The sequence below is a fragment of the Excalfactoria chinensis genome, chromosome 7 (genome assembly GCF_039878825.1).
Source record: "Excalfactoria chinensis isolate bCotChi1 chromosome 7, bCotChi1.hap2, whole genome shotgun sequence".
Lineage (NCBI taxonomy): Eukaryota > Metazoa > Chordata > Aves > Galliformes > Phasianidae > Excalfactoria > Excalfactoria chinensis.
In genome coordinates this window covers 12,214,541-12,334,802 of record NC_092831.1, presented here as the reverse complement: position 1 = coordinate 12,334,802, position 120,262 = coordinate 12,214,541, and the positions used below count along the sequence as shown (strand labels likewise).

Here is a 120,262-nt window from a genome sequence, read left to right as displayed (position 1 = left end):
CTTAGTTTTGCAGTGTATATAGGTCATCTGTGCCAGAAACAGCAGGCAGCCTCTCGTCTCACTTCTGTCTGACATCATATTTTAAAGGTGATTCAAAAAAAATCCCATTGGATGCAGATTTAAGATGCTATTCTTTGTTGGCAGAGGTTTCTTATTCATATCGTGATGCAGGAGATTAATCATCTCACCAGCTAGGGCTGCAGGGAATGTCTACGTTTGTCCATTCATTTTCTATATGAGATTAAGTTGAAACACAAAAGGTCTAATCTAGCCATGCTACTCTAAGAAAGCAGATGTCTCTTAATGTTTGTATGTTTGTGACACTGCGGATTTTATGTGCCCTGTCAACAGCTTCAGAATTCTGAAATGCACTTTCTGCATCTTCTGAAATTGAGTCATCTTGACTAAAGTAGAGATTAATGTCATGACACAGGGCCACAGGGGAATATAAGAGTAATACCTGTAATTATTACAATTAATACTTAAAAGATATTTTCCTCTGCTGGTATTTGTGGTGGTCTTGCAAGCAGGTGATGAATGGAAACAGATATCAAAGGTAGCAATGATTCAGCATGTTCTGTATGATCTGTTAGATATTCCCATGGGGTGGGTAGAAACCTGAAGTGGCAAGAGAGTGAAGGACTAGTACCTGTGTCCAAAGAATTTACTCAACATTTCCATGTCGATGCAAATGTATTGTTTGACCATTTGTTTTTACCATTTAAAAAAGCATAACCCATCTGATTGGCTTCATCAAGATATGCTTGGTGCAGAGCTCCACCCTAGATGGTATAAAACCAAAAATCACGTGTTGAAATACATCTTTTTCATTTTTATACAGATGATTTCTTGCTTGCTGTGAGTTTTGTAAATAGGGTTTTTAATTAAATGTGCTTCCTAGGGAATAATGCATTAATGCCAAAGTCAAACCTTGTTCTCCACTACTTCAAAAACAAACAAAAACAAAAAAGCACCATTTTTCTATATAGAAAACAACTGTGAAATTTCAGTAGGAAATGATTGCAGGACATCTTGGATTATCGTACCACTATAAGGCTGTGAGTAGTCGTAGTATTGGTAGGATTTGCTACTGACTCCTACCTATTTGTGGCTCTACCTAGGAAGTGTAGGATTGCTTGCCTTGCTTGCTAAATGTTTACCATTTGAAATCTTGATAAATTTGGAATACGTTATATTAAAGGAATATTCCTTTATTATTAATTTATGATCTTAGGAGATCTGACAGCATGCAGACATCCAGAAGATAATGCTGTGCAAGATTATTCCTGTTGGGGCAGTTTGCTTTTTCTTCCTGTGGCTGAACTGACTAGTGTTATGCAGGCCAAAAGCATTGCACAGCAGAGCTCTGGTGGTTTCCAAGCAGTACATTTTTGTAGTTTAGAGACCAAATTTTTCTTCACCTCTAAAAAAAAGTATTGTGTTTCATGTCTTCTTTTAGCTTGTGACTCAATGTTACAATCATCAAAGCATGCTGGGAAGGAAGCTACCATGGATGCCTTAAAATACGTGGAAAAAGTTGAAATGGTGATTGCCATCTTTGGTTTTGATTTCCTTCCCTTCCTTCCTTCCTTCTTGTTTTTTTTTCTTCCTGTATTAAAATATATTTATGTGATTCCAGAAGGTGAGGCTTTTAGAGAACATCCTGTGTTGCAAAATTCCTTGTTAAAATGTTGAGATACTGCCACTTTTCCAGACTTGTTCTTTGGCTTTCAGTGTAGAAAAGAAGAAATAACGTGCATTTCTCTTGCCTGTACAATGTTATGGTCAGAAATATTTCTGCAGTTTGCAATGGTCGGTTGGTAGGTTTATGTGATAGAGTTGCCTTGCCTCAAAATAGGGTTTAGAAACAAAACAGAAATTTAACTTGACATGTTTGTTCCTCCTAGCATGCTGATGACTGCTATCTGTATACACAAGACGGTGACTCATTAAACCATCAAGGATGCTTTCTTTAAGAGTGCAATATTGTCTGTTAAATTTGGCAGCGACGCTTCAAGATGTCGGAGTATTCAGTGACATCTAAAAATGTCAGAGAACCCACTTGTGAGGAGAGATAAATGCATGCTAATTAGGAGACTCTTCATCTGAAATCTAAATCTCAATACTATTTCAATGTCCATCTTGGATCGAATATTTATCTACAAATAAAATAAGATTTGATTGACTAAATTCAGAAACAGAGACGAATTGGCAGCAATTGAGTAAAGTATTTAGAGTTTAGGTTAGACTCCAGAGTGGAATAGCAAAGAGTTATTTACATTAAAAGCCATTTTGATGGGATCATCCACTGTTTGTCCTCAGAACTGCCAATGCATCACTCTTGATTTTCCAGACATATGCCTATGCTGATGATATAGCTCTCATAAGTTTTTTGTAGTGAAGGAGTCGCTCAGTTTTGTTGCCAAGGAAATTAATGGAGGCTGTCAGTAAAGGGAAGCAGGGAGGAAGACATTGCATCTGCATTGTGTGTTACCATTTTAGGTCTATGCAGCATAGCTATCACCAATGTGAGCCTTGTGGAGGTGTGGTTCTTAAACATATTTCTGTATTTCACTGGTGTTTTGTGCTCATGATATCTCTTGTGAGACTGTGTGAGATAGGCTATGTTTTCTACTACAGTTGTAAACTGACGTAGGAATATGTGGAGTGATTTAGAATTAATTTCCATTTCTTAGATATTTTATTAGCACATAGATGAATTCTCAGAATTCAGAGCTGAGCTGAGTCTGGGGCTCATCCTGCACTGTAGCAGTAGGTAATTTTCTGTGTTTTGGGTCCAAGAAGAGTTGCTTATGCATCATCTTCTGATTCTCATTCTTGATAACAGTGAAGAGATTCAACAAGTTGTGAGCTTGAAAGCTGTGGAAAAGAATAACTTCTAGACACTATTTTAAAATCAAAATAGTTTCATCTTGGCTTTGTTTTAAGGAGCAAAAAGCACAATCAGCAAGGCCTTATCTTATGTTAGGGCAACAACTTCCTGATCCTTCCTAGCATCTTCCTGCAGGAGAACAGAGGAAGACTTTGCCTAAGAATACAGTCAGTCAGAAAGGAATGCTAGGAATAACCAAGATATGGTGGAAGTGATGTCTGAATTACCCTTGGCAAATGTTCTTATCTAGTTAAACACAGAGATAGAAGTGATGTCTTTCTGAATGTTGTCCCAGAAAAGCTCACGACTGCAAATGGAAAGAAGGTAGTGAAGAAGTTGCTTAAAAGCAAGGTTGCTTAAAGTTGATGAGATTTTGCTACACAATCTATTTTGTGTTATTTCTTGTTTTCAAGTGTTTTAAATAAATCCCTCAACTGGCACCATAAAGCAAGGGAGTGCTGCTGGCACTCAGTTAGGCCATCTGACTTCTAGTGTTACGGCCAGGGTCAGACCATGACTCCAAGCAGCCAGTCCTTGAGGTAGTTTAAAATGTGAGCCTCAGCTTTGAATACTAACAAAGAATCATGATATTTATAGACCTATAATGTGTTATATTTACTTGGGATTACTTAAACAAGAAACACATTCATTTAGTTGTATGAATGTTAGAAACCACTAAACAGCCAATTTAAAAATCTCTCATTGAAATGAACTGGATTCTATATTAACGATGTTGCCACCAGCAGCAGGGAAGCAGATATGTTTTGATTATCACAGCTTGCAGCTCTAAATGCGCAAGCTGCAATTAAAGGGTTCAAGTCAGAGATGCTGAAAGATGTATTGCTGAAATCAATCTTTAGAAAATAATATTTTATACCAATTTATGTTAGGATTTATTCCAAAAAACATTTCTGCTCGCAGATGGACAGATTGGGCAAAATCAAGAATAAAAAACAAGTAACAATTTGTTCCATGAAGGCGCTACATTTTATCTAACCTACAAAGTGATAGAATCCAACCCCCAAAGCACTTAAACATATGCTTAACTGTAAACAGGTGAGCAGCTTGTCTGTCTTTGATGAGTGAGAAGTGAAATGCACTTAGAAGTGAAATGCACTTATGGGGCTTAAACCTAACACAGGCATTATTGATTAGAGTATTAATCAATTTAGAACACAATAAAAAAACAAAAAACAAACATTAGGCATATCCTGTAAATACCTGCATTGTGGTGTTGTATTTGTCATACCTCTTTTCTTGCTTGTGAACTGTGTGAGTCATACTATCACCTGGGAGATGGACTGCAGGCAGGTTTCATAACCCAACTGGCTTTCTTCAGCTATCTGAGCTATTTGTCTAATCTCCCTCTGTAGCTAAGGGGGGTGGGAGACATTCCTAGATGTTTTATCTGCTGCTTTGGGTGTACTGATTTCTCAGGTGACTATAGATGCGTATCTGACCTCAGCTTAGATCAGTCTAGATGTGTTCAGCTGGTTACAGTTGGGAGAAATGAAGTGTCCTAGGGTCTCAAATTAGACAACTATGCATGCATTGAACCTAATGGATCTCATTGCAGGAGCTGGATGTATGAAGTTCTATGCCTTTAGACTCCATTCATGCAGAATCTAATTTGTAAAAATGAGATCAGACAATGGTGGGTAGATATGAGACTGAAAACCTCTCCTGTCCACAAAGCAAAATAATTCAGCGTATATCAGCTGGTTAAAAAATGGCTTATATAAATTTAATTCAGATGTTTGGCCTGTTCTAGTATGTGATGTTCAACTGGATCATGCTAGGGGAATACCTCTTGTGCCACACCTGGAGCCTGGCAAATGCTTTGCAGCTGTAGTGCTGATCCAATCAAGCACAGGAGCAACTGGGAAATGACTCATGCTGTGAGATGGATGCTTGCTGTTAATCCTAGCTTTAAAAATGTACTCAGTTTGTCATCAGTTTTCATTGTGGTGAATACGGGTGTGTGGCCACCTTTGTTTCACAACTGTCTGTTTTTCCGTGGACTCTCTTTTCAGCTTATGTGCTGCAGACTCAACCTCTTTTCACTTGAAAGGACGTGTTCAAACACAAAATCCTTCAAAAACAGTTTTACTGAAGAGAGGACATAGACAGGAGAAGCAAATATGTGAGGTAGGATACAGAGGAATGTGTTCTGTCCCTGAAGCATCTGCTGTTTTATATTTGATGTGGCAAATACTTAACCACATGTGCATCTCTCTCTCTTATGTTTGGCTGGGGAGGAAGAGTGCTGGGAGGAATAAAAGACAAAGAAAATCTCATTAATTTTGTTTCCAGATGATGCTGAGTAGCAAGATGCAGCAAAATTATAAGTAATAATAGACAAGAAAAAAAGAATAATATGAAGATAACTAATTAGGCTGAAATTAGTGGCAAAATTGGACCATTTGGACCAAGTCTGTGGTTATGGCCAGGTTGGATGGGGCCCTGGGCAGCCTGAGCTGGTGGGTGGCAGCCCTGCACATGACAGTGAGTTGAAACTGGATGATCTTTAAAGTCCCTTCCAACCTCAGCCATTCTGTGACATGATTCTATGAGTGGCATCCTTCTGACATAACTGGGGTACAGCATGGATTTAAGCAAGTTTATGAATTACAGCTTCCTTTCCTTCCTTTCCTTCCTTTCCTTCCTTTCCTTCCTTTCCTTCCTTTCCTTCCTTTCCTTCCTTTCCTTCCTTTCCTTCCTTTCCTTCCTTTCCTTCCTTTCCTTCCTTTCCTTCCTTTCCTTCCTTTCCTTCCTTTCCTTCCTTTCCTTCCTTTCCTTCCTTTCCTTCCTTTCCTTCCTTTCCTTCCTTTCCTTCCTTTCCTTCCTTTCCTTCCTTTCCTTCCTTTCCTTCCTTTCCTTCCTTCTTCCTTGCCATTAATACAAGAGGTACAAAGTGCAGAGACATGAGGCCTCACAAAGAGATGTTGGTGGGTTCTCTACTTGCAGTTTGTAAGGGCAAAACAATTGTTTTTACTTCAAGTCCTGCGTGAGCAGAAATAGTACTGAAGCAGATGTGGGAAACAATAAATAAAATATAAGTTGCAAAATCTGGCTTGGCTCTCTCAATTGCTGACAATGTTTTTTTCTGTTGCTTCAGATCGCAGTGGTGAGTACTACACTAATTCCCTGTGTGCATGAAGTTCTGGAGGTAGATATTTTCATCTGGCAAAATAAAGACTCTGTGAAATCATCTCGAAAACACAGGTCAGTTTTACTACCATCTTTCTATGAAATTAGGCTTAAGAGATGCACATCTCCTTCTTAAAGGAAAAGCAAATTCCTGTCATATCTGAATTGTCTCAGGTGTGTTGGTTTGGCCGATGTGCTGGGTGCTGCATCCATATAGCATATGCTTACTCACAAGCAATAAGTCCAGTGTACAGACGCAGCTAGGAAGGAGCGCTAGCACAGCGCATCCAGACTTCCATGTGAACCAATCAGCCATCCCAGTGTTCCTATGAACACTCTGGTCGGTTGATTTTTTTTCCCACTTTTCAAAGAGATGAGAGCGAGGTGAGGGCATTTACCTGCGTGCCACAGTGTGCTGGTACATGGCAAACTAAGAGTGTGGAATGACATCTGCTGACGTTTCAGCTCACTTTTAAATCATGGCCTTGATCCACTACAATCCCCATCTCCAAGAATGTAAATTTCTCACGTTAAAGATAGCACCCAGACCACACCATCATCTAAGATCCATTTGTTACAGCGCAGCTCTCTGCAGCGGTACTATTAAGGAAGGCTTCCTGCGGGCAGTGTCGCTGCTGCCCCCTCCCGGGACGGCGCGGCCCCTTTAAGGCGGCGCGGCGCTCTGTCCCTTTAAAAGGCGGCACCGCGGGGCGGGCGGCGGCGGCCGTGGCCATTGTCTCCCGCCGGGTTTTCCCCCCCTTCCCGCCGGCCCGGCGCTCGCAGCCTCCCGTTAAAAGAGCAGGCAAGATGGCCGAGCTGGGCAGCAAAGGGGTGACGGCCGGCAAGATCGCCAGCAACGTCCAGAAGAAGCTCACCCGGGCGCAGGAGAAGGTAAGGGAGCGGGGGCGGTGATGCGCGGGGCCGGGGCTGGGGGCGAGGACTGACGGGAGGCGATGTGGGCGCTGCCGGAGGAGGTGCGGAGCCGGCTGCGTGCTTAGGGAGCACCGCCGCGTTCTGCGGCATCGCGAACGTAACCTCGGAGGCACCGAGCGAAGGGAACGGGCGCCGCTTCCTTATCGTCTCCCGGAGGCACCGTGCGGCTGCTCGCCCTGCAGCGCAGCTCGGAGCGGCTGCAGCCGAGGAGGCGGACAGCTGCTGTGAGGGGAGGACGGCTCCGTGCTCCCGGTGCCGGCGGCGCGCGATGCCCGCGGTTGTGCCCGAGGTTGCGCGGCATCGCGCAGGGCCGCGGCTCGGCTGCTCCGTCAGCCGCTGTCAGCCCTCCGCCGCGGGGTGACATTGACTGAATAAGGACGGGTGCGCGTCCGAGGGCGGAGGGTGAGCGGATCAGAGCTCCGCTCGTGTTCCCTGCGGTTATCTTTAGCACCACGTTTAATCCGGGAGGTTCGGGGGTGGGTGCCGCGCTGGCCTCGGCCCCGACGGTGTTACAAAACGCCGCGGGGGTCACGGCGGAGCCCAGACCCATCGGGCCTACCTCCGTCGCTGCCCCCCGGGCTCGTTGGCCGGGACTGGCAGCCTGCGCTCAGCGGCCCTGGGTGCTGCGGAGCACGCGTGCGGGTGGCCGTGAGGCGCTGCCGGCTGCGGCTCCTGCCTTCCCTGCCTGCGCTCTACTGAGCGCGGCTCTCCCTGCAGCTTTCCCTGCAGCTTTCCCTGCCGCAGCTCCTGGCGGTGACAGCAGACCTGCCCCGAGCTGCTCGCGGATGCCGTGTTCCTTCCCTGCTAGCCACAAGGTGGCAACCATATTTTGATCTAATCTTAAGGTGGGTGATGCAGGCTGAGCTCCCGGCCTGCTGATGGAGTGCTTCTGGTGCAGCTTGAGCCAAGCGTGGCTGCCGGGCCCTTCCTTGCTCTTAACGTGCAGGTTCCCTCCCCAGGGGGAAGAGCGTTCCCCAAGTGCTCCCACCAGGACGTGTAGCTCTTTCCCTTGCTTGTTCCCTGATGATGACGGGGGATGTGGAAATGACAGTAAGAATCGAGAGCACAGCCATGGCTTGTAGGGAATTTGCTCGATCTGAAATCAGTTTTTTATCACTTTACACAAAAAACAGACAGCTAAGTTCCCTTCGGGGAGGAAAAGAAAGCAAAACATAAAGCACTTAACCAGCGAACACAGTTTCTAGGCCCTTTAGCTGTTATTATCCTAATACAAACAATGCAACTTCTCTCTCTTGGTTCTCAGAAAGAATAAAAGGCATTGATTGCTTACTTTGTCCCCTTCACACTACTGTCACTTTGCTTGTAACAATTCCTCTTTTGTGGAGTGCTGGGTGTTTCACCTTTGGCTTGAAGGAGCAGAGTGTCACTGAGCAAGCACATGGATGTAGATTTCCTAGCTTGTGAGGACAGCTACCGCTGAGTGGGAGAGAAGGCATCAGCGGTCATAGCACAATACTGGTGTTGCTATTATGTCATTTCCTTTTAAAGTAGGCATTCTGTTTAACAGGAAGGGTAAACCTGTGTCTAGGAATAAGGACCAGGTTTAAAAGCAAAAACAAAACAAGCCTTAAGTAGAAGCTCGCATAGGTGTACCTGAGTGCCCAGTAATCCAAGTGCTTAAAAACGTATTGGATGTTTCTGATGGAAGCTGAATGAGGTTGAACTTTCCTTTTCCAGGCGAGTACGAATTGATGGTTAAACAAGCTGACAACGTTCCTTTTACATATCCTCCTTCAACTTCAATTTAAGATAAAAAATTGTTCTCTTCAGAGGGATGTTTCCCTCCCAGCTTGAGCCCAAAGGCTTTGACTACAGCAATTTCCTTCATGGTGAATTTAAGCCTTGTGTTGAGCAAAGAATGATGTCTTTTTGTTCAATGCAGAATTCACACTGGAACACTGTACACATCCTTTTTTTCTTCCTTCTGAGATGGCTATTATGTAAAGTATGTAAGATATTCCTTCAGAAGTACTGTTTGTTTTGAGCCTTTCAGCAAAACCATTGGCTATTTTTGGAAGGCGGTTTCTCAATTCAGCAGGAAATATGGGGCAGAATGGTTGACTGTGCTGTTTGCAAATGGGCTGTGCACCCTTTTAATCCCTCTTCAAGAGTAGCCCAAAGCATAACGCTTAGCAATAGTCTTCCTGTCCTCCCGTGAAATGTATGAAGGAAGTTGATAGCTCTGAGAGGAGCCCATCTAACAGAAAGGACCTATGCAGCTATTGCCAACATATGCTTTCCAGCAGCTGGGAGATGTAGGCTGTAAGCTGCACTTTGTCATCCTGCAGTTTGCTGAAGCAGACCTGATCTTTGAGCTCAGAACCTTTCGTAGGTTCTCAATGTCTTAACATGGGGTAAAATTGCAATGCCTCCAGTGTCGCGTTGCTCATGTTTGCTCTTTAAACTCTGCCACTGAGCATTTGACAGTAAAGACTTGAAAGTTGTTTTACGTGTGAAATCTCAGAGTTTGTTCCTACGTCATCACTGTTATCTTCTATTTGGGGAGTTCTCAAAATCTCTCACACTCACACAGTTCTCATTTTGTTTGAAGAGTCTTCTTTTTTTTTGAATGTGTGAATCTACATACACTGGTATTTCTGCTTTAAGCAAAATGAAGCAGCACCTTGGTGCTACAGGGCAGCTCTGGTGTGAGGAACCTCCTCTGGGAGATCCCAGGAGTGGGCTGAGCTCATAGGGTGGGGTTTTGTTCCTCCTCTGGCAGAGTCCTCATCCCAGGGATTCAGAGATGGAAAGAGGGGATGGGCTGTGGGGCACAGACTGGGGGATGTGAATTGCCTGGAGATTTAATTTGTCCCCTGAGAAATGCCTGTTAACTTGGTGCTGGAAAGGGAGTTCTCCTCAGGAGCTGTTCTTGTTTGTTTTTTGTGTGTGTGTGTGGAGTAGAAAGGAATGAGCTTACATTTCCCTGTCTAGACTCCGACAGGGAGCTGCTGTCTGATTAGAGCAGTGGTCTCTTGCTCTTTTCATTTGGATCAAATGGAAGGTCTGAAACTAGGTTTCTGTGGAGTGTGCTGCAGTGCAAGAAAGCATTTCAATGCCAGTAAACCAGAGGTTTCCACTAAAACATTGCGGCCCAACATTGAGAAACAACCAAGGACATCAGCCTTGAAAAGGAAGGCAGAGTAGTGCTTTTGGCAGTGCTTCTTGGCGGTGGCCTGGTTTCCCAATTCTTTTTCTCCAATTAGTCTCATGTAACAATCCTTTCTGGATGCTGCCTGTGCTGCTGGGTTCCCCCCGCCCCATTTCAGAACTGTAAACTTTTTTTTCTTGTCCAGTTTATTGCTTTGAACATGAGAAGGTTATGAATAGGGTGGAACACAGTTTGCAGAAGGCATGGCTTGCTTTTTGGGCTTGTTCTGATGGTTTTTTGACGCTGCCAGTAGCTGGAGCAGGTGAGAACACCTGGAGTGAGAACACCTGGAGTGAAATCTCAGCTCTGCTGAAGCAGGTGGGAATCTGTTCTATGGAACAGCAACCAAGGTCCCTAACTCAAATCTCAATGCCGGTATCTTCAGGATTCAGCTGTCAAAGGGGCTGTCTGACCTGTGGAAGCTCTGCACATAGGGAAGCAGGCTTTAAGCAAGGAACAGTAGATGGAAAAAGGTCACTTACTGAGAAAGAACCGTCACAGTCACCTGTCTAGGAGGAGGGAAATTCCATATTGATTGTTATTTTTTTTTCCCCTTGGGTTCTTTGTTCTAAGTCTTTATGGTTTTCACTTGGCTTTGTGTGGGGTTAGGATGGTTTGGTAGCTGTCAGCCTTGTGGTACCAGAGAAGTAGAAGGAGAGGTAAAGCCTGACAAGTTACAGTTGTTCTTTTGCTGATCTGACATAAAACTTTTTTTCCTAGAGAGCTCCCTGGGAAAGCACTGTATACTTTCTCAAGAAGATAAGGCTTATGTGGCAGATAGAATCTAAGAGGTACTTTGTGTCTAGGTGTGGCTGGGAAACAGGCAATGGAGAGAGGAGGGCAAGCTGAATTAATGCCCCTGATGTACAGATGGTTCCAGTATGAGCTCAGACTGTATTGCTGGATACTGGATAATCTGCAAGGGGCAGGGAGGAGATGAAACAGGACACCGTGCTCCACACTTTTACTTGCCAATCAAACCATCATTGCCCTGCTGAAGGTACCCTCTCTGTTGTGTTGGCAACAGGTTTCTTTTAAGCAAAATCTCACCGATGGATGAATTTTCTGATTAGAAAAGGCTGAGTCCTAGTCCTGGTTGCTTTACGTTCCCTGTGAGTTCTAGTCTTACAGCCAGTCCTCTTCAGTGCCATTCTGTGAGATCATGTTATTAAAATGGCTGTAAGATTTCTTTTCAATGAAGAGCTTTGGTGGGGCTCTGGGCAGGGTATAGTTAGTGTTGCAGAACTCATTGGTTGGGTTGGTGCTATCAAAGTAATGTCTGTCCTCTCCATCCATCATGCATGATGTTTTTTTCAGACGCTGATGTTTTATGCAATATTGTAACCTTGGGAGGAACACAGAAGTAAAAGTAATGGGTGCTTTTTTCAGTTCCTGACCCTTTGGGCTGAGTGATGTGGTCCTTTGTTTGGAACCATATGGGTCGTAAAGCCCCAGTTCTACAAACTTTTTGCATAACAAGAGGGTTTCTTTGGTTGGCAGGTATTAGAGTGGCTATTTTTTCCCTGTAGTGGTGGTGACAGGACACCTGAGCTGCACACTGTGTGCATTCTGCAGCTTCTCAAGGATCATCTTGCAGCCCTGGCTCCTACCTGTGTTACATGCCATTAGCCCAAGCATAACAGGCTTCTGAGTTGGGCTAGCGGAGTCAGTGTGTACAGATCTGCTTCTGCTTTAAATATGAATAAAGCTTCCTAAGGGAGCTGCAGCCATGTGGAGCAGAGTGAAGCACTGAGGTCCAGTTTGACACTTAGGATTTCTCTTGAGGGACTGTGTTTGCTGTTCTTTGACATCTACAAGATTGAGCATGTGAGCACCAGAAAGCCTGTGCTGCGCTGGTGCCTGTGCTGAGCTACTGCTGGAAGGGGCCTATCCTTGATAAGGGATTGGAAAAGAGAACATCGTTTACATGGCACTGTAGTTAAAATCTGTTTTAAATAATGCTTTGGTTAACTACTTGTCAAGACAGAAGTGAAAAACCTTTGCAGGAATGCTTGCACTGTCAGCCGTGGTGCAAGGAATGGTCTGTCTCAGCAGGTGGGTGCATGTGGCTGATGGATCTGGGTTCAGCTGTCACGTGCTACATCTGCTGGCTTTGCTGCCTCTGCAGCTGCTTGACCTGAGTCAGGCTGTCAGGTACTGCAGGATAGGCCCAGTCCTGCATTCCTAGAATAAGAAAATAGGGTTTTTAACAGAAAGCAGGAGCACTGGATCTTTTCTTGATATAGGTTACTTTTATTATGCCAAGTTGGTTACGTTTTTGTCTCTTAGCTGCTACTCAGAAAGTAAATCTTTTTTAATTTGTACTTCTGTGCTTTGTTGTGATAAAGTGCAAATAGGAGCAGCACAAGGTGAACAAGTCTCATGGTTGCTTAATGTGTGTGGGTTTTTTTTTCCCCACAAGTTTCTCTTTGGCTGCTGGTGAGCACTCAGGAGGGTTTGGGACACTGGCTGTAATGGGAAAGACTTAGAAGCTGGAGCTCAGGGCGCTGCACAGACCTGGACAAGTCTATGAAGCAGCTGTGGCATGCTTGATGAACTGAGGATCAGACCATGTTTGCACACACCTCTGGAAGTACACGTGCATAACACTTTTTTTCCTGTACAGAATATGGTGGGGTAAACCTGCTCGGAGCTGGAGCTGGTGGCTTAAAGCCTTTGCTGTAGTAAGCATTTCTAGAGAGGCAGGGTAGTTGAGACAGCATTTAGGAAATTCTTGAAAGCCAGACAGTGCTGTATTTCTTTCTGTTTCTTTGCTCAGAAGAAAGGAGAAGTCTGGGTGGCAGTTTCTTAATATAGGCTGCCAGACAAGATGGAGAGTGTAAACTTTACTAGTAAGGAGGAAAATAGTGATTAACAGCAGCTAATCCTGTTGTAAAAGCTACGGGCTGCCTTTAATCTCTTGATGATACTTAGATACCACAGCCTGAAGCACTGGCCTCTGCAGAGGCTTGACTTGCAGACTCAGAAAGCTGGTAACCTGTTCTAGAGTGATTTAATTTTTGGCCACTTTTTCACCGATCGCGGTTTGTTTGTTTGTTTTCTTTTTTATTTTTTTTTCATGATTTTTAAGTTCTTTAAAACCTTTTTTGTTAACATTGCACGAGAACTGCGCTAGTTACACAGCGCTCCTCAAAGTTGTCTTGTCAGGAGTTGAAATACAAACATTTTTCACTGTGCTCTTCTTAGCACTGTTATGAAACTGGGTTAGGCAGGACAGCAATGCTTGCTTGCTAGCAGAAAGGGAAAGAGAGCTTCAACCCTGCAGTAACTAGTGTGTCTGAAAACAGAGCTAAAATGCTTATGTTTTTGACTTCATGCTTATTGGCTTGATTGCACCTTGGATAAAGCCAAAAACAGTACCAGTTGACTTAACCAACTCAGAGCTGAATATCAGGGTATTTGCAGAACGAGTGATTACATCCCATTGGATTCATTTGGAATGCTGCCAGTGATGGATGTGCACATACGCATAATACACCAGGTATAAAGAAATCTGGAGATGTAGAGCTATGAACCTTTTTTCCTTAATGGAACTGCTGATCCTGTAGCTCTCTGCTACCCTTGTAAGTAACGTGACACATTCCTGTCAATGAGAGTAAGTCTTGTGACATTACCAGCTCTGAGAATCTGGGTGTAGAAGGACTACGTTTATTTCCTCTTTCCTCAGCTACTATGGGGGGGAAAAAAGGGCAAAAACTGGAAGGGAAAGCATTGTATTTAAAAAAATGCAGGGAGTTAATTTAGTTTAATTTGGATGTTCAGCTCATGGATTTTGAGCTGTCAGGCAGTAGGGCAGTGTCTGAAGGAGGCCCTTTCATCCCACTCCATCTTTGGTTAGAACAAATTCTGGTTCCAACGTGACACTGAAAAGTGGAGCGAGCTGTTGTGACAGGGGACAGCGTGTTTCAAGGATTATTTTGGAAACACACTTTGAAAGGGATGCCAAGCTTAGAGACAGAAACAATGCTCAGGAAAAGTTCATTTGTTCAGATATAGAAATACGCTGGGGTTCTGTGTGGAAACACAAGGTTCCCTGGTGTAGGACTGAATCATTGTCCTCGTGTGTATTGAACTGTCTTGTCTTCTGGACTGATTTTTCTCCTTTATTGGCTTAGGCTGAGTATCATTGCAGAAGATGAAGCCTAGCTGTGCCTTAATAGGCTACAGCCACTGAGAGACCATACCCATGCTGGTAATGTTTCCCTCATTGTGATGTACAGCCATTATGATTGTTTGTTAGCACCAGTGGTGAGATCAAATTAGATGTTACTGAAAAAGGACGTTTGCTGTCCTGCAACAATTCCTGTATAAATATCAGACAGCCTCAGTTAAGACACTTCTGTTTTATTTCAGAAGAATTCCAAGTTCCAGCGTGCTGAAAAGGCTTCATAGATAATTTGTGCAGAGGTTCAGTGAGGATGGTTTTATAGGCAAGGGCACAAGGCTATTTTTGAACACTGGAAAACTCATGAAAATACCCTGAAGCTTTGGAAATTGAAAAGAGAGACTGACTTTCTTAGGGGACGAGGAGCAGGTGAATGTGCAGGGTCTGAGAGGGGCAAATTGGAGGAGTGACTGTGGTAGGAAGGGCAAGGTCAGAGAAAGTCAGGGGTGATGTGATGTGTCAACAGTGGATCCTGCACTGCTGTGGTGCATCTGGACTCCTCACAGTCTAGGGTTTGTCAGGCAATAGAAGCAGTTGCTGGACTGGAACTTTTTGCCAAGCTGGGAGCTTTTGCTTTGTGTTCCCTGATCTTCAGTGAACATACATAGTTCAGGGAAGAAGTGAGTGTTATCAGGGCTGGATGCCATTACATTGTGGCTGTGGATATTAGTAGGTGAGAAGAGCTGTGTTTCTTTGCTGGATAAAGGCTCCTTAAAGCCTGGCTGGATTTAACAAGGGTGTTTTCTAAGCTGCCTGTCCCACATCTCCAACTCAGACTTCAGTTATTGAGGAGTCTCTTTCAGAGGAGCATCCTCTGCAATGACAGCCTGGCCCAGGTTCTTGGTAAGTACATTGTCACAGAAGCCAGCATGCTTACACCCATTCATAGAGGAGAACGTTGCCCATCAAGCCAAGTTCTTTTACTTGCTGTTACTCATCCTTCAACCACTCTGAAGCAGCGGCAGTCCTCTCAAATGGAAAAAAGAGCTGCTTGCAAGCTAGATCCTTTGGACGTTTTACATCCAGAGGGTCATTTTTTCCCCCACCTGTAGAGGACCTTTGACTTGCTTGAGAAGGATTAGCAAGAGACGGTCTGTTTTGCTCCATATCTTCCAACTCTGCTGGGACAAGTCACACTCAGTAACCCAAATTGTCCACAGAGGAAAGTGTTCCTAAAGCTTTCTCCCCTGTCTGATCCTTTGCTGCTGTCTCCCTCTTCAATCAGGCAGCCCCATCTTTTCCCTTTGCACAGTTGTGTGTGTTACATGTTCCAGATCTGTCTTGCATTTGAGAAAATCCAATCCTTGTTCAGCAAGGCAGTCATAAACCCTTAAAGGAGCTCTCCTAACCTCTGAAGGACTCTTCATCTCCTGTGTCTTCTGGAGACCTTTTGCTTGTGGCTCTGCCTTACGAGAGTTCCTCTGCAGCGCTCTCCTCCAGCACACACCTGCTCCTTTATCTCTCTCTTCAGCTCAGCTTGGCCCCAGATGCCTTTTGTGTGTTGTCCTGATTTGGTTACTTCATTTTGCATCAGTGCCTGCATAAAAATAAAAATACTTCTTGCAAATGTATCAGCGTTTAAAATGAGTGTTGCAGGGGAGGAGGTGGAGGACATGAGAAGGGGGATTTATGCAAACAGAACTATTTATGTTATGTGTTCCTCTTACTAGTGTTACTGTCAGCTATAGATAGGGTTTAATTAAGCGATGTTAAATGCCTGCCCAAGTAATAGACATTGATGTTGCTCAAGTCCTGCTGCCTGGAATGTCACATTGATGCCAGCTGAATTAAGAGATGCCATTTGGCCTTATTAGCTACACAGCTTCAGTGTAGCTACTGCCCAGCTCAGTAGTTATCTGCTTTTTTTGGTCCCTGATTTGGTATCTGCATAAGGCTGAGGCAGACAGAAGCTGGGGTGGAAAATTACCTGCTCTCTTGGAGTCTGTTAGTAGTTACCTGCTTCTTTTTTTTTCAGGGTAATTATAGATACACCTTCTCTCTGATTTCTGCTTTGCTAAAAAACTTGAACTCTGGGGAATCTGTTGTTTTACCTGCCTGGTTTGAAAAAGAGCAAGCCAAGTTGGGGGGGAAATGCTCATAAAGTTATAGTTTTGGTGTACAAATGTGTATGACTAAAGTGACTACAAATATACCTCTAACATTTGTGTGCAGTGGCCAATTGCTTGCTCTGTTGTGTGTTAAGAGGTGTATAGGTGCAGCTCCTATACCTCAGACTCAATGAACCAAGTCTGAGTGGTTGTGAAGAGGTTACATGTCTTCCAGCAGGGCTGTGGATTTTCTGTATCTCTCAAATCAGCCCAAAAGATGTCAAGGTTGAAGTGTTAGAGATCTGAAAGTCGTAGCTTGAACTACAGCTCTATCAGCTGTAGCTTGAATTATTAATCTCCCATACTTGTTAAGATAGGCACCTCCTTCCCGTTCTTGGTTTGTTCTTATGGAGGAAGTCACTGCTTCCAAATGGTTGTCCCTCAGTCCTGTGTTTTCTCCTCTACTTATGTACTGCTGGAACAATCTCTGTGCCTCTCTATCTACTCACCACTAGACTGGCTCTTGGCATTCTCAGATCAACAATTTGAACTGACCTAGCTAATCTGACTGGGGCTACAGTTTCACATCTCCTATAACACAGCTACCACCAACATGAGTCTCCGGCTAATGCTTCCCCTTTCTGTCTGTATATTATAGCTGCCTTGTTACCTGTGATGAGTTGGGCTCACTTACTTGCTTTTCTTTCAAGCTTACCCCCACAAATAGGTGCACTTGATAGTAAGTTCTGAATTGGCAGACTGGAGGTGAGCAAAAAGCATGGGGATGGGAAATAGGGACCAGCAGTGGTGTGCTACTGAGGCAAGGTTAAAAGGAGAAATAAACCCTGTTTTTGATGTGATGTATGGTGAACCAGCAAAACTGATAAGGCAGAACCATAGGGTGGTGGGGTGGTGATAGAGCTGTGAGGGTAACCTCTTTACCAGCCCAGTTCTATTAGACCTGTAGGTAGCATATGGTGCTTCAGTTTCACTTTCTTCCTCTTTGCATCCTGACTTTCTGAAGCCTCCATCTGAAGGATGTACAATAGGTGAGGAAAAAATCTAAACTTGAGTCTAAATGATGTTTTCCAGTTTGTTTTTGTTACTGGAAACTTTTGTAGAAAACAATAGGATATTTCCAGGCTTGCCTTAAACATTAAGTAGAGAGTGGCGAATAAGGAGGCAGGAGATGGCAATATTTGTGCTTTGCTTTTAATTGCTAAAATATATCAAACAAAGCAAAATAAGTAGAGCAGGGCAATGTTTTCCCAATAACTTCATGTTAAACAAGGCAAACTCGTGCATTTTTTTTAGAAAGGGGGAAAATGTACTGAATAAACTGAGTTGTACATGGAAGGGAAATGATGGATTGGTCACCTCTATGGGAGTGGGTTTATCGATAGGAAGAAGCAATTATTGTTTCTGTTTGTTGCATACTGTTGGTTATATTAAAGAATGATTCTTTACCTTTGATTTATGGTAAGGTAAATGCTTGGTACAGGACTTGTAGCTATTGCACAGAACTGACATAATGGGGTGTCATATAAACAGATGAGAGTTTCAGAGGTAAGGTAACAAGGCTAAATCTCAGCTAAAGTAGTAGGGGCCTTTAAAAGGAACCTGAGCTTGGAGGTGTTTGAGTGCTTTAGGAATAGATGCTGAACTGGCTGCAGTTATGTGAGCATAGCACAGCAAGACTGCAGAGGCTGAGCTATGCTACTGTATCAGTGAGAAATGTTTTCTTTCCATGCTGTTAGAGCACCACTCCTGCTGTATTGTGATTTAACTTCAACGCCTACGATGCAAGAAGTAAAAATGAAAAACGGTGGGTAGAGAAGGAGGGAGAAACAATCTGAAATGTTGAGAAGAGCCAAGGTGCCAGGAAGTTTTTCTTTGAGAACTTTATTACTTTTGGGATTTGTGTCAGTGCGGTGTGCATTCTGCAGACCCTGATTCAAGACCTGACTCTTTGCTAAATGCCCTCCGTGGGAGAGGAGCATTACATGTGCATAAGAGAATCTCTGCTAACTGATCTGCTGTGTGCAGAGGTGGTGAGAGGTAAAGTTCGCACAGCATCCAGAGAATTGGTTATTTCTTTGTGCTTCTGTGAACAAACTGTATAATTGCCTTGAGGAAAATAGCTCTTGCATCCTGGAGATGTACTGTGTGTTTTCCTTAACTGCCAGAACCTTTTTTTTTCCATGTGGGAAATAGTCCCTCTAAGGGTTGGTAGTAGAAACAGAGAAGGTGGGTTAATTTTGTCTTGCAACAACAAATGTGGATTTTTAAGGTAATCTTCACAGGTACTCAAATTTCAGTTTAGATTGACCGACTAATACTGATGTATTTCCACATCTGACTTTTTTTGTGTGTTTTCATTTGGTTTTGCACCAGAGTCGTTTGCACCGTTCTCATGTTATTGTGAGAGCAGTTTCATGTGGATTTCTATTTCATCTTGGTCACTTGGGTAAGTCACTTGAGGGTTTTTCATCTGTAGTTACGATACCACATCCGTAGTATCAGCTACCTTAGATGAGGCTGCCTCATCACCTTCTGTTTTATTTCACATCTCTTGTAAGATGCAGCAAAAGTTGTTACAATTAGATGAAATTATCTTGTCTTTATTTTTCATTGCCAGACTCCTGGCTGCTCTCACAGCAAACCTCTCAGCTCGAGCTGGCTATGTGCAAAAATGCTCTCCCCCTGACTCATGCACATAGTAAACTGACTGGGATCTCATGCGCTGAAAGGGAAGTGAGGCTACACAATGGCTCTGTGTATGGCTACACAGATAATGAAATTTAGCAGATTTGAGTTTAAATGAGAAAGGAAAACGATGCTTCAGTTTTTTGCCATCTTATCTTAACGGCATCTTTCCTTTTCCACTGGTTCATTTTGCAGCAGCATGATTCCTTCTGTGATGGATGCCAAAGCCTTTTTCTCCAAAGCCTCTTTTTTGGCTCCTGCTCAAAGATGTGCATTATTCACCCACTGGTTACTCTTCAGAATTGCAGTCTTTTGTGATGGTTAAAAGTTGTCTTCTCCTTATGTGTCCTAGACTATTGGCTTTGACATCTGTGGTGCAGTATGGGTGCCAATGGCATACAAGAAACTTGCCAGGAGATGAGAGAAAAATCAAGCTGCTAGATCTCAGGCTGACTTTTTTCCACACAGGCTAAATGATCCACCCCAGATTACTCTTAAATTTGGTGAAGAGATGCAGAGTAGTGGAGGGGAGAAAGTACATCATTGCAGGACTGCAGTAAGTTGGCATATTCAGCCAGGTATTTGGCAGGGAACTCTCCCAGACAAAGTGCTCTTTCTGCTGTGCTCTGGCCCTGTTCTCAGGAGCCAACTCCATAAGCAGAGTACTTGGAAGCTCTGAGGCATAATATTCTTGACTACTTTACCTGTAGGGTCACCGTGCCTTCTAACACAGCTTGCAGCCAGAGTGGCTTTGCCCCATTATCTGCTTAAAGAGCATTACCCTGCTTAGCCAGGTGGGTGGATTAATGGCAGTTGATGGAGAGCTGAGGTGCATTTGGGCAGACAGACTTGTTATGCAGAGCAGTGCAGCCTGCTCATGAAAAAATAACCTAAGACACTGGGCTGGTGGGATGACCTGCTTGAGGAGCTCAAGGAGGTTTCTCATGTGGGAAGCTGGTCATTACATGGTCATACATTCATAAGTGAGTGGTGGTGGTGTTTGAGTTACTGTGGGAAACAGTTTTGGAATAGAATGTGGATAAAGTAAAAGACCTCTCCATAACTTGATTGCTAAATATGAATTACTCTAGCCATGTGTTTTTTAGCTCCAGTCCTCTCCCAAGTAGTCCTACATTGTGGCATGTTGGGATCACACAGGATGGACAGTTGTTTCCAGCCCTCTTGGCTGGGAAGTAGCTCAGAAGTGTCTGTACCTGTGAGCTGTGGGTAGAGTTGTTATGGGAACTGGTGCCTTGGAAGGGGTGATGTGATAGGGGTAGATGAAGGAATGGCCTTGCCGTAAGAAATGTTCATAGATACCGGATGAGAACGTAGCGATGTGTTGGGTGCTGTACAGACTATGTGGTGAAGAGCAAGATGGACGTGTCCTACTGGTTGCAGGAGAGTAATTGAAAGCACAGAAGGAACAGATAAGGGATTTTAAATAACTGAGAAAAATCCAGTTGTATTAGGGATAACAAGGTCAAAAAGGGAGAGCAAAAGCTAGGATAGGGCTTCTAGAGAGGAAATGAGGCTTTCTGCAGTGGAGGTGACAATAGTGCCAGTGCTTATGTCAGAGTGCTGCTTTAGAAGAGCAGCAGAAAGGGACTGCCAAAGGAATCCCAGGAGAGTGGTGGGCTGCCTCGACTTTCTGGAGCATGTGTTTGTTTGCAGGGTGTGAGATCCGCCCTGTGTGGACGCCTAACATGACCCCCACGTTGGCAGGGCCGAAGAATGTGGTGCTCTATGTGTCTGTTCTTGTGGCCCTGGGACACAAATACATGTGCTGCCTGACCTAGGGAAGTAAAAGTAGGACAGGAAGGTTTCCTGGGTGACTTAAAGTTCACCATCACTAATGGGGCTATGAATGAAAACAAGGATGTGGGGGGCTGTGCATGGGGGCTGGAAGAGTGGCAGGCTTGGGAATGAAGTACTGATAGAGAGCCTGCAGGAGCTGCCTGCCAGCCCTGCTGATGGGCAGCCCGAGGCCCAGGGACAGCTGATGGCCATGCTGGGAGGGGAAGCCTCAGCACGTTCTTCAGGCCCTGCGGGTGGCACGGCTCTGCCCTCAGTCACGCTGTAGGCATGGAAGGTTATCAGAAGTGTTGTGGGATATTTTTAGGCATAATAAGGAGGGACAGAGGTTGAAGGGGCCAGAAAAATTTAGCGCTTCTTGCATTTTCGGTGCCATGCTGTTAAGGAAGTGAAGGTCCTCATCAAGAAACTGTTAATTCCTTGTTTCATGGAGTGAAACAAGTTAGTTAAGCATTCTTTTTCCTCCTTATCAGAAGAAACACGTACTTGGTTTTGGAGGTGAAATTGTCAGTCAGTACCTTCTCCTTCCACAGCTTCCTTCTCTGTTCTCCTTTGGGCTGTTACTGAGTCTCTGGCAAATCATTTTCATGTAAACCTCAGCTCCTTTTCATGCTTTAAAATGAAAGATTTATCTAACACACCTTTAAAAAAAAAAAAAAGAAAAAAGAATGTGAGATGCACCCTGTTCAGGAAGAGTGTATCATTAAATTCCTTTGTTTTGCTATTGTGGGGTTGCTTATCAGAGGTAGACTGGGAGCTCTGGTTTCTAAGCCTGTTCTGTTTCTTTCCCCTTCTGAATTGGAGTTTTTGCTCAGTGAAGTGTCTGGGGAGGATACAGGAAAGGGCAAACTTGAAGTCTGGAAGTAATGCGGGCTCTTGTGCTTTACCTGAGTGCTCATCTGTTTAAAAAGAAAGTCTGTGGATTAGGAGGTTAAAAAATGGAAGAGGGTGTATATGATGAGATGTTCTTGCTTTATTTCTTCCTCCTGCCACCACCTTCCTTCATTTTCTGACACCATAGCAACCTTCAGATGATACTTCTAATCAGAGGGTATTGTCTCCAGCGATCATGTTTGCTCTTCTCCTAACTTGGTGAATGCCTACCAACCTTGATACGTTTAGAATGTGTTATTCCAAAGCTGTGACCAGGATAAGCAGGGTTGTTAGCAAGTGGTTGGAAACTTCAGGAATATGTATGAAAACAATCTGTTTTCATGGTGACAGGCTGAGAGATGGAAATTCAAATGTAATGCTTTCTGTTGCTTACACTGTCTGGCTCTACTGCTGCTTTACTTTAAATCCCTTGATGTGCTTTCTGTTGGATGCTATCATTCTCTCTAGTATTTCTTCTAGTTGTCAGTCAGGGATGGTTGGATCGATTTTTACCATTTGTTTAAAAAATAAGATAAAATGTGCCAGTCGGGGTATCCTCTGCTGAATTTGGCTGTAATACTCTGGGAGAGACTTGCAGGGAAGGAGGAGGAAGTGAAATCAGTCAGCTCTTCTGTGCTTTGGTTTGACAGTTTGCTGGCCTGATGTAGCTGGGTTCTTTGGGCTTTGGTACTAACTCTTGTAGCCACATGGGAAGGGCAAAAAAAAAGAGGTTCAGAGATGTTACTGCGTATTTACCTGGGTTAATGCATCTTGGTACCAATACTTACTCATCCTGCAGGCTTTAATCCTGTCTCTGCCAAGCAGCAAGTCTCACTGCGAATTACTACACAGGAATGCCTTGAACCCTTTAGATTGCCTTTTGCTGTGCATTTGGTGTCCTTGCTTTTTGGAAGGAAAAGACCCTGCGTGGCTAGATTCAGGCTGTGCAAAGCTGCCTTGAGGTTAGCAAAGTATGCTGTGTTTTTCATTCTGACGTCACCCAGCTCTTGGAACCTGGAAGGCTGAAAGAGAGCCAGAACACAGTCAACATCTTTGTTTCCTCCAGCAATAGCTGGGCTTGACTATGTGTCAGAAATCTAATCTTGTAAATGTGTACCGATAACACAACAGTCTCAGCAGTGGTAAGGAACAATGTTTAGGAGCTGTGAAATCATACACTTGATTTTTATCATGCTTCCTCAAGCACTATATGAAAACAAACCTTATTATGATAGAAAGGAGAGGTTCTGGTACAGGAAGGTATCGTGGACCGTACAAGCCCAAACTGTCTGCGACACAGGCAGTTTTTCAGTTTGCTCCTTACTGCTGTTGCATAGCCGCAGTCAAGTTATTTGTTCTCAAGTCATCTCATTCTGACATTTGCAAAGGGTATAGAGGAAGTGATTCTGTGTTGGAGTGGAAAAATCCTTGAATATGTGAATGCTGCCTAGTGCAGCAAGCTATCGTATGTTGAGTACTCTCCTCCTGGCAGCTTGTTACAGTGCAGATAAGGCTGTCCTGCTCCCTGTAGCAGAAATTCATCATGCCTGTGTTGTTTGTGGTAGTGAGGACTGCCTGCCTTCAGCCAACATCTTTGGTTTGTTTTGAGTTGGCAGTGCACTGGGGGCAGTACCAGTGCTTTTGTGTGATGTGTTGTTTCTTCTGCTATGGGGGGAAGTTGTGCTTGTTTTGGAGGAAGGCATCTTTATCCTTCACTTAAACTTATGCGTGCATGTGTACATGGAAAGGTAGTTGCAGCTGAACATGGATGTTGGTGCCATGGAATACTGGTGGTCAGCTCTGAAGCTGCTTGTATATATCTATATCCCTTTGTCTGCTTGGCAAAGCACCCTAGTTCCTGCTAACATCAGCTGCACATCATGGAGGTTCCTCCTTTCAACCACTTCTTCCTTTGTTTCCCAGACTGTAACCACCAGTCATTGCTGGACATGGTAGGAAGCCAAGTGCTTCAAGTTTGTATGCCCTTCCCAGGCAGCTGGTGAGGAGGGCTTTTCCCTATGAGATCCAGGGGATCCCAGAGAGCTTGCTCATGTTGCTGAGGTCTCAGCTCCCTTTTGTTGTAGGAAAAAGTGCTTCTGCTTTGGGTGTTTTCCTGCTCTTAGAAAAACTGAGCTGTTGGAGGTGACAGCTGCTCTTTGGATTTTCCTTCCTCTCATTCTAGGCATAAAATAGGCAAATGTAAGCAACCCTACCTCTTCCAAGCTAACACTTGCTTCTCAGTATTCACGTTGTTCCACTATAGTGTTTTTAGTAGTTGTTTTTATGTGTCCATCTTGCTGTATTTTTTTCCCTTCTTTCCAGCTTTTTTAAGCTTAGCCTGTGGCAGTTCTGCAACCAGGCCGGGATCCAAATAAGGCTGTTATCCTCTCTTGCATTAAATAACAGGCCTCTGGTTGTTAGTGAGGAAATAATGTATCAAGTTGCATTGGATCTTCTCTCATCCAGAACTTTAATGAGAGATTGGGGCAATGTACAGTAGTCTCTGTGCACTGGAGTGGTTGTATGGAATTAGGAACCTTGGATACTCAGGTGTCTCAGCTGATATCACCCTTTAAGCAATGAGTTTATAATGCCTGTGGAGCCTCTGGATTCTGCATTTCTTTCAAGTACCTTCATCCTGGCAGGATTTGAGGCTTTCTGGTAGATGATCCAAACAAGATTGTCTGTCCTGAAGATGTTTGATTATTTACTTTAACTGGAGTTGCTAGATGGAAGCTAAGCACAAAGAAGTGCTTCGGAGTTTTGCCATTACAGATTTATCTATCTCTATAATTTTGGGTCTAGTGTATTTAGTTTGGAACAGGAGGTTCCTGTGTTGTTTTTTTCCCCTCATTTGGACCTCAGTGAGTCATTGAGACGTTATAGAAAGTGCAAAAGCTGTGGTTTGGAAAAAACTCTCGGTGTGTGAAACCAGGGTTTTCAGTAAGTAAACTTGTTCCTAAAGCACTTAACGATTGAGTGGGGTTTATCTGAGAATGTGGCTGGCTGATTTATTTCCATCTCCTTTGCATAAATGAGTGTGGGTGTTTTTGTTGGTGGTGGTGGCTTTTTAAATAATTTAAATGCGAAGACCAAAATTGATCAGCTCGTGTTTGAACAGAAGAAGATCTGGCTGTGATTCTTCCTCATTTCTAAAGGGAGTGAATTTTCAGTTCTGTTCAAATATAAGTTTGGCAAGTCTAAATCTTGATGTTTTCCAGGGCCTTCATGCATAGAAACAGGACGTGTTCTGTTCAGTCAGCCCAGGCACTGCATCTAGCTGGTTAGCCGAAGATTCTCCCTCACAGTTGGTGAGACTTAGTGAAAGCAATGGCCCAGTGCTTTGTGAGAAAGTGTGGGTAGGCACTGCTGCTGAGGAAATCACTACCATCCTTTGTGAGCCAGACTGGGAAATCAGAAACAACTGGTTTCTTCTGACCCAGGTCTGTATTGCTATTTTTGATTAAGGTTTGTTTCTCAATCCTGTTCAGCACATGGCCGTGTAAACACTTGGGTTAGCCACCTGTAGACAAAGGCTCCTTGTGCTGGGAGCTGCGGCCCAGTGCGGATGTGCTTCTCAGCACTTGCCTGGTTCTGGGGTATCATGCAGGGATAGCGCTGCCTCCTGGGATGTTTGTCCCTCAGTTGGGAGGGATTCTGATTGTGTCTTCCAGGAGAGGGAAAAGGAATGAGCAGTGAGCATAGTGATGTTGGGGTGTTTGTAGAGGAGAAGGCTGAATATTGTATGAACGTGACTTTCTATTGCCAGGTGCAGGTAGTGAGCTAATGGACTTTGTTCCCCATTCTCTTCTGTCTGCACTGCTAAAATGCTTTGTGCAGCTACATCTAGTTTTATCTTGGTGGGTTTTTTTTTCCCCCTAAAACCTGCCTTCGTTCAAGCAGTCCTAGCATTTAATGCTTTCAAAGCTCTGCAGGCTGCACAGCACTAATACCAGAGTGTGATGGTTGCTCAGGTGAAGGGGCTGAGGAGCAATCTGGGAGCAGGAGCACAAGCTGAGGAACAGCCCCAGGTACAAAGTGTTCATTCTGCTCAAATTTCTGCTCTGCCTGGAGTCTCCTGGTTCCTCTCCTTGCTTGATCGCGGTCACAGGGCTGTTTGAGGAGGGGAAAGTGAGAGCTGTGGGCAGGGTAGGATGCAGCAGGGAGGTTTTATTCTCTGGCTGATAGGGGTGGGAAGTGTCAGAGCGTGACCCTTGCCAATAAAATATCAAAAGCTTATGTTCAACCTGTGAAAGACCATCTCACCTGCCAAGCAGATACTGCGGCATCATCCACTGTGATTGGGGAACCAGGCAGCTACTGAGAGTAGCCTCAATGCCTACACCTCTTCCTCACAGGCAATAAGAGAAGTATGCAGAAGTGGTACTTGCCTCATGGAGAACGAAGACACAGAGCAGTGTGCACACGCAGCATTGATTTTTTTGAGCTACTGGTGTAGATAACAGCAGCCATGGAACACTTACTGGTTGCTGTTGTTATTCATTTCTACTAAAATCATGTCAAGCCAAAATTAGTATGTAGGAGCTGCCCAGGAGGCTGATGTGATTGTGCTGGGAAGACATCTGCGTGGGCTAGCACGTGTCCTGCTGACACCACATGCTGAGCAGGGAGCTGCATCCCTGCCTGCTTGCTGCCACAACACGCTTGTTACTGAGTGTGGGATTAATGCCTAGTGCAAGACGTCACTGGAAGCATAACCTGGGATGTGCTGTGTTCAGACAGCTGGCCTACCATAGCTCTGTGGTTGGGAATTGGGAAAGGGAGCTTGCTTTCCATAGTTGTACGTGGGTGTTGAAGTCTGCAGACCACATGCTGAAAATCACAGAATATTCTCCAATGTTTATTGCCAGATCTGTAACTTCAGCGTGTGATCTTTTGGCCTTGCTGCTTGGTTAGATAGCCCTGTGTTTTCTGCACTCGGAGATTCTAAGTAACAATGTGTCAGTCTGGGCATCATCGTGTTGGTGGCTTCTGTGTCATTTGCAGCACCTGGCTACTCATGCAGGAGGACCTGAAGAACATACAACTTTTCCACTGCTGCTTTCACTTCCAATTATTTTCCCCTCCAAGATGTCTTCCCTCTTTTCTCAGAAATTCATCACTCATAGCTCAGCTTAAAATAAACAAATAAGAGCAATGGAAGTGTCAGGTTTGGTATCCTGCCCTCAGCACAAAGTTTGGAGATGTGTCCAGCTCCCAGGGCGCAGCAGCTTCTGGACTGGAGGCAGAGATGCTGTCCTGATGGGTGCTGAAGTCAGTCTGGGGTCAGGGGGGAGCAGCAATGAGCAGGATGTAAAAGCACTGTGTTTGTATTCTGGATGGGCAGAGGGGGTGGCTCTGCTCTGCTGTGGGCCTCTTTGGCCTAGGTATGAAGCTTGTGATGCTGTATGCCTTCCTAGGAGCTCATTTTACAGTGCTACATGGAGTGTGTTGAAGCCTCTACTTTTATAAACTAAACTAAAATAAAAACCACTTTAATGATGTAGTGTAAGTTCTTATTTTGTAATGTGTTTGGTAATTCATACGTTAGTTCAATATTGAATGTATTTTCCTTCTGCTTTCCTCTTCCTACCCAAGCAAAGCCAGTGGAAGGTGAATCCCATATTCCTGAGTATGTGAATAATGCAAGATAACACATTCTGGTTTTGAGAGGATTATGCATCTACATCAGCTTAGTTCAGCCCGCCTGCTAACTTGCTGGCAGGGAAACCAAGAAATAGGGAGGCTACAGTTAGCAATTCCTGCTATTTGATGGATCATTTTACAGCAGATATCTGTATACAGGAAACTTGTGAAGGGTCTGTGGTGTCTCACAATAAAATGTTTCAGGGGGTTACAAACCCTAAAACTGACCAAGGCACTTGCAAAGCAAGGTCAAACTCTTTTTTGGTTCTTCAGGGTATCCTGTATATGTGTACACTGTTTGATAGCAGCACAAAAGCTCGATGGTTCCTTTCTTACCGTCTGGATTTCACATACAGCTTTGTGATGATGATGTATGTCTCCCAAAGCTACAGTAGAGCCAACTGAATAGATTTCTGGCCTTTTACACGTTCCATTGTGAATCTACGTTGAGATCACGACCTGGTGCTTTTTTTCACTGTGGTGGCTGATTATCCATTGCAAACAAATTCTGAGGTAAGGGGGACTGCAGCAACAAGATGCAGTTGTGGCCTTCACCCCATGGGAGTTGCTGGCTCTAGAAATATGCATGGTTTAACCACAGAAGGTCAGCAAGGCCTCTAGGCTCTGGGCAGGCTTTTGACTTTATTGTTAGCACATATAACAAGATTAGCACCAAATGACTCACAGAACAAGTCAGGTGGTCTTTAATCTGGTGTTAACTGGGTTGATATGAAAGCATTTTCATTATTTTGACAATGTGGCTGAAAACGTTGACAAAATCAGATCTCCCTACAGAAAGAAAGCACTGTAGCAGACAGAAAGCAATGCTTTCTCCTTAGCTCTGTGGTGAGCCCAGAGCTGGCCTGAGCTTCTGGTGTGAGGACCATGGATGTCATGGCTGAAGCTACAAACAGTATCAAATTTTCTCATGTAAAGCAGGTTCCTTTCTGTCTCTGGAGCTGTTGTCACTCATGTATTTATAGATTGCAGTTATTGATCTCAGGATCACTTCAACATGAGAACTTGATGCTTTATGGTGTTAATAGGTAGGTGAGCCTCCATAATGAACAAAATCCATGCTAAAGAGGTGTGTTGCAACACAGACATTAGCCTTTCTCTTAAGCAGATCTGTGACGATACTGTAATTGTGGTGTGCACAGCAGTTTCCTGTTCTAGGCACAGACTAGAATACCTTTATTTCTATTTATTTCAAGCTTTCTATAAACAAGGCATCTGTCACATTCAAAGGAATAGAATAAGAGCCACCTTGCAAATACCAATTTGTATGTCATCTTGATAATATTCAGGGGTTTTCTCTGTGTTGAAACCAAATTAATCTTCCACCCCCCCTTTTTCTTTTCAGTTAAAGAAAAACAGTAACCCGTGTAAGTACCAGCAGGCTTTAGTTTATCCAGGAATGGCATGGAAAAGGGATTTGTATTTTAAAAGTGAAGATCTTGTTAATGAGAATGTAACTGGAGTTAATTTCAGTCAAGACAATTTAGCTTCTTTGTAACTTTTAATTTTTCCCCTCTTGTTTATTATCTTTCTGCGATAAGTGTATGGGTCTGCTTCATAGCAACTCGAGGTTTAAAAGGGACTGACAACTGACTGCTGCAGGAGAAAATGAAGAAGTCCAGGCTCTAATCCTGTTGAATTTCCAAAAAGCCCCTTAAGCCCCTTCAGAAAACATGCAAAGGACTGAGTTATCTTTGTAGGGAGGGTGAGAAGTGCATGCTCAACTTCATCTGCTGGAGATGGGATCTCTCACAACTGTGGTGGTTCTAACTGGATTGCACCAGATGTGTGAGAGAAGTCTCTGATTGTGGTGAATAGAGATCGGGGCCGGTGAGGCCAGGAGACAGGACGTGGGTGGCATCACTTGGGACCTTTGTGCAGCCTTTCATGTCTGTGGTGCAGGCAGAGTTGAGGAGGCTGGGATTTGTCTGCAGGTACCCTCATAAACATGGATCATTTAGTCAATAGCAATGGAACTTGCTCCCAGCCTTTGAGAATCTGTTTCCTAAAATGCTGTATGTTTTCTGAGTCCTTTTAAGAGCTGAAAGGCTGCAGGTGCAAGGCAGCTTCTCTCTCACTCTGTAGTAGGATGCAGTTTGTGGGGAGGAGGCAAAAAGCAAATGTTTGTAGTTGATGTCTGAATGAGTTTCTGAGCTGAGTTCAGTCTCTGCTCAGTTCACTCCTGTGTAGCGCTCTGCAGACTGGAGGCAAGTGCACTAATTCACGTACAGGAGGCTCTTGTTTTTCACGAGTGATGCAGGTCCCCATAGAGTTTTAATTCTCTCAGAGGCTGTGACATGGAGTGTAAGTGTGGGGAGTGGGAGAGCTGCAGGCTGATGACAGTTCCCCTGATTATTAATGGCTGCAGCAAAGACTCATTGGGCTCTGAGAATAGATTCTGCATTTGCTTTGGAGGAGACAGCTGACAATGGCGTTTGATACAGCAATATGTCTGTGCCTGACTTTTGACTGACAGCAACACAAACTCACTCTCCTCCCAGCCATGGCTTAAATCTGATGACATTTACAGCAAAGCTGACTTCTCTGGTCTAAGTTTAGATGGTGATTTCTGTGTTTGTCTTTGTGGGTGTGCTTAATAAGATATAAAAGCAGGGGAGGACCTCTGTAAATAAAAATGGAAGAGGAATTTCAAACTATGGCTAGATGCTGAAAGGGGGGCATTCAGCTTGCATGCATTTTTTTATGTGGTCACTGTGCACTGTTGTTGAGGGTATCCATGTGTTGAGGGATTCTTAACTATTTTGATGCTTTTGTTTTGCTCTTATGAAATACGTGATAAATATTTATAGCTTTAGGACTGTTTAGTGTTGTCTTTTTTTGGGCAAGCTGTGCTGGTGGCCTTAGCCCCAGCTGTGTACAGCTAAAGACACGTAGTGTGGGTGTATGTCCGTAAGTCATTTGGAAATAGAATGTGATCTGAGCTGACTGTTGAGGCTTTGTGTCTTTCCATGCATCTATATTACTCTTTCAAAAACTTCTCTTCTTGCTGAGCCTCTCCTCAGACTTGGGTGGGGAGATAAAATGTTCTTTCTCTTATTACCTTTCAGCCATCCATCATAGGGAAGGAAAACTTGTGAGTTCCTCATCAGAAGCAACTGACAACCTGTGTTGGGTAGGGAAAGATTTACTCTTACACTCTTTCCAGTTTCCTCCTTCCTTCCATTGAAGTTGCAAAGCCACAGTTATATAGGCAATATTAGCAGTGTTTTATGCTGCTGCTTGATATCTTTCAAGTGAGCTGCATCTTTTGTCTGAAGGACACTTGAAGATTTTCAGTCCCATGTGCTTTGCAACCCTTCTACCCTTTGCTAAGCCAGATGCATAGTCCAGATTTATTCCTTTTAGCATAGCTGTGCATTAGTGCTGCTATAGGTCTGAAGGCAAAACCCCAGGCTCAGAATCCTGCTGTAATCAAACATCTGGAACAAGAAAGCCTTTTGCCTTGAGGTTGCAAACAATGAACAATGATGCAAGCAGGCCAAGCATGAAGCAGCGCTGATAATATAATCAGTGGACTTTGATTTTCTGGATCATGGTATGCAGGTGTGTGGAGAGGAAGGAGTCACTCTATCAGCACAGTGGAAATTTTCCTCAGTGTGCCTTTCCCTTCGGAGTGACAGCTCACGTCCACTTGTCTGTAATATATTCAGTGTCCACATCCACTTGTCTGTCGTATATTCATCATCTGTCAGCACCCAGCGTTGGGCAGAGAGCCTTCTTGGTCTAAACTGGTAAGTGAGCTCTGAGACCACTGTCAAAAATAAAAGCTGCTGAGCTCAAATCAGATCTGGTTATCTGAGAACTGGAAACTGCGTGAAGGACAGAAGCGACTGGGCTGATAAGTAGGAGCACTTCATGTTTTGCCTTGGTTGGGAGATGTTGATGTTAAGGTTTGAGAGGGGAGGACAAGCAGGACAAATGGCTTTCCTTGAATTGCTGCGTTCTGTACCCTGCTTATAGCTTTTGCAGGCTTGATGCTGAGCTGGAGTGTGAAGGAGCCCTCTATTTTTTGCTTCTCCTTTTCTAGGGAAAATAAGGCACTTTGAGTTGCCTTTTTAATGTGCCAGACTAGCAGATAGAGGTACAGCAAACCCTTTTGTCTGGTGCAAGTGTGACAGAGATGCCGCATAGCACTCTTTCTGTCCTCAGTAATGTTGTCAGAGCATTCCCTAAAATCAAAGGAGAAGGAGCTGAGCTGGATGAGTTTGGCCTTTCCATCTTCTGCCACATGTGAAAATGACACCTGAGAAGTCTGCCCAGAACTGTGCTGGGAAGGGGGAGCAGCTGAACTCAGTTATCACCACCTGCTCCAGGCACACAGACGTGACTGACAACATGAAGCCAGCTTCCCCTCTCACGCTGCCCATAAATGCGTGCCTTGTGTAGGCAGGACAGTGAGGTGTGGGAGAGCCCTGTTCCCCACAGCTGTGACCTCGTGCAGTGTGTAACTTGTAGTGTACCTGTTTAACAGTAGTCCTTGTGCTGCTCACTTTTGAATTGTGCTTTTGGCAAAAGACAGCGAAGCACTCTGGATCTGGCCTTTGGAGTGCTGGAAGCATTTGCTTTGAGGCTGGCCAGGTGGTCCTAGCATAGAGCTTGTGTGGTACCTTCCCTCCAGACATCATTCAACTTAGTGCCCAACTTGCTGTTAGCTAATAGAGCAACCCATACTTGTGTGGTCGTGTTAACAGTAATAATTTTTGGAAAGAGTGGACTTATGCTTCCTAACCTGCTCTTAAACTGAAGAAAGTCTGGGGGCTGGTCATGCGACTTAAGAAAATGCTGACTTCTGGGCAGTGTCATTTCATAGTTAACCACTGAGAGCATGTTGCTGTAGGGTAGCATAAAAGAAGGCTTCTGTGTTACCAGTTTTAACATTCCTTACAGTGATGGCATGGAGTTTTCATAGGACACTTAGTAAAAAAAAAATTGGAGATCCTGCTCTTAGAGGAGCAATTATTTCATGATTTTTTTATTTTTATTTTTTTAAATTACTCTTTGAGGTGAAGAATGTATTCATGGTGGAGTTTCCCAGTAGCGCTGGGCTTGTCGTTTTGGGGACAGTTGAGGCTTTTTTTCTTGTTCTTGAACCTTTTTTTCTTTAAAATATAGCTGTTCAAAAGTTCTGTGAGTGGCACTGTTCCCTAATGAAAGCAGCAGAGTCCTCCAGAACTTGCCTGTTTCCTCAAAACGCCATGTTATTTACAGGCTTTTTGCCAATGCAGGTGCCATGAAAATTGACAGATTGCTTACAGTTGAATGTCATCTTTATCTCCTTAATGAGTCCGTACAAGGCTAGAATTAGCACAGATTAACTACCTGGTATTTCCTGTGCCCTTTGGTTTCAGAACTCTTGGAGAGAAAAAGTCCCACTGCTCCGTCTGTGGAAAGATAAGAATCAACCCATTGAGCTTACTGAGAGTTAGACATGTAGCTTGGTGGTGTGGGAATTAATAGTGTGCTAGGTGTGTACCTGTACTGCACTTGTGGAACTGTCTGCATGCCAGCACATGAAAACCTTTGTAAAAGGTGTAGGAGGAACTCTTAGTTCAGGTTCCTGAAGATGTCTTGGGAGCTTATGTAGAGTAGTGAAAGGAGGACATCATCAGTAATGACCTTGTGCTTCAAGAATATATCCGCCAAATTCTGGCTGCATGCTCCACTGTTTCTTTAATGAAAATATATTGAAATAAAGGCAAATTTCAGAAATCTTCTGGCATGTTTTCACTGATTTACACGCTTCTAGTGTGTAATGCAAGCATATTCATGAAGTGGCTGTAGGAAAACTGCAGAGGTGTTGCAGCTCTAGCTCATGAGTGGCAGGACGTGCAAAGAGAGGGAGACAGTAAACTTACTGGGTATTTGGAGGCAGGAGATTTCAGGCTTCTTTAATGGCCTTTTAATGTACTGTTTTTGATATATAACTGCCTATTTCTTGGTTGTGAGGATTTGCTGGGTTCTGCAATCTTTTGGAGGATTTGTTTTTCTGAAACCTGTAGACTGGGTGGATAAAATAACCATGTTGAAGCGCTTTGAATGTTGACATTATTCTGTACAGTAAAGAATATTATGGCTTTGCCTTCCATAGCGGTGTACATAACCTTTCTTGGGTTCATCAAAGTGGTAATAAATGCTGACAAAACTTCAATGCAGCAAGTATAACCAGTGGGCTTACTGAATTCCTGTCCATCCTATAGATAACAGGCAAAGGCTACTGAGTCTGAATGTCATTATTTTTAGTGATGAAGGAGGGCTTTCCAAGTACCAAAGATGAGTTTCTGAAATTGCTCTCCTGACTCAGGGAGCAAAGAAGCAGGATGAAGCTGGTGAAAATTATCCTCTGTCTTCTGTGTTTGCCATACTTGATCTCTCTTAGTGGTCCTTCTTTCTTCCTTTAGTTAATATGTTGACAATATACTATAGTTGGAGACATTAGCAGATCTTGGTAACCAAGGCTGTTTTGGAGTGAGTGGCTGTAGGGTGGGAAAATGTCAGAGCCCAGTTTAGAAAAGTGATTTGATCACAGGTTGGAAGTTGAAAGCAAAGTACCTCCCTCAGGAAGAGTTGGTTACTGTAAGTGAGGTAGCAGTGGGACTTGGTTGGAACATGCTGCAGGCTACAGAGACAATCTGTCTGTGCCGATTCTCAGAGATGTTGGTCTTTCTGGGATGGAGGGTGGGTCAGCAAGTGTTATTTTAAATGCTGATAGAGCAATAGGAACAAAGGAGTGGGTAACCTGGGTGATGAAAAGCATCCTGGTAGTTTTCTTTGTGCGGAGTGTGAACAAGGAGAATCCAGGAGGGATTTACCATGTGCTCAGAGCTCTGCCCATTGGTATGGCAGAACAGCAGTTCTCCTGTGTGCGAGAGCAGCCTGACATCTTCAGGGTTGACTGTGCTTGGGCTGAACTAGTCTGAGAGTTGGACCTAACTCTTTTCATTGTGTTTGCCTACAGTCTTAGGACACTCTATAATGATATGAACAACGAGCAATGTGAGTAATGTCAATCCTTTGGTCTGTAGCCTGTAACTTGAGAAAAGCATCCTCAACCCAAAGGGAGCCAAGCACTGGAGGAAGAGTTTTAAGAGGGGAGAGGTCAGGAGCTTGATCCAGTTAGTTTTCATAACAAATATTGTGAAGTAATTGAAGTACCTTCACAGAACACAGAATGCAAGTACAAATAGTCTCTCATCTTGCTGTTACTATAAGAAAACAGAATATCCGCTCTGTACTAGTGTTGATGAATGTGTTTCTACATCTTTCTACTTCTGTTTTTGAACATTGTGAGGTGTTTCAGTGCAGCAGCTAGGTAAGTATCTTCATCAGTTTAGGATGGCTGTTAGCTGCCTTGGCCCACAAGGAGAAACTGAGCACAGTGATTTTGATTTGTTTGAGATCTTAGGTGAAGTGCATGGTGCAGTTAGGAATAGCTCATCATTGAGGGGCTATCGCTGCAGGCTGTTGCCCTGCAGTTTCTTCAGTTAAAACCTCTGACTTTGGATGGAGGACTGCAACTGCTACAGAAAAAGAATCTGTTGCAGCCAAACAATCCCCTTCTTATGCTTCACAAAAGAAAGAAAGAAAGAAAAAAGCCTTCAGCAGAGTATTCAAAGGAAAATACAGAAATAAAGCAGGCATTCTTGGACCAGGATGGTGCAACATGAAGCTACAAAACCAGAATGGGTCTTTTGTGTACCCTTTTCTTAGAGATATTACTCAGTTATGACTCAGCTGTAAGGATAAGATGAGCATCATTTCCAGCTACAAGACTGAAAACAGTCCTGCACCTGTTGTGCATATTTCTACATCATATTTTATACCTGGCGTGCAGAGATCAGAGACATGGGTATATCCTTCAGGTGCTAACTTCAGCCTGGTGGAACTGATTGCCTTGAACTGCTTCTTAGCCCATTATGGGGTAGTTCTAGTAATTGAGAATGAGAAACTGGATCTGTTTGTTTTGTTTTGTTTTTCGTTCTTATTGACCGTGGAGTGAGCAAAGAGAATGAGCGCTGTAAGGCAACCCAGTGTGACCACACTGAGCCATGCTAAACTTGAGAGGTGTTTCCTGGAGGTGCAGGTAATGGTGAGACTACTCCTTAGCAGCTGGCAGAGGTAGGTATTTGAGGTGAACCTTGAAAGCAGTGCAGTATGACTCTCGCCTCTGTGGGTATTTTGCAATATAGTGCCATTTAGGGAAGGTGAAAAAGCCATGTGTTTCTGTGATTAGCCAAATTGGCTGCTATGATCTAGTCATGCTTACCTGTATGTTGCAGTGATACGGAAGAAGGAGTGATGTGTTTTTGGAGAGAGTATTTGACAGAGACTGAGTGATGAACCTCCTTTTGTTGTCTTAGGGTCTCAGAAAATCCTTCTTCTATGCAGAGTAGGATCTGGATCTGTTGTTCTCAAATCACACCTCAGGTGGTCATCTAACTTCCTGATTTTTTTGGAGAGGTCTGTAATTAATCTCTATTCGGTCTGTGGTAGTGCTTGAAATTCCTCACTCTGACCATATTTTTATATTGGTACTGTTGAAGGCTCAGAACATCCATTGTGACCAAAATGTTTTTAGATGGTTGTTTTTTTTTTTTCCTAGTAAAACTCAGTTTTGGAGTATGGCAGATAAAAGCAAACTCCCACAGACTTCAGCGAGTTGGACACCTGTAAAATCATAAACAGGATAACTTGAGCTGAGCACTCAAAATCCTGGTCGTCTCACCTCTGTGCTTCTGTTTCCCGTTTGCCAGCTGAGGATGCCAGGGATAAATTTGGTCACTCTGTGACATGCTGAACAAACATTCCCCTTTCCAGCTGGGTGGATGTGACATTGGATGTGGATTTCCCAGGTCACACAGGAAGTCTCTAACAAAATGCTGTATTGAACCCTGATTTCCCCACGTCCTGCCTTTGCAGGATCTGTTGAACTTTGCCAGCAAATAGAAGCACAAAGAGGTGTTCTGTTCGTGCTAGGCATGAAACTGCCCTTTCCCATCGTCCAGTGATCCCAGGGTCTTGCTGATTGACTAGCTCCCAGGAATAACTTCCTCAATTTAAAATGCAGTGCTAAGGCATTTGGAGCGTCTTCCTGCCCATCCAAGCCTCCTTTGTCCATTTGTTCCAAAGAAAGGTTCAGTTGTGCTGGGCCTGAACAGGAGGCCTTGCTCTGCTGGGTCTACCTGCTGGTTCTCTCCCTAAGCACTAAGCCCAAGTCCTCCTTCCCTGTGTTTGGCTGAGCAAGTCACATCTCATTGGGGCAGAGGGGATATGAGGCTTAAACAGCACATGAAATTTCCTTTGTACCTTAAGTTACGTGGCTTTGTGCTTTCCATTTTGACTTTTTTCTTTCTTTTTTTTTTTTTTTCCAAACCTGAGAACAGAGAAGATTTGTTCTGCTGCTAGTTGATCCGCTCCCACTGGTGCATGTGAATTGGTTGCAAATCAATATTAGTCACTGTTTTCTGTCTCTTTGCCCTGTTGATAGTTGAAGATGCTACGTCTGTTAACCCCAGTGCAGTAGAAGTCAGGGGCATTTGTGAGGGAGGAGAGGTCAGGAGATTAAAGAGGTTAGGAACAGAGGGCCTGTATCCATAAGATGTGACGGCAGCTTCTTTGATGTAGTGTGAAGGAAGGTGTTGTCCCACAGGGTTCAGCTCCCCTGGCTGTGGGCTTAGCAACACAGCTCTTTGTCAGGGCTGGACTACTCTAAGTTCTGGTGTTTGGGGTGGAAACTTAGCTCAATTTAGGATCCACAGGTTGGATTTATTGGCGATTGCTGTTCTGCATTGAAGAGTTGGTTCATGAAACTGATCTCTATTCTGCATGCCCAGTGCTCAAAAGAGAGTCTGGGAATCTATGTATGAGGTGGGGAGTGTGGTCATTTGCTTCTTGGGAGTGCTTCTTCCCATACACCTGGAAAAAGAATGGTGGAATTGCAGCCAATGAGATGCTTCCTTTCAAATCTGTCAAAACTGGATTTTTTAAGGTAACACGTCATGCCATGAATCCTAGAATCTTCCTTCTGGGAATAGCCTGCAGCTCCTATTTCCTTAAGCAAACTGTACATCTTACTGAGAAAATGTGCTGTTTTTAAAGGCTATTTCTTTATATGCCTTTTCTTCTCTGATCTTTGCTAGCAGGATGTCAGATCTTTTATGTAGAAGAGTTCAGGTTTCGTTGTCAGTTCTGTCATCTCTCTCTTCCTGTACCGTATCAATTCAGAGCTTACTGCAGTTAGCTTTTGTTGCAACAGCAGGATTTACAGATAGGAAAGGAATGTGTTCTGTTATTTTTTAATCTCACCTCCCTGGATCCTCAGGTGCTTTAGTTTAAAGCTTCGATCCTTACGTGAATCCCTTGGTCCTTGTTGCCTTTATTCAAGTACAGAGAAAATGGAGACTCTAGGAGAGGAATTTTGGCTCTGTTTGAAGAGTTTGTGGTAGTTGGTCAGGATCCTGTAGTCCCAGTTTATGAGAAATGCCAGGCATTTCTGTCTTGTCAGTGTGAATTTTTGGGAGAGCCAAGGTTAGAGCCCACAGTGAGGGTGTGGACCTCCTCTCAAATCCATCCCACGGTTTACTTTCTTAAACCACCTAATTCATAGAAAGTATTCCCTCTTTCATCCAACTTCGCACCTTCCTGAAACAGTCACTTTTGTTATACAGGGTTGGGACTTCTCAGGTCAAGGGCAGACCAAGGAGCCCAGCCATGGTTGCTGCTTAATCTTTTAAATGCCACATCCATGCTGCTGCCTGGTGTGGTTTGCCTCCAGACAGCAGCTGTCAGATCACACCATCTCTGATCTGCCCTGAGATTTGGGAGCCGCAGTGGGGTTCTGATTCCTACCCTGGTAAATCTGCTCCATTAATAGCTATCAAAGAGCCTGAAGTTTCCATCCGAACCTCATCTGGCTTTGCAACAAGCTGGGGGATTAGAGACCATCACAGGGGAAGGGAGGGAGCAGCCGTGGCTCACTCGGAATAGCCTGACCTATGACGGCATGTACCAGTCTGGGGACGGGAGTTGTCCTGTGAGCTCACTGGTTATTAGCAGAGAGAAAAGGCATGCCTGCAGTCAGCAGCACACCCAGGGCCATCTGCTTGGTGTAGGGACTCTGGGGGGATCTGTTGTCATAGCTTGCCTGCTCTACTCTTTTGGACGAGTTGGGAGTAGTTTTGAGGGCCAACCTTGTGGAGCCATCGTTTTATACAGCTCAAATGGCATTTGGATTTGACATCTGTGCGGGTTGTGCCGTAGCATGTAATAAAAGGCCCAGCAGGCTGCATAGCTGGGACTTGTGTATAGGACCTGCAGGTGTGGGGCACAAGCCTTTGCGTAGCAGTGAGGGAGAATCGAGGGGAAGCTGGGCTGTGTGTTGGGGCCCCTTCCAATCCTGACTTTTTCAGGACCTGTGCAGAGCCTGATCATCCCAGCTGGTTGAATGATCCCGGACTGATGCACTTGCCCTCCTGACACCAGATGAGCTCCTTATACACATGGGAAGCAGGAAGGCAGGCCATCTCAAAGAGTGCTCTGTGGTATGGATGCACTGAGGCGGTTCTAAACCTTTGACCCCCAGTGGCATATTCTGGATTCTTTCAAGTTAAACAGTCCCTTTCCCTGCAGGCCTGAAAGCATCATGTCTCCTGATTAGCCAGACAGATGTATTGCCTCATACAAAGCTCCTTTATATGCGCAACAATTCTCTTGATCTTCTCATTAGAAACTTAATTCTTTGGACTTTGCAGCTTATGTTTTTGCTGGGCACTTACCATTGCTGATGACACTTCCGGTGCGATGGTGTATCATGTATCAGACAATTAGAAAGTCACACATTTGTTGGGAAATCCTTGCCCTATAGATCTGGTACCATAAGGAAGTACAGCTGAGCATGAGACCTTTGAGCAGCATTCTTAGAAGAGGTTCACCATACCCCTTCTGGAAGACGAATCCATACTCAATCCTTCTCCTAATTGTTAGAATGGCAGAGAGGCATCTAGCCTGAGCAGTAGCACCATTCCCATGGCATGTACCCACTTCCACTGATGTAGATGAGCAAAGGAGAGGTACCAGTAGCCAATGTGAAGGACTCTGCCAGTCCAACCAGTACTGCTTTTCTTCTGCTTTCCAGCTAGCTCATGTATGGCAAGGGTTTGAGAGGAAGGTGGGAATAACCATGCTGCCTGCATCTTGCTATGTAGACAGTTTAGAAGCCCATTAGGCATTTATAGCTGTGGTGCTTTCTGCTGTCACTTGTGTTAACTCAGAAGGTTTTCAATGTGGTCTTCATATATGTATGTGTGTCTCCCTCTCGCCTTTTGCTGGCACATGAATATCTCAAATCCTCCTGGAACTGAGGAGGGGCTGCTGAACAGGAGAAAAATGGAAAACAGTGATTCCTTCCTGGACGTTTGATCCCAGACTAAATAAAGAGATTTATGAGCTGAATGACTGGACTGATTTCTCGTGCCCAGCTCTAGAGTCAGTTACTGCGGTCAGGGATAAGCTGGGGAATGTGTGTGTTTATGTAGGAGTGGGGAATTGAGATTAGGCTCACAGACTTAACACAAATGCCCTCCTCTCTGCCTATGCAGTAAGATGACAGTGGGCCAGTAGGTGAATGTTGCATCCTGTTGCTTGGACCTTTGCAGTGCCATTTTGGGAACTGAAAATAGAAGCCTAATCCCTGCCCTGCAGGAGGATAATCCTCTTTATGTTCTCTGGAAAGATCCATGTGTAGTATAAGGGGCTGGAGGAAGCTGATTTAGGTGGCCTCCCTAAAGGGGAAGGTCTGGAGGGTCTGATGACAGAAAAGCTGAAGCAGGTTCTTGCCTTGGTCCTCTGAACATGATGATTGAGATCTATGGGTAAAGGTCTGCTGTGTTCAGCAGAGCAGGATACTTCTGCTTTCCAGTGCTTTTTGCCTCTCTGGCAGTCATGCTCTCAGCAGCCAGCATTCCCTTTCTTGTCCAAGCATTCCCCAAACACTCTTTATTTCCCACCTCTTGCTCTCCAGAATCTCATGTGACTGAGGACTGGGTAGGCTTTTCTGTGTTTTTTATTGGCGCTACAAGACAAAGCTTTATTTTTGATTAACGACGATGTTGTAATCAAGCATAACCATCTGTAGTTTATATCCTTGATTCCCTGCTGCTGGAGTTACTTAAGGCACAGCAAATAACTGCTGCCCTCCTCTGCAGCTGCAGTGTGCCTGGGACTTGCCTTCCTGCCCAGAAAGTGAAGTGCTTTGTTCATGGCACCAGTGTGACCCACTTAGCTGCACAGAGTTCACTAAAACTCAAGTGTGATAAGGGAAGTACTCTGATAAGGAGTTTTTTGCAGGCTGTGTGGAGCTGTGCTGTGCTGAGAGGTGATGAGAGGAGAAGTGCTGGCTGCTGACGTTTTCAGATGTGATAGTGTCACACAGGCTCATGGTGTCAGGGCCCCAGATATTCTCAACAGCCAGCTCCAGCCAAACGTGTGCACTGTGAGAAAAGGGGGGAAGAATATGAGACTTTCACTGCTCCATCTGTTGTCTTTTTTCCTAGTACATCTCTGCAGCAGTTTTAGGGCAGCACAGTCCAGCTGTTCCAAGAGCAAAAACCCACCATGTCTAGACCAGTCTCGTGTTAAGCCAAAAAGAGCGTAACCACAGAAATGGAGGCATGTTAGGGATGTGGTTTGTCTCTTGTTGGTCCAGGAGATGCATTAGACCTGTGAAAAACAAGCTTCAGTCATGCTCTTCTGTACTGAAAAATATTAGAAGTCTGAGTTCATCCTGAGTCATCTGTAAATCCTTTTTCAAACTATGAATATTTGGAGAGATACTGCAGAAATCATAAGTACAAGAATAAGGAAGACTTTTTTAACCTTCCTTCTTTACAGCTTCATGAGCAAGAACTTGCAACGGCTTCTGTTTGTCTGCTTTGCTCTGTCTGTGGTCTGTGTTCTAAGTCTCTAATCTTTTTCCTCTCTTTCTACAGGTCCTTCAGAAGCTTGGGAAAGCAGACGAAACAAAAGATGAGCAGTTTGAGCAGTGTGTGCAGAACTTCAACAAGCAGCTGGTGAGATGATTAGAGATATGTAATTTCACCCTGGGTTTCAGCATTAGTTTTTAATTATCTGTTACAATAGGCAGTTAGAGCACGTTACATTAAATGGTGCCATAGTCATATTGAAGTGACCCACAACTCTTCATTGTCCACTTGTGAGAAATCGCACTCTCTTCCAAATCCTCTATAGTGGAGTGAGTGTATGCTAAAAAATAATGTATATTTTGGACCAAAGTTTAGGGGAAAAAATACTTCAGCCAGAAAATTTCCTTCAGTTAGCAGCTACTTCATGGTGTAATTGGTTTTGCACTGGGCTGGACGCAGAGGTAAGGGAGCAACATCATTGTTTCTGAAAGATGAATAGAGGAGGGGAAACAGATTAGAAATGAAAAAATAAAATGGAACAAGGGTAAATTAAGTTCCTGAAGTGCAACAAAAGGTGGAAGAGAGAGGAACAGAGCAAATGGAGAAAAAGAATTGTCCTTCTGTGGATAAGATCTCGGTGCAACTTTCTCTCCATCTTTGCGCAATGACCGAGTCAAGCTTGAATCCTCATTCTTTTATGTTTCTGCTTCTAACTTACATTCTAGCACACAAATATCTCAGTAGTGTAGCAATCCCCCCTCCCATGGCCAGGAGCAGGATTACTTCTTGACCTGGATGTGTTGTATCTGTAATATTCAGGCACCCAAATAGGAGAAGGTTACATCAATTGCTCCAGGAAGTTTACAAGGCTGACTGTGGCATGGTGAGCTTGTTGCTAGGGAAATTGCTGCTCTTGGCTCACAGCAGGAAGCGCATGCCACCCCAAAGTACAGGTGGTGCTGGGGAAGGCCTTTAGACCCATTGTGCCCTGTTGTACTTGGGGCTTTTTTCTGGAGCTGTTACTGGCAGCTGTATCATATCTGTTAGGACTCAGCAGAACTGTGGCCCAAAATTGTCTGAGATGGGATTATCCACAGCTGAATATAATGAAAACCTTTCAGGCTGACTTGGACTTCCATCTAACCAGGGCTGACTACAGATTCCTGGAGACTGATGATCATTCTCTTGGCAGTGATAGCTGCTGTTACTTCAGAAGTGCATGCAATATTTCTGTAGCGTGTCTACCCATTACATTCTCTAGTACACAGAGGAATACAGTTTGGCTACTTTCTGGGGGCATGACATTACCAGATGTGACTTCTCCCTGTCATTATTGAGTCTGTCAGCAATTAGGAAATCTACTTTTTAAGAAAACCTGAAAAACTTAGATTCAAATCTGTCAGAGATGGATTTTCAGTTTCCAAAGCCTTCAGTCCAGTGGTGCATTGAGAAGTGTATCAAAGAACCACTGCCTCTATGCTCCTTACTGCTGAGTTTCTTTTCACATCTTGCAAGGACAGTCCAAAAAATTTATTGGAGGATCCAGAGGCTGCTGGGCATTTCCTTCATGCTGTCTGCTGGTTTTGTTTTGACGTGTGATTTCCCTGTCAGTAAAATAAATGCAAGCAATACCTTTTCCACAGGGGCAGATCATAAAAGTGAGTTATCTGGATTGTTATTTGAGATTGAGGACTTATTATGCTGATAAGAAAGGGGAAAAAGCTTTAACTGTGTATGTGTGTGTTTATGCAAACTTACTTTCAATTTTAATGTATATACTACATGCATGTGGTGTGGTGTGGCTGTGCGTGAGTTCTCAGTGTCCTTTCCATACAGAATGTGCTCTAGTTGGAAGCATTAAGTCAGGAGGAAAGATGATCTTTCACTGTAGACCTGTAACAGAATAGCTGTCCTGTGGGGCTCCCTGGGTTGCAACCAGAAAGTTTTTGAAACAGGAAGGGAATTAAAAAATAGCCATGTGGCAGTAGCCTTGTTTGCTTAGTTGGTTAGAGGCTCCTCTGATTCTAAAGACTGTGCTGGGTTATGCTGGCACATATTCTCTGGTGAGGACTGTCAATGAATGTTGAGCAGATCTAAAATTAGTTTACTCATTTTATAAGGCATTTTGTAGTTCTTCCAGATTATGGATGAGTGAAGGGAGCGCATTGCATTTTCCAGATCATTCTCCATTCAAGTTTGTAAGAGGTATCACTCTGAGCTCTGAGTAGTGGGAGCTTTTTAGCTCAGGCAGATGGATTTGCTACGTGACAAGTGAGCTGAACATAGCCGTGCTTCTGGGCTTTGGGGCCTACAGTTGGCCCTCACAACAGATTCTCTTTGGCAATAAGCCTCCCAGCTTGTTTATTGTACGGCTTCCCTCTCCTTCTTTATCCCAGCATTACTTGTGTCCAGGCAGCAGCGCACATGGAAATGGTCCTTGGGAACCTGGGAGCAAGACACCTGTGGCAAAAGTGCAATGATTGAGATGTGCCATACGTTGGCTTCTCTTTGCCTGCATCTGAAATACTCAGCAGTGAGCAAGCAGAGGAGGCTGGTGGCAGCCCTTACACCTGGCACTGCTTCATGTTTCTGCCTGGCAGAGCTGCTGAGTTCTGATACCATTCAGGAGCTGCCACTCCTGTGGAAATTCAGCGTTTCACACCAAGTGCCTGAGAGACAAGCTGCTGCTGTGTGCTCTGAGTCCTTCTCTGCCTGGCTCGACCTCAGCATGGCAGGCTGTGCAGTTCTGAGTGTCCCTGTGGGGTTGCAGGTTTAATCATTGCTCTTATGCTGTAGGTTTGGCTGTGTTGCACCTAAAAGCTTCCTTATGGTCAAAGAGAAAGCATGCCATACGCATAAGTAAGTCCAAGAACATGCTGTTTGTAAAATTACAATTGTTGTTTAGTCCAGATCTAACTTGCTGAAAAAGAAAGAATAAGAGTGCAGTTAAAACATACACACTACTTCCTGGCATTGTGCTTTCCTTCTCACTGCTCCTCTGTGTCCTGAGGTCAGTGTTTGTTCTGGCAGTAGTGGGGTGTTAGGGTGAGCTGCCAACATCTGAAGTCCAGCACTGCCAGCAGTATGATGCTCATCTTGATGATGTCATCATTCTCTTTCTAGGATCCAGTTGGGGTCGTTTTGTATTTATTCCAATGTGCATTTAAGTTGCATTCCATGTCTCCTGTGAGACTCATTACCCATTCTGCATAAAATAACTGCTTGTTATTGCCAACAAACAAAAACTAAACAAAACCCAATGATGCTGTACCAATGAAGGTAGCTAGAAGTAACACAAAGCAGCCCTAGCTACCGAGTCAGTTAGAAAAGTTGCTGTTGCTGCTAAGCCATGCAAAACGAGCTACAGGCTGGTCAAGAAAAGTTGGAACAGAGCAGGATTGATGCCTCTGTTTTGAGACCTTGCAGATGCAATGCAGAGCCTGTGGCTTGTTGCAGAGAATGGCAATACTGTATTGCAGGGTTACAAGATGTCTGGCACAGTGCTCAGAATTGCTAATGCCTGTGCAGAGTTGTCAAGTTTAGACTCAGAGCTGGGAAACCTGTGATGCTCTCCTTTTCTGCACAGTGATAAGGGCTGTGGCCATCTACTGGGGCCTCTATGCTTGCCTCCTGGTGAAAGAAAGTGAAAGATGAGAAGTACTGCCTTGAACAGTTGACTACCGTTATATATGTATATATATTTATTTATTTTTACATGTATATATGTATGAAGGCATAGTAGAAAATGTACAAAAATGTCCCTAACTCAATCCAATGAAGAGAATTATGACATCTTTTCTTTTGAAGCTTGGGGGGGGGGGGGGGGAATGTTTTAGGAAATCTCACTACTAAGAAAAGGTTCTACTGAAAATTACATCCTTAATTAGTGCTGAGTGAAAGGTATTATGAATGAAAGCACACATACACTGCCCCAAATAATACAAGAAATTGCGAAGAAATCACAAAAATACTCGTGTTTTTTATCCACAGTTATAAGTAATAGGTGTTTCATTGAGTCTTTGAAGATAAAACTCTTCCAGCTTTCCCAGCATAGCTCTTCTAGTTTTAAATATGCATCTTCCTGCACGTACTGCCCTTTGTATTTTACCTGGTTGTGTTAGAGGCTCACAAGGTTGAATTACACTGTGGTTGCAAGCAGGGCAATATCTGCTCAAAAACATGGCTACATCTGGGTGTTGCAATGCATCAGGCTTTTCACAGTGCTAATTTCTTTTGTGTTTGATTAGAATAACTCACTGTGCTCGCATCTACATCAAAAGTCAGTGCTGTTGTTCTGGTGCTAAGGTTTTAAGTCATCGGTGAATGGATGAGGAATGAATGTGTTAGTCAGCTAGAGTTGGCACTGACCTTCCATTTTTGTCCTAGTTTTTCTTTCCATTTGTGGATTTTCTTAGTTGTGAGATATGTGTAGTATTTATTTCTTATTTCTTTACATTCTACAATTTAAAATGATTGCAATGATGTTTCTTTCCTGAACATCTTCAAGTTCAGCCATACCTCTGTAACTTCCCTCTGCACGTACTTCAACCTTCTGTTCTTCAACACCTCCAAAGAGGACCTTCCCTGCCTTTGAGTTTTTTATAACCTCAAAACTGTGTTCAAATTTAGTAATTATTAAAAACGATACAGCTGCATTATGAAAATAAGTAGAACTGAGGTTTTACTTGTCCATTTCTTTTGTGCCATTTCCTCTTGTGAACTGACATTTGCTAATTCTACTCCATGATTTTTAGTGCTGCTTTTCCTTAAGCATTTCTTGCTTTGGGCATAATTTATTGAGCTACTGGTGGTCCTCCGTGTGTGGTCTTCAGTTACTGTGGCATCTCCCCTTTGATGCTTTCTGATTGCACTATCAGGAAGTTTCATCTGCCCAGGTTTCCACGTTTACCTTAAGGTAGCAAAGAGCTCTGTGTGTACTTGCCCTGTATTGTAAGACCCCTATAGGACTTTAGCAGTTGTTATAACCACTATTCCTTTATTCTTGTAAGCTCTTTGTGTCATTTCCCTATGTTTTTCTTTCCAACTAGGGTCTGATATTCTTTTAAAAAGGTGGACAGCTTTTTGCTGTCCCTCATTTCCTTTGCTGATGGCAAAGTAGGAAAATAATGAATGTGAATTCATCTAGAACTTTTGAGGCAAGGAAATCAAATCAGACACAGTGTTTGGAAGCAGATGGATTTCTGCACAATGCTATGCTAGCAGAGCTATTTCAACAGCTGGGCAGATTTAGCCTCTGCTTAGAAAGCACAGCTGCTCCAAAAGCACAAAGGATCTGGGCACAAACTCAGTTGAGTGAAGAGGTGGCTGTGTTGTACAGAGAGCTGATGGGAAACATCTGCTTGTAAAGCTGTTAGCTCTGAGGCAGCTGTCAGAGAAGTTCTGTGAGCTCCTCATCTCTGGAGTTGTCTTCAGCTGTCAGTGTTCATTGTGCTGGGGGCCCCCACTGGGAAGGAAAATGAGGAATGGTTATGGGGGGCATGGATCTGACTGTGTTCAAAATGGAAGAGTGTTTGTATTGAGGAAGGTGTATGTGCATGTGTGTCTGACCTAACTTTGCTGTAAAAACTTCTTCATAATCTGAGTTCTTTTGCAGCACTTATCTGAGTTGTCTGAAAGCTCCAACAAGCAAAACTCAGAGTAGTGTCTGGTTTTAATCTTTTGTTTCCCAGAGTGCAAGGTCTGCTGTTGGCAGCCCAGCTCTGCAGTAAAGACGAAGAAAAAGATTATTTCTGTATTTGCAAGCCCTGCAGTTTAAATAGGATATTTGGGCAGCTCAGAGATCCCTTGCGCTCACTTTGCACTGGGGATTTTAATTGCAGTGTTACAGGAAGGGGGTGAACTAAGATGCAGCCAAAGCAATGTACGACGAACAAATCTGTCTCCTAAAACCTGCAGACCCCTTTCAGTTACATTTGTTGCACAGAACTACTAGCCCTTTTCTTACAAACTAACTATTGTCTTTTGGACTATGGTAGTGATCTGTACAAAATTGATACATTAAAGCTAACTCAGCTTCAGAAGCAGCGCACAGCTTCACTGACACAGAGTTGATCAATAGTCTGGGGGCACTGTTGGCCAAACCTGCATACAAGTTACCAGTTGTGGACCTCCAAGAAGATCAGAGGATTGTGTGGTCATCTTGTTAATGTTTGTTCAGGCTGGTTAGAGGGCTGATGTTTGGCCCACCTGCAGAGCGATTTTTCTTTCCTTAGAAATGCTAGATTCCTCACTCTTTGAATGGGAAAATAACTGATGGTCTTCTCCTTATATTCACAGTCTGAAGGCACAAGGCTGCAGAAGGATCTCCGAACTTACTTAGCTTCTGTAAAAGGTAAGATCAACATATGCAGAGGGGTTTCCTATCCTCAGGCAGGAGTTTTAGGATAGAAAGAGTATTCATTTGGAAGGGACTTTCAAAGACTAACCAGTCCTGATCTCTTCAGAGATAACCAAAAGCTAAAGCATGTTAAGGATAGTATTGCCTCTTGAACACTGACAGACACGAGGCATCAACTTTCCTTCTCTAAGGAAGCCTGTTTCAGTGTTTGACTACCCTCATGGTAAAGGCATTTTTCCTAGTGCCTGGCCTGAACTTAGTGTATGCTCTCACTGATTCCCAGAACCAATGGTTTGCAAATGGCAGTCAGGTCTATCCAGCTCCAAGGGGATGCTCCAGAGGCAATGCTGTGTGGGTGCTCACAGCATGTTTAATTACTGAATTGTATAATAGTGTTTTTATGATCCTGAGGATCAATGAGGAACTGTACAGACTAATGCAGAAGAGGTCACCCTTGTCTTGTTGGGGTTTGCTCATAGTTCTTCAAATCTTTCTCAGGCAGGATGGGTTTGTGCTTTAATGCTGAGCTGGTGGTGCTCTTGTAGCAGACAGACTCTCATATCTTCTGCCTGGGGACAATGAGCACAGAGTATTTGATGTGACTGCATTCTTAGTTCCTTTTTTCCTGTGATTACCTTCCATTTTTGTGTTACGAGAGGGCAGACATTCAGCAAGTCCCATCTTAGTATTTGTTGAAGCTTATTCAACGCTTCTAATTTTCCTGTTCCTTAGGATAAGGGATTAATCGTTTCCTTGTTTCTGAGGCAGCTACTTCTTCTTTCCTAGCTATGCATGAAGCCTCCAAGAAACTGACGGAGTGTTTGCAGGAAGTTTATGAGCCAGACTGGCCTGGGAGAGATGACACAAATAAAATAGCAGAGGTAAGACTCAGCAGAGGATGTGGACTCAGTGGACTTGATCTATAAGAGGAGATAGGTTTTGGAAACCATATCAGTGAGCTAAATTTCTTTAGATGTGCATCTTTGCAGTAGGAATCAAAGGGACAAGGTGTTGGGAAGAAGGGATAGCTGAGGGGATGTGGCCTGTATTTGTTTCCCAGATTTCTGAACATTATGAAGAGCCATGTACTACTTATGCGCACAAACAACTTTGTTTCCTCAGCAATGGCTAAAAAGGGACAGAAGAAGCCAAAAGAGAGTCTGTAATTAAATAACTGGGTATGTTTTTCATTCTCTCTGTAAGAGTAATAGGAATATAAATTGATTCCCAAAGCATGATCAGAGCAGCTGTTGTGTAGCTGCAGTCAACCTCCCACTCATAGCAGTACCACCAGCTACCATATTTTGTCACTTCATTTGACTGGGCCATGTGTCACCCCAGCCTGCTCTTCTCCTCATCATTTGGTGAGGTGATGCCTGTGCAACTTGCCCAGGTGTTTTCTGTGGAATATGGGGCACAACCCATCATTTGACAGCTTGAATCTTCCTTGGCACGTATATGCAGTGGTCCAGCTGGAGACAGACATCCTCTGCGGTGTTGTTCAGCTGCTCAACTGAACAGCAGCTGTGGCAGTTCAGCTCTGCCATGAGGCTGCAGGACAGGGCTTAGCTGCAGCTGTTTGCGTCAGCAAGGAAGGCACAGGAAAGAAAGCAAGAGAATGATTGTTCACTTCCCTGGGTTATTCCTGCAGAATTATCTCTTGAAATAACGTTTCCATCTTACACAGGAAATACTGACTTTAAAGCAGATAAAAGAAGCAAAACCAGACTGTTTCCAGGTCAATCCTTTCATTAACTTGGAAACTTTCTATTATGATGTGCTATTGCAGTAAATGGAGTTGTAATTCAGCTGGTTTGGCTTCACATTCTCTATTGGCCTCGTTCCTTCTTGATCCACCATGGTACCTCCTGGGGGACTGTCCTTTCTGAGAACTTGAGCCAGAGGGGCCAAAGGGAGCAAGAATTCAGAGACCTAAATGCAACTCCTCTGAGAGTCTGCAGGAGCATTTCCAGCCTCCGTCTTCCCATTTAATGTCTGTCTTGGTTTCTCTCCTTCAGGAAAAGAGAACTGGAAGAAAATTACTCTTCTGCCCCCCAAAAAAATAACACCCAAAAATTCCTCCATAAAGTGGGCATTTTTCCTTAATAGTTTTTCCAAAACCATTTGGCCAAATGGAAGAACAGGAAGTAGAAGTAATTTCCACCTAATCCTGGTTGTTGATGGGAAATTAGAAGAAAACTAAAGGATAATATATGTGTGGGTTAGAGTGCTAGCTCTGAATAGAACCTCCAGGAGGCTGTGGAGGCAGGTGGTGATGGCTGATGAGTGCTGTGATAGCTTTCTGCTGTTCATTATCTTTTGGAGCTGCATTACAGTGAGGGAAAAAGCAATGCAGTGGTGTCTGATGTCTCATTTTTGTTGCTGCTGGAGGAAAGTGAGGGGGGAGGAAATGAGGGGATGCCCTGACCTTCATCTTCCTTTCTGCTGTATTGATTTGGGCTAGTGCTGTTGGGGAAAAGACAGACCCTAAAAGGAAGGTTTCTGAAGGATGTTGTATCCTCCAGGTGGCTGTCTCAATTAACAGCATCAAGCTGCCTTTTCTCTTTCTACGTTTCTGCCATGATCTCAGTTTTCATCTTATTTCTTTGCTTTTCCAAGGAAATGACAGTTTCTTAAGAGCTCTTGGGTCTGAAATTATTAATTGTAGCACTTGCAGAATGCGAAGTTGTGTGCTCCTGATATTTAATTCATTGCATTTGTTTTTCAGAACAATGACCTGCTCTGGACGGATTTCCATCAGAAACTGGTGGATCAGGCACTTCTGACCATGGATACGTACCTTGGCCAATTTCCAGATATCAAGGTAAGATTCTCTTTAAGTCTTTTGATCTTGAGTCACAGCAGATGAAACCTAATAAGCATTAATTCTTTGCATCCCCCTGTTTTTTTAGAAAGGTGTGAGTGCTGTTGCAATCATTTCAATTAGAGCAGCTGAGATCTTGGCAGCTCTGGGTTGTGTGAAAGAGTTATTTTTTCCTTTGGGCTTGAATGAAGAATCCAGGGGAAAGATGCTGAGGAAAAAAACCCTTAAATGTAAAATGTGAACCTGTAAAAGTTCTGATTGTATGGCAATGCAGGAAGGTGGTGTCAGGAGCAGCTCACTGAGCTCTGTCTTTTCAGTCCTTTGTTATTTTTTAACTTCCCTGTAAGTACAAAACATTGAGGCAGATATATTTTATAGATCGAGGCAGTGTGAAGGACAGATTTCTGTGTGTTCCCTGAAGTTCTGCTGTGTGTGTAATCAGCTCTTTGCAGGGAAGAGGGAATGCTGAATGTGGGTCTTTTGGTGGGTGATCAGTCTGGGTTTGAATGGTGTCCTGTGAATTCCCCTTTCCCCGCTGTCATCTCTCCATTTGTTTTGGGAAGGTTATGCAGGAAATGTCTTCGCCATATGGAAGCGCTAGTAATGATACCACCATATGGAAATATCAGCTTGGCTTCTTCCCAATGAAAACAACCCTTTCCCCACCACACGGCTATTAAAGAGTTCGTCAGTATTTGTTGCTTCAGGAGGATCATGCTGTATCAGAGTGGGGCAGGACATAGGCTTGTAAAATGAGCCCTAGACAGCAGTGTCATTGCCTCCTGGGGCTCCTTGTTTTTGCTTCATTTTTCCAACCTTTTCTCTTCCTGGAAACGTGAGGTGGGGAAGGGCTGTTGCTTTCCAGCTGCTAAAGACTGTAGTGCCGATCATACCCCTCAGTGTGATTCCCATGCTGCTTCTTTATTGGGCTCTCTGTAGACTCAGACTTCTGCACTGCTTCTGCCTAAATTGCATTTTGTCAGCCTTAGTGGCTGTGCGCTGGTTAGTAACGTCAGTGTCACGATTCTTAGAACCGTGCTTAGTATCTTTGGGGTTTCGTAATTCTGAGGGTGTACAGTGTGATTTTATAAAGAGTGTGAAACTCGGGCCACCCACATTCCACCAAAACTGAAGGGATGAGGCAATGAGCACTCACTGATCCTTTCTGACTTTGGAGTAGGTCACGAGATAACTGTTACTAACATCACAATCTTCAGGTGATGCTCTAGAATATCAGGAGTTAAAGTTCTTAAGGGTGGCATGCAGGAAAGAAAAAGCAGTCGTATATAATTAATAGAATCCTTCAGTTGTTTTATTTGCTGTGGTAATAGTTTTGTTTTCTACAAAAAGCAATTTTATTTAATTTTATTTTTTATTTTCATGGAATTCTGCTGTTAGTGTGATGAAGAAAGATGATATGGAGAGAAGATGATTTTAATTTAGTTCAGGGAAGGCCTGCTTTTTGTTAATGATCTGGTAATTCAAATGTGCAATGTTAGATCGTGCATGTGTTACTTGTTTAAGTTCTAACATGTTCTGAATCTTCTTCCATTTGAAGGGGCTGGAAAAATTCCCTTGAGTTTTTTGGGTTTCCTACAGGGTCCACAGCAGAAATGTGAAAACATACTGTTCCTTTAGGAAGGGATTTTTGTAAGCTTTAAAGGAAAACATTTTTAATATTTGGTGGGTGGGAAATAAAATAGTCTCTCTGTCTTTTGTAACTTGAAGAATGGGAGTACAAAAAGTACCGGATCCTTTCTGTGCAGGTCAGTATTTCTAGCTTGCTAGTGTAGGACTTTTGTATAGGCTGTTATTTACTGTATGAGTGAGTTTCTGATTGCGGTTGTGGAGCACACAATGACAGTTCAGCTGTCTGCAGTGAGCCCGGAGAAGATGAACCATAACCTGATTTCTGACTAGCTGTGGGGTTGGATAATTTCTGTCTTGCACTGAAGCTGGTGCGCTGTTTCTACCAGGCTTGAAAATGAAGATCAGTAAGAATTTTTAAAATTGAGGTTCAAATTAGGGTGGATATGTTGTAAGGAATAAACACATCTGCTGGAGTTCAGCTTCTGCCATTGGTGGTGAGTAACTACAGCTGTCCTATAGTCATACAGAAAACTACCTTGCAGGCATCCTGAGTTGGTTTAAGTAACATTACTGCCATCACAGGCAGTTGCACGATCAGTGGATACTCCAGAGGGACTTGCTGGATCCTGATTCTTTGCAGCACTTCCATGTATTCAGAATATCCTTGCCGTTCCGACCAAAGGAGAGTATTCATTCCCACAGATCTCTCATCTGGCCATGTGCTTAATCTGGACTGTGTGGAAGATGCATTAACTTGTGTCTTGGAGACATCAGTGTTGCTGGAAGTCTCCTCCTACAGCCTGTCTCCGTGCTCAGCTGGCAATATTGCCCAGGAGGAGTGCAGGCTGCCACTGGTGGTGCTGGGGAGGTGTCTTTTGCTGACTGTGGCTGAGGAGTGGATCAGCTTCTTCGTGATTCCATTCTTGGAGCAAACTGAGTGCTTTGAAATTGCCTGGGTTTGCGTGTGGCTGAGATCCTGCAGATTTCTGTGACTCACACAGTGGTGCAGCAGTGTTTGCTGAAAGCTCAGAGGAGCATGTGTGGGAGACGTGCAAACTGGTCCCAGCTGGTCATGGCAGAGGGATCGTCCCCGAGCGTGATTTTGCAGTTTATCTGCAGGAGCCTGGGGAGAGAAGACCACGTCTCCCTGCCAAGTGCAGTGGGGGAGATTTTGCTTTGCAAGTAAATCCCTGATGCTGATTCTTCATCTTGCAATTTCAATTTCCCTGAGTTGTGTGATTAATTTGAAACCTTCCTGGCTCCTTCATGTGTCCTCTTCTTTCAAGCTCTTCAGTCAGTCTTTGGCTTGCTGATGGCTGGCAAGGCACCTGGCTCTCTGCGCTGCAGTTAGGCTGGGAAGCCCTGTGCTTCAACTCATATCATCTGGGTTGTTTGTAGGGGAGCATAGGGGGAAAGGGCAATGGATGGTTTAAAGCAGAGCAGCCTAATGGGTCTGAGTCTTTTTACACTTCTCTTGCTTAATAGCTGGTTACAGCGGATCACTGATCATGACTGCGGTCACATCAGCTGATCCACAGTTCTGTCTGGACCTCCTGTCGCAGGGTCTGAAATGCTGTCCTAGGCACATCCTGAACATGTGGAGGAACACTTTTTCTGTGTTGGCAGCAGAGATGCCTTCTTGCGTTGAACCATTTTTGAGCTTCCGCATGAGTTGGGGCTACAGACTGGTTAGTTAGAAAGTGGCAGCAGCCTTCTTGGCCCTGAAAATGAAGAGACAGGTACCGGTAGGATGCAGGCATCTGGTAGCACTTAGGCAGCACTTGAACTATGGTTCTAAAAACATTAATGTCATTCAGAGGTGGGGCTGTTGTATAGATCTGTTTGTCTTCCCTGGCTGGATATTCCTGAGCAGCTCGCTCCAGGATGGTTGTTGCCCAGGAGCCACGTATGACAGCTTTTGTAGGGTATCCAGTGGAAGTCTTTATGCAGAAAAAGCATGAAGCTGGGTGAACAGGTACAAGCAGGGTGAAGCTGAGGGCATGAGAGGGGATTCCTAAGATTGTGGTTTTGGCTTCTGGAGGAATATTGTCCTAACTCTTTTTTTTTTTTTTCCTTCTTTTGTAGTCTCGCATAGCAAAGCGAGGAAGGAAGCTTGTGGACTATGACAGTGCCAGACACCACTTTGAAGCCCTGCAAACTGCAAAGAAGAAGGATGAAACCAAAATTGCAAAGGTAAAGCAAGCAGAAGGATGTGCAACTATCCTTTCATTTGGGAAGTCTGCTTTTTGCTAAATGAGCAGGTGTAAAGCAAACCTGTACCACTTCATTGTGTATTCTTAGTTCAGAGAGGTGCTGTGGTTAGGTTTGGTTAGGTGTTTCCTTCTTGCCTGTTCAATTCTCCTAGAAGGCAGGATGCATTCTGGTGTCTCAGATCACACCCACCATTATCAGTTGGGCATCTGTCAGCACCGCAGCAAGGCCTTTGGCATATGTTTCCTCAGATGTTGCAGGACCAGTATCCTCTGTTGGAAAAGAACATGCCCCTCTGGGGGAAACAAAGCCTTGCAACACCACAGCAAAACTTGACAGTTTGTTTGCTTCTTGGGGCTCTGTCTCCCCATCTCAGTGCAAGAGTGACTGTAAGAGTTTGAGTGTTTCTTGAAGTTGGTGTCATTTGTGAAGTCCTCTGATACTCTAGCCTGTATTTTTAATCAGGGTGAGAAGTGTTGTCACCCTTTGCTTTGCAGTTAGTTCAGGTGGGAAAGATTAGGGCTTTGTGAGAGGCAATAGTATATCTATGACATGGAAAGAATAAAGATGCTTCTCTTCCTCCAGGCAAAAGATTTGTGTTTAGTGTCTGACTGACAGTATTTTATTTTTATGCTGTCAGTCATCAGTCACCTGCTCTCCTAGCACATGCACTGTGATTAATCCTGGCAAACAAAGAGGAGAATGATGGATGGCTCAGGTGTCATTGCATCATTTGTTTAGCAAAGTGATTTGTGGTTATGTATGCAAGGCATGAGGCCCAGCCAGTCATGTTGTCTGCTGAAAGCCATACTCCAGTGTGTTCAGGGGTAAGAGAGGAATTTCCATGGGGTGTGGTATTATTTTTGGTATGTGCCTTTGGGATCTTTGCTGCAGTGGCAGTGTGGTAGGAATTGTTTTACTCTGATTGGTAGCTGGTGATCTGCACTGATCTTTGCCATTGATGCACTCTCTCATGTTGCCCCAAGTGCTCACTAAGAATGTGTTTTTACTGAAGGATGATTTGTTGCTCTTTAGTTAATGTATGGAAACAGTAGTACAGGTTGAAGAATGAGGTGTTGCAGTTTAGTAGATGGTCTGTTCCTGATTCAGCCTGTGCAGGTGCCTCTTAATACTTTACTAGACTTCCCGTGAGCAAAAATGGGTGTCAGATCACATCCTTCTCCCCTCTGTGCTGTTGGCCTTAAGTCCGGGCAGAGTATCATTTGTGATGCATCGTTGAAGCCTGATCCTGTAAAGAAAGAAGCACTAGAAGTGTCCCAAAGCTATGTACTTATGCTTTTCCTGAAGAGGCATCTCAGCTTCTTGATCCTGCGGCTGCTGTTCTCCTTTAATATACAATGTTCTTTTCCCAGTCAGGACTCCTGCCACTTATTGCTAAACTCACAACATGCCATTAAAATAAATTGCTGTGGACTTTCAGCTGTTGCAAGTAAATAAATACCATGATTGATTAATCCTGACCTCTCTTCAAGGAGCTCTCACTTCACAGCCATGGCTTGGAGTAGGGTTGTCTGTGTGCTAGGCCACTAACAACAATTATCTGTTGCTCTTTGCAGCTGCCCGGCTAGTCTACAAGTATCCCAGCCCACACTGGAACATTAATTACTGCTAAACTTGGCATGCTTCAAAGGATTCATAACTGATAAATTCCAGGATGTTTGTTTTATTCCTATCGCCTTGGTGATACTGGTTTGACCCAGCCTTTAAATACAGTCTCTGTTATTTTAATTTTTTTTTTCTTTTTAATCCTAAAAACAAAATACATGTTTGTGTGTCTCTCTCTCTCGTATTCTCTTTATTTGTTTTTTTCTCTTTTCAATCAAACATGCTCCCATCCCCAAGCCTGTTTCGCTGCTTGAGAAAGCTGCGCCTCAGTGGTGTCAAGGGAAGCTACAAGCTCACCTCGTTGCACAAACTAATCTGCTCCGAAATCAGGTGACTGCTTATCTACCTGGCTCTAACCCTGCATGCGCTATCTTGGCCTCTAGATTGTACTGTGCTACTAATGTCTAGGCAACGTTCACTCTGGTCCGTGTGTTAAGTGTGTCCTTAATGCTCCTGAGCTGCAGTGGGCACATGGAAGTTGCTGACTGGTGACTGAATCTGTGCCTGCCGTGTTGATTTCTGACCAAGTGCGTGAACACTAGGCTGTTGTTTTCTCCCCATAAAATGAGGATGAAGAAAGGCTATGGAATAGTGCCAAGATGGAGGGGGGGTGTAGTGTAGTTCCTCCAATTATTCTAAATGAAGCAATTGATTTTTACTGTTGCTGTTTAAGAAAGAAAAAAGAGGGAAACATTGAAAAATTGGCTTCTTAACTTGTTGAGTAAAGCGGGAAATAAAGCATTGCTTCAGAAACAGTTTCTGTGGCTGCTGAGTTGGGTTGCAATACTCTCCTGTGGTAAAATCCCAAATCATCACTGCCTTGGCTTGGCTGGTCTGAAAGAGCCACTTCCAAAAATACAGCAGTTCAGTCTGCATAGAAGAAGAGGCGAACTCAGCCCAGGGCATTTGTACCCTCACAGTATATCTGAGAAACTGCAGGTCGATGTCATGGTTGCATCATGTGGCAGAAACTGGGAAAACAGGTTATAGCATCTTGAGGGAGATGAGGGTAGGAAAACAAGAGCGGTCCAGGGGATTGAGAATTTCAGTCCTAGTTGTACAGGAGAGGCACAGCCTTCTGATGAAGTTTCCCTTGGTATCTATCTTGGAGCTCAGTACAAGAATGAAAACAGTGAGAAGTGTTTTTGGTGGGCAAAGGAATAGAAAATCATTACTTAATCTGGGAGAGCATGAGCTACTGCTGACAAGGCCCCGATCTCATTCAAATGCTTGTACTTTTTCCTCCTTCTTCATCATGGTAAATGAACTGCAGTTCGGACACACAGGAAAAAGGAAATACACCTTATAGAGCACCTGGGATTTTCAGTCAGTTTGTGATGGGCGATCTAGGAAAATACTGGGTTACCACATAAATAAAGCCTGGGGAAAGAACAAGTGTGAGCAGTCCTGCTTAAGATGCATAGCAAAGTGAGGAAATAAGTGTTCATTCTTGCTGGAAGGGAGCAGGACGTTTGGCAGGATTCCCAAGGCTTTCCCTGTACCTTGGAATGCTGGGACTGATCTGTTTGGTTCTGGTTCTTGACTGATCTGTTTAGCTGGTGGTACTTGTGGAGGACTAGAAAGGAGGTACAAGATATTTTACAAGCCACAGATAAATTGGTTCTTCCTCTTCTCAAGCTGGATGGTGTGACTGGGAGCAATACCACCTCCCACAGATTTACCAGCAGAAACAGCATACACAGGGGCTCCCTCATTCATTGCACTGTGATCTCAGAGTACTGTGAGTTAGCTGATAATTTTAATCTGCTGGGTGACTTTGCCCTAATGCAGGTAAGAAGGGGGATGTATGTCATCTTTCTTGCAGCTCTATTGTAGCGTCTTTAATCTGCTAAGTAGCATTAATATTTTCAGTCACCCTGTATGTTTTCAAATCAATTTAAGTCCTCTAAGTTGTTCCTCTTATTCCTTAAGCAATATTATTGCTAACATTAATTTTTTTGTCTTCCCAGTTATGGGAGGCTTCATTTTTCTTAATTACGTGTAGCCTGAAAATTTCAAGAAGGATGATGTGTTTGTGTTCTGAAGCTGTAGGTTTCCAGGCCCAGCAGGCAGAGAGCTTAAAAAAAGAGAAAAGCTTCAGTTTTTGTATTCATGTGACTCTTAAGACTAAAGGTGTTAATGGCAACCCTAAATCTCATTAAGCTCATGATAAAAGCAGGAGGGCTGATGACACTGCATTTGTTGAAGAGCCTCAGAGTATTAAGCCCTGCAAAGATTGCTTCTGTTTACCAGCAGCTGTGTTGCTTTCTCTTCTCTGATAATTCCTCTCACATTGCAACCTTTAAACAAAAATGGGGGCAGCAGGACTTATTATTTCTAATATTAAGTTTACAAAAAAGCTCCTTCCAGCATTCAGACTTCTGGCTTTTTGGGCTTTTAGCAGAAAGTCAGTGAGGGATTGCGGTAAAATCTTCTGGGAGGTTTACTACTGCAAGCTCTCAATTACAAATTTTGGTGATGGTACTTTTTGAAACAAAGAGGAAAATGACTTAGAACAGCAAATTCTTGTCTTTTTACTAAGCACTCTGAAATGCTGTCTTCAGACCAGGAAAGCAATGTTCTGGGTACTGATGCAGTGATAGCAGAGCAGTGTTTCTGCCCATAGGGTAGGGCCAGCAAGCTGGGTCCTGGTCCTTGCTCCCTGCCAGGGACAAGAAAGTCTGACTGAGACTGATGGGGCTGAGGTGGATGCTCAGTGGTCTTCTGTCTCCTTTCTCTTGGAGGTCTGAACTATTTACTGAGCAATGCATAACTACCATGTTATGCAGCGTTGTGTTTTGGGGAGAAGTGGTTGCCAGATTGCTGGAAGCACCGGGCTGGAAATTGCAGGATGCTCATGAGATGCACAGCAATAGGATATGCAACACAGCCATCCCACTGTCAGAGCTGAGCTGGCTGTGCATAGTTCTCAAAGCTGTAGCTAGAGGTAATGTCAGGAAAGCATCTGTGTGTTGTGTAGCCATCAGGGTGATAAAGATGATAACAGAAACAGAAGAGCACAGATAGTGTAGTGGTGAGATCTGCCTCTGAAGTCTGTCTTTCCTCCCTTCCCCATGAGTCAGCCTAGTTTATCTGCTGGAAAAGAAGCACAGTGAGCTGTAGGCAATTCAGGAGGCTCCTGGAATGTATTGAGGATAACTACTTGAGCCAGGTAATAGACAGCCCCACCAGGGAGGATGTAACACTGGACCTTTTGCTCACAAGAGAACTGATAGGTGACATCAGAATTGGAGACTGCCAAGGCTGTAGTGACCATGCAGTGGTGGAGAGTTCATACTAGTGAGGGATATCAGACAGACTGAGAGCAAAAATTGGATGCTAAATTTTAGGAAAGCCAAATTCCAACTCTTCATGGACTTAGTCAGCAAAACTCCCTGGGAAACTGTCCTCAAGGACCAGGAAGTGGAGCAAATCTATGATCAGCGAATGAGCTAGAAGCTGCCTGTCTTATCCAGTGTCAGGACTATTGTATCTAAGAAAAATCAACCAGAACTGTGTAAGGGGTGCAGTATCTGAGAACAAGAGCACTGGCTGAGCCGCAGGATTACTGATTCCTACAGCTGTGCTGGAGTGAACGTTGCCTGTTGCTGATTTTGCCTTTACCTTGGTACGCCACTACTGATATATTGCTTTCTAGGTTCTTTGACCTTATGAACAGGTAAATGAGTGGGGGAAAGACTGATTAATGATCAACAGATCTAAAAAAACTGACAGAATACAGTAGTGCTTCATCTCCCAGCTAGCCCATCTCCTGTGTTGATTCTGATTCTAGTCTAGAGTTAAGATAAGCCAAAGGATGGACAGGGATTTTTTATTTTCCCCCTCTTTAAAATGGCATTAGAAACATTCAGTCATGGGGGGGGTTTAGAGAAGAAGGAGTCTTTGTGATGTTTTTTTCTGATCGAGCATGAGCTATGTCTCTGTTTAAATGGGCTTTTTTGTTGTTTTGTGCAAGCTTTCTCAAAGTGCTGTTCTTCAGCAAGTATAGCAGCATATTACAAGGAATTCTGGATGGAAACATCCTGATACCTTCTCCCCCTGCCTGTTCCTTACAGGGTTTGCTTAACTTTACAGTTAACTTTACACCACCCATTCTGATCTCGAGTGCAAAGAGCCTTTGGCAGCAATGAGTTAGCTGGAAGGTAGGAGCTTTTGTGGATGACTCCAAAGTCAGACAAGAGACGGAGAGCTTGAGGATTCCATGCAGCTCTGTGAGATACAGGACTTTGAGCCACATGGTGTTTTTTAAGTCCTTTCTTCTATCAGTCCTATCTTTGTGTAGACCTGTCATTAAAGAGCAGTAAGCTGTGGGTTTCTTTAGTTAAACTGACACAAAGATGATAAAATACAATTTCATAGAAGGTGTGAGAATCTGACTGAAGGCACAAAGAGAGATGCAGTTCCCACGCTGTTTGGGGCATGTTGTGACATTCCTGCTGTAGTCACACACAGAAGTAGGCAGTCAGAACAGCTTTCCTAATTCCTTTTGCTGTTGTAAATCAGGTAATACAAACATTTTACTTAGCAAGCTTATGGTTTTAAGCCAGGACACTGAAAAGAGGAAGAGGCCATCTAAGACAAATATGAGAAGGGTTATGTATTTGTTGCTGATGCCTGCTGTCATCAACAGGAGCTAGGATCGTCATTTTTTGTCTCTGGAATGCAGAGGAGTAGTATCATGCAGTATCACTGGGATCTGTCCATATAGGGGCCAAATAGATCAGATCAAATTTAAACTTTCGACTGGTGTAAGAGGTTTTGTGCAAGGCAAGTTTCCTTTAGTGTTGGTAGTCAACAGCCAGTCAGGGTTTGCCCTTGTATTAGATCTTTACCAGTATGAGTATGTTATGCTGCTGAAACCAACAACTGCTGCTCAAGCAATCCCTACCTAGTCTCCTGCTGCCATAGCTCATGCTTTATGTACTCTTTTGCTTCTCTGCTATAATCTATGAGAGAGATGTCTCAGTCAAGGTTGCAGACCTCTTCCCTTCCTCAGATGAGGCAGTGCTTTGGAACGCCCTTACTTAAGCAGCCTTAACAAGGAAGGACTCTTCTTCAACACCCACTGGGATGTGTTTCAGCTCTTTCAGATCCACTCTGTCTTCATCTGTATTTGAACTGATGGCTGAACTGCCTGACCAGGTCCATTCAGTTTTTGGAACCAGGGAAATTTATAGAACTTGGAACACGTTAATAGATGTTTCAGTTCTCTTCTGAGTATCTGAACAGGGGTCTCCATTGAGAGAAATGCTGAGGGTAACCCAGGCAATCTGGAGGGGCATCAACTCGCTGGTGATGCAACCCTGGTTCTTGGGAGATCCATCTGGAATGGGAATTACTCCATGCCAGAATTTTGCTTGTTCTCCAAGAAAAGTCAAGAGTCACTATCTTCAGAGTCCCAGTCCCAGTCCTTCAGGGTAGCTGTCTGTGCTGGAGCTGGAGCTTACTATCTCCTTTCTCTGTTATTAAGGCTGAAGAAGAGTTAGTAAAGGCTCAGAAGGTGTTTGAAGAAATGAACATTGATCTGCAGGAGGAGCTGCCTTCACTATGGAATAGGTGAGTTCTGGAAGTCTTCTCAAGGGCTGGTTGGAAGGATATGAAGACTTCCAGCTTTTCCACAGATCTTCCTGTACAATTGTTCTCAGTTGTTCTCTTGGGCTGGGTTTCTGCTCTTGCTTTCTGGATCACCTCAGAGAGTCTGTTCTAGGATTACATCCAGCTGGGGAGATCTAGGGAACACCCACTGAAGCAGCAGGTTTAAAACAACAGAGAGGGTGAGAAGATGGTTTGCTGCTCTTTGGATGCTCCTTCTGGGTTTAGACAATTGGGTGAAAAAACCTTAATGGAGGGATCCTGATGTTGGCTGCCCTTAGATGTGCTCCTGGCTGTACAATGCAAGACCCAGTGAAGAACTGGTGGTTGCAACTGTACTCTTATTGTGATCTATTTAGCAAAATACAACCTGGGTGAGAGGTGATGAACACTTGAGAGACTGGAATTTTGCTATACTTAGGATTGTGCTGATAAAAAGGTGAGAGAAGAAGCAGATAAAGCAACAGGGAGCTCAGACAGTGAAATGTAGGAGCTGACATACAGGGGAGGCAGGGAAAATCCACCTAGAAGTGCCCTAGCTTCTTATTTTCAAATGCAGTGACATTGTCTGGGTCAGCAATGCTGGTCTAGGGGAGAGGGAGAGAGCATACAGCAGCTATTTTATTTTCTACTCTGCACCTGCCTGTCCCATTTGCCAGCACAAATTCAGGTCACACCCTACCTGTCCTCCTCCTCCTCACCTTGAACACATTTGCTGTATGCCTGGCTTTTGTTCCATCACCCTGTCCACGCTTCTTTGCAACCCTTCTATTCCTTTAGGTACCAGACCTGACAGAGTTGAGTTCAGGTGGCAACAGTGAGCAGGAGGTGTGAGGAGGGGCATAGCTGAAAGCCTTTAGGAGAGCATTGTGTCCATTAAGCTTTTCTCTTTTTCATTTTCATTTGGCAGTCGTGTTGGTTTCTACGTCAACACATTCCAGAGTATAGCAGGCCTAGAAGAAAACTTCCACAAAGAAATGAGCAAGGTAAGGCGACTAACAGTTTGTTCTATTAACACACTCTGTCCTCACTGTTATTTAAAAAGCTGAACAGTGTGGAGAAGAAAGAGCAGCTGTTTGGAAAAAATGAGGGTTAACAACACGGGAGAAGATCTGTCTGAGATAGTACTATAGAGGGATAAAACATGATTAAGAGACTACAAGGAGCATGCTGCAGTGGGAGTGTGTGACTTGTCTCATTTGAAGATCCACAGAGGGAAGGGTGGCAAATTTTGGCCCTCTCTTGCTAACTTTTTCTGTTTCCTCCAAAATCTGGATCTGTAAACTTTAACCAGGGCACTCAGCCTGGCATCTGTCTGCTCAGCCCACTGCCTGGCAGTGAGTTGCTCTTAACCCTTAGCTAGCTGTGGGGATAGAAACTTCAGGGAGTCTGTCAGTCTGCGTGTCAGCACAACATTGAGGCTGGGCTCCAACTCAGCCATTAGGAACACACTTCCCAGCAGTAATTTGTCTTCTTTCCTGCCCTGCAACCCAAAAGAAGGCATTTGATTATTTAGTGTAGCCCTTTCATGAGCTACCCGTGTGTCATGGGCTGGTGGTAGTCTGGATTTGTGTTGTGTGCCAGCACCCAACAGAGACCTCAGAAGTAGTCTGTGGGAAATCCTCCTAGTGCCACTTTCATTTACAGGTATGTTCTTACTGTTACTTCTCTTAAAAGGTGGAGAAGTCTAGAGTTCCTTAGGCCTCTTTGTTGCACCAAAGGCTGATACGCCCTCTGTAAATGTTGCTCTGAGCTTGATGAACAGTGGAGAATCCAGCTGGAAAACTTTTGTATTCCTTCCTCTTTGATATCTTCCTAACAACAAGATAGCCGCTAAGCAACAAACAGCTTTATAATGGTCACTGAATTCCCAGCAGTCAGGGGCCTACTGCTGTGGTGTAATGCATCAATTCTGAGCTCTGCTGACATTTCATGGGGACCTTTCCAGTTAATGGCCTATGTTTTTCCACTGGGAGATGAGCTGATTGTTAAGAATAGGGAAGGTTATTACAATTAGTAGTCTGTTACTGCTAAGTTACATTCTGCAGGAGGTGGGAAAGGAGCCTGCTAGACAGGAATTACCCTCTTCTATCATGTTGTAGATTTTTCTTTCCTTAGGACTTTTGTATAAGAACAGGCCTTCTGCTTTGTTCTGTAAGAACCATCTGTTTCTTATCACTGCAATAGCATCCAATTAAGTGCTGGTGTTACCGACATGATGCCTCTGAGATAGAATGCATCAAATCCCTCCTCCTACTGATGATGAATTTGGCTTCCAATCTTGTTTGTGAATTGGCTGTTTCAGAATAGGAGTGTCCAGAGTGAATATTTCAGCTTTTGGTGTCAGGAAGAGTTTAACCCCTAACATAACATTTCTGCCAAGAGATCCAGGTTCAGCCTAAACCTAGATGGCCCAGGCAGCCTGCAGGATCAACACTTGCTGTTGGCTTGAAGTCCTCCTGCCATATCCCTCATTCATAAGGAAGTATAAGGAGCAACTTTGCTTCAAATCTAGAGTGGATCTTCACTTCTAGCACATGGAAGACTCTCAGTTAAACACTCTGCCTGTTTCTACAATGGTGCCTGGCAGCACATGGGTGGGGGTAGATGAGAAAGAAGCAAAGGGGATGGTTTCTTCAGGAGACTGTGTTTCCATGAGGTACCAGCAGTTTTTCAATGGTTTCAGTATTGCTGTTTTTTTCCCTACAAAGGAGTAGTAGAAACAGATGTAGAACTGTTCCTTCATGGGATAGCTAAGTATATGCACATATAGGCACAAGACTGTGTTTTGTCAGCCTGTGCAGGCCAGCATGGACATGACTCGGGCACTTTTCTCATTCTTTTTCTCTCTTGTTTTTATATTTTACAGTTGAACCAAAACCTCCATGACGTCCTGCTGGGTCTAGACAAGCAGTACTCAGGCAATGCCTTTCCCATTAAAGCACAGCCCAGGTCAGTAACTAGTAACTGGAAACAGCATCTTTCTCCCAGCAGAGGAGGAGGGACAAGCTGTGGAAAAGGGAGTGTTTCTACTGGGGTCTTGAAATCTCCATGTTGTCAGCTGGGGAGTGATTTGATTGCCTGCATTTAGCCAGTCAGTGCTCTCCTTGAAAACTGCTAGAGCATGTCTGAGATTGCTCTTGGGCTGTGAGACATGATGCAGTACCTCCAGCCTTTGTAGGATAGCAGCTGTAGGCCTCAAGTTCTACTGCATGCCAATATTGAGGCAACTGGGTGGCATGGGTATGCTGTTTTCAAAGTCTAATTCCATGCACCACTGACGTAACACTGGGTACCATTCCTCCTGGATCTGGTTGCCCTGCAGACCTCCTGTTTTTTCCTCTTCTGGAGCTTCCCCCACATACCTGTGACTTCTGAGCTTGAGGACCAAGAGCCCCTTTGTTTCCCCAGCCTTCCCTTTGGCCCTCCAAACTTGGTACATCCTCTTCAAAGCCCCGTGTCCCTTCTGTGCACCGAATGGGGATGCACTGCCTCTGTGTGTGTTGTGAATGTAGTTGTAGCCTCACTGTAATGAGGCTTTCTGATCTCAGAGCACTTCCCATCTGTGTGGATGCAAGGAGCGTGGGTCCTCCACAGTTTTTGGTGTTTTCTTCCTGCAGTTCTGAGTTTTCTTTCTTCAGCTGGGTCCAGTCCATGTAGGTTAACTGCAAATCTGCACGTTCTGTAGCACCAAGAGGGGAGGGGAGAGGTCAGGCTCTGGATGAGGCTGCATCTGGATCCCATCCAGATGTGTGAGTGATGAAACAATGTAGGACTCTGGCTTCCAGCTGCTGTTAATCCCATGTGCTGGGTGAGCAGGAGCACAGCCCGTGTCCTCGATTGGTGTATTAATGGAGGGAGGAGGTGAGAGGTAAGGACAAGCTACACTCAGAGTACATTGATTTGGAAGGGCTGCATCAGCTGTTGAGACCTCTGTGCTCCCTTGCCTCTCCTCCCAGCTTAACCTCCAATTGCAGTCATGCATAGATAGTTGCTTGTCTCATTCTGGCAATGTGTGGTGCTTGCCAAATTTAAAGAAAGACGAAATTTGAGTTAAATTTGGCCTCTGAATTTTTGATTACTAACACCAAATTCTCAAGATGCATCTTGTGAAGCTAGTATTTTCTATTTAAGTTAGCACACGATGTCTGTTCATAATCACCAACAACTGAGGCCTTATGCGGGGTAGCGGTGCCCATCCTCTTGCTGTTGTGCACCGTGTTATCGTGATACCAGCATCCACTTGGAAGAGGATAAGACACCTGAAGGCTGGAGCTGTTGCTTTCCCAGCTCCTTCCTCCTCCTTTCTTTCTTACTCCAGCAAGTGACTGCAGGCTGTCATGACAGCAGGTCCTAGATGTGTAATTGTTGTGGCATGAAGTTTTTGGCACAAATGTTTACACTGAATTTATTACCTTTTGTCATGATTCCTGCCCAGAAACTGCTGGTTTCATCTGGGGGGTGGAATGAGTATTTCAGCTGAGGTGAGTCTTTCCCCAGAATGACAATGTAACCCTTTGCTCAGGGGAATTATATAGGACGTATATAAAAGATTTCCAGGACAATAATGCCTTGCAGGGATCAGGAAATACTGGGAGGCACTTACCTCTGTATCTGTCCTGTCCTTGTGATTCAGGGCATGCAGGAGGAAATATCCCTCACCACTCTGATTGCCTCTTGCGGCCTGTGTTAGTAACAGATGTTTTCCTGGCCCTTCTCTGCTGGGAAAGGGATTAGAGATAGATACGGTGCCAGGAAGTTACAAGGTGTGAGAAGAGGTGCAGTTATCCTCCTGCATCACTCTGGCACCTCACTGACAAATGGGTGGAAGGAGGGTGCTGAATGGGTGCTTGGAAGCTGAACTTTTCCTCCCTGGTCTGACCGTGCTGTTCTGTAACGGATATGATTTGCGTGCCATCCTCAACAGAAAGAAAACTAAACTGTTCGCCAGGCTGAGGAAAAAGATGAGCAGGTACCGGTACGGAGAGCAGCATTTCAATATGTGTTTGATTTAGTTCCTAAAACTGGAGAGGCTGTTGCTGGACTCTTAACAGCCTGGCACGTATTAACCCTGTGATGGGAGAGGGATCCTTTGCATGATGTTGTGTGTTCATGGCCTGCCGGGACCTGCTGAGGTCTGTGTCTGGATAATCCCATTAACTGCTTGTGTGCCTGGTTTGAATCCTTGCTTCCTTTCCTCCATAAGAAGGTGGTGTGAAAGCACAGGCATTGTCTGCTTGGTTATTTTTGTGCAACTAAAAGTATGATACTGGTCTGTATGGGGGAAATAAGGTCTAATTTGGTGATTAACAAGGCTTTGTTTTATCTAGCAGGGCTTGCCCTTATGAACAGCTCTGAAATGCTGCATTCTCATTCCCTGCCTGGCCCAGGAGGACCAGTAGGCAGCTCTCACACACAGTTCTGTCCTGTCTACCTACTGTCTGTCCTGTCCTGCAGTGAGAGGACAGTGATGTGGGAGAGGGCCACTTTCAGCTTTGCTCTTTACTTGCTCTGTTCCTGAGGATCCTCGCTGTTTTATTCCATCCATTTATGATTTGTGCAGAGCTGCAGGAAATGGAAGCCTCTGTTGTCCTGTGTAAAGGCTAGTATCAGCAGCTTGCCTTTCGAAACAGCTGTGGCATTGAATAACTGGTTTGCCACAATGCCTAGAATTATTGTAGCCAAGGTCAAGGACTCTGACAAGAATGTTCTGGTGCAAAGCAGGGGTTGCTGCACAGTGGCATGGAAACTTCCCCTAATTCCTAATTTTTTTTTTCTTATTCTTTCTGTTGATATTTCTTCCATGGTGTCCTTTTAGAAGGATTTTTTTTCTTTATATTTCTCAAGATGATATTTCAGCAGCAGTAAGAGCCAAATGCTGGTATTGGGATCCTTGCTTTCTGATTCTGTCTTCCCACTGACCTTTTTCTTTGTCTCTGCTGTATGTCCTATTTGGAGGGAAGAGAATGATAATTTCACAGATAATCTGATGGACAAATACTGTTTTTTTTTTCCTCAAGTAAAAAATATTGAATGATTGTCTTGTGAAGGAGGAGGATTCACAGTGCTTCTCTGTATGTCTGTCTCTGACCATGAGCCAGCATTGCTGTGACTGCATCAGAAGGTGTAGTAGCACTTCCAGTCATTTTTTGTCAGCCCCTGCAGATGCTACAGCAGAGGGAGAGCTAGTAAATCTCTTTTGATGAGCTCTAACCACGACATCCTTCTGCTGTGCCCACAAAGTCTGGCTGGTGCAACAGTTGAGGTTCTTGACTCAGGCTGTGCTGGGGGTTCTACTGTCAGACCAGCTGCAGGGGTACAGAGAAATGCACAGCCCCTTGTGAGAGGAAGGAAAGTCAAGGGCTCAGTTGCTTTTTGATCTGCAGCAAGAATGTATGTTCGGGCCAAGGGGCACCTGAGTGTGTAGGTGCTTTTTCTTTTTCTGTCTCCCCTGCTGCCTCTTTTTTGACGTGGGAATAATTCTTGAGCGTTCAGCCAGCTTTGATGCTTAAATAAGTAAATAAACAGAACCCAATTACTTTTAGCTAAAAGACCCTATCTGAGCCTTAGCTGGGATACCAAACCTTTTTTTCTACTTTTAACTTGAGAACTTGGCAGGAGGTGGCTCATCTGTTTCTATCATGTTAGAGATCCATACTGGAGATTTGATTCCATCCTTCAGTGCGGAATTGTTAAAAGCACATAGAAACCCCATGTGCAGATGTTAGTCTGCTCTTCCAGGATAGATGACCCATATGAGGAGTCTGGAAGCTCAGCAAAGCCAAAAGAGACTGGTGAGATTTGGGGTTTTCCTTCAGCTGTGGTAACTGCATTAGACCTTTTTCCTGGCTCTCAACTCACAGAAGAAAGGTGACACCCCCGTCCCTTCCCTGCCTGACATTCCTGGATTTGGCATTGCTTCTCAATTGCTCATGGGAACTTTAAAAAAAAAAAAAGAGAAAAGGCAACAACAGACTGCACTGACCTTGTTTTGACTTTCTTCTTCTATGGTGCTTACATTTGGTCAGTCTCTACACTCATGCTTTTCCCTATGTTTTTTTGGAGCAAGACCCTGATCTGTTCAGCACACAGTGTGTGGTTTCCTGCGAAAGCTATGGGATCCTGGTGACAGGCTGATTTGGTGCTGGTCACATTAGCTAAACGTGTGCAAAGCAACAAGTGTAGGAATAAAGGTACTGCACAGGGGGCTGGAAAAGGCTCAGTCAAAATTAGCACTGGCATTTTCCTAGGGGGATCAGCCAACACATCAAACAAGCTGTAAATAGCAGTGACTTAATGAGGGCTTTGGTGTGGGGCCCTCTCAACCCTTGTAGGATGAGAGGAAGAAATTGGGCTGCCTCTCATGTGGGAGTCTTTCACCAGTAGATCTCCAAATTAAGTCACTGCCAGACACCGCAAGTAAGTCACCAGAAAGTCATTTCGTGGCCTCCAGAAAAATGACCGTGAGCTCCTTTCTTACAAGGAGAAACGATCTTTTCAGTTGGGTAGTTAGAGAAACCTATCCTTGTGTTGGATAGGCCAGCTGGTAGCCAGGACTCCCAGTGCTGTCTGGGTGTTTGAGAAGTCCTAGCTGTCCAGCTGCAGGTCACTGTGTCCTCTTACTGTTTTCATCCTTCTGCAACTCTCATTGCGATAAGGTGTTGTGGGACCCCCTCTGAGATACCAGAAATAGTGTATTAAAGTTCAAGACCCATCTCTTCAGTGTGGCTGAGCTCAGCAAGGTCACCGTGTTCACCTCAGATGATGCTGTCTGTAATGGTGTTGCCATGGAAATAGTAGCAAGATAAGCTTCTGGTGAAATCAGTTCAGTATTTCCATGCTGTGAATGAGCTGTTCCCTGGTAACTCTCACTTAGAGCAGGACTTTCTTGCCTTTGCTCTGTGACCATTGCTACTCCATCTGTAGTGCAATCATGGCAATGCTACAGAATCCTTCATGTAACTCACTGTGTCAGAGTGATTTCTTGAGATGTTTTAGGAAGGATGCTGGGCATATCCAATCAAACTGGAGAGCTGCAAGGGTTCATGTATGTGTTTTTCAGTCCCTCCTCTTCCTTTCTCCCTGTTCTTTTCCCCTTTTCTTTCCTTTGTGTGTATGTGTGTGCCCCTGGTTGAGAGCTGCTGGCATAGAACATCACTGGTTTTGCTGCATCATGTTTGTGTGCTGCTGGTGTCAGTTATCAGAAACATCTGACCTGCATGTGGACCTGAGAGCAAGTGCTTTGTGGGAAAATGTGTGTGGGCTGTATGTATATGGGGAGAAAGTGGCGGGGGGAGGAATGGTTGAGGGCAAAGTGAATGAGGTGGGAAGCTTGAAAGCTGGAATGCTGAGCAGGGGGATACGCTTGCTTGGGAAGGGAGGTTTTCTGAAGTGCCTTGCTGTCCTTCCTCTTGCTGCCCCTCTATTTGTGAGTGTTTAGGAATGAGGCCATTGTGCATGTTAGTCAATGACCACCCCAACTCCTGCATTCAGGGGTGAGTGGATGTACATCTCCAGGGCTCTGGATGTTCTTGGGAAAGAGTAAAGAAATAATGTGTCCCTCTGGGTCTACTTCATTGCAGTTCTGAGTCTGTGCCAGGATTTATTGTATCAGGTTGTAGGAAAACATGCCCTTTAACTTTACAAGAGCTGCAACTTTATCATTGTAAATTGAGGCAAATATTGCTGCCTGTGAGGCTGCACAGCCCTTTTGAAATATTCTGTAATATTCTCATTTCAGCTGTGCATAGTTTTGCCAAACTTCTTCTGCTGGAATATCCCCTGTTAGTGTGAGTGCTTCTACATGACTTGAGATAAGTTGCTTTTTGGGGAGCCAAAGTGTTTCAGCTTTTCTGAAGAACGAGGCTGGGAAAATAGATATACCTTTATCCTCATTTAAATTCTCAGATACTCGACTTTTAGCTAAATATCTGATGATTCCACAACTTGAAGCACAGATTTGACACTCAGCCAGGCCATGCCTTTAGGGAGAGGCATTTGCCTATTGCCATTCCTTTCAAAAATCCAAATCTGGCCAAATTATGAACCAAAAAACACCACTGGCTTCTTACATCTTAATTCCATGAGGAATCCTCCTTGACTGCGTCAGAAATGGTCCTGGAACAAGGACCAGCTGGGAAGGCAAAGCATAAGGAATTTATCATTGAAAACAGGCTGAGGAAGTTTTCCATGACAGAGCTTATTAGCCAAAATCTTGCTGTTTCTTTGCTGTCTGGAATGATCTTCTCTCTGTTGCAGCTTAGACAGTTTGTACCATGTATCTTTTATTATTGCCTTCATTCAGGTGTTGTAGATCTGCATGTGGATCAGTTGGTCACAACCCATACAACTGTCAGTACAACACCACTCAGAAAATATTTACCTGGAAAAGTTATAAAATTACTTACACAGGATTCCTTTCCCCACATGCTTCCTTAGAGGTATATTACCTAAAGATAGGCACTTGATATCGTATCAGTGAGAATTAAGGATGGCTGTGCTTTTTTTCTTTTCCTTTTTTTCTCTGATATCTGATGCAAAATATATTGATGCAGTGGGAATTTATTGGGTAGCCTGCTGCCCAGTAATCCTGATGCAGTGTGTGGGCAGCAAACGGTTCAGCAAAGATACTTGTTAGAAGCTTGTAGAAGCTTCAGGTATTCATTGCATCCCCGGGCAGTGAAGCAAACAGGCAGTGGAGACCCAATAGTCTTTGCTGGTTAGCTCAACTTCTCCTAGGCCTGGCTCAGACTCTTCTTTTTCTCTCCCCCATTTTTTTTTTTCTTTTTTTCTCTCTTTCTCTCTCCCTCTATCCCCTTCCTTCAGTGACAGCACCCCAGCGAAAGCAAATAAAAGCCCTTCGCCTCCACCAGATGGATCTCCCATCACCAGCCCTGAGACCAAGACTGTCAACCATGAGCTGGAGCTGTCCACTCTGGAAGCACCTGGGGCAAGCATCCCGAAGTCACCATCTCAGGTAGCATCCCCATGACATTGACTGTGTCTCTAACGTATGAACAATGGTGTGTGAGTTGAAGACATCCATAAGTTGCTTTTATTTGGACCTACTGAGTGCTACTCAGTACGGAGTACTGAATACAACATGACAGTTGTTCTCTGTCAGCTGGGAGCAAGCATGAGATTTCTGAGAATGCGAGTTGTTAATTGATCATCTCTGTATTATGTAGGGAAGAACCAAGCTGTCTCTGAATTGCCCATGCACAGGGGTGAAGCCAGTAATGTATTTTGCCATCAAGTAGGATGGTCAAGAAAATCCAGGGAAAATGTAGCTAGACAAGGAAGTTTGCTCTTTGCATTAACCCGTGGAATTCGATGGTCCTGCCTCTTCCCAAGAGCTTCCCTAACTAAGGAGGGTCTGAAGAAGAAAGTTTCTTGTTTATATGGATAAGCAAAACATCAGTATTTCGCACGATGCTTTACTTTAATATAGTAAAAATATTAACTTTGAATCCATTATTTTAACCTTGCAGTTAAAAATAAGGGCATTATATTATCCCATCAAGAAATTAGCTGGGGAGCAGGGAGAGGACTGTTAGGTGGCTTTTGATACCTTCCATGTGGCATTTCTTAGGCCTTTGTCCTCTCCTTACATGGGAAACACCCAGCAGCAGCATGTAGCAACTGCTTCTTAGCATATAATATGTTGGGATTTAAGGAGAATAAAATATTTGCTTTCTTTCCCCATCTCCTTATTGGTAAGTGGGGAAAAAAGTGCTGTGGGGAGGAAGAACAAATAGACCATATTCATGTCTGGTACCAGTCGCTGCATTTCAGTAAGTTGAACAACAAAGAGGAGTCCTCCTGAAAGAATTGAACCTGAGAAGGGTTCTGGGCAAACTGGTAAGAAATACCTACTGCTGCTAAAAAAAGATGAAAGTAATGCAGGACTTCTTTGCTGTTGTATGTAGCAGTATGGTTCCAAATCCAGGCCTGTTGTAGGGCTGTCTCTCTTTTCTGGAATAGCCTCTCGCAATGTTTTTTCCCTTTGTTGTTTGTTATGATTTTCAGAGAATCTAGAGACAAGAAGGGATATTTATACATTGGCAAGAGGGTCTCTTCCAGCGCGGATGCCTGGCTGTATCTTTGCAGGACTTATCCACGGCCTCTGCATACCCAGCACTGTACAGCCTATAAACATAGGCCAGGACCCCAGAGTGGGGTTTGTGTATTTAAAAGGAGAAAATAGTGCATGTCTTTCTAGAACTGCCTTACTGGTTTGTTTTTTTTCAGAGATCACCACAACTTGGTGGAAATTTGGAACAGTGAATGGTACAAATCTATTGAGCTTTTCACTGCAGACTTCACTCAGATTTGTTTTCCCTTTCCTTTAAATAGCGCACATAAACCTTGTTTTCGCCAAGCTGCAAGTGCTTGCTCATTCACTTGCTGCCTTCCTGCCCGCAGGAATGGGGCTGGAGGCCGCCTTGTGTTGAGCAAGCAAAATATTCCAGCAGAGCTCTGGAGGGTCGAGGCAAGACTGAAATGGTGTTTTGCAGCGTGTGCTGCCACCGCCTGGCAGCTCTTTTCTACACTACATTTAATTCGTTTTCCTAGACCTCAATGCAGTGAAGAACAAGAGCTCCACTCCGCGCTTCCTAGGTGCCAGGAGATGGAGCTGACTCTACAGGGAGGAAAAACAGCTGTTCTGGAGTTTCTGTGTTTTGGAACTTGACTGCAGCACTCCACACCGAGTGGTTTGGTGGTGACACAAGGCTTGAGGGGTCTGGGAGATGATTACAAAGGTTCAACTTTTGCTCTCAGTTACACCACTGAAATACTGTAAAGGCACTTCTGAAAACAGCAGAGCTGTATTGAATTTTTAGGCAGATAAAGCTCTGTGGGACCCAAATCAGCAAAAAGATTTTAGGGGATTTATTCTAGTCAGCAAAGTTCTCTGTGCTTTGTGAAGTTTTAGGTACAACCCAACATCAATATGCAGTTCTGTTGTCTTTGAGATGGTGTTAAACTGCAGTTGGAGATGCTGCTGCATGCTGTGGAAGTCTCTGAAGACACTAGCACATAGGAGAGGGTAGGATACTATTCTAGAGTAGCAAATCACAGAAGTGTCAGGATCCTTTTAGTTTTGAGTTTGTAATTGGAATCTCCCAGTCTGCAGGGAACATGTATGGCTGCTTTGTTCCAACACAGGAACTGCTCTTCAAGGTTTGGTTGGAGCTATGAGGAAGCACTGAGCCCTGGGCACAAGAAAATGTGAAGAGGGTGTGGATCAGTTGATCTATTGAGGGTCTACCACAGCTTCCCACTGGGGCTGGATACAGTCTTTTAGCATGGCAATAGAATATTAGGATGTGTTAGAGTCACAAGGTCAGTCTTCATTTTGCTTTCTCTGGGGTCTCCACTTGGGATACACTTGTGACTTTGTTAGTGTTGATGTGCATTGGTGAAACTGAGAGCAGAGTTGGACCCACAGCGGTGTCTTGGCTTCTCAGGAAATTCAAGTTTTCTTCCCCATAACTGAGATACATGGTAAGATGCCATGAAGAATTCCTTCTGACCTTATGATATACTCTTTAACTCATTGCTGGGCAGATCAGAATCTGGCCTCATGGGCATCCCACAATAAGACAGGCTGAGTCTGGGCTCTTATTCCTTTAGGTATGGTAAGTATGGCCAATGGAGGCAGAACTGGCCTGGTCTATTGAATCGTGTTCTTAGTAACTTGTCTGCTTCCTTCCCAGTGTTAGTTGGTTGGGGTTTTTTTGTTTGGTTGGTTGTTTTTTTTATGGAAGGTTGCACATGTTCTAATTACGTATGCATGTCCTGTCAATGCATATTAATTGTGTTACGCTTCTCCTCTGCAGAGGGAAACCTGCCCATAGCTGAAGTGTAACTAATGATGCCAAACCTTCTCTGGAGGCGTGTGGTTGTTTATTTTAATTTTGTTTCATTCTGCCCTTCTCCCTTCCTCTCTCTCCAGATGGAGTTGATTGGACCAGTCTCTGTGCCTGTGGTTGTGATTTCCCTCACCTTCAGTTTTTGTGGCTAACCTGGTTCCTGTCTCTGCTTTTTTTGGGTGTCGCCGTCTGTGCTGTGGCCGTGTGCTCACTTGCATGCAGTTGAGGAAAGGGCCTCCGGTGCCTCCGCCTCCAAAAGTCACCCCTTCCAAGGAGATCAAGCAGGAGAACATCATCAGTCTGTTTGATGACAATTTTGTCCCTGAGATAAGTGTGACAACCCCCTCGCAGGTTAGCTGCTATGCCCTGCATTGTATTGTCTACCTCTGACCTTTTTCTTTTGATCTTTCTTCTCTCTGGAGGTGTCAAGCCATGAAACCTGGTCAGGTAAAGCAGGAAGGCAAGCTCAGCACTGGACTTCAGAAGGCAAAGTGGGAGATAGAGGGCTATTTTAGAAGGCAAGGTGACTGGAAGGCAGCTTAGGCAAACATGTAGTCCTTTGAGAGCTGTGGCCCATAGAAGAAATGGGAGAAATTTAGCTGGTGGAAGATATTAGAATGATATCAGTTTGTTTGTACAGCAGCAGTGTATGTGGAACTTGGCTTCCTTTGCATCCTATGATATGCTCTCTCCAGCAACAAGGATCCTAGGTGTGGATGACGCGTGTCTTGTCTACCCTTGTACAATCCCAAACTGTGACCCTGTCCTTTTTGTCTTTTCAGAAGGCAGTTTTGTGCTTTTTAGATGGGGGCTTTGTGTTAAATTTTAAAGCCCACACAAGCACAGGAACAGCCAACAGGAATTAGTGACTGCAGTGTAGACAGACAGGACTGTGTCTGCTGTGAATTCAGGGCTCTTGACAGACTGTCTGTTTTCACCAGCCAGCAGTTCCCATAAGAATACTTTTTTTCTGTTGTGTGATGCCTTTTGAAGCCCTGAAAATGGGAAAAGCATTTTCAAGCAATTGATTTTCATCTTTACTTACCTTATTATTAACATCACTGGGAGAGTGGATGCCTGCTTGGGGAATTGGATCTAGGAGAACAGATGTTCTTATGCATATACAAGCCTGACCAGATTTCTGGCTGCATCATGAGATACCTGCATCTGTATTTTATATATTATATATATGCATGTATACTGTATATTTTTTCCCCTAAACTCTTGTTAAAACACAAGTAATGCCTGCAGCAGTTCTCACCTGTGACTCATTCGCAGACTTTTCTTCATGTCATGCTGCTTCGTTGCCTCTGGTTTGCCACCTTCCACCTCACTGCTGAGGAGTCAAGGTAGAGTGGAGAGGGAAGGATGGTGTCAGATTTTGCATTGCACTAGATAAAGCCTGCAGAGCAGAGATGATTTGACTGCAGTGTTGGAAGCGTGGGGACCACAGGCAGCTGAGCAACTCTCATTCTCTATACTTCTTTCTCCTATATCATAATGGACAGCTCTGTCTGCCCCATGTGAATTATTTCCATGTGAATGCCTGCTCTTAGCCAGTCATGTTCTGCACCAGGATGGGATCTGCGGTGACATTCAATCAGATGAAATTTCTGAGGGTGGACTCTGGTTGCCGGAACAATCTTCACCAAAGCACTCAACAGGCAGTAGTGTTCAGAGCATTGCCCAGGGCCGCTCCTGTCAGATGTATTGGCTCCAGTGAGCTATTTTGTGGGAGATCTGGGTAAAGGCAAAGGGTGCTAGGCCTCGCACATAAGTCTTGAATGTCAGCTATGATACTTCTGTGACTCTCACCACCAAGCAAAGCTGAAAATTGGGGTTTGAACCTTCCCAATGGCCTGAGTGCACTGGAGGAGTGTGCTACAATGCCGGTTTTACCATACTGGTCAGGGTTTATTGTTGTGAGAGGGGAGAACTTGGTTGGTTGTTCTCATAGAACTGTGCATATCAGAAAGAGGAGAGGATGTTCTTAAGGGAGGGAAAAGTCCAGAAGAGAATTGCTGTTAGAGAAAATAAAAGGAGGTGAACATGATGGTGGTATGGGCTGCATGCAGAGGACTTTCACTTAAACTGTATTGCTGTTTTTGCCATGTTCTTCCATGGCGTGGCTATGATGTGACTGTGAAGATCAGCCTTCCGGATTTGGTGTGTTGTGGAAAGGTAGCTGAGGTGGCATGGCAAGTGAACTTCAGAGATCAATGGAAATGGAATCAACTACTCCTGGACTTTGAGCTTCCTCTGAATTGAAATACAAGGAGAGTCTTGTGGTTATGCTAAATGTAAAAGCAGACTTATTGACTTGTTTTGAATACTCCTTTGTTGTGACTGTTTTATTAAAGGAAATTGGTGAATGTGCTGTCATTGTCTTCAGCTGCTGCATGAATCAGAAAGTCATTCTGCTGACTTGGAAGAGAGCAGCACATGTATGCTGCTTTGGAAGACTTGTGTATGCATGTTTTTGGTGTACCTGAAATGGAAAGCATTGTAAATAGCATTATGAACTGGAGAGTAATTTGAGTACCTTAACTAGGGTGAGCTTCTATCTTATGTGTTTCTGTGTCTGGATGAAATTAGGAGCTTGGGAGTTTGTTCTGAGCCTTAATTGTGCTGGATACATGTTGCTGAGATGTGCGGTTCAGTAAGTCTGTCCTGGTTATTTCAACACAAAGGCAGCTGTATAAGCTATAAGGTGTAGAAATAAATAGAAGATCACCTGAGCTGGTTAGTGGCAGTGATCATTCTGACTGTAAAAGTTCAGGTGCTGGCACCATGTGAGCTCATTTGGTCAGATGAGAAGGTGAGTGAGCCTTGTGGAAAAGGCTCAGGTTTGGTTTACAGTGGAGCCCTGCTTACTGCCCATGATTATAGGCATTCCAGAGTCAGGAGTCACATCAAATGTTTGCATTCCCACACTGTCTTCTACGCTTGCAGCCATAGCACCTGGATGTTGCATACCTTGCCTATACTGTACATGTGTGCGTGTCTAACACTCGTACTGCTTTTCTTCCTCGCTGCTGCCAAGTTTGAGGCCCCTGGGCCCTTCCAGGAGGGAGCCAGCCTGTTGGATCTGGATTTTGATCCCATTAAACCAGATGCCACTATGGGGAAGACCCCCACACCTGCTTCTCAGGTTGGTTTATATCACCATTCCCTCTCTCTTTGAAAGTGAGTTGTTGCCAGGGGGTGGCGTGACCTGTACCCACATCAGTGGCAGTTTGGACCTGAGCTCTGGGTGGCTGGGCTGGATGCTGCCAACTTCTGATGCCTTGCGGATGGGCACCTTGGTCTTCTCTGCTGGATATGTAAGTCCAGTGAGAATCATGTGGCTGTTAGCCAGGCCACAGTCTGGCACTAGTTGTCTGTGGAGTGCTTGTGCTTTGTGGGGATGATATATTGACTGACAACACATTCAGCGCAATGTATAACCATCCACAGATTAACATCCTCTATATACTACTTGGATTTAAACCATGCGTAGGTGTTCAACCTCTGCTCTGTGTTCCTGCTGTAAATTGCTCTCAAAGAGATTTTTAATAAACAGGCTCTTTGATAGTCTGCGGTTACTTAAGATGAATAAAGCTGCAGACAAGATACTCAAGTGACATGAGGCCCTTCTGTCTGAGTATAACATAGCCTCTGTTGGTGGTAAAGAAGTAGCTTCCTCCCTGGACATATTGCCTCACGGTGAAGTATCAAAAAGGAAGATTCATAGTTCTGGTCTGACCTGTACCTGTTCCTGTCCTACCAGAGGCGGGTGGGCTGCACTTTGGTTTCTTTCACCCAGACATTCCATATGTGTGAAATAGGTGTTCTTGGCCTGTGGTGTCCACTAAGATTTGTGATAATATGATTTGGATGTTTACACTATTTCTCCAGTATCATAAAATCAAATGGGCTGATCTTTCTAGCAGTAAGATCTCTGTTAAAACTTTGATTCTTCCAAATTAAAATACTGTATCTGCAAAATTCTAGTTATTATCATAGCTTGATACACACCAATGTGCTAAACTGCCCCTTTTGGGAACATTAAATGGACAGATTGGCATTTCTTGACTGCATGACTGCTATGTACCCCAGAATAAGCTTTTTTGTTGTTCTGAATCACCTGTTATAACTTGAATAACTGGGTATGTTGACATCAGATATGAATATGAATTTACTTCAGAATGGAATTATTTGCAATAAACGTTATGCTGAGTGGGATTTTAAAAACTGTTCAACAGTAACATGTTTGGTGTTGTTACACATTTATTGTTAGTTCCAGAAGTCACTTAAGAGTCTGAAATCAATACTTTATAGTGGCGTAACCACAGTATTAAACCTAGCACAAACCTCCCCATTTTCAAGGGAGTCAGATTTGTTTCCCACGGGGCAGGCAATATGGCAGAGAGGTTAAAATATTTCACTGCCGATCCAAAGATATGGGTTGAAGTCTTGCTCTGAAACGACCTGTAACTCTGGCTGGGGAGATAAGAGAATATTTAACTCTGATAGACCACAAATCCATGTTGTTTTTTTTCCTGTCAGTACTGCCACCAATATCTGAATGTGGCTTAGTTGTCTCCCTTCATACCAGAGCAAGGAATAACCCTCGCTCAGATATCTTGGTGCTTAACTTGGAAACGCAGTGGGGATGAGTGTATGAATTTGCACACTTAAAAAACAAAAAACAACAACAAAACATGCAGGGGTAAGTGCTGTTGAATGTGTATGTCTGCTTCAGACTATCAGTGTCTGTAATTTTGTACTTGCTGAAATAATTGCATATAAACATGTTTTGTTTCTGTTGCTCTTTGACATGCATAGTCTTTACCTTGGGATTTATGGGAGGTAAGAACTTCCTATGGCTTTCACCTCTCATCACATACTGTGCATGTGCCTGTGCCATCCCTGCTTGCATCTGTCTCGTTTCCCTCTCAGCTTCTCCTTTTTGCACACCTCAAACCAGAGTTTCTCCACTCTATACCTTCCCTGTAAAGCCCTGGGGCAGCCATGTTTGCCATGTCTGGCACTGTAGCTTAATGCCTCTAGCAGCAAACCACCCCACTGCCTTTCCCTGCTAACTCACTTATCTTTCCCTTGGCATGATGCTGTGACCTGCTCCCCAGACTTAGTCCCACTATGGCACCATCCTCACCCTCCACCCTTCAGCGTGTATATCCTGTTGGTCTTGTGTGCGATGCCTAAATGTCTCAGGTGCCCTTGGTGATGAGAGATTTGTCGGATGATTACATAGTCCCATATGTTATGGGGTTAATAACTATAGAAATTTCAATGCAGGAGAACTTGCTTAATTCTGCAGACAAGTAAACTCGTGCTTTGTTTGTGTGATGCTGCTGTTGGAATAAACAAAGCTTTCAAACCTGGCAGCAGCAGTGAGCAGCTCTCTCTCTTCTTCCCATGACTGCAAATGTTTTTATAGACTTTGGCATGCCTACAGGTACATAAAATAGAAAAATAAGTAGCTGACATGAAAACGCCTTTTGTTGAGATCCGGGGAGTTAATTAAGTCCAGTTTTTCTGGTTATTAAATACTGTTTTTTCAGATCAGCTGCTTTAAGAAGTCTGTGGTTCAATATGAGCTGCTTTTCACCTGTCCGCATAAAAACCATGCTTGGCCAGATAGAGTTGTGCTGGCATCTGTCCCAATTCCGGTTGCACTGAGTCCAGATAAAAGGCAACCGGGGAGCAAATCTAATTAAACAGGAGAAGCCTTTGTAGCATTTAATATGCATACATTCACCTTAGCACTGCCAAAGCTGCTCTGGGAATCATCTGCTGGATGGGAGCAGGTCTGCTATTTATAATATCCTCTGGCATTGTCGGCCTGTGGGCATGCTGATGGGGGATACGAGGAAGGTTGTGTCAGGAGAGGAAAGCATGTGTTAAATGGCACTGTTGGAACAGCTGAAGTTTAATAAGTGATTGCTTTTGGTTAAAGGAAGGTATTTCTTTCTTGATTATTTCTGCTGTTATTAGGAAGTCACTTGGAGAGTTGTGACAGTATGTATCCAGTGCTCAGATGAGTATGGAGTTGGGGTTAGCATGGCTGTTGCTTTACACAGTGTGCATCTCCTTTGGCCTGGCCAGGTTAATTCAGAGAGCATTGGGGTTTGCCAGCCTTACTGGTGCTGCACATCTGCTCCAGTGAAGGCACAGACAGCTTGGTTTGGTGTCAGCCCAGGTATGATGGAGGAAGATGGAAGAAAGGTGTGGTGAAGGAAGGATATGCAGTGCATGGCTTAAAACCTGGTGTATCTGTGCATTGTCTTGTTGGACAGCTTTCTTATGAGGATGAAGAGACCTCCCTCTCTGAGGGACGAGTTTGGAATCAGTCCTTCAGTCACCGTGGGTAGGCTTGGAATGTCTGCAGAGCTCAGATTCAACAAAGCTACCTGGGTTCCCAGGGAAACTGCTGTAAGCTGGGGTTCTGTGATCAGCTGAGCCTGGCCAGAGTGCTTGTGTAGGGCTGGGACTAGGAGAATTGCAACAGGGGGAAATCTGGACAGTGCTGTGCTTTGAACATGGTTGTATTTGGGGGGTACGTGTGTTTACTAAATGTATGAATCATGCAGGCATATGAAAATTTGTTTATTCATGCGTTAAAAATGGGGAGCGTCTGTATTAACAATCTCTACTGTTCAAGTTTGAAGCAGGAATCTAGCTAGATTATGCAATAGAGGTGTCTATGCTATGACTGAATAAATATAGACTGGCAGTGAAGACTTCCAGGCATTAAATTAGAAAATAGACGTTACTATAGACGCCTGAGATTCTTGTCAGGAGTCTTTCTAATGCTGCCTGGCTCGAAGCATTAATGCTTCCAGATCCAGCTTAATTCCTGTGCTGCTGCAGTTTCTGGGAGAGGGCAAATGAATGTTTTGTTTTTGCATTAGAACAGAGCTAGCCTGACTTCAGGTGGGAGAGACCAAAAGCTTGAAGCTCTGGATGAGTACCAGGGCTCATTCTATGCTGTGCATGGGAACTTCAGTCTTCATACTTCCAGGAGCAATCTCTGTTGGGCAGTGGTTTGTAGGTGATGCTGAAAAGTTCCTCCCGGTGAAGATAGCTTTTGTGCATTAGATTCATGCAGGCACCGTGCAGAACAGTCATAGCAAATTCTTACAAACGGAATCCAAATTCACAACTCTTTGGGCCTGTCCAAAATCAAACTGGATTAAAATCAGCGTAGTTTTCAGTTGATTTTCATTCAAAGATAACATCATAAAGATGCTGGATCCACACAAACACCTGGGTGTGTTATTACTGTGCTCTTCTTTTTCTGGGAGTATATGAAGGCTTAAATGTTCCTTGCTTGAGAGATCCTTGTCTGCTGGCACATAAGCAGTGCTGTGTATTCACATACCAGTGGAAGTCTAGATGTAATAACAGCTACTGTGTATGTAAGTCAGTATGTTAAGTCCCGAAAAGAAAGGTATACACGTTCTGGGATTTGAATTGTTTCTTCTGCAGTTTTGTTTCTTGTGTGGCTCAGAGGGGATTCAGGCTTTACTATGGTTTCTGTAGGCTGCAGAGAATTGGGGAGGCAAATGTAGTGAGAACTGAAGTTCTTCACCTGTTTGTCAGCAGATGGCAGCAGTCAACCGCGTAGAGAGCACTTGGACAGACCGAGCAGTACTTTCTGCACACAGACATGACGGTAATGAGAGTAACTCTTCACTTGAATGGCTTCTGTATTGCAGCCTACAGAAGCAGCCCATGCAGGAGCTGAAGCAGCTGGATCTGAAGCAGCAGCTGGAGCTGAAGCATCTAAAACCGAAGGTGATTCAGGATCGGTAAGTACCTCAAGAGAAAGTAGTTGCTTCTCTGCACCACTTCTCTTTGTCATACAGCTGACATATGGGAAGCTAGGCTGAGAAAAGAGGCGTGCAACAGCTTGGAAAAATGCATCCCTGCCGCTTTGGCAGTTACAGTGGTCTTATTCAAAGGCCAGAGTTGTATTTTCCCTGTGTGATACTTAGGAATAAGCTCAGCTGGAAGATCTTCAGAAAGAGCCATCTATTTGTTCATGTCATAAAGCCAGCCCACAGCCCCTTCTGTATTAAGCCTGCATTGTCTGATGGGCCCCTCCTTTCTCACCGTTTACTTTACCTACCCTGAGCTCTGTCTATATCTCCTGAATAACCAGGTTTCATCTCTTGACATTATCATGTTTCTAGGGGCTGGAGTAGGTCCATCTTATGGCTGCTTGGTTCTTATAGATTGTCACTTGTGGTCAGTTCTTCGTAAACTTAACAGGAACTGCTTTGTGACTGCATTAAATGGGAAATGCTTCAAGTGTGGTCCCAGAAGAATACTCTAAATTCTCCTTGACCTTTGCAGCCATAAGCAAAGGAGGGCAGCAGTCATCTCCTCTGTCTTTGCTGTCCTTTGGAGTATTGTCACCGTTGAGAAAACCCACTGAATCTTTGGATAGAGTTGGGATTCCCAAGTAGGTTATGGATGGTTTTGATGCAAATCCTTCAGTATGGATCAGTGAGCTGCCTGTCTTGGATTCTCCTTTCTCAATGGTCTTTCTTTTTCCCTGGCTGCTGCCTACCAGAGCTCTCTGCCTGCTGTCGTTGTGGAGACTTTCCCTGCTACTGTCAATGGCACCGTGGAAGGAGGCGCTTCCTCTGAAAGAGCTGACATGCCCCCAGGATTTCTGTTCAAGGTGAATGCATGCTGGTGGGACACCACATTCCTGATGATTTTGTTCCTGCAACCATTGAACTACATTCATTAAGTGTGACCATGGGCTATGTCTCACTGAAGGACCTTGGTAGCAAGACAACGCAGATTCATCATGCCCTTGAAGTGAGAAGTGATGGTCTCCTTTTTTGTTTGTCTGATCTGCTGTAGGCATTCTTTTTTTTTATGAGATAATTCTGTCCCCATACTGCTTTTTCTGGGAAATCCACCAAAAGCAGGAAGGTGGCTAAACTTGGGAGAAGAATAGAAGGGCCATTACATTTTGACTGATTATGGGCAGAATTACAGTCTATTATAGTAGTTGCATATTATTGTAGTTGAAGTGAAGGGCTTTGGCTTGAAGCAGAAAGTCTATAACACAGGTATTGATAGGAGGCGGGATGGAAGAAAGGGAAATACAACAGGAGAAAATCACTTGGAGTTCCAAACTGATGCTCTTATAGCAAATAGGGAGAGTAAGGTGGCAGAGTGGGGAGGTTATGACCTCTAATACTTTTGAAGTCCATTTGCTAAAAGAATACAGGGCACAACTTGAGTGAATGGAAATCTTAAGCCCACATCATAGGAACACCTGAAAACAGGATGTGCAGGTGCTGATGCATAACTAGTTGAGTGAGTTACCAGGATGCTCCTGTTGCTGTGCAGGTCAGTATTAACACGTGTGGCTCTCCTTTGTCTATAGGTCCAGGCTATGCATGATTACACAGCTACTGACAGTGATGAGTTGCAGCTGAAGGCCGGGGATGTGGTGCTTGTGATTCCATTTGAGAACCCTGAGGAGCAGGTGAGCAGGGAAAACTGGGTGGTGTGCTTGGGCTGGGATGAGCCAAAGGGATTTCTGAAGCTGCTTCTTCCTCCACTAACAGTCTGGCTTTATGCAGAGTCATCGGTTTGTGGCTGGGAGATGGCTGCAAAGCCAGTTGTTCCTGTCCTTGTCTGCCTGCAACAGAGGAAGACTCTGCTTGTGACTGAAAAGCAGAGACATTATCCTGCATAAAGCATGCAAAGCAGACATGGTTTCTTGCCCTTATCACAGGGTATCTGAGCTAAGGCAATGGCTTTCTTGATGGGGAGCCCAGCAGAGCCCATACTTAGCTCCTGATCTTCATGCACAGTATCTGTGACCACTGCAGTGTAGATTGTGGCACTGGCAGGCACCACCCAAAGTTTTCCAAAAGATACTGTGTGGCCAGGAGATGGCAGCAGAACCACAGACTGGAGCAGGATGCCCAGCTCCAGAGAACATTCCCCCTGTCCATCTCCAGCCTGGATTTAATTGGCAGTGTTTTTCTTTAATCTCAGCTATTTCTAAAAGCCTTGAGTAAATCCTACTCAGTTGCTATGTTTGAGGGCTTCCAGCTGATAGAGACTGCAGCAGTTTTACTGTCTTGGCTGAGAGAAGTGGTGATTTCGTAAAGATCAAGCTCAGACCTCAGATTTTCATTTGAAAAATGAAGGGAATTCTTCCAATTGATTCGGAAGTCACTGCCTCTTTGGGTTTGACAAGATCAGGATTCCAGAAGGGGTAAAGGAACAGTGTAGCTCAAAGATGATGTGGTTCTTTGTGGCTCAGCTGTTGACTTTGTGAGTTATAGAGTGAGATCTTGCTGTTGCTTGTGAAATGGGATTTGTAATATGTTGGTATTTCCCACAGTGCAGAATGCTCTGTGAGGAAGGGTTGTATGGGGAAGAAGCCCCATACACACACAAGACTCTTCAATGGGTGGGACTGCCCCTGCACAAGCATTTATGAGCATTTCCATCTCATAAAGCTTTTTGGATGGGAAATGAAGGACAGCTCCTCTGCTTTCAGTGGTAGGAAATGGCATTTACGGAACAGAGTTTTTCAATGCCCTATGTTTGCACTCTAGCTGGATGTGGGTGCAACAGCCATGAACTCGAGACTCTCCAAGCTGCAGAGGGTGAGCTCTGAGTGTTCCTAACAAATGCTGTAGCTGCACTGAAGCCCTCTAACCCTCTACAGTGTATGATGTGCTACAGCTCATTTCCCTAACCCTTACCATACCCAGCCAGAAAATCTTGGCTCTTAACATGTGCATGAATTGTGCACGTGGGTGGAGCAAGCCCAGGATTATAGACTGTGAGCCATGTCCCCATCTTGCAGCTTAGATGTCTGCGTTCATCAGGCAGGCTTGGAGTCATCTCACTTGATAGAAGGCATTGAGGGCAGCAGCGCTTCTAATCTGTCACTTCACGTGATGTTCAAAGTAGTCAGGAGTCAATCTGGGTCTTGGTGTCTGATTCCTATAGCTGAGGAGACCCTTTTGAAGCCGGATGCTGCAGGAGTGATGCATGCTGTATGGCACATGCACTACATGTAAATGGATGAGCTTTTGTGCTTGCTGTGCTGTGAGCTTGGAAGCTGCCTTCCAGGCGCTTGTGCCCAGTGCCTTCTGCCTAGTTGTTTGTCTTCCTGATTTATGGCATGTCAGTCTGTCTGCAGCCCCTGCAGCTGGCTGCAGCAGATGGGCTCCTGACTCACGTCGTTCCCTTGACATCCACTGAATGCTCAACTCTAAGGCAGCAGCAAGGGCTGTCTGAGCCTGCAGGCACCCAGTGCAGCCTGCATGGAGCAGGGAACTCAGGTACAGTGGTGATCTGAGCTGCTGCCACTTAAAACACACAAGCACGAGAGCAGAAGCAATAATGTGGCGGTAGAAAGCAATACATGCCTCATGGATCGCCCCTGGTGTAGGCTGCATTGGTCCTGCACTGTGCAGGTATGTTTTTAAAGATTGTTTGAAGGGGAGGCAGTGTGTGTCCTTGGGAAAATTCACAGGTAACTCCTGCTGGTTTCGGGAGTGTCAGAACAACTGTGTGAACTGCATACAAGCATGCCCCATTTCTCCACAGCTTAGAGCATCTGGTTGCCTGAGCATTTCTGCTCTGGCAAGTTATGTAGCTGAATGTGTTGACATAGCTCTAAATGAGCCTGGTGTATGCTTTGCCTAAAGTAGCAGATGCAGAGCAAGCTGTTAAGTTTGCAGAGCTCATGGAGATGGAAGGAAGTCTGGTTCTCCTCCTGAGCAGGTTCTACAAGGCAGGACTCCGTTTGCTTCAGTGAAAATTCATCCCTGCTTATAGAGGGTTAGGTTTAATGTCTGTGGGTTTAATGGCTAGGGAGGATGCTTGTGTCTGGGGACTTTTTCCAGCCACATTTTGCATCAAACCCAACAGCTTGCTGGGTTTTTGGGATTAGAGGTTGAGCTCCTCAGTTCTCTGAGACCAAGTTTGCATTACAGCAAGACTCATTTTGTCTGCGTAAGCTGCATAAAATGCTAATCAACCAGGTACCTTCACTGGAACAGGGGATGAGCACTTCCAGAGCACCAGAAAATGGGTCTTTCTGAAGACCCTGTGGAGGTGCCCATCTTTTTTTTGATGATGGAGAATATCAAACCCATTGTGTTTAGGTGGTGAAAGGTAGAGCAGTTGACTGGATCCCATTGCTCCAGAGAATTTCTCCTGCTGCACTGGATGTAAATAATGACATGTTTCTATTGAACTTGTGGATTGTGTATGTTTCACTGCTTCCAGACACTCTGGGTCAGACAAGTTTTAGTGCTGACTTTGGAATGTGGCCTTTTCTGTTTAAAAGGAAACAAAAACACTTATCTCCTTCTCCCCTATCCTCTACCTGGATCATCTCCAAGCCAACCATGAGCATGGCTTCGATGTGCCTTGACATCTCCTTGGCCTGTACTCTGAGAAATATCCTTACCCTTATCACTTCCTCAGTGTCTCATCTTTGTCTTCTCTAGGATGAAGGATGGCTGATGGGTGTGAAGGAGTCTGACTGGATCCAGCATAAGGAACTTGACCAATGCCGAGGGGTTTTCCCCGAGAATTTCACAGAGCGGGTGCAGTGAAAGCCCGAGCCCGCCAGCCACGTTTCTGCTGGAAGAAAGCAAGATTTCTGGTAGATAATTGAAAAAGAGCAGTAAAAAAGAAAAGAAGAGAATTTTAAAGGAACAGAAGCCTGAAAAAATTGTCAACTTAAAAGGGTGTGTGCTTTTCAAAGGGCAAGGTTTCAGAAGTAAACTGCAATTCAAAGCGTTATCAAAATATATAAATACTACTACTACTAAGGCAGACCAATTACGCTCTTCCCCCTTTGGTTTAACAGTGTTTGAATTCAGAGGACTGACACAGAAGCAACTCAGTGTGGTTCTTTAAGTGCTGCGTTGACTGAACTGGCGCAATGTCAGTCCGAGCCCTGGAAAGGCAGCGTTTGTCTATTGGCTTGAGAGCAAAAGCTGCATTTGCTCTTGGGTGGGTTCACCTGTTTTGTCTTGAAGGTGGCTTGCATGGCAACTAGAAAAATTCAGCCTTCCCCACAAGGTCAACCTGCAGTAGGCCAAACTTCTGTGATGCTGTTGAAAAAAATCTATTTAGTGTATAGTGTTCACCAATACAATGTATGTGTGTGTGCGTATTTTATTTTCTTCCTTTAGAACAGTGTTATACAAACTAATTTTGTATGTGTAAAGAAAGGAGAAACTACGTGGTAATGACACGGAGGTGAAATGAGTCAAGCTGTGCTCAGTCCAAAGTTCTTTCAACTGCAAGCACCTAAATTCTCACAGTAGTGTATTGGCCTGTGAAAGCTAAAGGGAATGGAGGAACTGAAGAGGATGAACAAGACAAAATGAGCAGATGCCATTTAGATGGCTCTGAAATTTAGGAGAGGGAATGCCCTGCCCCCACAAGGCCTGTAGGCACTTTCAGAAGAGTTTAAATTCATGTAGATCGAAGATAGCTCTCAAAGCTGAAAGGAAAACGTGTTTTTAAAGAAAATGTAAAGGAAAATTTTCTTCTGAAAGGATGTCTAAGAAAAATACTGAGGAAAAAACCATTTGCTTTCTGTGTTTTTAATTGGCATTGTTATCCGTGAAATGGTATTTTTTACTTTCCTTTGAGGACTTCTGTCAGTGAACTCTTCTTAGATCAGCTTTCTCCAGTGCTGTGCTGGTGATGAAGTTAACCTCTAAGAAAACTGGACTCTCGAAATACTCATTTAAAATGACTGCATGACTTCTTGATATTTTAATGCATTAGAAGAGGAAGGCAAGAATATCAAAGTGTCAGTGTCAAGAGGACACTCTGCAGTCTAATACTGATGCTGAGACCTTTCCTAGACCTTTCCTATGCTCCTGTTTGTTTTTGAGTTTTGTTTTTTAGTTGAAACAAGCAGATGACAAAGCTGTTTCAAAGTGCATATTACACTTGTTAAAGTAAGCCGGTCTGACCCTCTGAGACTCTGAAGTCCCACAAAGGTACTTTAAACTTTACTTGAATACTGATGCAGCTGGCAAGCAGGTCAGGCTATTATCTCTATTATTTTTTTTTAATGGCTTCCCACCCTTCCTCCTCCACAATCTTTTTGCCTTGAAGGGATTTTTAACAGTAAGGTTAACTCCTGCTGTAAAGGGACAGGATCAGTCGTGGAAATAATCTTCTTATTAGGAGCTGGCTTTTGTCAGAGATGTGCAGGGTGCTGACACACACTACTGAGAACCCCACCTTTCCTCATCTGCTTTAATTACTTGTAGGACAACAGGAAAAAAAAACAACACAAAAATACATTGTAGGGCAAAAATGCTTTTGTTTTGTTTTACTTTATTCTTTTTTTAAGCTTTAATTCAGAGCAAAGGGTCAGATTTTGATCGGAAGTATATTTTTGTAAATGCAAGAGTTGCCAGACTTCTTTCACCTCAGAAGATGGCTTGTGTTCGTTCTTTTACAGCAATATAACAAGCATCAAAATCTGTCCTGTATATCCAACCACTTCTTTTTTTCTCTCCTTAAATAAACTTGCAGGAGTTTTTGTTTCTCATCCCTGTTAAATCCCCAGTAGTATTTAAGAATAATTGCACGCAATAGAGAAGGACTGGACTCCACAAGTGGCCGTACGGTGCGCCATTGCTTTGCAATACTGTGCTCTTAGGGTTATTGTTTTTTTTTCACCAGGGCTGTCGTTAGTATTTTTCTTTCCAAAGTATCTATTTTTATGCATTTGTGACTCCCAATACTCCTTTAAAGAATATTCATAGAAGAAAAATATACATTTAAATATACATAGAAAAAAAAGTATATATATATATATATATAAACGCGGGTTGATCCAATTAACATAACGCCGTCAGCTTAAAATGTTTATTTTTCTGCAAAACCTGTGGATTATTGTTTTTTTTTTAAAGATAAGATTCTAAATACCAGAGCTGTGGGGTTTTTTTGTTTGTTTTTTTTTTGTCTTGCAAGTAGTTGTAGAACACTTAGAAAGCCGTGCTGATATCTAATTTATTGTGGGTTGTTTTCTTTTTTTGCCGTTGTTGATGTTGTCTTCTGCTGTGTTGGAACCAGATGACTGTCCCAACAGAAATCCTTGTAAGGCCTTTTCCTTTAATTGAGCTTGCAAAGCAACTATCCAGTACTGTATTATCCCTGCAGAAGTGGTAATGCTCTGCAAAGAAGGGATGTTGTTTTCAGGTCATGTGATTGACGCTCAAGTATTGCCAGTGGAGAGGATGGCGCATCTTTCTCCATTTGCTTCCTTGCAACCACAGCCCCCATTTCCCCCCCCCCAGCTTTTAGAGCACATAGCGTGGGTTACCTAGATTTTGCTGTGCATGCAGTATCACATCACAGATTCTAAAAATGCAGGATTGGGCCCGCAGGTTGTAAATTGCCTTATATGAGAGTAAGTTGGCATAGCAGGAAGCTTGTAGATGGCAGTATTCTTTGGATTCATCTCTTTATCTCCTGGGTTATGTTCAGCCCATAAACAGGCGCATCTCCTCTGATTTTCAGGGTTGTTTGTTTTTTTTTTTAATCTTCTAAATACTTTGATTTTTTGGTTCTCTTTACCTGGTGAAATAAAATTCCCATTTTCTTTTGGCTTAGGACTGACTTAAATAGAAAGAAGAACAGTAAACTCCCAAGTAGGCTGTGCCCACAGTGATTTTTCAGTTTGCAGGCTGAACTGAAAAATCTGGGGAAAAAGATGCTGTAAGGGGTGGCCTGAAGCTGCGAGGGTGACCTGAGACAAGTTTATTTTGTTTTCATTTTCTCGGTGAAATGAAAAAGGGAAAAAAAAAACAACCAAAACAGGGTTGCTTTTTCACTTGATACAAAACATTCTGACTTGGGCTATAAAAAGTTGATTTGAGGCGCAAATGTGAAACTTGTTCCGAAAATGCTGAAAGAAAAATGTTCTATTGTTAATAGTCTTTTTGCCTTTGCCTTTTTTTTTTCTTAGTCTGACACGTAGTTTCAGTGAACCCTTATTTCCCTTTTTGGTGAATACATTGTCCACTGAAGAGATCCCAAAGAAGCCTATTGCCCAGTACTGCTCCAATGACAGGTACACTGGATGCATATCAAGGATTACCTGGTTATTCATCCCAACAAAGCTGCTGTTTCCCCATCTAATAATCTTCCACTGGATTGTTTTACTGTGTGAACAATAAAAGCATCTTTCAGCCCTTGCCATTGACTGGTATTGTAACTTGATTTAAATGTTCTTGCTCTATCAGTCTCAGTCTGGACATAGACTTCTGACTTCAGATTTATAACATTTCTCCAATTTGAGCCTAATCCCACTGTGCAACAGGAATTCTCATTTCCCAAGTGATAAGAGAAATTAGGCGTTATTCTTTCTTCTTTTTTCTCTCTCTCAGCAACAACAGTAATAGACATTTACTAGATGGAGTTAGGGAAAGAGGTCCTGGGGTAACAATGAATGTATCGTTCCACGTGGAACTCCTGCAATGCTCTGTGTTGCTTTCCATGGGTGTTCCTCAGCTGTCTGCTTTTACCACCTTTGCATGTCTTGACTGTGGAGGTCATGCATTAAATGAGATTGTAGAGGCATCATTCCAGGTGCCCAGAGTGATCTGTTTGCCACAGTCACTGGCTCTGCATTTCCTGTTCACAGGTGCTGTACACTTACCTGTTGAGCTGTCCAAAGACTGCAGCCAAGGTAAACAGCCCCAGGTCAAAGGGGTCTTTCTTTTATAGCCTGAAGCATTGTAAGGGCTCCATTTTTCTGCCTGGAAACAGGTGTTAGCTCAATTTAGTTTCACAACGGTGTTTTGAAGGGAAAAGGCCCAAGGCACTTTCTGCTCCCTTCGTGTGGCTGTTGACCCTACTCATAGTCTGACTTTGAGGTGCGGTTGGCAGGAACGCTACAAAACAGATGAGAGCAAAATTACCACAAATACTGGGATGCCTGAGGTCCTCTTGACTTCAGTTACCCCCCATGTCAGAATGCTTCCCAACCTCTTCCTTTGCTCTATGATGATGACATTAGCGTAGGGCATTTCCCACCAGCCTGAAGCACAGAACTAGAAGATGCACGAACTTGTGTCTGTCAGCAAATCCTGTGCAGCACAGTTTGAGAATGCTGATAGCAGGAAAACTAGAAAAAGCTTTTATTCTCTGGGCCGCCAAAGGAAGCTATTTCTTGCCACAGCTGGCACAGGTGCTAGCACATGGAAGCTGAGAATGAGAAAGTCATTTCAGAAATTATATTTATGGAAATAAATGGAGAAACTACAGCTGTTAAGACTTGTCCGTATGAGCTTGTGTTTTGATGTGTCTCACAGCTATAATTCCTTCATGTGTTTTTAGAGCGTATTCTGCTATGCCTGTCCTTAGTCTGCGTTTCATGTAGATGGTCCCTACATGAATCTTGCCAGATGCACTTCTGGGCTTACTGCTTCTCTTTAACTGAATCAAATTGCAATGATTTTGGCAATGTACTGGCAATCTCTTCTGTTAATTCAGTCTCTGGGTTTAACCGTGATGACCTGAGAAATGTTTGGTTTTTGGGTGTTTTTTTTTTTTATTTTAATTATTTTAATTCTTATTTTATTTAAACAAAGCTGAACAATTCCCACTGTATTCAGAGCTGTGATGCCCAGTTCCAGTGATAAGTACTAGATGGATTTGTCCCATTTTGTTTCTTGGCAATGTTGAGAAATATAATTTGTGTCATCCTAAGTCCTGTGTCAGTTTTTCTTTCTCTCTCCCTCTCCCTCTTATTTTCCTTACCTGAAACAATTCAGAACAATTTAGTACTTCTTTCTCTTGAGACAGGTGAGTAACTTCAAAGAACTTGGTCAGCCCAGATGCCATTCTGTACAATTAAGTGGGATAGAAAAGATGATGCTGGTCCTTCCCTGAAGAAATACATCAGGAGAAGAATCTATTCCAGCAGCAGCCTGTTCTGGTGTGTTGTGAGGACCTGACACCAAATGAATGCAATCATCCAATAGAATCATTAAGGTTAGAAAAGACCACTAAGATCATCTAGTCCAACGGTTCATCTACCACCAATATTGCCCACTAAATCATGTCCCTCAGTACTATATATATATACCCTTTCCCTAAACACTTGTGGGATTGGTGACTCTACCACTTCCCTGGGCAGCCTGTTCCAGTGCCTGATGGCTCTCTGGGAACATATGGAAAGATGAAAGATTGTTGCTTTTTAATAGTAAGTAACCCCAGGACGAAGTGATTTTAATCCCTGAAGGTAAGTTTGTAGCTATCACTGTGATACTGTGATACTGTGATAGGACTAGCACTGTTCACTGCCAACTGCTTTGGGGCCATTCTGTCTGTTGCAGCCAGGCTCAGTGCAGCAGCACGCAGAGCAGTAACCAATGAATGCTGGCCAAGGAGGATTGGAATGTGACCTGGTGCAAACCGGTGCCGATTAGCACTTTGATGAATGGACTGCCAGGCTCCGCCTTAGCACGTGAGCGTTGCAGACCTCAGAGCAGGTGCAAGGAGTGGGCGGGGGAGCTGTTGCAAACCCGGTGTGAGCAGTGGGCGGGGAGCACGTGCAGAACCGTTGTGAGGACTGGGCCACGCGGCGCTTGCAGAGCCGGTGTGAGCCGCGGGCCAGGCAGCGCTTGCACGGTTCCTACGTTTCCAGATGGTTCGAAGGGTTTAGTGCGTTTAGCCTCTCACGTTGGTGGCATGTGGTTGGAACTGAAGCAAATCCTGCAGCAGGTGGAGGGAAAGAAAGAGGCTGAGACTGCTGCTGTGGCTGGCGGCCATGTGCAGGCTGCAGCTGCACGAACCCGGGCAAGATAATGGGGCACGGACGGGCTCACGAATGGGGCACGGACGGGCTCACGAGCCCTCAGGTCATCTCTGAGGAGCCCTCACCATGCTGCAGGCTGGGAACACAGAAGGAAGGTGAAGGCTGCACAGATGGAGAAAGGTAAGGCTTAGTGCCTGGGAGGGAGGTGAGGCTTAGTGCCGGGGGGCGTGCAGGCAGGGGCCTGGGTGCTGTTGCCACAGAAAAAGGTTGGGGTGCCCGTAGCCCGACTTGCTGAGTGCAGCTGCTCTGTAGTGCCCTCTCAGGAATGGACGAGAAATTGCCCCTAGAACTGTCCTTCAGCCCTGCGACACCTGCTTTGAGCCCAGATGCTCCTTAGTGGAGCGGGAAGCCCCTCCATGATCCCACACGGGGGGGCGGGGATGCAGGCTGGTGTTAGGGGCAGCTCTCCACAATGTCCCCTGTGTGCTGGCTGGGTGCAGTAGTTCCCTTTGCAGAGCAGCACTGCTTCTTCAGCAGGTGTGGAAGCCCTACCTGCTCACCTCAGTCCACACAACCATTAATAACAGCACAGGAATTCAGCAAGTGCCCGTGATTAATTAGCTCATCACAGGCAGCTAATGGCTGCCTCCTCCCCTAGGCCCTGTGGTGCAGGTAATGGAGTTGGCATCGTTCATTGCTGGGCTAGGAAGCAGCCAGCTGCCAGGAATGGCAGGCAGGGTCTGCTGGCTGTTCTGATGTGTTGCTGATAAGCATTTGGTTGAAGGTTCTCTCTAAATCTAGAGGGACCACAGGTACCCAGTTCTCTCTAATGTTTGCTTTTGGAAGTTCCCATCTGTGTTCCTTGACTTAGGGGACTGTGGTTCCCGGCACCTTGGGATGGCAAAGCAGTGCCATAAAGATGCCACATAAATCAGGCTGGCTTGAGTGCAGTGGCAGAAAGAAGAGCTCCAGCAAGAGTGCAGGGTGTTAAACTGCACACCTTCACACTGTTTGCACAATGTGACAGTCTGAAGCGTGAAATGAATGTGATGGGAGCGGTGCTGCTTCTGCACCAGCAAGAAGAGCGGTACAAACCTCTCGTGTTGCATCCTGGGTTGGAGTAATTTCTCATTTCTCCACTTCACAGATGTTGAGATCAAGCGGGGCTGTCTATTTGCAGGCCTCCCAGTGTGACTCCCCTTTCCTACACTCAGTGTTGCCACTGTACATTTCTATTAGAGATTTCCATTAGAGCCCCGGCTATTGATTTTGCAGAAAGTGCTGTTTGCTGCTGAGGGAGGTGCTGTGGTTAAGTATACAGCGATCCAGCCATACAGTGACACTTCTGAAAGCTGCTGAGTGTTACCCCTCCATACAGAGCATCCCACATGCCTGATGAACATTCTAAATGTGCAAAACTTGAAGAAATCTGAAAAAAGCTCACACTCGGGGCATCCATGCTGGGAGCAGGCAGGGCATTTTAGCCGCTGACTGGGCCGTGGCTTCTTTTTCACTCATCAGGAAGGATCACGCTAACTAGAGACACATTCAGCCCTCTAAGAGATTTCCCTACAACTCACACCAGAGACTGGCTTGTGAAGCTGTCTTGTGAAGTCTGAGGCTCATGTTCTGCCCTCCTTCCCATGGGCAGGCACAGAGATGGCTGCATTTCCACCCCTGTCATGATGTGCTGAGGCAGGAGGACAGGTATTTTATTTCCCCCCCCCCAACACCTGCCCCCATTTTCTGTCAGCTCCCAATATTGCTAGCTGTGTCTCAGACTTTCTGTTGTGTCTGCAAAGCAGATGCTCTTTTCCACACGACAGACATTGTTTTGTTTGTTTGTTTTACTAGGCTGTGATTTGCTCCTATCCAGTAATGCTAGTATGGGAAGCATTTTTTCTGCACAGTAAAGAAAAATGCATCTGAAGTTGGCAATTAAACGCTTACTGTTAAGTACTTTATATATTATATATAGATCATCCCATCCATTAAACAAACCATTTAACTTCCTTTACTAGCATTATTGTCTATTATTAGGTTAATCAGCATTCACATCCTGTAACTCTGCATTTTTATCTAATTGGCTTTTGTTTCTTACTTCATTTTTCTATTTAATTAAGCTCAGCATCAGAGCTGGATTCCTTGTATTCAGTACTAAGGGAGCAATTGACCCTTCCAATGTTTGGAGCAGAGGGGTGTTGCGAGCAGCCAAATTTCAAGCAATTTGCTTGGCTTCCTGCTAAGGTTTCCCCCAGTGAGTAAGCCACTGCTTAACTCTAGTGGTAATTGTGTATGAAGCTGTAGGCTCCACACCACCTCCATTATCAAAGAGGTCCTCTATGTGCAGCAGCTGAAGCTGATGTAAGAATGTTGCTGTGGTGGCACAGAGCATATCCAGCCACTGTTTCAGTCATGCTGGGTTTGCTCCTTTAGCCTTTGCCTCTGCATCTTTCTGACCACATGGCTATGCTGCAGACAGGTCACTGCAAATTGAGTGTCACCCGAACGGCTCCGTGTGGCACCTCAGGGGAAAGGTGCCAAAGGGTCGGAGTGCTGGGAGTGTCACAGATGCCTATTGAAAGCTCTCGTGTCACATCACTGAATCATCACTGATCCTGCTCTTAATTTACTATCACAGTCCTGTAAGGTTAAGTTAAGGGACCGCCATTCCCTACTATTATGCTTATTTTGGGGTGAAATCTTGGCATCTAAAGCCAGTGTTGGCGATTGACCCAGTGTCCCCTCAGAGGAGGACCCACCCTGAGCTGCTTTGTGTCATTTCACTGGAGATTTCTTTCAGGTATGTGTTGGGCAAGGGATTTCATTTCTTTCTGGCTAGAAAGGCAACTGGTATTGTGAGGAGCACACGCTCTGGACAGCAGGCTATGGACCAGAAGTGGGAGTAGCTTGCATAGCCAGGGCTATGACGGGGATGCTGGTGTGTTCTCTTGCACTTGGCCTTCGGACTGAGCTGTGAAATGGAAGTTGTGAGGAGGCTGCACACAGCACACCGGGCTGTGTGAGGCTAGGCTGGCTGTTTAGCTCTGCTGTGGCACCGTAGCTTGTCTTGTTCCTGCTGATAGTTGATTTTGCTTATGAATGTGCTCTGCTGCAGGAGGCTGCCAATTGTAATCTCTCCCCTACAGACATTTATGGGGATACCCAAGACACGCAGTGTGACAAGATCCACTGGAAAGGAGGTTAAAATGCAGGCAGGGAACACCTTGCTTGTCACTACTTAGCATCCAAGCTGCTTTGAGTAATTGTCTGGGCCTCTCCAGAGTCCTTAAGTGCTCCTTTTGCCAGTACTGAGTCCAGAACAATCAGCAAATAGAGTTCTTTTTAATAACTTTAAAAGAAGACATTAACCTCAGCCAGGAGAATAAAACCAATGTATGAGGCAATTAGTTCTGCAAAAACATTTCAGTCTCCCCAGAAAAGCCATCTGAGGATCATATTCCATCTGCCCAGCCTTTCCTGGCCTTGGATTTACAGCACACATCATAAATAATAATAACGTAAAAGCAAATGGCATCCTAATGGGTCACTCAGCCATCCCACACAGTTCCACACAGACGGCCAGCAAGGTCTTTTCTGCCTGTTGGCTTCCTCCCTTCAGTGTGATTCCTGTGCTCTGACACTTGATCATATTCACGTTGATGCTGAAGCATCATTTAACATAGACTTTTCATGGGATCTGCTCAAGGGTTCATTACAAGCCAAAGGAGCAGGCTCAGAAAGCTGTGTGTTCTCCAAGTCCCTTTGCAGGAACTGTGACTTTCTCAGCTGGCAGTAATTGTCTGTTAATGCTGGAAGTTGAGGCAAAATTCCAGATGGAGGTCCTCCCTTGCCACTGCTGTCTGGATCAAATGAATTCTGGATGATGAAGGTGGCATGGGGAAGAATGTGGATTGGAGAGAACAGAGTTTAGCTTTCTACTTGTTGGTTTGCCTGGTGCTTCCAAACTTGCCTTAAATGCACCCTGAGATAGAAAGTTAAAATTTGGTTTTGAAGAACTGACACAAAATATCATTCTGCCACCACTGAACTCCTGTCTTCTTTATTTTCCTGTTGCAGCCCTTTCATTTTATTATAAACATCAGTTTTCTGATTTTTAATTACATGATACTAATATGGAAGTGAAATATATATTGTCAACCCCCCCCAAATGCTATAGATGCAACATTTTACAACCAAAATTCTCAGCAAAATTAGTGAAGTTATACTAAACTTTATTATTCTTTTGGATCAACTTGTTCTGACGTTGATGAAAGCCAGTGTTCAGGGCCACAGCCTGCACCAGACCTCTGTGCATCCTAGATACAATCGCTGCTATAGTAGGAAGCATGAATCCTGGGCAGACCTTCTAGGTACAGGATAAGACAAGGGGGAATGGCCTTAAGCTGCACTAGGGGAGGTTCAGGTTGGATATTAGGAAAAATTTATTGTCAGAAAGAGTGGTGATGCATTGGAACAGGCTGCCCAGGGAGGTGCTGGGTCACCATCCTTGGAGCAATTCAAGAAGAGGGCAGACATGGATCTGAGGAATGTGGTTTAGAGTCATTGCAGGTATGGGTTGATGGTTGGACTGGATGATCTTAGTGATCTTTCCAACCTTAATGAGTCTATGATACTGTGATGCTATGATTTCTATTCTCAGCCTTTAGTGACCACAGAAGTCTTTGGCCCCTGGATTAAAGATGTGCTCCAGATCAGAAGGATAATAGGATCTGTTTGATTCCAGCTGGTTTGGGGGTAAGCACATAGGTGGTTTCAAGTGCTGCATTAATTTGGCAATGATTTTCTTGCTAACAGCTGGAGCATGAAAAGAAAATGTTTTATTTTTAATACTCCATTATTCTAATATGCAAGAATTAGCAAGAAAATGGAAATCTCCAGTTAATGGGGATGGTCAGAAAAAAGTCCATGTCATTGGGACCTACCTCCAGCAGAGTCAGTTTCTACTTCATGGGGTCATCCAGTGGCTTTTCTAGCTTCAACTTAAAGGAGCTTAGTAACTGAACTTCTCAAAATGTTCCTGTGCCAGGGTAAAGCCCTATAGACTTTTGCAGCCTTCTAGCAATAGGTTTGCTTTTGCTAGCTGTTTTTGCTGGTTAATTGATGCTTCAGCTTTCATCCATGGATGACTGGTGAAGCCTCGTTCACTCAGGTCCTCATAAAGCTTTAACAAGGCATCTACTGTCCCAGAAGAGCATATGATGTCCTTTCCCACCCAAACTCATACCAACAGAACTTGCAGAATCAAAACACCAGGTGTGGTACAAGCTGCTTGGAAGGGGACTGCATGATGGCCCAGCACATACATATATTTTCCTTGTACTCCGCTCTGCATGGTGTGTGGGATTTACAGCCATTTGTAAGTCCTGTTAGCAATAACTAGAGCAGCCCAAGTCTATCAGTGGCTTAGGAGGGATTTTTTTCTCTTTATTTTATCAAAAATCCTCTCCTGCCCCACTTCTTTCTCCATTATTGCGTTAAAGTTCTGGGTAGCAACTTCTTAGGAATATTTTTGCCATTAAATTTTGATGACTCAGTGAGTCTAGCCAAAGCTTTTTAAAAGCTTTTAATTCTAAGCTTTGGGGGTTTTACACAGCTGGTTAAATCTGTAATAACTTCTCTTCATTCCCACCTGAATTTTCTGCCTCTTTGGTGCTCTTTAACTCCTAAAAGACCTTATTTAGGACCAGATGAAGCACTTGAATATGGAGAAGAGTGGTTCTTCCCAGATCTCTCTTGTTAAATGTGATTGTACAAATGATGCTGTCACAGAAGAGACAGAGGTATATTGTAGGATACAATGTTTTTAAGGATTAGCTATAGTAGCTGCATTATTCTGTATGGATGCTTTAGCAATTAAAACACTTCCTCTCTGTGTACATGCGATTCACCGTGAACAGATGGCACTGAAGACATCCCTGCTTCTGTCTTGTTTAAGTCTGTGAATGGTGCTGTTTGTTTTATATTTAAGCAACTCTGACATGTCAGTCTCTGTAACCAGGGACATGGAGGTTTCGTGTCAGGGAAGCATCACTGTCTTTAAGGAATGTGCACTCAGTCCACTTTTTAAAACTCTGATGTTGTTGTTGTGGTCAGGGCTGATGCAAACCATGTGCTCAGCAGAAAGATCTTGAGCTGTGGATGTCAAAATTATGCTCTCCATGGCTAAAGGGGCACAATGACATGATAATCACACGGTCATTATGATTGGAAAGACCACTAAGATCATCCAGGCCAACCATCAATCCATGCCTGTGACTGCTCTAGACCATATCACTCAGTGTAACATCTACAAGGTTCATGAATGCCTCCATAGACAGTGACTCCATCACCTTCCTGGGTAGCCCATCACAGTGCATCACGGCTCCTTTTGAGATTAAACATCCTAATATCCAGTTTTTCCTAATATGCAACCTGAATTTCCCCAAGCACAACTTAAGGACATTCCCTCCTGTGTTATAAGTAGCAAAGAGACCAATATTTCAGCAGCCCTTATCTGCAGGACAGTGAGGACAAGTCTTTGAGACAGCATTGCTTCTTACACTTGTGCAGGGTCTCACAGCAGTCCTAAAGCACATCTGCTTTGCCTCCTTTCAGATGTGAGATGTTCTCTAGGTGGTTGCTTGCATAGGGGAAAAAAAAAAAAAAAAAAAAAAAAAAAAGAGAAAAAAAAGCCAAAGAAAATAGGGGAAAGGTAAGGTGAGTTAATCCATTGAGTCACACTTGGAGGCTATCTTCTGTTTTTTCTATTGTTACGTGCATCAGCTTTCATAGGCTGCCTAGTCGTCTTCTGGCCAAATATTTCTGTGCTGATGTACAAAAGCTGTCCCACTTTGGTACTCAGTCATACAAATGTTAGCACTGCTGTAGTGGAAGCATCTGTCAGCTGGATAATTGCATGGAGGCTGCTGGGTTTTCATACCTATTATGAAACGATTCAGACATCCTAGTGGGAGGCTGCAGTGTGGCATTTGGATTCGGTTTTCAAAGGTGCCTAGGTACTGGAAGATTCATAAAAGCACCTAAGGAGATTGACAGTGTCTGAGAAGCCTCCATGCCTAAATCTTACTGAAATCAGTGGGCGTTTTGGTGTCTGAGCTGTTGAGATGCTTCTGGATCTCTTCTGGCTAAGTCCCAACCAAGAAATGTTGGTAATACACTGTGTGTCATGGAGAGCTGGCAAGTACAAGAATACTTGGTGCTAAGGTAAGGTAAACAAAATAAATGTATAATCTGCATGCCTTATCTGTGAAAGGGGATGAGATGCCTACGACGTCTTAAGAGATCATTTGCAAGGGGGGATAGATGGGTCAGGAAATAATGTTCAGCTGGAACAGGCTTCAGGAGAGCTAATGTGAATTCCTCAGGGTGGCTGAGTGATCACAGGGGATTGCGGAGGCCCAAGACTTTCACAGTATAGGTGCTGAGGATGGTTTAGAGGTCTATTTAGTCCTCTAATCAGGTTTTCATCATGGAATGGCTTGGGTTGGAAGCGACCTCAAAGATCATATGGTTCCGATCCCCTGCTGTAGGCAGAATTGCTAACTACTAAATCCAAGCACTAGATCAGGTTGCCCGTGGCCCCATCCAACCTGGCCTGTTATGTACTCATTCCCCAGGTCTGCCCAGCCCTATGCTAGGGCTCAACTCAACTGGGTGTATAGAAAACCAGCACTTGGTACCTACGTGCCTGCAGAACAGCCCTGTGTAGCATTTCTCACTGATGCTTTTGGAGTTTTTGCATCCAAGTGGACATGGTGCTAATGGCCACTGCCATGCTGGATGCCTCTTGCAGGTGCTGGTTACTTCACTCTCTGCCAGCTGGCATTGGGAAGTAGCCAAGGGCTTCCCATGAGATGAGATGGGCTTTTATTTTGTCGTAATTTCCAGAAGTGATACTGTCAGCATTTTCTCAGCAGGCCGCCTGTCACAAGATCATGCCACAAATCATGTGAGGCTAATGGAAGTCTCCTTGGGGTTCGTCTTCTTTTCAGGGCAGGCTGGAACAAACATGCATCTCTTCTAAATGCTATTGCAGAAAGGATGTCTTTCAGCAGTATCACAGACAGCATTATCTTCCCCTTCTGGTATCCTTCAGGTTTGATTATTGCTTCCAACATTTAGGTCTTGCCCTTTTCTTTCTACAGCCATGGGTGTGGCTAGATTGGGAGCTGGACTGTAATGGATATGAGTCTTTGCTTACAGGTAGTTCCTTTGCAACTAGTGTATGACTCACCACTACTACATTCAGGGTTTTTGTTTTGATCCTGGTGCTGCTGCTATGTCGTGGTTGCCTTCCTTCAGGACAAATAGCCTGCAGAGCTTTCAGATCTGCAGTGCCTCAGCCCAGCTCTGGGTTTTTAGGGAAAAAAATAATCCAGCAGAACAGGAGGGAGGCTGTGAAGCCCCTGTAAAAGGCAGCTCCCTACACTCAGCCTCATGCTGTGGCTGGAAATTGTCTTGCAGGTGTTACTGGTCTATGGGATAGGATGGAGAAGAGCTAACAGGCCTCATCTCAGCTGGGGAAATGAGCTCTGTAATTAGGATAAAACCCTGCAGCTGCCAGCTTTGTAATTTCTCTTCTGTTTTTCATGCTTATAAGGAAGTAAGTTGTGTCCTCTGCTCCTCAGAGGATAAGAGTTTTGTTATGTGAGGTTGGGTCTGCCCCAGGAGTGTGGCCAGGCCATTGGATGATGAAGGACATAGGATAATGATAGCTGTGCTCATTTTGCAGCAAAAAATAGAAGATGAGGACATATTTTCCAATAAAAAGGAGAGAAATGAGGAGCTGGGGAGAGTGTGTAACAGTCATTAATGCAGAGTTTAAAAGAACCAGCAGCAGCCTGTGTTTTAAAGTCCAGTCGGTAGCACTTAATAGCCTTGGCTTCCCACAGAAGTCCCTTAGCCTGTTTGTAGTTGCTCTTGGCAGCCAGACTGGTAGATTTATATGATTTTACAGGGGTACAAAAGAGTTGCTTTGCAGCGCGGAACCGTTTCTGCTTAATGGACTCTGTGACAAAACAAATTTTAGTGGTGTAAAAGTGCCTGGGCCTCTGGTCCGGTGCAGTCCATTTGCAAAACCCCATGGTGAAAGAAAACCACGAGGCTGCTTGTAGCCATGCTATGAAAGATAGCAAAAGTGCTGATGAAAGCAACCGTCTGTAAAGAGACAAATTTATGGTAGCGGCCTGTGAGTGTTAAAGAATATCATTCTTTTTCCTTCTGAATTCAGCCTAATGCTGGGTACTGAATAGGGGTGCTGCAGGCAGGGCATCTTGGTGCCTCCATGGACCATCCTATGTGGAGCTTGCATGTATGACTGATGTGCTTGTGCAAGGGTTTGTTTCTTCCTTCTGAATGTCTCAGCTCTGTGAGTGTGCAAAATCGTACTTGAGAAGTGGATAGGGTGGCTATAGCAAGGGAACTTGGTATAGGGGAAGTTGCAGAAGGTAGGTCATGATATGTCCTTCAAAGATTTTATTCTGCTGCTGCTTTGTTGTGTGAGAAGCTCTTTTCAGCAGAACCCTGCTGTAGTTTTACCTTCATAAAACCACCTAGACTTGTTCCTGATAATGGTTGGTCTCTGGGAACTGTCACAATGGAAATAATAATGAGTATTTTTTTAAGCAGACCTGTCCATACTATTTTCATCTATCAGACAGCCATGTTCCCTCTGTCCTTGGGGCAGTTCTCCTTCCTCATACATGGAACTAAGGCAATATTGCCTCTACCAAATTTCTAATTCCTCTTCACTTTCTGCCTATGTAGATCAACCAGGGAGTATGGATTGATGGATCAGAGCTACAGCTGTGTAGCAGGAATGCTGAGTCAAGGACTGAAGCAGTGATTGAGCACCTGGTGGGGAGGCAATGCCAACCCAGGGGAGCTCAGGTGCATGCAAAGCACTGAGTGACCTGAAGGAGTAGAGCCAGGATCCACCTCTTCCAGACCTCATCTAAGTGAGGGGATCTCCCTGGAGATCCTGGTGTACCTGAGGCCTTCTGAAGGTAAGCAGCTTCTTTCTTTTATTTCTTTTGCCAGGGCTGTTGTGTTTGAGCAAATCCTCATTTGCCTTGGACCATGCTGCTCTGCTGTCATGGATGTGCTTTTCATCATATTACAAGCTGACACTTGACAGCTGTATGTATGCAGTGAGGATATGGTTGTAATGAAATATGACTTGGGATTTAGTAATGAAATGCATCTAATTCACCTTAGTAAGTGATAATAGAAGGTGATGGAGATGAGATGAAAAGGATCTGTTAAAATACTTTTTGACTGAAGAGGAAATGAACCAGTTAGTTCAGATATAACAAGGTGCATTGAGTTAGGTGGGGGGTGCCAATTTGCACCTTGTCTGGACAGAAATTGAGTTGTCCTATGAGCTTAAAGGGAGGTTGAAGTCTCTCACATTCAGATGACACCTTCAGACTCTCTTAATTACATACATTCACACAGAATACAAGCGTGGTTATACTACTTTTGTGGGCACAAGACAAAAGTAGATTTGTCAGGTCCATCCAATTCTAAACAGATTTTGACCTCTTCCCCTTCAGCTCTCTTGGGTATCACTGGAGAAAAATGACTTCTAATAGCACAGTTACATTCCTTTTTGGCTGTGTGATCTATTCAGATGAAATATGATATAATATTCAGTCATACTTGCGTGTCCTCAGAGTGAGGGAGATCAGCCGCGTGGATACAAGAAACATGGCACTGGGATGACTTTGAATGAGTAAGATTTATGTAGAGGGACATGCTTCCTGCTCAGTATTCTGAAACAACCCAGTTCACGGACACGGATAAGAAAGAGTGTGCAAACTGTGTCTGGTTGAACTGAATGCACCCATATTGCTGTGAGTACTTGAGGACTGAAGTGTTGTTCCTGGGGTCCCACACTTCTGTGGTGATATGGAGAGGGACTCCCTCCTGAAGCCAGGAGTTTGACAGCTTTCCTCATTAATACAGGATATATATATATATATAATAAAACAAAGATTCTGTTGTCTTATGCTGAAGAATTTCTTACTATCAGCCCAGCAGCTCTGCCTTTCCTGTCTGCAGATCCTCAGAAGCAGCTGAGGGTGGCAGTGCTGCCTTGTGGTTTGAGCTGTTCCCTGGGCTGATTTCTGTTTCTTGCTGACGCACAGGGAGTTGTATCCCCAGAGTGAGCATCGGGGGTTTCAGGCGAATAAGGTACAGATGCAAACTGCAGAAAGCTGTGCCCTGCCATGCTGGGTTTAATTAAGGGCATGCTGAAAAAGTTCCTGTTCAGTAGCACCTCTCCGCAGTCACAGTGTGTTGGAATTCAAGTGGCTTTTACAGCAAGGCTGAGCTTGGGCTCACATCTGGAAATATTAAATCACTGCACTGTAGGAAGAGATGGCTGTTCCTATTTTCTGTGTTCAGAGTGACTGCATGTGCCAAACACACGTTTCTGCTACAACTGATAGAAAGAAAAATTGTGTTACTGCTGCAGGAAGCATCCGGAAAGGAGCAGCGTAAAATGCCATCCCATTGATTGTTAGTGCTGCCCAGTCCCAAAGGAAAGTGCAGCCTTTTAAGGATGCTTCAGCTCCTCGTTGTCTGGCTGGGAGATGGCAGTGGTACATGTGTCTGGTATGAATGCAGCCTTTCTGTGTGCTGGTAGCTGTTTCACCCCCAGGAATGGTTGCCAGTGCTTCAAACAACTGATGTACAGATGCAGAATCTGCCTGCTTAATATGTTTTATTTATTTTCCTGTGCAATTTATTATCTACGAGATCTAGTTATCTGTGTAATATAATCCACTTTCCTACCTAATTGCATGCAGCTGTATAAACAGAGATGAAGGCCATGGGGCGTCATGTTTTTTTCTAAGCAAGTCCACTTCATTTGTCCCCAGATCATCATCTAGATTGATTTTTCAGAATTTCTCTTACTTTTCCTGGATTTTCAGTGCGGTCTGCCCTTAGGTACCTATGCTGCACCTTTCCCCTGAACACCAGATTAGCTGTGTGCAGGTAATGTGAAACATGTGGCTCGTATGCTTAATACATCTATTTGTCAAGGGACTCCTAGGAAGAAATAAGGCAGCCCTCAGGATGCATAAAGAGATGCAGTAATATACTTATGTATCTATATATGAACCATATATCCAAACACATTCTCATGTACAGTGACTGTCAATTTTGCAGTAGGAAAATTCAGCAGCCCTGGTAGGAATGTGTTGTGTTGCAGGTATCCCATGGCCTGGCATGGTATGTGTATGTATGCATATAGAGCTGTGTGCTTCCTCTCTGTAATGCATTGCTCAGGGTTATTCTAGCCTCAAAGGCAATATCCTATCCCAGTGCAGTGACAGATTTAAGGCCTGAATTATCCTGGAAGCTTTGTTGGTTTGAGAAGAAAAGCATCTCCACTTGTTCTAGGCAACATGGGGTTTCCCTGGGCTTTGGAAGTGCTCAAAGCAGCTAGTTGGCTTTTGAATTGTGACTTCTGCTTCTCATCCAGCCAGAGACTTCCACAGTTACCTCCTTTCCTCTTGCTGCACATTGCATGTACTTTATGATCAGTGGGTTAGTAACCCTGACGTGAGGGTGAGAAACTGTGCTTATAAAGCAGCGTCAGCAGTGCAGAATGGTAATGGTGTTCGATGACCATCTTCACTTTCTTCCAGTACTGTATTCTCCAACCCTGTGGCTGTGCACAGTCACACCTGTTGTTGTCCAAGGGAGAAAAGGCTCCGTCAGAGAGAAGATCCCATTTTTGTTCGTATAGTCACATCTTCTTAATGAAGATCAGCAGGGATATTTTATCAATGCGCTGAAGTCTCTTTGGTTAGAAATAAAAAAAAAAAGGCAAAGCCCAAAGGGGAAGTAGCAACGTGTAAAATGGAGCCAAACAGTTTTCTAGGATTTGCAACCCTGCAAAATCCATGCAGGGCAGTTTATCTTTCGGTGCAGAGATGGCATTTGCTTTTTTTGAGGATAAGGGATTCTACAGACTTTCTGCAGCACGACTGCTGCTGTGCTACTCCTGCTGCAGCTAAAGAGGGAGCACAAAGGCTCCGGTTACGGAGAGTCACGGCCAAGAATTTCTCTGAAGCATCAGGTGTCAAATCAACATTTTCAATCTCTCTGTCTGAGCTGTTTTTCATTCATGTTTTCTTTGCTCTTTTCTCCTTCTAAATCCTTCTCCTCCTTTTGCCTGGTCAAACCCTTTTTTCTGATGGCAAACATCATTACTGCAGCAGGCAAGATGAAATACGTCTCAGTCTACCTCAGTCCCAAGGCAGACAGAAACCCAAGAGGAAAGGGCAAGGAACAACAATTAAGGAGGTTTGCAGAATGCCAACACAGCGATGGCAGTGAGAAATACAAGACGGAGCTGTTAACCACACAAGGAAATAAATGCTCCAGTGGGAAAAATCATACACTAATGCCTATTAGCTTAATGGCCCTGTGGTTTAGGCAGAGGGCTGAGTGACGGGGGGTCTGGGCTTGATGTGCTGCTGTGCTGCAGCCCAGCTGTCGCATGGGAGGCTGGGTACTTGTGCTGCCCTTGGTTGTCTTTGCTTTCAGCTTTGTCACTTTTCAGAGTGGAACAGGAGCTGGGGAGTAGCCCATGCTGTTGTTGAGTGGAGGGCATCACTATATATGTATGCACAACCCCATTCGAGGGTTCAGGCTCTCCCCATAGGCGTGGATGATGTCTCCTTTCCTGTCTTGTTCTCTGTCTGGAGGTTGGGGCTGAACAAAGGTCTCCAGCACTTCTCTTCAGGAAGAAACTGAACACAGTTATTTGTTGGTCTTTGAGTGCTCTTAGGACTGAAGCTCAGAGCCCAAAGGCCATGGCAAACTAAAAAATAAAATGAAATGGAAGCAGATGATAAAGCCAGTCCAATGGAGAGTAGGAGGTCATCAACAGTTCCAGTTTACCAGGAAGATTTATGAAGGAAAGAGGAAAGCTTCCCCTGGAGAAAAGATAAAGAGCTGCATTATGGTATATTTGACCTCATAGTGTTTCTTGAAAAAGAGCTGAGGGCATTGTTTTCTGCTTTAGTATCCTGTGTTAAACATTAGAGGGATGAAGGCGAGTAAGCTGACCAGCTATCAGTTAGTCCTAAAAGCTGAGATTTTAGTGTGGGGAGAAGAGGAACTTTGCTTATTATTGGACTTTGCAGCTTACAATGGGCATCTCAGTATTTTCTCCTTTTGACTGTGGCTGTTTCCTCCTTCAGCTGTTAAATTCGCTTTCCGGATAGAAACTGTCCTTGGTTGGACAGAGTACTCCTACTTGGCAAATGGCCGCAAGTTGCCAGCTCTGGGTCATGGGGAGCTCAGCAGGCAAGTCCACCCATCTGAGCTCTGTGGAAGCTGAATTTGGGGCAGTGCAGGGTTAGTGAGAGATAAGCACTCTGCTGTAGCTGTCAACATCGTGCTTTTGGGCAAGAACATATAATCTTCCATAATCATTTTGCTGTGAGAAGGATGAGACCTTAGGGAAGAGAAATAGAGGGGTGAGGCTGTGTTGTAGATTATGAATGCTCTTGGCAAGGAAATTTTAAGGAAGAGTAGTTGAATGGGGATCCTACTGGTAACCCCAGGTATGAGTCCTTTTTTCCACTGTAGATTTAGCTTTCTAAAGCTGTCATGGGTTAGTATAAATGTAATTGTCAGGCATTGGGTAGATGGTGACATGATGAACAGGCTTAAGTGCCCTAGAGAAAAATGAGATCTCTGCTTATGTGAGTGTTATTAAGCACTGCGAAGGCTTCATTGGGCCAAATATCACAATCAGCTGTTTTTCACTAGTGATCCTTACATTGCTTAAAAGAGAAGGGTGTGCCTTCAATGTTCTGCAAGCACGGGGGTGAATTCTGAACAAATCTTAAGAAAAAAGGTTGAAATTTAATATTTTTCTTCTTATGGTCATGTCGTGTCAGATTAACTGCCCTGCAGTGGTTGGGAAGAAACTTATTAGGAAGTAATACTGCTACCTTGGAGCTGGGGTATTAATTTTTAATCAATTACTTCTTTGTGATGATGATGGAAGTGGAATATCAAAGATGGGCAAGTAGTGTAGCACATGCCCTTGCTGATCTGCAAGCGCATACTGAGCCTGAAGCTGTTCACAAGGCTTTTCTTTCACAGCTTACCAAAATTAGCATTCTCCTGCATCCAATGCGTGTGTGAATATCACCCAGTCTCTAATGCGTTCATTGTCACCGTGCCACTGCTGGCTGACAGATAAGGAAACAAAGGCAGGAGGAGCACTTAAACCCTTTGATTCTGTTGGAATGAATCACCAATATATGGCTTATTTTGAATCCCCATCACTCTATGATGAGAGTGAAAGAAACAACTGAAGCACGCTACAGGACACTCAGGGTGTATTGGGATGTGCTGGGAGAGGGCTGCTGTATGCGGCTACAATCAGAGTAGCATGCAAATGCCCTTCCATGCCTGCTGCACTGTCAATTCCCCTTTACAGCCCAAAGCATTCACTTGTACATAACACCTAGATCCATCTCTACCACTCGAGCCTCTGGGCTTTCTTTTAAGGTGGGTACCCAAATGGGTGGCCCTAAATGCTTCCCAGGAGCTTAGGTTGTTGAACAAGGAGCTGACCTTTCCCCCTGGGCTGCCCTCTCTACCTGGCCGAACAATCTTCACCTCAAAAAGAAACATGTTACCTACACACAGTATGACTGAAAAGCCGTCATCTGAGGATAAAATATGAAGGGGAGAAATTGCTTCAGTTGCAGCTGCAGGCTGGGAATAGCAAATAATCAGGGAGCCTGGGAGCCCTCGGGCCCTCATGGGTAAAGTCCCTGGCAAGCCATGCTTTTCACAAATGGTCAAATTTATTGCTTTTTAATATGCCACCTGAAGAAATAGCCTCTCTGTGCCCCCAGCCCCTCAAGCTGAAGCAATTTTACCACTGATATGAATTGGATTGTCATTTTTCCTGCAATGTGCTGTTTTTCCTTGGAAACTTCTCTTGCAGTAATGATGAGACAAACTGACTTTCAGAGAGCAGGTACAATCAGAGCTGGTGGTGGGAAGATATATTCATATACGTACATCTGTGCACAGATGTTCCTGTTACTGAGCTCTGCAGGATCACTGTCCATTTTGGGTATCGATTGAGACTTGGGGCTGTGAAGTGACCTTTATATAATCCTGGAATTAGAACTGTGTCCACATTCACTGTGTGAAAACCAGAATTTGTTTTACAGACAAATGCAATGCCTGGTTTTGGTGTGTTGGTCTTTCCAAACTTTCCATTCTCTTAACACAACTTTCTCACATGGCAAATTCAAAAATAATTCTTCAAACCCTCTTATTCTGATTCTGTAATCTTAGTTACATAACTATTTACTTCTCGGCAGTCTGGAGAATAACAGTCCCCAGCCTTCCCCAAGAAGCACAGGAGAAAAGAGCCCAATGCAGTTGACAGATGCAATGAAGTGAAACTCCATATGTTTATGCATGACTATGTGCACTTCATACTTGGAAAACTCAGATTTGCAGCCTACTTGATAAAAGAACTTTGGAGTTTAAATAGCAAAGAAAGCAGGAAACGATGGGAACTGTAAACTATCTTTGTCCTTTTGTTAAATTTATTTAAATCTTTTCTTTTTGGTCTTTCTGATTCAGAAGGAAATCCTCCTGTCGATCCTAGTGCATTTTGTATAAACCCAAGCTGTCAAACACCAGTGCAATACCATGCTGAGTGTTGCTGTCTGTAGCTCATTTCATTCATAATGGTTATCTGCAATATCTTGGTTTCTAAGAACAGAGGGTATTTCACACAGAGTTGTACTGCAGTCTCTGTTCCTTGAAGTCAAGTCTCAGAACTCAAAGAAATCACAAAGCTAACTTTGGTCCTTCAGCCTTTAAAAACTTCCTCGTAGGCACTGTGACTTTGCACAGGCAAAAGACCAGAGCTGGGGAATGCAGGGTACAGTCCTAGGGGAAAGGGCAATCAGATTTTGTTCTAACTGAGCCACTTCCTGAGGGGAAAAGCCTTGCTGCTTTCCATTTTCAAGAAGCTTGAATGGAGAGATAGAAAGGACTTTCTTCTACTCTCCAGTCCTACCTCTTTGTCTGATTACAGGATGTTTGTTGCAGGACTAGCATCAATGAGTGGAGCACCTGACCCCATGGGGAACCAGATTTGTCTGCTCTGTTTTACTTGAGTTGGAATTTTTCCTTTGGGAACCACATGAGGGTGTCATCCACAGAGGTCACATTCAAGTAGAAGAGTTCTACTGGTGGACAGACAGTAAGCATGCCAGGATTTTCATTGTGCCCCCTTTTACCAATTCTTCTTTCTCCATCAGATCAGAAAAGATTTAAAATCACAGAAGAGAAAGAAAACATAAGTGGGGGTTATAAACAAAGAAATTATTGCATATCAGCTCTGAACTCATTCCTTGGCTTGCATTTCATTGCTGTTCTTGTATGAAAGTTTAGTCCTGAGGTTTGCCTTCTTTACATTGAACAGTGATTGTGTTCATCCTGTTCAGATTCCAGACTTACATTTTATCTTTTTTTTTTTTTTTCTTTTTTAAAGGCCTGTTATTTTCCATCCAGCCCATCTTACATTTAGAAGAGGCGCATATTAAAGGCTGACTTGATTTGCTCTTTCCCATGGGGAATAACAGGCGTGATGGTGTTGAGAAAAATGAAAATTAAAAAATCTTTCCTCATAACGAAGGGTTGGGATGATGTAAAACAAACAAATATTGATCTTGTAAATACTCTAATCTAGAACCGAGGAAGAAAACTCAGTAATTTTCTTCTTCTGGCTCAGCCTTCCTTTAGACAATACAAAAATTGATCGTGACTGCTGCCTAAATAGGAAGTTCAATCAGCATTGTAGCAAGCTGTGTGCTCTCCCCACTATTAATATGTATCATTTGTGGAAGTTTTGACTTCTTTTTTTTTTTTTTTTTTTTTTTTTTTAATATTCTTAAAAGAAAACCAACAAAAATTCCAAACAAGTCGCTGCTTTATTTCAGCCCAGCCTGCTGCGTCTCTGTAGGTCTCCAGGAGAGAGAAGCCCAGGTGGTTTTACAGAGCTCTTTTCCCTCCGCTGCCTGCCTCAGTAATGTGACAATAAAATGGGATTTTTGGTATCTCTTTAACGCTCTTAAAAGTAAACGCCTTTCATAACGTATATCATTTTCCAAAGTAATTTAAAGAGAATACCTTTCACTTTCAAATTGCCCTTTGGCAGATCTGAAGCTGCTGTTGTTTTGTGAAAGCTTTTGGCATTTAAAAATACTTTGTATGAAGGAGGAGGAGGAATAGGGAAAAAAAAAAAATAGAAGCTCGCAACCCTGTCTACTTCACGTTCCTTCTGATCTGTCCAGAGCTTTTCAAGTGAGCGGGAACACGCAGACAAATGCATTTTGAAGAAAATCTCATTTCGACCCTAACTGGTGCTTCACAATTTCCAATTCATGCTGTTGCCATTTTTACAGGAATTGATGGCTGCCATTGTTATCAAAGCTGACAGGCCTCTAGTAGGTTGCACAATCAGCGCAACCTGCTTGAGCTTTTCATTATTCCCAAGTGGCAGATTCTCATGATATCTCTCTTTTATAGGCATTGCTCATTTTTTATTTCACATTTGACATGGCTCTTCTACTTGCTTGCTGCTGGGGTGCTGAGATAAAACGGCTCCTGTAAAGTTAAAGGAACGACCACTCTGGTACATGCTGAATGTGGCTGGCAGCTCCGTGCTTCCAGTGCATTTCAAATCAAATGCTGATATGTTTATAGAAATTAACAGTTGGGTAATTGCCCAATGCGTAGATTCATTCTTCCCCACCTTGGCATTCAGATAGCATTTCACACATGTTGTCAGCGTCCTCTGAAAGCAAACCCATATCGTATATTTTGGAGCTTCTGGTTTTGTGCCTGAAAAAATAAACAGGACTGTATTTTCACCGAGCTGGATTTGTTTTAAAAGTCTGTTTCTTGTCTAAGCCTGCAGGACCCGGAAGGGAGCTGAAAAATAATTGAATGGCCAACCTGGTCACACTGGGCTGAAAAAACAGGAGTGGAAAAAAGATGTGTGGGGAGAGCCAGCAGCCCAGCTCTTGGGAATTGAGAAGGGTGAATGGAGCATGAAACTCCCTGCAGTTGAGAGGTCCATACCTGCACTGAGCACAATGTAGGCATCATGAAAGAATTATTTGCCCCCCCATCTTTCTGTGTTTTCAAGGCTGCAACCAAAGGCTCTGCTCAGTCCTAGATAGGGGCTGTGGGTGCCCTGTGAGTTCTTTGCATAGTACGGATGGCACCAAGGAATGTAAATGGAGGAAGGCTTTTTGGGATCATTGTCATAAGGAAGTTCTATTGCTTAGCAGAAATAATGAAGGGGGAAAAAACAGCTTTACAGGTATATTAAAAAAATTATTATGAACAAATAAATTAGTGAGCAGATATTGATACATAAATAACTCTATAACACATAGTAATCATCATAAATATTCCAGGAAAAAATGGCAGACAGGCATTATATTTTTTTAATTAATAAATCAAGTGCTATACCTAGCCAAAAATATAACAAAACGTCAGAGGAGCTTGTGGGCGGAACAGCCTTTCTTCAGGTCTGAAACAGAAGCAGCAAACTTTGAGGTAAATAAACATAAGGGACAACTGTCCTACTTTGATTTAATTACATAAATCAGTTAAACAATTAGTGAGGAATGGGTTGTTAAAATCTCAGAAGCAGGTGGGAGCATTCAGGTTTGATTTCCCAAGACAAGTTTTCACTATGATACTGCATCAGGTATTCAATCCCCTCCCTTCCCTTTGCTGTTTTTTTCCTGGTCTTATCTTTGCTGCACAGCCATTGCTGCTTGTGCAAATGTACTGTTGGAAGGGTCAGGAAACTGAGTGAATTCAAAAACAAATTATGAAAAAAAATTATCTTTCAAGCTTTTCCTTTGGGTCACAGGACTACAGTAGGGGCAGGAGGAGAGTGCTAAAAACATCAACTTGTGGCCCTGCTGCTCCCAGAACTCTGAATAGCTGATATTGTTTTTGCTCAGCTGGACCTGGCATCACTAGAAATTAACAAAGAGTAGGAAGGGGCTGCTTGTCCATTGTCATGCCATGTAGGACAAGCAGTGTTATATCGAGGGCATGCTGTCCAAAGGTTGTTTGGGCCTGCATACCATGGAGCTTAAGATGTGGCATAGGAAGATGCTGGGAACGGGAAGACATTTCATGGTGGATAGTAGAGAAACACATACGTCTGGCATCAACGAATAGGGTTTAGGATGTGCTTTGTAACATTTAAGCATTCAGCTTGAAGAATGGTGGTTTTAGGGTGACAACAAAGACTGAACAGATCGCACTCCTGTTCTCAGTGATGCCAGAGATTTTCTGTACTTCAGAAAATCACTTAAGTTCTGTGCGTCTGATTCTTCCACAAAATTAGGGTAACAAGATCCTCCACATCATGGAGAGACACTTGATTTCCAGAAGTATCTCTGATATCTCTGGATGCCAGATGTTCTACAAGGAGAATATGTTGTTACTGTTACGATGTCTGGCAGCAGCTTTGATAAACCAGATCTTGCTCTCCTGATAAAACAGAAGAAAATGCATTCCTGACCAGGTAAAAGATTGGATGTGTTCCTTTCTTAGGCACAGCAGAAAGAGTCAGTATGAGAGAGGTTTATCATATTACTTCTGCCTGGCACTTATGTACTAGCAACAAGCAGACCAAGAATCTGAAAACAAACAAGATGTGCAGACAAACCTACATGTGCATCCTCTACCTGTAACATACACCTTTTTGAAGGAGGTGCTGGAGCCTCAAACCTGACAGAAAACTGCTGGATAATGCTGGTTTGTAGACTTCTGCTACCCAGGGCTGTCTTCTTATATCCATATTCCCTGCAGTTCCTGCTAGGAGGTATCACAAAAGATGAATTTCACACCATTCAACATCACAGAGCGAAGTGGCAGCTTATTACTTGATGTATAAATTATCCTCTTCCTTTGGATGCTTAAACACAAAATCTAATGATGCATTCTTCTTTGTAATAAGATATAAAAGGTTTGACTACTTTTAATGCGGCAGAGGATAAATCCCCAGCAACACAGACTTGCCTGGAAACAAGACCCAAAATGTTGTTCTGTGTTAAGCTGTCCAAAAGCAAACCCCTAAAGACTATGAATGCGCATTCAACATATGGTTCCAGTTGATGCATCATAGGCAGAATGCTGTGGCCAGAAATGGATTGATTGCATGGACAAGATACAAAGGCTTGTGGCAGGCCTGTTGTTTGCTCCACACATTTTGAGGTGGAGGACAACCTCTGTGCTTTGTGTTTTTTGTCCTATACTGTTATAAAGCTCTGACATAAGTTTTATCTTAACTCTGTTCTGTTGCTGAAATGCAGGAAGGCTTGAGCGTCAGTTCTTCCTGTCTGCAGAACCCTCCTTTATGGGAAGTGTTATTCAGATGAATGATCCAAAGCTGTCTTAATGGTGGGAATTTATCAGGTGTCTGAGCTAAAATTCAGACAAGCTGGTACTGTGCACATCTCTTCCCGTGCTCCAAGTCTTTCCCTCCTTCCTAGGGATTTGCTGTCATTACTCCTTGTCTTTTCTGCCTAATCTCTCACCTGTTAACATAAAGGATGGGCTATGCACAAAGCCTGTTATCTCTTCCTAAAGACCTTGTGGTTTAAGCAACATAGTGTCTGGGTTAAAATCACCATTAGGTGATTTTTTGAAGGAGCTCAATTTATATCGGGCTGGCGGCAGAGCATACCCAGCATTAAGAGTAAAAAAGTGAAACAATAGGTAAAACATAAGACATCCATCCACCCATTGCTGTAGCACTTGTTAACATCTTGTGATGTATACTGGCCCATAAAACTCCACATGTTTGGAGGAAGTACATTTAAAATATTTTAGCCTTGGATACAACCCTTAAAGCCATAAGACCTTGAAGCCTTTGACCTTGCAGCCCTGCTAGCAAGGGGCTTCTAGGTCACTTTGTGTGAAATACCAAGTGGGGTTTTGATCTGTATAGGCTGTTCCACACTTTGCTTGATTCATTGTTTTGGGGTTTAAATGGGAAGAGGTTTTTAACCTGCCTTCAAACACTGCTAGAAAAACCCAGGAGATGTTTTGGAAGGTGTTAAATAACATACTTCAGCACTACTACTGTGTCTGCAGATTACAAATATTAGCCCTTTGTAGTTCTTGCCTTCAGTGTGACAATAAAAGAACCAGATTGGCGCATCTACAAGTCATTTGCATTTAGTGTTATTTTTTGTACAATTATGTGTTTGAAGAGAAAATGCTTTTTTCTTCTTTTCTTTTTTTTTTTCTTCCTCCAAAGCTCCCTTAATTACTTTCAGTTCAGGTTGACTTACCATCTTATTCTAGGTAATGAAAGTCAGATGGGAAATAGTGAAACTTAGTCTAAAGTCAATCAGCCTGTTAAGTTGAATGCAAAATGCACTTGTGGTTCATTCATTCCTGGTAGGGAAACAGAGATGCAGATGATTCCCACTGAACGCCCAGAGAAGAAATGAAAAAAGATCATTAAAGCAAATATCAATGCTGCAGATAGGAGAGGGAGCAAACACAATGTGCACTCTGTCTCTGAAGTGCTGCTGTGTTACAAAAGCACAGAAAATAGTTCACATGAATTTCAAAAGTTTTTATCTCTTCTTTATTTCCTGCCTCCTTCCCCAAAAGCTCCATCAGCCCCAATTATGGGTGATGGACTGACACAAAGTAGCGGTGTTTTTGTAGCGGTTTATGTATTCATGGTTGGTGAGGTTATTGTGAAGTCCCCAGGAGTCAGCATTTCCAGGGCTGGCTGGGGAGCACCCTGGGAAGGTAAATGGTTGCATGGAGGGTATTCAGCTCTGTCCCCCTTTAGTTTGGAGGCTGGTGCAGCACTGGGAGAGGCTGCTGTTACGGGTTGTTGCAAATAACCTGTGTACTCTCATGCTTTCAGCTTCTCTTTCCTGCCAAGAGGGCTATAGTTGATAAATAGAAGTCTCAAGCAGAGCTTGGCAGCTGTAACTGGACCCCAACGTCTTATCGTGCACCACCCATTCTCGTGTTTGCTGTCAACAGCCCGGTTTCTCTCATCTCCCAGCTTTCTACTGAAGCAGTGTAGGGTAGCAGAACTGCAGGCTGCCTGCTTGCTCCAACCCTGATCTGGGAAATAACTGTGCTTGCACCCTTTCTCAAGGTGGGAATCAAAAGCAACCAGTTCTTGTGCAGCCAAGCCTTCCCTTCTGTGCTTCACTTTTCCCAGCAGTGGGATGAGAGATGGCTTTCCAGTCATGCTTTAGGACCATCCCATGCAGTGTGAGCCCTGAAGGGCATTGCCTTTTCACTGCCTTCTTAGGTGACATCTCTCTGGGCAGAGAAATCCATGTTTTCAGTGCACAAGCTGCACATTAAAGCTCCTGCATAGTATGCAGGGTGGCATATGTAAACTATTGTTGTAACCACTGATTCTTCCATGGCTTGCAGGTGTTGGGCTTGTTTTCAGCTCATTGCCTTTAATTGGAAGGAATTTTAATGACTTCATGTGGCTTAGATTGGAAGCAGTTATAATTAATTCCATGTGTGCATGCAAGATACATGTGCATGAGAAAGCCCTTGATTGATGAATTTTTTCCTTGCAGAAATGGAAGCCAACAGTAACCCAGCACCACTCTGGATGATACAGACTGAATTAGTTTGTGGCTGTGAAGCCAACTCCAGCTATTCCTGAGACTGTAAGAAGGTTCTTCCCCATGATATGCATCAGTTTCTCCTCTCTGCGACAAGGTCAGTGCTATGATTCACCTTTGTAAGAGGTTGTAAGGTCATTTAACAAAACAGAGCATGGCTAAAACTGTGTGTAGCCAAAGTAATTGGAATTCACTGCAGAAAAAAGGATGGTAGCTTAGCTCTCTGTTACTATTGTTTATTGGCATTGGTGGGAGATGGAACATAGGAAAGTGGGTCATCTCTGTATCTCGTCTTACAAAAAGTGGGCTCCTTTTACAGGCTTGGTTGGTTTCCTTTCCTCATACGTTAAGAAAGGAGCAGAAAGGTGTCCCTGTGCTCATTTTGTCAAGCTTCCCCCTGTCCTTTCCCAGCATTCAACTTTCTCTTTTGGATGCAGGGCTCTGTGCTAATGAAGATTAAAGACAGGATGTCTGTGTGTACTTACTGGGTGAAGGTACAGAACAAGTCAGCTAGTGTCACAGGCTGCCCATACTCTCATGAAGGCGGGCATTTGGTGAAAATGACCCATTTATCTCATCGTGCGTATGTCAGGTTTCTGGTTGCTTATAGCATGCACGTATTCTTTTAGGATCTTAGAGTTAAATGTTCTTTTTAATAATGATAAGATGTATCTGCATAAGTGTCAGTCTTAATGGGACTTCAAAGTGCATTAAACAGCATATGAATAGATCCTGTGCAATTGGAGGGGCTGGGAATGGGACCTGAAAGGGATGGTTCGTGCCCTCCTGGTGTGGAGGGTAATATGTGCAGTCCTCCCCTGTACATGCAAAGGGTGCTCTCAGGAAACTTAATAAACTGCACTCCACAAGAGACCACAAAAGAGCCCCAAGCTACACAGCCTAAAATCAGAAACAGCCTCCAGCATGCATATTAAAAAAGGTACTGTGAAATATGGAGCGTAGACAATTTTCCAAATTAAAGCAACTCAGTCTGTTGCTGGGAGGCAGCTGGGCACTAGGGACTGCCCCTGTGCTCACGTGTTTTCTGTCTGTGAATGGTGCAGTATGATGTAGCTTTATTTCTCCCTGGGGATAATCCATGTTTTATTCTTTGGGATTCTACTGTGGGCTAAGGAGGAGCATGTGGACAGTTACCATAGCACAGCTGCTCTGTAGTAATGCACTAATCAGTGTCTTGATGTTCTGCTCCAATCTGATGTTGAGCCTGAGCTCAGTTTAATAAACCTGGATAGTCTCTGTAGCAACACTGTGGTACAAGACAAGGTTGTTTTTTTTGGAAATGGGGCATAGGTGTTTCTTTGAGAAGATGAGAAGGTGAATATCCATTGCTGGTGTAGAGAAAACAGTCTTAGCTACAACCCTTCTTTGTAATTTGTTTACTTACAATTGTAACTGGTAACATCCTTAGATAGAAGCTCAATCAGTCTCAGAGACACGACACCATCACTTTTCCTATTTTAAGAAAAGATTCCTACAGAACAGCACTAATCTCCCTAACTGGACACTGACAGAAACCTGCTGTCACTTCCCCATGGCTACTGCTGCCCTGACCTATTCCCCAGCCTTTTTTTTGAGATCTCAGCAGGGCTTGGCACTTCTGGTAGACCACTGTGCTAAAGCAGAGATGCAGTTTCTAAAAGCCTCTGGTGAATGTAGAGGTTAGACAGGAGCTTTGGAGCCAATCCATCTGTCAGTGCACACACAGCAAATAATATATTGACCAAACTTGTCCGAATCCCCTTGCAGGGAACTGACTCTGTTTCCAGCTTCACAACGACTAATGCTGCTCTGACAGGAGTGACTGATGCCATTAGATCCAGGAGTCACAGCTCAGTTCGTGCACAGGACCCAGCCAATGGACTGTGGCATGGTTTTTCAGAAAGCTGCTGCTTTGCAGTCTAGATTTGGTTTCAGGCTGTTACGTGGGAATGCTGGTGCCTCAGAAAGGTTGTTTTGTAGTTACTTTTATTTCTTTCACGGCAGGCCTATTTTTTTTACTTTTTTAATTGGAGCTCTTCTGTAACAGAATTCTAAGTCATTTTTGGTGTGCCTTTCCACTGCCTTAAAATTCCACCTATTCGTCCCTTGATTTAGAGAGAGTTGATCCAACAACACCCCTTATTCCTCTTCTTGATGTCAGCAGCAGCCCTACTAGAACTGGGACGTGAAGATTTAATTGACAAATCCAGAACTAGTGAAAGCTTCAGCTTCTTGCTGCGAGCTGAGGAAGTTACAGGTAGTGGTAAGAAGTGAGCCCTCAAAAAAATAAGGCTGGGTATCAGCAGGAGAGATGACTCATCAACCTGGTGACTCTACGTAAAAACATTTCTGGTTCTGTGCATGTTTTTGGGTTCTGAAGTCTGCTTTGGTGCCACAGTCAAATTCAATCCTGTCCAAGGTCCGGTGTTCTGCACAGGATTTGGCCTTGCAAACAACCTCACTTCTGTTGCAAACCAGAAAGGAATGTCCCTAGGAGGACAGTGAGTCTGGGGCTGTTTTGCCTTCTATCCAGCAGGACAGATTTCAATGAGGGTATAATGAAACAGGACTGTGGAAAAAGTGAAGCTGCTTCCTTGTTCATAGCAATTGCTTATATCAGTGTTTCTAACGTTATACTGGGATTTGATCTGAGCTACTGCAGAGAGAAGCAGACAGCTCTTGCAGCCCTTGCCATGCAGCAGCAAGAGGCTTTGAGGCTGGTGGAGGTGGCTAAAAAATGGTAATATTTTCTTAAAAAAGGAGCAAAACCGAAAACAGCAATGAGGAAGTACAGTGGGCTCTCACAAAGTATGCTTCTAAGTAGCAAGTCTTCCCTGTGTCTTAGGGAGCAGCTGCTGGTCAGTACAGCTTTTTAAGCAGCTGAGTGAAGACGTAAGCATGAACGTAAATATGGGCTTGTATATGAGAATACTTTGGGCAACGTTGAGTGAGGAATAAAGCCTCACTGAAAGTAGGAGAAAAGCAATGCAGGGGTTAACATCCTCAAATACTCCCCCTTGATCTCTGTGAGAAATCATGCCTATTTTCTTCCCAGATTAGAGTGAAAATAATGACATTCCTAATGAATCCTATAGGTGGTAACAGGAATGTTTTATGTGTAGACAAATATAACTTTGTGTATAGGCACACGGTGACTTTGCATATATATATACATGTGCACATGTATTAAAAATAAATTGGTATTATTTTAGCAATTTCTCTTTGAACTTGGCTTT

General features: G+C 44.0%; 1 protein-coding gene across 6 annotated transcripts; it reads left to right on the top strand.

Annotated features, from left to right (window-relative positions):
• Positions 1–6,747: 6,747 nt before the first annotated feature.
• BIN1 (bridging integrator 1) lies at positions 6,748–90,717 on the top strand. 6 transcript variants are annotated; one of them, XM_072342534.1, is made up of 18 exons: positions 6,748–6,934; positions 41,444–41,524; positions 47,675–47,729; positions 48,522–48,616; positions 50,464–50,559; positions 54,235–54,342; positions 56,224–56,316; positions 61,478–61,563; positions 62,510–62,585; positions 64,469–64,551; positions 71,425–71,575; positions 74,697–74,825; positions 77,518–77,625; positions 79,302–79,325; positions 82,199–82,291; positions 83,059–83,169; positions 83,890–83,991; positions 86,990–90,717. In XM_072342534.1, exons 1-18 carry the CDS (start codon positions 6,851–6,853, stop codon positions 87,095–87,097), a joined length of 1,683 nt encoding a protein of 560 aa, XP_072198635.1. In that variant the 5' UTR covers positions 6,748–6,850; the 3' UTR covers positions 87,098–90,717. The 6 variants fall into 6 exon arrangements, with proteins under 6 accessions (XP_072198635.1, XP_072198634.1, XP_072198640.1 ...); XM_072342533.1 differs by having other exon boundaries at positions 54,235–54,343; positions 56,210–56,316; XM_072342539.1 differs by lacking the exon at positions 56,224–56,316 and adding an exon at positions 66,527–66,571 and having other exon boundaries at positions 86,990–87,240.
• The last annotated feature ends 29,545 nt before the right edge of the window (positions 90,718–120,262 follow it).

Bases quoted from the DNA above. Each gene is read 5' to 3' on its own strand.
- BIN1 (XM_072342533.1), top strand. From the start codon at position 6,851: ATGGCCGAGCTGGGCAGCAAAGGGGTGACGGCCGGCAAGATCGCCAGC. The intron at 48,617-50,463 runs GTAAGACTCAGC...TTTGTTTTTCAG, and splicing joins ACACAAATAAAATAGCAGAG to AACAATGACCTGCTCTGGAC. The intron at 71,576-74,696 runs GTAGCATCCCCA...ACTTGCATGCAG, and splicing joins TCCCGAAGTCACCATCTCAG to TTGAGGAAAGGGCCTCCGGT.